The 144,179-nt window shown below is 38.1% G+C and overlaps 3 protein-coding genes and 1 non-coding gene across 5 annotated transcripts; 1 reads left to right on the forward strand and 3 right to left on the reverse strand.

The window, feature by feature from the left end:
- Positions 1-4,426: 4,426 nt before the first annotated feature.
- LOC138306326 (uncharacterized) lies at positions 4,427-7,480 on the forward strand. The gene is made up of 4 exons (XM_069246761.1): positions 4,427-4,679; positions 5,327-5,393; positions 5,752-5,818; positions 5,957-7,480. Exons 3-4 carry the CDS (start codon positions 5,755-5,757, stop codon positions 6,202-6,204), a joined length of 312 nt encoding a protein of 103 aa, XP_069102862.1. The 5' UTR covers positions 4,427-4,679; positions 5,327-5,393; positions 5,752-5,754; the 3' UTR covers positions 6,205-7,480.
- Positions 7,481-11,453: 3,973 nt separating this feature from the next.
- On the reverse strand, positions 11,454-96,109 carry LOC138305449 (uncharacterized). The gene is given in 14 exon segments (XM_069245679.1): positions 11,454-24,952; positions 25,307-25,408; positions 25,991-26,236; positions 27,382-27,436; positions 27,439-27,501; positions 32,630-32,925; positions 34,016-34,178; positions 35,260-35,307; positions 36,084-36,266; positions 36,530-36,638; positions 42,407-42,602; positions 92,278-92,383; positions 92,774-92,927; positions 95,991-96,109. Coding segments are annotated over 13 exon segments (12,324 nt in total). The 5' UTR covers positions 92,918-92,927; positions 95,991-96,109; the 3' UTR covers positions 11,454-14,339.
- An 11,112-nt stretch (positions 96,110-107,221) lies between these two features.
- On the reverse strand, positions 107,222-107,294 carry Trnat-agu (transfer RNA threonine (anticodon AGU)). Its single transcript has one exon. It is a non-coding gene; the product is annotated as a tRNA-Thr (tRNA).
- Positions 107,295-117,627: 10,333 nt separating this feature from the next.
- LOC138306289 (E3 ubiquitin-protein ligase Midline-1-like) lies at positions 117,628-138,034 on the reverse strand. 2 transcript variants are annotated; one of them, XM_069246706.1, is made up of 2 exons: positions 137,946-138,034; positions 117,628-118,850 (listed from the first exon to the last, which is right to left on the reverse strand). In XM_069246706.1, exon 2 carries the CDS (start codon positions 118,810-118,812, stop codon positions 117,841-117,843), a length of 972 nt encoding a protein of 323 aa, XP_069102807.1. In that variant the 5' UTR covers positions 118,813-118,850; positions 137,946-138,034; the 3' UTR covers positions 117,628-117,840. The 2 variants fall into 2 exon arrangements, with proteins under 2 accessions (XP_069102807.1, XP_069102808.1); XM_069246707.1 differs by lacking the exon at positions 137,946-138,034 and adding an exon at positions 137,744-137,871.
- Positions 138,035-144,179: the final 6,145 nt, after the last annotated feature.

A 144,179-nucleotide genomic window follows, 5' to 3' on the forward strand; every position in this document is an offset into this window, starting at 1 on the left:
ACCTTTGGCAATGAAAGGTCTCTGCAAAATTAGATTAGGTCACTGGAGACTTCATCTCAGGTGACCTCAAAACTGAGTCCTGCATAGACTTCCTTTCAAGATTACAGAGAAAGTGGCACCCAACTTCAAACCAACACATATGTACAGTGAACCACATTATACAAATCATTTGATGTACGTTAAATGATCTAATTACCTGTGTCTTCTGTTGCCTACAGTTTCATTGACCGATTTGTCAGGTGTAATATAGCCACGCCTCTACCCGCAAACACTTGTGTTTCTATTCAATGTCGAAACAAACAATGCGGTTTGATTGACAGCTGGCGATCAGTTAATATATCAAATAGTGCAGGGATATATATTATGTCAGTGATAGTAACCCCTGGCGTATGGAGAAGGATAAGGCTATTACTCTGAGCAGACTCTTTTCTTAAGTAAAGGTATTTCTTAAATAAAAAAATGTGGCATTTTATAATTGTCCCTATGACATACAATTAAGCAAGGAGTTCATCATAATTGCTATTGCTGCCTGGAATATGCATTTTCATGAATAATCATGTAAAAGTCTCTGCTAGCTACTCCCATTTTATCGAAAAATAAGTAAAAAATTGGTAATAATAGACAATATCGCCTAGCTGGACACTCATTCTCTTACAAATACATACATTTTAGAGAACAAGAAATGTTAAACAGTTTTTACAGAGAAAAAAAAAAACAAAATAAAACTACTGCTATAATCAAGCTAAAATAACCAGTTTTCATTTAATATGGACTATTTCGTTTCATAATGACATGGCATCAAAGATTTGAAAAATATCATGTACTTACATGTATTCATGTATATACACGAATAATCATGTAAAAGTCTCTGCTATCCCCATTTTATCAATAAGAAACTGTTTTTCCTCAAGAAGATAAAAAAAATTGTCATAATATAGACAATATTGGCCTGACCGAATACTCAATCCATAACAAAAAATACATTTCTCTGTTTTCGCAAATTCTTTTAGTGATATTGAGCATTTTGCTAGAAAAAATACCTTAAAAAATAAACAAATAAGCCAATTACCTCCCTTTATCCAATCCCAATGAAAACTGTTCATGTGAATATTTAAAGAATATAGAGTTTTTAATTAAAAACCCACGTACCCTTTTAAGTCAGTTGTCATTTTCAACCCTTGATGGTATACAAATGTACATGCATCTGATCATACTATTTAACAATATAATATGTTTTAATCAACAAATGCCTTGGAAATGTATAATGCTAATTGGAATTTCATGTTTGGCAATTAGGGTAATGGGTTATATAAGTGCCAATCTTTCTTATTATCATAACATTTATGAGACCTTTTATATGAACTCTATTCGTGGGGCCACAGTGGCCGAGTGGTAAAGATGTCCCGACATATTGCCACAAGCCGTCCACCTCTGGGTCACAAGTTCGAATCCGATGTGGAGAATTTCCCAGGTACTGACAGCTGGTCGTTGATTTTTCTCCGGGTTCTCCGGCTTTCTTCCACCATCAAACCTGGCACATCCTTAAATGACCCTGGCTGTTAATAGGATGTTAAACTAATAAAAAAAGAGAACTCTGTTCTACATCCGAATTGGAACACATATGGTACCAGGTAATTAAATTATTTTAAATCCTTGATACTGTTGAAGGATATGAAAATCAGTTAAATAAATCATCACATTATAAGGATCTATTTGTAGCTTTTATACATACGCAGAAATGAATTACCTGGTATACCTTTCATGCTTCTCTTTTGTTTTATTAATCATTTACATGAATAGATAACACAGCATATTTATTTTTTTTAATATTGAGGAAGATTACCTATATATATACACATTTTTTTGTATATACATGTAGGTACTAGTATTTAAAATAGTTACTGTTTCCAAGTGTTATTCATTACAGATGAAAAAAATGTCAAGAGCAAGCAAATCATATACATATATTTAAAAGTCTATACCTTAACCGAAATAGCTTTCAATTTATTAATTTTTTTTTAATTTTTTTTTTTTTGATTTAGAAAAAATTTAAAAACATTTCTCAAATTCAAAATTTATCTGTTTCTAAAATGCTTAAAACTGATGAGGCTGTTACAAGTTTGACATTCGCTACTGTATAGTGAGTGTTATAACTAGGTCGCCTTTTACCTAGATACTGTATGATATTAAAAAAACCCAGAAAAACTGTTGTTATCTTGGAAATAAAATGTCAAAATATCCTTAAAGGCTCGTGGTATATCAAATTTTATCAATTTAAGTTTAATAAATTTCAAATGATGTAGCCATGAGTGTAAGATTCTTTTTATCACATAACTAGTATTAATCAAAACATAGTCAAAACTACAGTAATTCTTACAGGATAAAAGGGAATCCATGGTGCTTAGTTTAAAGCGCACCTTGACCTCAATAAATGTATTAAATGACCACCAGATCAGAGTACAGGGGCACCAAGAAGACATCAACAACTTCCTTTACAAGGAAAAATCTTACAAATTTTCTTGAACATTGTTGATTTAATTCTAGACCTATTGAATCCTTGAGAGAATAGCAAGGGCTTAAGCTCTGGGTCAAAATTTGGATTACTTTCAATTCTGTTTTATGTAAGAGTGGCGAAATCAGGCTTGAATTCAACTGAGATAATCATACAACATCACAGACGTCATTAATAACTACGACGCCACAATAGTGTTCGTCTTACAAAATTTATGACATGACCGTATATAACATTGCTAAATGGGTCAGTGTGATATTATACATGTACCGGGGTATGCTAATTTTCACAACGCGGGTCAATCTGAAGATTCCTGTCGGCATCCTAATTATTATGCAGTAGTTGACTATCACTATACACAACACAGCAAAATTGTGAAATGAATTTTCATTGTTAACATTATTGACCTCACCCACCCAGTCTGTACAGTAACTTAAGCCTAAGCAATTATTATGTGTCATGTAAAACTGCAGTGCATACAAATGTACATGTATCTACATGTAATAATGTTGATCATATCCATTGTCAAACTTCATTGTTACTATTTTTTCTGGTTTGTTTTCTTTAGTTGTCTAATATTCAGATTACTTAAAAGCGTTTCGGTACCTTCTTAAAGTCATTTCGCCATGTTTACTTTATGATACCGAAAAGACTTCCGCATGTACCGAAATGACATGTAACGAAGCTACTGTGTGTGTGTGTGTGTGTACATTGTACGTTACATGTGAGCTGACGCACTACCGAAACGACATGTGAATTACTTATGATGTAACACCAATTTAATCATATGATCAAACAATATATTAGGAGATACATCTATTTAAACGGCATCTGCCTCAAAGTCAGTACAATGGTCAGTTTACGTGCTGTTTAGCCACGATTTAAAACGCATGTATGGCTCTAAATCTGTTGTCAGTCACTCGTGATGATGATCATTAACAGACTAACAGTATATTTGCAGGCCTACAAAAACAATCAAATATATCTGATAATACTAATATCCACCGATAATGATATTGATGTATATAACAAGTAAAATGAACAATTACTTACCTGATAATGCCGGATTTAACTTGAACATCAAGGCGGCTTCAACGTTTTTACTCAACCGGATACAAACAATACACATTCCTCATAGAGGGCGCGATAGTCTGCGCCATAATTTTGTGTGTTCGATACAGTACAAACAGATCCATTTCACTGCGGCACTTTTTGGGCGCATTTTGTAACATAAATGTGATGATTAGTGCATAAATTATTTACTCATTTTATGATGTTTAGTCACTTCTACAGAAAATTTCAAAAATATCACTCATTTTTAAATCGTGCATTTGCTGGTTCAATCGGTCAGAATAGCTCCGAAGGAAGGCGTCAGGGACCCCGAAATAGCTCGTCTGTTGTGGAAATTTACCGAGAACCTGTGAAATACCACCATTATTCAAGGCTGTATTGTGGTCGTTGTATGTAACATTTCCAAAAGTCAGAAATACCGTTTTGTTCAGAATTATTTAGACATTTTATATGTAGAGTCGAATTAAACAGAAACCAGTGATCAAAATGACGATTTTTGCCTGTTTGACCCAAAAAATATCTCTGTTAAAGAATTTTCGAAACTGATGCGATTATTTCAATCGATATAGATCACGCTGAGATTAATTTACGTTCAAAATTTTAGCAAAATGTATAGCACAGTTTCCTTATTACTCAAATCGCGAAAATAAGCGGGTTGATAGGTTTATTTAGCCGTGTTAACATTTCGTTCCAGAACGAAAACTCTGTTAAAACAGAGTTGTCGTTCTTCCTCTTCATTTCATACTTTGTGTTAATAACAATATTTAAAAGTTTGTATAACAATTTTGTTCAAAATGGAGAAAAACTGAAAATAAATAGGAACGATCTAGTCACTATTCAGAGGGACGATGGTCCCAAACCACGGATGACCATATTTGTAAAAGTATTTAAATGAGTATTTGAGAGACTGTATCTCATTGGTGGACCAATCAAAAACCTACAGTACCCGCTTCCGGTTTTGAATAACATCGATCGCCGCCATATTGCCTACGCTTCGTAGTATGCCTAGACTGAGGATAGCATCAGAACGTCTTACGTTATGTCAGAAGCCATGCCTGTATCAACAGCTAGCCAAGCGTTAAGTCGTTGAACAGAGGTAAGCGAATGAAAGAGTATTCCGAAATCCCTGCGATGTACTGTACATTTAAGGGACAAGTACAAATGTTTTTATATGAAACATTTGGTACTTTAACTTTTTTTTAGAGCAAACCAATTGGACGTATGAGGGAGTCCTCCTCCTTATTCAAACATATAGGGATAGGGAGGAGGACTTCAAGTCACCCCTCATTAAAAAGAATGAGGTGTGGAGGAAAATTTCAGCCACATTATCAGAAAATGGACACAGTTACACAGCAGACGCATGTGATAAAAAAATGCGTTCATTGAAATACAGGTACAATAAATACTATAATGGAACAAGCTTATAGCATTAATATATATTTTTTTCTTATATAAAATATATTTATATACATGTAGATGCCAAGTCTAGTACATTTCTGACATCTATATTGAACAATATTTACATTCACTTGCAACTTCTGCTATATAAACTAACCAAGGCAAAGTTAAATCTATAAGGGTATAACTGACATCCAAAATGTGACCAATATGACGTCACTAATGTAACAGCCATTTTGCTTTCGAACACTTTTTCTCAATGAAATAAAAAATTGATAATGACACAAATATGACATATATGTCAAAATGGAAACAATGATATATCTAGAAAAAAAACATTTGCAGATACAAAGTCATTGCCGATGGGAACTCCGAGACAGGACGCGGGAGGAAAAAATGGGAGTTCTTTAAGGTATAGCAAATTGGAATTTCACTTTCATTAGTCATATATTGTATGGTCGAATCAGATGAATTACATGCACCCGGAACAAACAAATGTGGATTGTATTCTCATGCCATGTGATGTCCACTTGAACATTTATTAAAAAAAATCCTGATTTATCAAAATGTAACCCATGTATCAAATTTAAGTTTGAAAAAAAAATTGTTTTCAAATATTACTTCACACATTTCTTTACTTGCTACACTGATAGATATATTCTTAGATTTCACTAAGAGTTTTATTAGTATCAATATTTTGATTTAAATAAATATACCTGTATAGTTAAAAGGGAAAAGCATAGTATGTGAACATTATTGCTTATTTTCAGGTGATGGATGAATTCATGGCTGGGGACCCAGCTGTACGGCCAAAAAGCCTTGTGTCCTCAATAGAAGGTAATGACCATTGATTACAAGAACAAGGGGAGTAACTCGTATGACAATTTAATTGACTAAGAACACTTTCTCTTTAATTTATTAATATTTTGTGTCAAAATTGTTGGCACAGTTTACATGTATTTTGTTCTATTTTAGAAACTAGCAGTGAACAACAAACTCCAGCAAAAGAAAAAACAACCCCACCTAAAAAAAAGAGGAAGAAGAGAGAGGCTGAAATGCCAGATTGGTTTAGAGAATATTCTGAGGAACAAAATAAAATCCTCAATGAAATAAAAGACAACCAAGAGAGGGGAGCGAGAGTTGCTGAGGAGAGAAACAGCATTCTCAAATCTTTGACATGTGCTCTTCTGAAGACGCAGTTGCCAAACATTTCTGAAAGCTGATTCTTTCCTCGGCAAAACTTTTCCACAAACAGGCTATCGAGTGTCCCTAAAATTCATGAAAAAATTAGTATTTTTTAGTTTATCATCCATATCGCCTTTTGTCCGTAGTCAAAGTTTGTTACCGATTTTTCTCAGAAAACACTAAAAGGAAATTTCATAGGTAGGTTAAGACATTTTGCAAGTTTTCAGGTATTTTTTGTAGTTACCATTGTTATCCATGGATATCTAAATATCATATTGCTATTGCAAATGTTGTGCATATTAATTAGATACAGTATATATACAGTCTATGTATTTTTACTTTTTTCTTTGAAAGTGTATGCATATTCTAGATAATTCTCTAGAAGTATGCCAAATTTGGTGAATTCTATCAATAAATAAAGGTATTTTGCACAGTTAAATGACTATTTAGATTTTTAAGGCATCTATCTTATTTTCATAAATTGCATAAATCTACTGTACACAAAATCAGAATATCGAATTTAATAGATAAGGAACTGGTTTTAAAAATCCATTTCTTTAGCACACTGAGCGATTAAATGGAGAAAACTTCTAAAGCTATTTGACAAAACTATGAACTCCCTATCAGAACACCTCACCCCATAAACTAAAATACGAGGTAATCCGATTGTAAGAGCCTCTTGTAGCAGTGCGCGTATCAGTCATGCATCGGAACACACTTTTTGAGCTAGCTGTAATTGTTTGATGAAGGTAAAACGTAAGTTTCCATTCCCCTAAAGATGATGTCTAGTATTGATGTTTATATAATTTGTTATGCGAATACTGATTGAATATTTTTTTCTATTTATTATGATGTCAGAGATTTAGATCATCTCTGATCATACAAATTTTATTTCAAAACTGTCATATCGTTTTGTAACACACATCCGACGTGAACAGCTGTGTTTGATTTTATATTAAGTACCAGTAGACTGTCTATTTTGTTTTAGTCTATCAGAGTAATGTGCATGTAGATCAAGGACGTAAATGGGAAAATAAATATTGGATGTAGATATATTTCGTTACTGACGGTTATTAATTATTATAATTTATATAGTAAACCAGTCTAAAAATAGTAACGCTTAATATGGCAGTCTTCATGTGTTAACTTAACATCAATATTATTCATAATATTGTATACGAAATTGCAAACAAGATGAAGATCCTGTCCTAGACTACATCCATATGTTAAGTCTTATTATGACAGTGATTTAATTGTTATTTTGTTGAATGATATACAGCACATAAAATACAAATAAAGTTGCAAACTATCTGACATATTGTCTTATCTCATTATCTGTAATTTATACAGGTGCTATTGACATTAGAGGACTATGCTAACATATTGGCTATTTCCATTCGTTTGGTTATGGCAGCATGCCCAACCACTGCTGCATCTGACATTTGGGTGGACACATCATCTGTGGTAATAGCAACATCATCTTCCTCAAATGATTCCTTTTGTAAGATGTAATTGTGCAGAACACAACAAGCAACAATTACTGTGGGGATTTCGGAAATGAGGTGCATGTCCAGAAAACGAAGTCTCCTAAATTTACACTTTAACAGCCCGAAGGCACGCTCGATATCGACTCTGGTGGAAGAGTGGCACTTGTTGAACTTTTTTTCAATGCTGCTCAAATGCCCATTATCGCGAAAGGGGACCAGCACATTAGTTGAAAGTGGATAAGCTGAATCCCCCAAGATATGTTAGTCATGTGACAGGGAAGGTATTTCTTTGTACAATGGGCTATTACGCCACACCCTAGCATCATGAACAGAGCCTGGCCAACCAGCATGCACATCCCGAAACACACAAGACTGCTGTCGCATACCGCCTGCAGATAAATGCTTGGGAAACCTTTTCTGTTGATGTAAGAGTCCCTATGTTCAGAAGGGCCTGGAATCGGTATGTGGGTGCCATCAACAGCACCCACAACACCCGGAAACCCACATCGCTTTGCAAAGCCATCTGCAACTGACCTCAACTCATCAGGTGTTGCAGGCCAAACAATAAACTCTCTCTGAATGGTTACCAAAGCTTTCACAATCATCATAAATATGTCATGTAGGGTACTTTTACTGAATCCAAAGCGATCAGCAACACTCCAACATTCCTGAGTGCCCAACAGCCACAGTGATGCCAAAAGCTTCTTCTCTAGCTGGACACTCCTCTCTGGAACATATGGTGCCAGCAGACACAATAGTGTCTGAAAAAAAGGAAAGTTCATTTGAAGCAGCTTAAAATTAAAAATCCAAATAACAATGACAAACGAAGCAATAGTTTTGTGTGCTATGAAATAAGTGATGGCAAGTGCAGTACAGGTTGGGTTTTTTTGCTTTTGTTTTGTTGTTGCTTTTTTTTCTTCAAATAAACTTAATTTTGATTTGAAGTTTGAACATTTTTTAAATTAAGTAAATCCCTCCATTTACCATTTTCATGATGTAATTTTCATCAATATAAAGTGAGCTAATTCATGCAATTTGAATAAATACATGTACCGTACTTGACCAAATAAACACCAAGGATGGTTAAAAATTCAAAAAATGGAGTTGCCTTTCATTACACTTGCACGAAGTATGCTATATGTGAAATTGAAGCAATAAAAACGTGTGAGGGCCGCTTAACGGGATAGGGGCCAGTGCTTATTGGGTCGAATACGGTCGGTATATTCTGTAAAGCATACCATTTAGTAATTGTAATGCTTTGCTGCTGGCATAGTCATTGACATAAAAATGCAACGAGTTTTGTTAATTATGATAACAGTGGGAAAGATAAAGATTGCCCGCGCGATAGAAATAAAAATTTGAATGTGTTAAACCAAGTTTATTTTAACTAGAACTGTCACCAGAGTAAACAGATAATTAGGATTAACTTGTTATGGAGATATAACACAAAAAAAAAATCTGAGTGTATACTCTAAATAAAAAAAATTACAGAAATTGGGGAGATTGTAGAACCCTGTATAGTGTACTCCACTACCCTTTATGTAAGAGTTTTGTGTACCAAATATATATAATCAAAGTAGTTTAGGAGGAGTTCGTTGGACGAAGTTCTTTTACAGACAGACAAACTGATTCCACACGTTAACAGTTTACATGAATTTAAATCCACCAGAGTGCTAATCGTTAAAATCAAATATTCTAATCTTCATAATATTATATGTACGTGTACTGTATAGATAGTACTAGGTAGAATGTAATTTGCACTCTGGTTGGTCCAAATTGATATAAAATGCAACTTATTCTCAGGTACCTGTGCATTGACCCACAATTACTGTCTAAAAAATGACCTATTCAATGATTTTGTGAATTTATGAAGTACCGAGTGGGTTATAGATCTACATTTAAAAGAACGAGTAAACTATATATTGTGTAATGGGTATATTTCTTTCATCGAAAATAATGTTCATTTTCAAAGGATTTTGAACATTAGTCATGCGTGGGAACCGATGTACACACTACAGCTGTCAATCACGGAAAGAGATGTGATGACACTCTTTTTTTCCCTCAATTTGTCGCACATATTCCTAACATATTCATAACAACATGTCAATCACACAGCTACCAGACGACTATGATTTTACAGAAAAAAGGTGACTTTTATCGTGAATGCTATGCAGCAGACTTAGAGCTACTGGATTAATGTGGTCGCAGAAGTTTTAAAGACCGGGAAGATACAAACGATATGGACCCATCATGCCAGGTAGGGAACCATCAAGCTTTCTGTTAATTTTTGACATGTAAGAAGATATTTCTTGGTTGACTTGTGTTACGTGTTTATTAATTCGAATGACATCAATCGGACAATCGATAAACACCGCAACTGTTAAAATTAATCACGGATAGCAGAGAGTGCATACACTTGTAGTAGACACAGTGGATAGGCGCGGTCCCAGGTCACAAAAGATTGTCTTAATATGAAAACAATAGCCCTTTCCGAATATGATCCATCCAAAACCTAAATATCATTTACCAAGGAAATCTTTGCATTGACATATGATCCCATGTGAATCAACATGTAGGGTTCGCGATTACTAGATGCTGGGGTTAAGTCGGGGAATTATTCCAATGAAGAGATGACATATAGATCTATGACACATATAAATACAATGTACAATGTTTATTTCTCGCATTTGGTATTTTTGCTACATTGTACAAATTGATTCGGAAATACATGTACGTGTTACAAGCTAGGCTACCGCGATAATCTTGTACTGCACATTGTACTCTTTATACGTGTACAGTACTCTACAGTTTTGGGTCAACTATTTAAAGAAATTTTCTACACATGAAGGCAGAGCGAAACGAAAATACAGTTCTCGCCATCGCACCTGTACGATTTCCACGCAAATTTAGTCAAAAAGCCTTTTTCTGATAGAAGACACTTCAAAGCTGATTTCCACAAAAATAAATAATCTCAAAACTCGTCTGTGATCGCTTCAAAGTAGCTCTATGCGTGAACATGGGGAGCCACTGCGCTTGGGTGCTGTCAATCAAACTTTGATATCGATGTTGGACACGCCTTCTTTGTTCTGATTGGCTGTTTTGTTTTCGATTTGTCGTGTAGAAGGCCGAGTAGCTTTGTTACAGTGAGAAGGCCGAGTAGTTTTGTTACAGTGTATGTTAGTCATATTGTGAGTGTGTGTGTGTGCGCGGGGTAGTCTACCGTTCCCACTGATGCAGTCATAATTAAAAAAGCCGAACATCATAACACCAATAGAGGCCATGTAGGAAAGCATCATGTTCATATTAAAGTTTACGTAGACTATATCTTATCATTATGCATACCTCAAATGATGACTTTGTCATACGGAAATGGCTTCTAAATTCTATTTCGGAATAATGAGGCACGACCTCGTCGAAGTATCCCGTGATCCTGGTTGGCGATTCTGTCTTATAATTGAACATAAAATTTGAAATTGCATGATTTGATTTTGTAATTTGTGTGAACAGTGGACCAATGAGATTGCCAAGAGGTATATCTGTATCATCTGCTATCTCTCCCAATAAAACAGCTTGTATGATGGCGGCCATGTTTAAAATGCTCTGCGCGAACGCAGCGTTCGGAACGTGCAAAACGTTCGCCCACAAAACGTTCGCGAACGTTTTCGGTACTGAACGCATTGCGGGTCCAGCACATTGATGACGTAACAATCAATACCTACGTCACAGACGTATACCGGTAAGGGGAGATACAAAGATACAAAATGTAACAATATATACACAGAATAAAATAAGACGGACACTTTGTTTCAGGAATAAATATACCTTTAATTACTGATAAATTCATCTGACACATTTATGCTAAGTAGTTGCTCAGTTTTCAAAACAAAACAAAAAAAATCTCGACAAAATGATTTTTACAACAGAGAATATGGCAGATAGCTATTGAACATGCCTAGCAGTAGTATAGCAACACGTGAACACCCGGTATCGCTGAGGACAGTTGGACAAATGTCCGAATATTTACTATAGATATTGCCGTACAATTGTTTACATCATGGTATAGCTCATATTTACACTGGCACGATACCTCTCACACACGTCTAGACCCCAGTATCTTTTTCCTGTAGTGCTCTCGTCTCTCTAACTCACTCGTCCATCTCTATCCATCCGTCTGTCGCGTCCCTTTCACTCACGCCAATCTGATACATCAGAGTTAGTTCCCCTTGTTTATCTACGTGCATACAAATTCCGTCCAAACATTATCTTTGACTTCTCGTAACAACAAGTCATGTTAATCTGCCACATCGGTAAAACTTGTAAAAATGTTGCACCAATTTATTGCAGACCGGAACTGCGTCGGGTATCTCACCTCATCGGTCACAGTGCTACAATCCTATAAATGTGGACTTGGAGAGACGCTAATGGAAAAGTTTAATGGTACCATTGACATTCAGCAAATGACTTTACAGTAATCTTCAAAACGATGTACACACAATTTTACATGTTTATCTATGACTGTCGCCACTACACACAAATCTATACGTACTACACATGACTCTCACCAGTACACACAACTTGATGCGTAATACGCATGATTCTGTCGCTAGTACACACAACTTCATACGTAATACGCATGAATCTGTCGCCAGTGCACACAAATCTATACGTACTACGCATGATTATGTCGCTAGCACACACAAATCTATACGTACTACACATGATTCTGTCGCCAATACACACAAATCTATCATCAATCGTCAGAGGTACATATTCCGATACACAATCTAAAACAATGCCTCGATAATCCCGACTTATTACATTTATATTGTATAACTGTATAATGTATAGCACGTCCAAACACAACCAACGACACGTATTTTGTACACAACCAAATATCTGCAAATCTCGCGTGCTCAACAATTATCGCCCAGACCGAAAAACGGTTCGCCATGAAATTGTATTCCCAATCAAATACGAAGCATCGTCACTAAAAATAACAGTTATAAACATGGTGTCAGGTTATATAGGGCAGCTATGTAAACTTTAAGGTTTGAGTGATATAAATAGCTATGGCAACTACTTCTTTGGTGGGTATTGGACTAAAATATTAATACACAGACATTAATTCTGAAAGCAGTCCATGTACAATACAATAACTAAAGTAAATTGATTGTTAAGTACACGATTGCTTCTCAGCACAGAACTACAACATCACACTTAAAGCTAGGACAATGTTAAAACCAAGTAACGCACAACCAGCAGAATCCACCAAAACGAGACTGCCAATCATAACGAGGCTTTACCAATCACAACGAGGCTGTAACCATCATAACGAGACTTGACCTATCACAGCGAGGCTGTGCCCATCAAAACGAGGCTGTAATCATTATGACGAGAGGAACATCACAATATAGAGGAAATGATTATCCTGATAAACAGGCAGACATCCAGGTAAGTTCTGGTATCCTAAACCACAGGGCAGTGTTTAGCAAATAAATTTACATACCGACAGTTTACATAGTTTTGACTTCATCAATGATCAACACTCTAAATGCCAGAAATAAACAGAACGAACCATATTAATGAGGACAACACATTCCGATGATTTCTATTTTACGAGTATAAAGTTGACAGGAAATGAACTCGATTACCTCCCTTGTTAACTCTACAACTACAACATTATCGATAGACTACAGCAACACACACCATGCATGGTGGATTGTAACACATAAGTATATGAAGACATCGCCTGCGATAATATAAAACGGATGACCTTGCTTGTTTTGATTTGATGTTTGTACTTAACTTTGGCAAACGACTTGTATAATAGTAATGTAATGTATTTGGTCTATACAGATATATAATGGTTGATGATAATACTAGTAAAACTATCCAAAACTGGACATCGTAAAAAAAGACCTGCACAATTAGTAGATAAGTGTATACTACATGACTACAGACACAATTGGTTACAGAGGTGCACCAACAATCAGGGAACTTTGAAATGAAAAATATGCCCTGTTGAAACACGCACTGACAAAAACGAACATTTTTATGTGGCGAAGTAACTGGCCATATACACTAACTACTGGCACTATATACCTCCTCATGGTTTTGTATATAACATTGAAAATGTAATGAACATATTGATAAATTAGCAGGCAATGCAGATCTATAGTTTGTTACAGTTTATCGTCTCCTTCATACGCTAACATGGTTCATAACACCATGAACATGAGCGTTGACACAATAACGGCTGTAGTTACAGGGGTGTATACAAGACAATAAACAGCTGCTACATTCTGGAATCTAATATTTCAAATAGACAGCTTTGTGTTGCACCATGAGCCACATTTATAGAATAAGTTCGTGAATTATCACATCACGTTCTAAAGCACGATACCACGCCTCAGACGACTAGAAGTTTTAGTTGATTTTGTCATGATAAAGTTTGTCTCTAACTTGTCACAACATTTCTGTTAATGCCGTCACTTATTAGAAATATTAGAGTTAATCCTCCACGTTTTAACTGTTTTGTCAAGGTAACCATCACGACAATGATGCAGTCAAATACATGGAATACTTGATAAGGATCGACAGACCGGCCTATACAGTCGTAACGATACATTAGGATCTACAGACCGGCCTATACAATCGTAACGATACATTAGGATCTACAGACCGGCCTATACAGTCGTAACAATACAGCCTTGCGGTTGTTTCTCCACTGTCGCGTTCTCCTCAGACTTCAGACTTAGATTTTGTAGGTACGACTGCTTCCGTCTCGCCTGTAACATTTCCGTTTTAGTTGCGTGTCCTCCGGGTGTAGGAATACTTTTCCTGGGGGTAGTCGGTTTCACAACCGAATCCTCCAATTCACGTTTGTTTTCGTCATTGACACTACCAGACATTACTGGGGGAGGTATCGTTTTCGTTGGAGTATTGTTACCTTTAGCCGAGTAAGAGTTATCTACCTTCGCCGGTGTCGTACTACCTATAGCCGAGTTAGATAGACAGTTATCTACCTTGGTTTGAGTCGGTTTGTAGTTGAAGGGTTGAACAGTTGCCTGTGGACTAGTTTTCAGTTCCTGAGACTTTGATGTACTAAGTGCCGCTTTAGCAGCTTTCTTTTCTTCTTTCCGTTTTTCATCCTTACGTTTCTGTTCCTCTTTCTTTTCTATTTTTTCTTGTTTTTTCTTAAGACTTTCTTCCTTTTTCTTTAAGCTCTCTTCTTTCTTTCGAAGACTTTCTTCCTTCTTCTTTGACTGTAACTCTTCTTTCTTTTTCTTTGATTGATCTTCCTTTTTCTTTGATTGTTGTTCCTCCTTTTTCTTGGCGTTTTCCTCGTCACAAAAATCAGATCTGTTCAAAATTTCACTTTTGTTTAAGGCATCTATCCCACTTCTGTTCAGTTTAAACAAACTTTCCTTTGACGTGGAGAGCGACATACTAGAAGCTGCTTTCTTTGTTTCCGAAACTTTCTTGACACTTTTTCCGGAACTAAATATTTGTTTCATTGCTTTGATTGGTAGAAAGCTCTTACTTCCGCTCGTGTTGCCCTTTGACTTCCGCTTGCTTGAGCGGAAGAGACCGTGTTTGCTAAGTTCTGGTTCAGAGCGTGACGTATCGCCGTCGCGTCTCACCCAAATCGACTCCTCATCATCACTCTGGGCAAAACTAGAAATGGACTCGTCACGATATCGGCGCCACGTACTGTCAATAGTCTGGTTTCCCTGACTGAGGAAACTAGAACCCTGGCTAAGATAACTGTCTTCGGTAGCTGATGAATTCATCATGCTTTCTGGCATGCTTGCAGACGAGTCGAGCAGTGCACGGACAGCCTCGAGTGATTTACTTGTGTCGTCAGCATTCGGCAAATCTGCCGTCAAAGACTCAGACTTTTTCTTTTTCCACGTGCTAGAGTCGACACGATGATTCAGAACTTTCAGACCATACGGATCTAACTGTGAAGGGTGTTTAAACATGGAATCATCGGCAGCCTCTTTTTCACTTTCACTTCCACCTTCACGGTCTGGTGAACACATACTATCACTCGACATCCCCGGGGAGTGTGCGGTTTGCTGTTCGTGGTCATATTTCTCTTCCCCACTAGTTTCCTGCTCGGGTGAGTGTGCAATGTTATTAATGGGCAAATTGTTAACACTTCCATCAGAGCTATCGAGACACGGTAACTGACTCGAGTCGTTAATGGCACTTATCTTATCGTACGTGGAACTTCTGCTGATCCCGTCACTTTCGTCCCGCGAATTAGACCTTACGTTACTAGTGCCTGGAGAAACCCTCTGATACGTTACTTCACGAGAATTGGGCGATCCAGTGCGGCCTTTCGGTTGCTGTAAGCGGCTGTTGGCCAAGTTAGAATTGGCGCGCGGTGACCGTTGAGGAGGTGTGGTGGAAACAGGGAGTCTGGACCCACGATCTTCTGTATCCTCTTTCCTCCACAGACTCGCTACTTTACTGTTCACTTGCTTTTTACACGGAGTCGTCTTTTGTTCAGTTTTACGAGACGCGGCTGGTACAGGAGCCGAATTTTTCCGTCCAACTGGCGTGGAAGGACGAGAAGTATTCTTTAAACTGGCATTACTGTCTGACTTTCTCAGTTCTCCTTTACTTCCAAATTTTCTCAGATTCGGGTTCGACCCTCCTTTATTCAGGGAAGCACCACTGCTCGACTTATTTAATGAGGCACCACTCCCATATTTATTCAAAGACGCACCACTCCCCGTCTTTGATAGTGACGAACCACTTCCGGTTTTGGAAAGGGATGACCCACTGCCAGCTTTGGTCAGTGACGACCCACTGCCAGCTTTAGTTAATGATGACCCGCTGCTTGTTTTCTTTAGGTTACTCGGTTTGTTGAGGTTTGGTAATCGTGACGTTGGTGACTTGCCATTAGGAGTTCCGTTACGGTTTACACCCGTGGTTCCACCACTATTGGAGCGATTTTTTGTCATGTGACTTCCGGATGTCGGAGTCTTTTTCTGTCCCGGCTGCGCATTTTCCTTCGTGGATTCCGGAGACATCGAATCAACGACGGAGAAGTTATAATTACCTAAAGCCTTTGACCACGTATCTGGTTCTGTGTCCGAGATCCTAGGAGCGTTGACTCCTGTCGGCTCCTTTGTAAATGTGCCCTGTTTGATCGGAGGTTTGGGCCGGTCTGTGTTACTACCCTTACGATTCTGTGACGCCATTGGTAAGCGACTTGGGCTGTTTTTGTTGGATGTCTGTTGCCTTTGAGAGGTCAGAACTGTAGTAGACTTCCTCTCGGGTGGTGATGGTTTGCCTATTTTGGATCTTTGTGAGTTCACGACTGGTGTTGTTTTGGTAGGTGTGCTGCTGGCTTGCGGGTGCGTTTTGGCTGCCGGTGCCTTTCGTCGGGAGTTTGTAGCACTGTTCGCCTTAGGAGTGGTTGCTGCTTTGTTATTTACAGCTGAGCGGTTATTGCCTCCCCCACGTGCGGTTGAGCTATCCTGACGATTAGTGGTTGGTTTCTGTGTTGGCACCGTTGTGTTTGTTCGAGGACTGTACAGAGGCTTTCGGCGACCGCGAACTGCTTTAGGATCGTCTGGTACTGTATTCTTACTACCGGGTTTGTTGCTAGGTTTAACAATCCTTGGTCCCGCGCTTGAATTCTCGGATTTGTCTGTATGTGTCTCAGAGTGAGCTGACCACGACCCTGATACCTCTGACGCTGTGTCAGAAGTATAGTCACATGACACGAGAGACAGAGTCTCGTTCTCAATAAACATGTCCTCGTCCACGGCACTCCCGATCATCTGCCTACTCTGGATTTCGTTAACGATGAGACTGGCGTTTATTTCCAAGGCTCGTTCGTCGTCTGGTGTTATTTCGTCCTCGAAGGATTGCTCGTGTGTAAGAGACGCGTCCTCATAATACACATAGCCGTTCTGCATCATGTATTCTAGTGCCTCGTCAGTCATGGTCATGTTTCCGCTGCCAAAGTTCTCCGTCATTGTCACCTCAGCACTGTCCACATTTTCTGTGATGTCTTCATTAGAGCTGGCAGGATCAAAGCCGAAGTTATCGATACCAAGTCCGATATATTTGAATGGACTTCGTTGTGTGGCCCCGTCTGAGGTGTCTGGGGGATGGTACCCTGATCTGTTTAACGCTAACTGGGCCTCCTCCTCATCGTGTCTAGTGCTCATACCAGTCGTAATGTCGTTACCATAGCTACCGTGTCTAGCTTCCGGAGAGTCCTGATCAGGACAGTATCGCGGGTCGGTGCTATAGCTACCAACACTGTGTCTGCTGCCACTTAATCTCCGTTCGTTGCCATAGCTACCACTACGTCGACCATGAGAGCCGTAACTATCACGATCCGACTTCTCACTGTCCTGTTTCTCTATACTGCTGTTAGAATCGCGTTTCGAGAGTTTCTCTGTTGACGATCTTCGATTCCATAAACTCTTGCGTTGTCGAGTTTCTCTTTCTTCTATAACCCTGTTGTCCTGGTAACCGTCTGCTACTGCACTAGTCGAAACTGTTTCCATGGAATAGCGAAAGCGATGAGGCATGGTGGAAACAGACTGGGCTATCTCCATGTTGGAGAAATCTTTTTGTCGTTTCAAAAATCCGTCGCTGTCTTGCGAGCGAGACCGACGCCAGCTTCCACGTTTGACAATATCGGTCTCCTGACGATCATGTTGTTGTTGTTGTTGTTGCTGTTGGTGTTGTTGCTGCTGCTGTTGTTGTTGTAGTTGCTGGTGATGTTGAAGTTGTTGCTGCTGTCCTGCGCTGAAGTTACGGGCCATTTGCTGAAGTCGTAAATGTTGTTGTTGCTGTTGTTGAATCAGTTGCTGCTGCTGTTGTTGCCACAACGCGATACGAGATTCGTGGTATTGGTCGCCATTGTATCTCATATCTTCAGCAGACGAACAACTCCGCGTCATACGAGATGACTGTTTCACATGTTGACGATTCCAGCTGCGTTGATAATACATTTGAGCATCCTTCTCAACACTACGTTCGTGTGAGCGGTTTTCAGACCGTCTAGATGTGTCTACCGACTTCCTGTCTTGTCGTTTGCCACTCCTGCTTGGTATCATCATGGACTGTGATGAAGGCACTTTGAAGAAGTCGGCCTGCTTCTCTTTGGATCGTGCTGACGATAGCATACTGGCATCAAATGATTTCTCTAAACGTCGCGAGTCATCTGTATGTCTGTGTGTATGGACCTCGGCATCTAAAGAACGCCTATCATGTCTAGACGACCTAACAGACGCTTCTCTACATGACCCGTCCTTTGGCACTCCGCTTCGAGGTGGAACTTCTTTCGTCGCTGCATCTCGCTTTGGTATACTTGTTCCGCATGGACTGCTGCGAGGGATTTTACTCTTTACCTTCTCATCTAACTTGGCACTTGCAGACCGACTCTTTGGCAGAGCTAGACTGATGCACTCGTCTAACAGCGCCTGTTCAGAAGCCTCGAATATGTCCGAGTCCATACTCAGAGAGCTAAGAGATGAATTGCGTGAGAATGTAGCTGGTGTGTCCTCAACTGTAAACTTCTCGTTCTGGTCCTTAGCAGGGTCAATCTTGCGTGCTGTTTCTTCTGTATTCTTTGCTGCATCATCTTGACTCTGAATTGAACTAAGTGACGAACGCCGGGAAAAACTTTGTGGCGTGTCTTCTACAGCAAATGTCTTTGGTTGCTCCTCTAAACATTTTCCGGAGTTCAGTGGCTTTGTCTCGTCACTGGACTGACCTTCCACCTCACGCTGTAGTTCAATGTTGCTTCTTCCTGCTGATGATGCGACACATTGCTGTGGTTTTGTTACGCTGGCTTTACTGTCGTTTCTGGACTTTAACATAGAAGATATATCCCCTTTGATATCCTCGTCCATGATGCTGAGGGAACTGAGCGAATCGTTCCGAGAGAATGTCTGAGGTGTGCCTTCTATGTTATAAACCTTGACCGAGTCACACGATTCCAGGGTCTGTGTAAACACGGAATCATCAGCAGTAGAACTCAGTATGACGCCACTAGACTGATCCAATCTTGAAGATGTCGCGTTGACAAGTGGGTCCTCAAATGAAGTCGTCTTATCTGGGCAGTTGCTCTGAGACTTTTGTATTTTAAGGTGATCCTCTGCAACGATTTGACCTTTCTTTGTGTTAGATGTCATTTCCGGTGAGGTAGGAGTTGACAGGTTGTCAGGTGTCCCCTCCATAGCGTACGTTTTCGTGGAGTCGGGGGCGCTGAAGGGTACTGGATTGTCAACTGTTGGCAGATTAGAGGGATGCTGGTTGTCTGCTGACGTCGGGATATGACTAGATGTTCTCTTTGGTTGAAATATAATCTTTGGTTCCGTAGGTTGACGGAAGAGGTTTGATGACTTAACGGGAGACTTCACTTCTGACCCTTCTACAGCCCGATCCATGTCTAATTTACGTGACACCTTTCCCTTTGGCATTCCAGAAAGTATAATTTCAGACAAAAGTTCATCACTTTCGTCTAACAGTGAGCTGCTGTCTGATCGTGTATCATCAAGCTGGGGGTTCTCCTCAAGTGGAGCTTCCGGTGTTTCTTCCTCTTGTTTCTGAGGTGCCACCGTGGCTACAGCGACTTTTGTAACAGTTGTCTGCTGTGGCCCTGACACAACCTCTGTAGTGGTTGGATGGGGTGAGACCTGTGTTGACACGGGATTTGACAGACCTGGTGCCGACATCTCGCCTGTCATATTGGTGATAATACTGAGATCACTCAATGATCCGTTGGTGGAGAAGTTGATTGGAGTGTCCTCTGTAGCGAACATTGTAACACCATCCTCGGGTATGTAGGGTTCTATAGCGGACAGGTTCGCAAGCTTGACCCTGGTTTGAATAGCGTTAGCCACAGGATCCTCGACCTTGTGTGAGGGCGAGCCAGGGTTAGAGACATTGTATGGCGTGCCTTCTATAGCATACTGCTGTACGGCATCATCATCGACCGGGACGTCAAGCTTAGTCACGGCCTCCAGGTTGAACATGTCAACAGGAGGTTTTTTGGTTGTTGGGGAGACGGCCTGTGACATCAGTGGAGTGTCCTCGGTTGCATATGACATTGGAACGTCGTCACCGTCATCTATTACGTCTTCCTCTCTCCTCAAGATATCCTGTAACTTTAAAAGAGGTTTGGGTTTCTGTGAGGTCTGTGGATGACAGACATTCGGCATTACTCGTCCGACGTTCATTGGTGGTCGATGTCCCGCACCTTTTGGAACCTCTCGAGATTTGTTATTCATCGGTAAGTTATTTTGTCCCGGGGTGCCTTGTCCTATATTGGGTGTTTGAAAGGTTTCATTACATAGCTCTGCCACTCGCATGATGGATGAGGTTAAGAAGTCCTGGGACCTCGTCATCAGCACCTCTTGTGGCATCGACATCTCTTGTGACTTTGACATGGCACTATCCTGTGATCGTGACATTGGATGATCCTGATTTCCTTGTGGTCTAGACATCAGATGGCCTTGTGACCTTGACAATGGTATATCCTCAGAAGCGTATGATTTAACAGTATCCTCCTGTAAGTTCTCCTCAGTAATCTGTCTGTGATGCTTATTGGCGCCGCGGGACGATTTGCTCTTAGACGTCGGCGAGACCACTGCCTTATTACTACTAGATTTTCCTTGTCTCAGAGGCATCTTACTTCTGTGGGAATCAGACTTGGACTGAGCAGACTTTTTCTTGATAGTATTATCGGATGAGCTCCTCCTCATCTTCGGAGGCATGGCGGATATAATACACTGTTTGAGAATGTCCTCCTCACCCTCGGACACCTCTGACATTGACGAGTTTTCCTTATCTTCACTCCGGTTAAACATATCGTCTTCTTTCTCTTGAACGATTGTTATATCATTCGAATCAGAATCTTTCGCCTGTTTGGACGCTTCACTATCAGTGTCTTTGGATTGTTTGGTATGATCACTGTCGTCTATAGTCAAGGCACTCAGAAGACTGTTGGTATCCGTGCAGTGAGGTGGTGTCCCTTCGTCAGCGTAGACAGTTGGCCGGTCATCTTTGCCCATTATAGACGCTGTCTCCACAAACACAGTTGCTTTCGTGACATTTGAAGGCATTGGCTTCACTACGTTTTGTGGAAGTGAGTTACTAAAACTTTTCACCCCGGAAGGTTCACTGTAATTCTTGGAGGACAGGCTCTTTGAGCTTTCGTCTGGCTGCGGTGACTTTCCCCGTGGACTTGGTGGCATGGTCTCGCTTGGAGAGTCGGGAAGTTCACTGGGCGACACCACTTCACTGGCTCGGCGACTGTACTCGCTGATCACCGAGCTGTGCACTGAATGAGCATCAAAACTGCTGAGGGACCCGAGGGAACTACACCGTGAAAACATTAGCGGTGTCTCCTCCACATGGTGGTGGTCGTCAAACGTTACGGTCTTATGTTCCTTCTCGTACTCGGAGCTCTGGGCATCTGAATCACTCAGCAGCTTCTGTCGGCCCATTAGTGGTGTGTACTTGCCACCACTGACTCTACGATCACCAGGACTCATCTCACGATTAGAAGATTTGTTATTTTCATTTTCGTTAATACTCGTGAGTCCAAGTTGGCGGTTAAGTCCTTCAGTCCCGATCTTATCGGTGGCCTCGGTACTGTGTAGACTACTGAGCGAGCTCACCCTGGAGAAACATATTGGCGTGCCTTCCTCACAGTAGGTTTTGATCTGATCCTGACTAGAGTCCTCATCAGATCGTGCGTGGAATGACCTCTCCATCGTGTTGGTTTGCTCCGTGTCCTCCGAGAGTGGTGGTGGACTACCTGAGGGAGTCCGGTGGTAGTTAGTTATCACTGTAGTACCGGTCTGTTGATCTGTACCCAGGCTTCCACTCCCGCTTCTCTTGTCAGATTCACAATGTCGTGACCCACTTCTTTTCTCCACATCACCAGTGTAATGAGCAGATGAGGAATTCTGTTTTTCTGGTTCTTTGTAATGAGACCCGTAATTCTGCGTCTCATCGGCAACTTCTTCCTCCTCTTCTTCCTCACCATCCTCTGATTCCTCCTTGTCTGCGTTCTTCCCTGTTAGGTCTGTCATTGACGCTGCCAGGGACAGATAATTCAGAGGTGTGCCCTCCGTGTAGAAAGTTTTCACCTGGTCGTCATGGAAACTGTGGGTACATTGTTCTAGTCGATCATTAGTACGACGCGCCTCCTCCAATTTACAATCTGCACAGTTAGGGTCGGTGTCCCGGTAACGCATGTGCATAGTGTTATTTTCCTGGTAACGTGGTCCATCTCCTTCCTGGAAGCGTGTACTATAGGTTATAGGCTGGTCTCTGTAGTCTTCTTCGTGTTGTTCTGAATACCGCCGACTGAAATCTGTCGGCTGGTCGTCACTGTCGAGGTCTGTTTCAGCATACGCACTGAACTGTGCTGGGATCATAGGCGGCCTCATCATAGGACGAAGCGGGGGACGCATGAACGGACCTGGATTGATCTGTCGAGGGTGTTCGCCCAGCAGTCTGTGATGTACAAACCTGGGCATCCCTTGTTTGGGGTCGTACCCAGGGTTCATGTAGTTGTTGAACCGTGGCGGAGGCTGTGTCGGTGGACCCATGTTAGTGACAGGACCACCCATCTTCCTGTTGTTTGGTCCCTGGTGTGATGAAGCGTTGTCATGGTAACTAGTCTGACTGTCGTGGTATTTTAGGCTGTAGTCGATCGGCTGGTCGTTGTCGTTACCTTGAGGGTAATGCTGAGCCCCAGGGTAACTAGAAGTACTTGGGGCACTCGCCACAAATTGATTGTTTTGGTGCATGTGTTGTGGACCTTGCGACGATACAGAGCTGGGTAAGCTCCTGTACAGCTGATGAGCTGGTCCCGCTGGGCCAGGAGGCACATGCTGACTAGAGTTATCTCCCCTTATGGGGTATTTATCTCTTTCCGCCTCCATCATGACCTGTGCAATATGAGCGCCAGTAGAGTGGGCTTGCCCCTGATGACTGCCTTGTTCAGATCCCGTTTCCTCCGAAGATGAATTCCCATATTGCTGCCCTGATGATGTTTTCCGGTCAAGACTTCCGCCCTGTCTACTGTCCTGACAATTCCTCGCGTTTCGCATCGCTGCCCGGAACCGACTACGATCATGAGAGATGTCAGAGTGTGTACTGCCCACGCTGTCCTGACTGCCTGACCGAGCCACTCGTTTAGGAGACATGAGTCGGCTGTCTGACATGGGAGTGTTGTCCCCGCTACGTGTCCCACTCTGGTAGTAGGAGCCTCGTGACATCCGCCGAGAGTCGTGCTCCTGTGGATGTCCCCCAGGGAAGTGAAAACGTGAGTTATTGTCTTTGTCAATGCTACGTCCACTTTCTGTTGGACTGTCACGAGGACTTTCTAAATTCTCACAAGTTTCTGAGAGATTCTGATCGATTTCCGCCTCTAATGCTCTTTGTTTCCTCACATGTAAAGAAGGAAGGTTTGCATTCGCCTTTCTATCCATTTTCATATTTTTTATATTAGGGCAGGCGTTAAGTAAGTTCTTTAAAGCTGCCGAGCTCCCCATAGAAATCATCTGATGTTTAGAGTGTACCAGATTCCGGAGCATGCCTACTGCTCCCATATCCCATAATGCTTGTTGGTCCTCAAGACAGCGAGCCGAGAGATTCCATAACGTACCACATGCGTTACTAACTATTGTCAAGCTTGTTGATCGTAACTGTTTGAGAAGTATTTGTAGACATGACTGTTTACGGAGAACAGTTCTATAATCCTCACGCACTGTTATATGACTGGAAATATTCCGCAGCACACCACCACCGTTTTCTATCACTGCTGTCGTCTTTGAAGGACTTTTATAGGTCAAAGTTCCAACAAGAAATTCTAACGATCCCTCCACTGCACAAATGTCAGCTTTATTTTCACTGCCGTGTGCAGATAAGTTCCACAGAGCACTGAGAATGCTCTTTAGTGTAGCTTCCTTTTTCACCTCCATAGACGCCTTCATCAGCGTCGTCGCGGCACCAACTTCGCGTAATGTTTTTTTACTGGCGAGGTCAGCCTTCCAGGAGAGATTCCTGAGAACACTAGCGGCCACCTGACACAGATCCTCACACGACGACAGAAGCTGACTGACCAGAGCCTGCATGAACCCTCTCATGGAACACAACAGAGCTTTGTTAGTACCATCGCCGAACGTCAGGTTCGTCAGGGCCATGCAGCCGTAGCGACGCATCGTGATGTTATACTGCTCCTGTGTGTCGGTGTGGATGTCGTTGTCTACCTGTATCAGCTCAGCAATGGCCTGTACGCCACCTGTAACACAACACAAACGTCGTTAGTACACAAACTTATCGTTATTTATTTATTGATACATACAGGTAATTACTATACCAACCAAAACCTGATTATCTATCATTTAGTATATTCATTACCAATACATGATCATTATATTCCTCAAATATTTCATTAGTCAATTATTTTTATGATTTTTTTTTTTCATCATTGAGACAGAATTATCTTGAATAATTCAAATCAATCTCTCAGCAATTTTTTTTAATTAAATTTCAATTTTCATTCGTAGCCAAAAGTTTCAGAAGTATCTTTTCAGTAAAAGTAAAGCACCTAAATCTTGATTAAATCAAGGAAGGAGTTGATAATGATATGTACCTAAACTACAGATGGCATGGCGATGTTCCTCGTCAAACGATAATTTCATCAGGGCAGCTACGGCCGGTCCAGGGTGGTGGTCCATGTCGTGAGATTGGTTTCCTACAACAGTAACAGTTTCATTAAATCAAAAATCTCAGATTAGTATTTCAAATTGTGAGTAGGAAGTAAAAGAACTGTTTTTTTTTTTTCTATTTCAGCAGAGAATTATTTTTTTGTTTTTTATCTTTTTTTCATTTCAGTAGAGAATAATTTAGTTAGATAATGATTTTGTCACTTATTTAACTGTGAAACCTGGAAAGTGTTGTCCATGTGTATATTAAAGCATTTACACGGTTCATAAAGCTTATTTTGACCTTAATAACCAATTGACACTTTTGTGTAAACACAAAGAGTTATCTCCCTTCTAACAGAAAATCAACTTATGTTCTACACTGCCAACCTTTCTTCGTGTAATTTTCAAATATTTTTTACCCCATAGAATTCTCGATACATGAGAAAGTGAAAGAAATTTTATGTGAATTTCACTTGTCGCCCCAGTTCACATTACAGTATTATAGGTTCTGTAGTGGTTCTTTTGTGTGACATTCACAAGCTTCTACTATATGACAGATGTGCACCAACAACTATATTGTGATTTTGCTAGCTCCTACAGTATCACATCCACAGACAGATCGTTCCTACCTGATCTTCCCTGTTCCTCGTCCTCCGGTCCATCCCTCAACTGATCGCTGTGAGCACGAATCTGTTCGAGTAACCTGAGAACTCGAGCCTCCCGACGACCCCGTTTGTCATCAGGGTGACTGTGCACTATGTTATGAAGAGCAGCCGCGGCTCTGGCACGTGCAGCCTTACTTCCTCTGGTGTTGCCTAGCAACCCTGAGTCCTTGTCACTTCCATGTAGTAACTGGATCAGCAGGGGCATACATCCTAACAAAGAAAAAAACATCAGATATTTGTCACTTTTACAGTCTTTTGGACTTTTAGTGGAATGTTAATCAGGACAAGTAAAGATTAATAAACTTCTATTAAATTACTCTTTTCCAAATGTTTGAACTTGCACATAGTCTTCATTATTCCACAATAAAGCCATTCCATTTTGAATGTATAAATTTCATACAAAAATCTAGAATAATGCTAGCATAACATGAAAGTCCCTTTCACTTTGCAAGAAGACTTTCTTGAAATATTTTCAAATTCCCCAGTTACCAAAGAAATTTATTACTGAATGATAGAACATTTTGTTCATGCTGTAGCTTTGCTTTGTCAGTAAATCAGAACAAAGCTTTGTGAATATACCAGAGCAGAACTTTGTGAATATATTAGAGCAGAACTTAGTCAGTATACAAGAGCAGAGCTTTGTCAGTACACCAGAGCAGAGCTTTGTCAGTATACCAGAACAGAGCTTTGTCAGTACACCAGAGCAGAGCTTTGTCAGTACACCAGAGCAGAGCTTTGTCAGTATACCAGAGCAGAGCTTTGTCAGTATACCAGAGCAGAGCTTTGTCAGTATACCAGAGCAGAGCTTTGTCAGTATACCAGAGCAGAGCTTTGTCAGTATACCAGAGCAGAGCTTTGTCAGTACACCAGAGCAGAACTTTGTCAGTATACCAGAGCAGAACTTTGTCAGTACACCAGAGCAGAGCTTTGTCAGTATACCAGAGCAGAGCTTTGTCAGTACACAAGAGCAGAGCTTTGTCAGTATACCAGAGCAGAGCTTTGTCAGTATACCAGAGCAGAGCTTTGTCAGTACACCAGAGCAGAGCTTTGTCAGTATACCAGAACAGAGCTTTGTCAGTACACCAGAGCAGAGCTTTGTCAGTACACCAGAGCAGAGCTTTGTCAGTATACCAGAGCAGAGCTTTGTCAGTATACCAGAACAGAGCTTTGTCAGTATACCAGAAACAGAGCTTTGTTAGTATACCAGAGCAGAGCTTTGTCAGTACACCAGAGCAGAGCTTTGTCAGTATACCAGAACAGAACTTTGTCAGTATACCAGAACAGAGCTTTGTCAGTATACCAGTATTCCTGAGAACTAGACATGGTCGACATTGTCCGACTCATATCATCCTTACCTGACTGTCTCATGGCGATACAGCTATCCTGAGAACTAGACATGGCCAGCAGTGTGTTCGACTCATATCATCCTTGTCATGTGTTCCCAGCATAGACAGCAGTGAGTAAACCATCTCCACCTACAGTAAGAAACAGACATAAACATATCCATGTCAACAGACATATAACATATCCATGTCAACAGACATATAACATATCCATGGCAACAGACATATAACATATCCATGTCAACAGACATATATAACATATCCATGGCAACAACATATAACATATCCATGTCAACAACATATAACATATCCATGTCAACAACATATAACATATCCATGTCAACAGACATATAACATATACATATCCCATGTCAACAGACATATGACATATCCATGGCAACAGACATATAACATATCCATGTCAACAGACATATAACATATCCATGTCAACAGACATATACTATCATGTCACAACATATCCATGTCAACAGACATATAACATATCCATCAACAGACATATAACATATCCATGTCAACAGACATATAACATATCCATGTCAACAGACATATATATCCATGTAACAGACATATAACATATCCATGTCAACAGACATATAACATATCCATGTCAACAGACATATAACATATCCATGTCAACAGACATATAACATATCCATGTCAACAGACATATAACATATCCATGTCAACAGACATATAACATATCCATGTCAACAGACATATAACATATCCATGTCAACAGACATATAACATATCCATGTCAACAGACATATAACATTCCATGTCAACAGACATATAACATATCCACAACAGACATATAACATATCCATGTCAACAGACATATAACATATCCATGTCAACAGACATATAACATCTCCATGTCAACAGACATATAACATATCCATGCAACAGACATATAACATATCCATGGCAACAGACATATAACATATCCATGTCAACAGACATATAACATATCCATGCAACAGACATATAACATATCCATGCAAACAACAACTATACATATCCATGTCACAACATATAACATTCCATCAACATATCCATGGCAACAGACATATAACATATCCATGTCAACAGACATATAACATATCCATGGCAACAGACATATAACATATCCATGCAACAGACATATAACATTCCATGTCAACAGACATATAACATATCCATGTCAACAGACATATAACATATCCATGTCAACAGACATATAATATCATCCATGTCAACAGAACATATAACATATCCATGGCAACAGACATATAACATATCCATGTCAACAGACATATAACATATCCATGCACAGACAATAGATCCATGCAACAGACATATAACATATCCATGTCAACAGACATATAACATACCATGCACAGACATATACATATCCATGTCAACAGACATATAACATATCCATGCAACAGACATATAACATATCCATGTCAACAGACATATAACATATCCATGTCAACAGACATATAACATATCCATGTCAACAGACATATAACATATCCATGTCAACAGACATATAACATATCCATGTCAACAGACATATAACATATCCATGTCAACAGACATATAACATATCCATGTCAACAGACAAAGACATAAACAACATATAACATATCCATGTCAACAGACATATAACATATCCATGTCAACAGACATATAACATATCCATGTCAACAGACATATAACATATCCATGTCAACAGACATATAACATATCATGTCAACAGACATATAACATTCCATGTCAACAGACATATAACATATCCATGTCAACAGACATATAACATATCCATGTCAACAGACATATAACATACATGCAACAGACATATAACATATCCATGGTCAACAGACATATAACATATCCATGTCAACAGACATATCAACGCATATAACATATCCATGTCAACAGACATATAACATATCCATGTCAACAGACATATAACATATCCATGGCAACAGACATATAACATATCCATGGCAACAGACATATAACATATCCATGTCAACAGACATATAACATATCCATGTCAACAGACATATAACATATCCATGTCAACAGACATATAACATCTCCATGGCAACAGACATATAACATATCCATGTCAACAGACATATAACATATCCATGGCAACAGACATATAACATATCCATGTCAACAGACATAATATAACATATCCATGTCAACAGACATATAACATATCCATGTCAACAGACATATATATCATGTCAACAGACATATAACATATCCATGTCAACAGACATATAACATATCCATGTCAACAGACTATAACATATCCATGTCAACAGACATATAACATATCCATGTCAACAGACATATAACATATCCATGTCAACAGACATATAACATATCCATGCAACAGACATATAACATATCCATGCAACAGACATATAACATATCCATGTCAACAGACATATAAACATCCATGCAACAGACATATAACATATCCATGTCAACAGACATATAACATATCCATGTCAACAGACATATAACATATCCATGTCAACAGACATATAACATATCCATGTCAACAGACATATAACATATCCATGTCAACAGACATATAACATATCCATGTCAACAGACATATAACATATCCATGTCAACAGACATATAACATATCCATGTCAACAGACATATAACATATCCATGTCAACAGACATATAACATCCATGCAACAGACATATAACATATCCATGTCAACAGACATATAACATATCCATGTCAACAGACATATAACATATCCATGTCAACAGACATATAACATATCCATGTCAACAGACATATAACATATCCATGGCAACAGACATATAACATATCCATGGCAACAGACATATAACATATCCATGCAACAGACTATAACATATATGCAACAGACATATAACATATCCATGTCAACAGACATATAACATATCCATGGCAACAGACATATAACATATCCATGTCAACAGACATATAACATATCCATGTCAACAGACATATAACATATCCATGTCAACAGACATATAACATATCCATGGCAACAGACATATAACATATCCATGTCAACAGACATATAACATATCCATGTCAACAGACATATAACATATCCATGTCAACAGACATATAACATATCCATGCAACAGACATATAACATATCCATGTCAACAGACATATAACATATCCATGTCAACAGACATATAACATATCCATGTCAACAGACATATAAAACATAACCATATAACATCCATGACATATAACATATCCATGTCAACAGACATATAACATATCCATGTCAACAGACATATAACATATCCATGTCAACAGACATATAACATATCATTAGCATATCATATCCATGCAACAGACATATAACATATCCATGTCAACAGACATATAACATATCCATGGCAACAGACATATAACATATCCATGTCAACAGACATATAACATATCCATGTCAACAGACATATAACATATCCATGTCAACAGACATATAACATATCCATGTCAACAGACATATAACATATCCATGTCAACAGACATATAACATATCCATGTCAACAGACATATAACATATCCATGTCAACAGACATATAACATATCCATGTCAACAGACATATAACATATCCATGTCAACAGACATATAACATATCCATGGCAACAGACATATAACATATCCATGTCAACAGACATATAACATATCCATGGCAACAGACATATAACATATCCATGTCAACAGACATATAACATATCCATGGCAACAGACATATAACATATCCATGTCAACAGACATATAACATATCCATGGCAACAGACATATAACATATCCATGTCAACAGACATATAACATATCCATGTCAACAGACATATAACATATCCATGGCAACAGACATATAACATATCCATGTCAACAGACATATAACATATCCATGTCAACAGACATATAACATATCCATGTCAACAGACATATAACATATCCATGTCAACAGACATATAACATATCCATGGCAACAGACATATAACATATCCATGTCAACAGACATATAACATATCCATGTCAACAGACATATAACATATCCATGTCAACAGACATATAACATATCCATGTCAACAGACATATAACATATCCATGGCAACAGACATATAACATATCCATGTCAACAGACATATAACATATCCATGTCAACAGACATATAACATATCCATGTCAACAGACATATAACATATCCATGTCAACAGACATATAACATATCCATGTCAACAGACATATAACATATCCATGTCAACAGACATATAACATATCCATGTCAACAGACATATAACATCTCCATGTCAACAGACATATAACATATCCATGTCAACAGACATATAACATATCCATGTCAACAGACATATAACATATCCATGTCAACAGACATATAACATATCCATTAATAACATATCCATGTCAACAGACATATAACATATCCATGTCAACAGACATATAACATATCCATGGCAACAGACATATAACATCCATGCAACAGACATATAACATATCCATGTCAACAGACATATAACATATCCATGTCAACAGACATATAACATCCATCAACAGACATATCAATCCATGTCAACAGACATATAACATATCCATGTCAACAGACATATAACATTCCATGCAACAGACATATAACATATCCATGTCAACAGACATATAACATATCCATGTCAACAGACATATAACATATCCATGTCAACAGACATATAACATATCCATGGCAACAGACATATAACATATCCATGTCAACAGACATATAACATATCCATGTCAACAGACATATAACATATCCATGTCAACAGACATATAACATATCCATGTCAACAGACATATAACATATCCATGTCAACAGACATATAACATATCCATGTCAACAGACATATAACATATCCATGGCAACAGACATATAACATATCCATGGCAACAGACATATAACATATCCATGTCAACAGACATATAACATATCCATGTCAACAGACATATAACATATCCATGGCAACAGACATATAACATATCCATGTCAACAGACATATAACATATCCATGTCAAAAGACATATAACATATCCATGGCAACAGACATGATATATCCATGGCAACAGACATGTAACATATCCATGTCAACAGACATATAACATATCCAAAACATGTGACCAAATCAGTGTTAACATCGTCTCTGTTACCTTGGTGCCTAGTTGTTGTGGCTGGTTGGCGACGTCCTGGGAGGGTTGTGGAGGCTGGGCCTGTGATACTGGTGGCGCCACCTGTGTCTGTGGGGTCTGGGTCGGAAGTGCTGGAAGGCCTGGGGGAGCAGTGCCCTGGGGTAGGGGTGTTGACCCTGGGGGCAGTGGTGTGGAGCCCTGGGGTAAGGGCGGAGCAGATGACTGCTGGTTACTGTTCGTAGAGTTAAAACTCATGACACTAGCTAGCTCTGTAGACTGGTCTGTCTCAGCCAGGCGACTCTCCCGGGCCGACAAATCTGGAATATAACAGTAGAGATAAAACTCATGACACTAGCTAGCTCTGTAGACTGGTCTGTCTCAGTCAGGCGACTCTCCCGGGCCGACAAATCTGGAATATAACAGTAGAGATAAAACTTGTGACACTAGCTAGCTCTGTAGACTGGTCTGTCTCAGCCAGGCGACTCTCCCGGGCCGACAAGTCTGGAATATAACAGTAGAGATAAAACTCATGACACTAGCTAGCTCTGTAGACTGGTCTGTCTCAGTCAGGCGACTCTCCCGGGCCGACAAGTCTGGAATATAACAGTAGAGATAAAACTCATGACACTAGCTAGCTCTGTAGACTGGTCTGTCTCAGCCAGGCGACTCTCCCGGGCCGACAAGTCTGGAATATAACAGTAGAGATAAAACTCGTGACACTATAGCTAGCTCTGTAGACTGGTCTGTCTCAGTCAGGCGACTCTCCCGGGCCGACAAGTCTGGAATATAACAGTAGAGATAAAACTTGTGACACTAGCTAGCTCTGTAGACTGGTCTGTCTCTGCCAGGCGACTCTCCCGGGCCGACAAGTCTGGAATATAACAGTAGAGATAAAACTTGTGACACTAGCTAGCTCTGTAGACTGGTCTGTCTCAGTCAGGCGACTCTCCCGGGCCGACAAGTCTGGAATATAACAATAGAGATAAAACTTGTGACACTAGCTAGCTCTGTAGACTGGTCTGTCTCCGCCAGGCGACTCTCTGGAAATATCTTGAAATGTCACCAGAGGTACATTGGGCACCATTACCATATGGCTTCCATACATAGAACAACTTTATTAACAAGAGCTGTTGGTGAACAGCAAAGCTCGCCTATTCAAAAACCTCCTAAAGGGCCCCAAATTGGTTGTATTATCATGTTCAGCATCCATACACATTAGGAAAATAAAATCATATACATTTATGATGACTTAAGCTTAAACAATAGACAAAATAGAAACTTGCTCAAAAACTTTAATGTGAAATGGGACGCCAACGCCGAAGCCAGGGTGATAACATTAGCTCCCCCTTTTCTTCGAATAGGCGAGCTAAAAAGTAAAGACACGTACAGACACCTTGTAGAACTCACCTTTCTTTAGTGGGCTCATTGGCCAGGCTCCATGGTACAATGATCCAATGTTAAAGCTAGCGTCAGGGTCCATGGCCACCGAAGAGTTCGGATCATCACCTGGCGCCGTCTGAGTTGGCATGGATGAATTATTAGCTTCATCATTGGTTTGGGTAAAGTTCCTCTGAAACCAAAAATGTTTATATGACAAATTACATTAACCTTCATCATCATTGGTTTGGTTAAACGTGATGGACCCAAAATTACCAACTACTGGAGGAGCAGGAGGATGACTGTTGCATCTTTTACTGACAGACAAGCTGATGGATGGACAATCTACTTAATATCCTCCTCGTAACTAACTTAAATATATGTGCCAAAGAAGTCATCATATCCGTGTAGACAAGCTGTAGTGTTTTCGAAGCAGTCTGTATCCAGACAGTCAGAATATTACATTTATTTATGAAATTACAGTTTGTGATTTTCAAATCTAGTGTGACTATATTATGAAAAACCAATCCAACAGACTGTACACTATACTTGTATGAGATCATCAATTTTCTGTCCATCAAGTGTACAGATAAAGAAATATATGCTTGACTGTTATTATGACCATCCAGTGTCATTTTAAGTTATATGTGCCTTAACTGGGCGAAAATTTTGAAATTCTGTTTTTTCTTCAGTATTCAGGATTCTCGATAAAAACCGGCTGCTGGCAAAAACAGCTGTCTATTTCCTTGTTTACAGCAGACTTCTTTTGTCAAAAATAAAAATTGGCCACCATAAGGGGCAGCGGCTCCCAACCACCTACTATCAATTTTCAACCATCTGTTAAAAACTTGGTGAGAACCCTGGTATTCTATTGATATCCACATGGTTTTATGAATTAAGCTGTGAAAATCATTCAGACGGACAGACGGACAGACAAACATGTATGATGCCTTATAAATATCATTTACAACACAGAATTTACGCAATGTAAAATTACTGTTTGATGTGATGTAAGTTCAGATGACGCCATACCTGCAGAAAACACTTTAGAATTACTAACACTGTCAAAATGTGAAATGAAATTGTAGACCACAACTTGGCTTCATGGTCTGACCATTTCACTGCACAGTAAATGCAGATAATTATTTTTGGCGGTACTGCTATTATTTGTACTGGTAAAATTAAAACCTATTCATTGTAAGTAATTATAGGTGGTGAATACAATATTAAATCTTGATTAGTGAGATAACTGTAATGGTGGAGCTTTAATTTACCTCAGCTTGACTGTATCCATTTACTTGCTCCTTGGCTGCTGACTCCATCTGGAACATTAAACAAATGTATATTATTGATTTGAAATTTGAGTCATGTTTAGGTAGTGTAAAAAATATCTGCTTTGTAAAGGGAATTTCCATGCATACCATAAGAGAAGCAATATTTTCCATAAATATAACAAACATGATCAATATCTAAAATACCTGACGATCTAGAAGGTCTATCAGTTCACAGAATCATAGAATTACCTCCCCTTTGGCCTCACATGTATATCATTACAAGCTTTAAAACTATTTGATTTGTTAATATCAAGCATGTAACTGATGTTGCTGTATATTAAGTCTTAACTGGTGTTGTCTCTGTAATTTACCTGTATCTGGTATGTAATTTACCTGTATCTGGTACGTAATTTACCTGTATATGGTGTTGTCTCTGTAATTTACCTGTATCTGGTATGTAATTTACCTGTATCTGGTGTTATCACTGTAATTTACCTGTATCTGGTATGTAATTTACCTGTATCTGGTGTTGTCTCTGTAATTTACCTGTATCTGGTATGTAATTTACCTGTATTTGGTATGTAATTTACCTGTATCTGGTATGTAATTTACCTGTATCTGGTATGTAATTTACCTGTATCTGGTGTTATCACTGTAATTTACCTGTATCTGGTATGTAATTTACCTGTATCTGGTATGTAATTTACCTGTATCTGGTATGTAATTTACCTGTATCTGGTATGTAATTTACCTGTATCTGGTGTTGTCTCTGTAATTTACCTGTATCTGGTATGTAATTTACCTGTATTTGGTATGTAATTTACCTGTATGTGATGCTGTTGTTGTATTTTCAGTATGTCTGTCTCTATCGTCTGTACTCGTGTCAGTCGGGCCTCCTGTCTCTGCACAATCTGGTCGTTTGTGCCCATTTTCTGCTGAAATGCGTCCTGCACTCGTTTGACCTCGAACTCCAGCTGCCGTCGTGCCAGGTCAGTCTGTCTGTGGTACTGGAACAACAGAAAAATAAAAGTATAAATTTTGTTTATTTTATAAAGTCATAATCGTTGGCCAAGTTTATAAAAGAAACAGTCACAGTCATCTATGACTGATAGCAAGCCGAGTTACAATATCAGGTGATGTCAGTACTCCACAGCACTGTACAATCCATGTGGCATTGATGGCTGGACATACTACAAAGCAAAGAACCAATACCAAATAAACAGAAATACACGGTTTTATTACTTGATCAGTTGATCCTCGTGATACCTACCTTGTCAGAAAGCGGTAATGCTTCCAGTTTATGTTTAATGGCCTCTATCTGCTCAAAGTACCATTTACGCTGCTTTCCCTCCTCATCTATGTCATTCAGAAGCTTAGACCTACAACACGACACATAATGTTACTCATCTAGGTCACACACAAGCTTATTTTTCTGCAAATATTGATTATTTTACACAGAAGATTACAATATTAATAGTGACTTTAAAGACCTTAGACATCTTTGACAAATTAAGTATTTCAAGTACCTAAAAGTACGACCTGCAAGTTAAATCTGTCTTAGTGACCACCTCAGTCAGCCATAGTGACCACCTCAGTCAAACCTATCTTGGTGACCACCTCAGTCAAACCTGTCTTAGTGACCACCTCAGTCAAACCTGTCTTAGTGACCACCTCAGTCAAACCTGTCTTAGTGACCACCTCAGACACACCTGTCTTAGTGACCACTTCAGTCAAACCTGTCTTAGTGACCACTTCAGTCAAACCTGTCTTAGTGACCACCTCAGTCAAACCTGTCTTAGTGACCACTTCAGTCAAACCTGTCTTAGTGACCACTTCAGTCAAACCTGTCTTAGTGACCACTTCAGTCAAACCTGTCTTACTGACCACCTCAGTCAAACCTGTCTTAGTGACCACCTCAGACACACCTGTCTTAGTGACCACTTCAGTCAAACCTGTCTTAGTGACCACTTCAGTCAAACCTGTCTTAGTGACCACCTCAGACACACCTGTCTTAGTGACCACTTCAGTCAAACCTGTCTTAGTGACCACTTCAGTCAAACCTGTCTTAGTGACCACTTCAGTCAAACCTGTCTTAGTGACCACCTCAGTCAAACCTTTCTGAGTGACCACCTCAGACACACCTGTCTTAGTGACCACCTCAGTCAAACCTGTCTTAGTGACCACTTCAGTCAAACCTGTCTTAGTGACCACTTCAGTCAAACCTGTCTTACTGACCACCTCAGTCAAACCTTTCTGAGTGACCACCTCAGACACACCTGTCTTAGTGACCACTTTAGTAAAACCTGTCTTAGTGACCACTTCAGTCAAACCTGTCTTAGTGACCACTTCAGTCAAACCTGTCTTAGTGACCACTTCAGTCAAACCTGTCTTAGTGACCACTTCAGTCAAACCTGTCTTAGTGACCACCTCAGTCAAACCTTTCTGAGTGACCACCTCAGACAAACACCTGTCTTAGTGACCACTTCAGTCAAACCTGTCTTAGTGACCACTTCAGTCAAACCTGTCTTAGTGACCACCTCAGTCAAACCTGTCTTAGTGACCACTTCAGTCAAACCTGTCTTAGTGACCACCTCAGTCAAACCTGTCTTAGTGACCACTTCAGTCAAACCTGTCTTAGTGACCACCTCAGTCAAACCTTTCTGAGTGACCACCTCAGACACACCTGTCTTAGTGACCACTTTAGTAAAACCTGTCTTACTGACCACCTCAGTCAAACCTGTCTTAGTGACCACCTCAGTCAAACCTTTCTGAGTGACCACCTCAGACACACCTGTCTTAGTGACCACCTCAGTAAAACCTGTCTTAGTGACCACCGTGCTACAAATTTAAAGACCAACTTTTCAGGGGCTCAGATAGTAATATAAAAGACGTCTTGATCCCTTGGGTGGTCTTTTAAGATAGGATTCACTGTATATTAATAAAACAGTACATTCACATTCACTGTATATTAATAAAACAGTACATTCACATTTACTGTATATTAATAAAACAGTACATTCACATTTACTGTATATTAATAAAACAGTACATTCACATTTACTGTATATTAATAAAACAGTACATTCACATTTACTGTATATTAATAAAACAGTACATTCACATTTACTGTATATTAATAAAACAGTACATTCACATTCACTGTATATTAATAAAACAGTACATTCACATTTACTGTATATTAATAAAACAGTACATTCACATTTACTGTATATTAATAAAACAGTACATTCACATTTACTGTATATAATAATAAAACAGTACATTCACATTTACTGTATATTAATAAAACAGTACATTCACATTTACTGTATATTAATAAAACAGTACATTCACATTTACTGTATATTAATAAAACAGTACATTCACATTTACTGTATATTAATAAAACAGTACATTCACATTTACTGTATATTAATAAAACAGTACATTCACATTTACTGTATATTAATAAAACAGTACATTCACATTTACTGTATATTAATAAAACAGTACATTCACATTTACTGTATATTAATAAAACAGTACATTCACATTTACTGTATATTAATAAAACAGTACATTCACATTTACTGTATATTAATAAAACAGTACATTCACATTCACTGTATATTCACTGAACTACACACGAATGACTTACAGATATAAATTATTGTCATAATTTCAATAGACCTTCTGTAAAAATGTTGAACTGTTTGAAAGTTCATGTAATTGTTTTATAAATGATGTTTATAGCTGTAGAAATGTGTGCTGTATTACTATATATATATATACACCATGCTGATCTCTATTGATTCCATAAAACAAAACAGGATCAAATAAAAATACAAGTTATCATGAAAGGAAAACTTAATCCAAAATAGAATTCAATGACTTTGATACAGATTTGAACAATATGTGTGTGTTACAGATGAAGTGTGGCTTGTTAAACAGGAGTTTGTTATCAGCTGCCTATATTCTGTGAGCCAACTCTTAGTTTTACACCTAATTATAGAACTCGGCCAGCTTCCATCATTCTGTCCACACCTTCACACAAATCTACAGCATCTGAATGTTTTCCTCATCTGGATCTTACAGTTTTGTTTTGCTACAGTTGTGGAGCCCCACAACGTTACACGATGTATGGTGTTACAGTTGTGGGACTGTACAATGTTACACAATGTATGGTGTTACAGTTGTGGGACTGTACAATGTTACACAATGTATGGTGTTACAGTTGTGGGACTGTACAATGTTACACAATGTATGGTGTTACAGTTGTGGGACTGTACAATGTTACACAATGTATGGTGTTACAGTTGTGGGGCTGTAAAACGTTACACAATGTATGGTGTTACAGTTGTGGGACTGTACAACATTGCACAATGTATGGTGTTACAGTTGTGGGACTGTACAATGTTACACAATGTATGGTGTTACAGTTGTGGGACTGTACAACGTTACACAATGTATGGTGTTACAGTTGTGGGACTGTACAACATTACACAATGTATGGTGTTACAGTTGTGGGGCTGTACAATGTTACACAATGTATGGTGTTACAGTTGTGGGGCTGTACAACGTTACACAATGTATGGTGTTACAGTTGTGGGACTGTACAATGTTACACAATGTATGGTGTTACAGTTGTGGGACTGTATAACATTACACAATGTATGGTGTTACAGTTGTGGGGCTGTACAACGTTACACAATGTATGGTGTTACAGTTGTGGGACTGTACAACGTTACACAATGTATGGTGTTACAGTTGTGGGACTGTACAACGTTACACAATGTATGGTGTTACAGTTGTGGGACTGTACAACGTTACACGATGTATGGTGTTACAGTTGTGGGACTGTACAATGTTACACAATGTGTGATGTTACAGTTGTGGGACTGTATAACATTACACAATGTATGGTGTTACAGTTGTGGGGCTGTATAACATTACACAATGTATGGTGTTACAGTTGTGGGACTGTACAATGTTACACAATGTATGGTGTTACAGTTGTGGGACTGTACAATGTTACACAATGTATGGTGTTAAGAGTTGTAGGACTGTACAATGTTACACAATGTATGGTGTTAGAGTTGTGGAGCTGTACAATGTTACACGATGTATGGTGTTACAGTTGTGGGACTGTACAACGTTACACAATGTATGGTGTTATAGTTGTGTCACTGTACAATGTTACACAATGTATGGTGTTACAGTTGTGGGGCTGTATAACATTACACAATGTATGGTGTTACAGTTGTGGGGCTGTACAACGTTACACAATGTATGGTGTTACAGTTGTGGGGCTGTACAACGTTACACAATGTATGGTGTTACAGTTGTGGGGCTGTACAACGTTACACGATGTATGGTGTTACAGTTGTGGGACTGTACAATGTTACACAATGTATGGTGTTACAGTTGTGGGACTGTACAACATTACACAATGTATGGTGTTACAGTTGTGGGGCTGTATAACATTACACAATGTATGGTGTTACAGTTGTGGGACTGTACAATGTTACACAATGTATGGTGTTACAGTTGTGGGACTGTACAATGTTACACAATGTATGGTGTTACAGTTGTGGAGCTGTACAATGTTACACAATGTATGGTGTTACAGTTGTGGGACTGTACAACGTTACACAATGTATGGTGTTATAGTTGTGTCACTGTACAATGTTACACAATGTATGGTGTTACAGTTGTGGGGCTGTATAACATTACACAATGTATGGTGTTACAGTTGTGGGACTGTACAAGGTTACACAATGTATGGTGTTACAGTTGTGGGGCTGTACAACGTTACACAATGTATGGTGTTACAGTTGTGGGACTGTACAACGTTACACAATGTATGGTGTTACAGTTGTGGGACTGTACAACGTTACACAATGTATGGTGTTACAGTTGTGGGACTGTACAACGTTACACAATGTATGGTGTTACAGTTGTGTCACTGTACAATGTTACACAATGTATGGTGTTAGAGTTGTAGGACTGTACAATGTTACACAATGTATGGTGTTAGAGTTGTGGAGCTGTACAATGTTACACGATGTATGGTGTTACAGTTGTGGGACTGTACAACGTTACACAATGTATGGTGTTATAGTTGTGTCACTGTACAATGTTACACAATGTATGGTGTTACAGTTGTGGGGCTGTACAATGTTACACAATGTATGGTGTTACAGTTGTGGGACTGTACAATGTTACACAATGTATGGTGTTACAGTTGTGGGACTGTACAATGTTACACAATGTATGGTGTTACAGTTGTGGGGCTGTACAATGTTACACAATGTATGGTGTTACAGTTGTGGGACTGTACAATGTTACACAATGTATGGTGTTACAGTTGTGGGACTGTACAATGTTACACAATGTATGGTGTTACAGTTGTGGGACTGTACAATGTTACACAATGTATGGTGTTAGAGTTGTAGGACTGTACAATGTTACACAATGTATGGTGTTAGAGTTGTGTGACTGTACAACGTTACACAATGTATGGTGTTATAGTTGTGTCACTGTACAACGTTACACAATGTATGGTGTTATAGTTGTGTCACTGTACAATGTTACACAATGTATGGTGTTATAGTTGTGCGGCTGTACAACGTTACACAATGTATGGTGTTACAGTTGTGTCACTGTACAACGTTACACAATGTATGGTGTTACAGTTGTGTCACTGTACAATGTTACACGATGTATGGTGTTACAGTTGTGGGGCTGTACAACGTAACACAATGTACGGTGTGCGCGAGGTGTCTGTGATGGGAGTGTTATGTATCGTCCTTGCAGTATGTGCAATACAAACGGTATCTTTGTAATAGTGATCGTGTATAATTAAGAAATCAATGCATTATAGACTGATACAAAACATACTCACGTTAGATATCTATACGGTAATCACATACTACTTGTAGAGTTCTGTGTACGCATTTTTTTTTAATGTAAGCACATTTATACAATATGGTAAGTAACTACACATGTATTAACGCAAATGTGTGTACATTGTTCGTATCTATATGATTGTATGTTTGTACACTGTTCGTATATATGTGTACATATAGAACTTAAAACCTCTCTTAAACTGTGCAGTTATCTCCCCTGTCATTATAATGATCCTCACCGTTCGTTGTGTAGTTCCCGTAACACGGCCATAGTTCCTCCTTCCATCACTAGGTGGTGTTTCACTAGTCCCTCGCCGGCCGGGCGCGTGTTACCAGGCAGTGAGAGGATGACATCACTTACTGCGGGTAGGTTGGACTGTGATGGCTGGTTGAGAGGTTTCATAGGACCTCCATCATTGGGGGAGATATCCTCATCTGTTAGAACAACAAAACACATCATAATGATCATCATTTTTAACACAACATGCATTATCAAATGGCCATGGTCATAAATAAGACAAACAACATTATAGGAAGTTAAATGACCACTTTATACAGTCATATCTAAAAGACACCTATGAAGGACATATGTCAATAAATGATATCTGTAAAAAAAAACTGTCTATAAAGGACACTTGTCTATAAAGGACACTTGTCTATAAAGGACACCTATAAAAACGTCTATAAATGACACTTGTCTATATAGGACACCTGTCTATAAAGGACACATACCTGTCTATACATGTCTGTCTATATAGGACATCTGTCTATAAAGGACATCTGTCTGTAAAGAACACCTGACTATAAAGGACACATACCTGTCTATAAAAGACACCTGTCTATAAAGGACACCGGTCTATAAAGGACACCTGTCTATAAAGGACACCGGTCTATAAAGGACACTTGTCTATAAAGGACACCTATAAAAACATCTGTCTATAAATGACACTTGTCTATATAGGACACCTGTCTATAAAGGACACATACCTGTCTATACATGTCTGTCTATATAGGACATCTGTCTATAAAGGACATCTGTCTGTAAAGAACACCTGTCTATAAAAGACACCTGTCTATAAAGGACACCTGTCTATAAAGGACACCTGTCTATAAAGGACATCTGTCTATAAAGGACATCTGTCTGTAAAGAACACCTGTCTATAAAGGACACCTGTCTATAAAGGACACATACCTGTCTATACATGTCTGTCTATATAGGACACCTGTCTATAAATGACACCTGTCTATAAAGGACACATACCTATCTATAAAAGACACCTGTCTATAAATGACACATACCTGTCTATACATGTCTGTCTATAGGACACCTGTCTATAAAGGACACATACCTGTCTATACATGTCTGTCTATAAATGACACCTATAAAAACAACTGTCTATAAATGGCACTTGTCTATATAGGACACCTGTCTATAAAGGACATCTGTCTGTAAAGAACACATACCTGTCTGTCTATAAATGACACCTATAAAAACAACTGTCTATAAATGGCACTTGTCTATATAGGACACCTGTCTATAAAGGACATCTGTCTGTAAAGAACACCTGTCTATAAAGGACACCTGACTATAAAGGACACCTGTCTATAAAGGACACCTGTCTATAAAGGACACATACCTGTCTATACATGTCTGTCTATAAAGGACACCTGTCTATAAAGGACACATACCTATCTATAAAAGACACCTGTCTATAAATGACACCTATAAAACGTCTGTCTATAAATAACACTTGTCTATATAGGACACCTGTCTATAAAGGATACCTATCTATAAATGACACTTGTCTATATAGGATACCTGACTATAAAGGACACCTGTCTATAAAGGACACCTGTCTATAAAGGACACATACCTGTCTATACATGTCTATCTATAAAGGACACCTGTCAATAAATGACACTTTTCTATATAGGACACCTGTCTATAAATGACATATGTCGTTAAAGAACACCTGTCTATAAAGGACACTTGTCTATAAATGACATCTGTCTGTAAAGAACACCTGTCTATAAAGGACACCTGTCTATAAAGTTCACCTGTCTATAAAGTTCACTTGTCTATATAGGACACCTGTCTATAAATGACACTTGTCTATATAGGACACCTGTCTATAAAGGACATCTGTCTGTAAAGAACATCTGTCTATAAAGTTCACCTGTCTATAACGGACACTTGTCTATATAGGACACCTGTCTATAAATGACATTTGTCGTTAAAGAACAACTGTCTATATAGGACACCTGTCTATAAAGGACATCTGTCTGTAAAGAACACCTGTCTATAAAGGACACCTGTCTATAAAGGACACCTGTCTATAAAGGACACATACCTGTCTATACATGTCTGTCTATAAAGGACACCTGTCAATAAATGACACTTGTCTATATAGGACACCTGTCTATAAATGACATATGTCGTTAAAGAACACCTGTCTATAAAGGACACTTGTCTATAAATGACATCTGTCTGTAAAGAACACCTGTCTATAAAGGACACCTGTCTATAAAGTTCACCTGTCTATAAAGTTCACTTGTCTATATAGGACACCTGTCTATAAATGACACTTGTCTATATAGGACACCTGTCTATAAAGGACATCTGTCTGTAAAGAACATCTGTCTATAAAGTTCACCTGTCTATAACGGACACTTGTCTATATAGGACACCTGTCTATAAATGACATTTGTCGTTAAAGAACACCTGTCTATAAAGGACACTTGTCTATAAAGGACACTTGTCTGTAAATGACACCTGTCTATAAAGGACACCTGTCTATAAAGAACATATGTCTATAAGGAAACCTGTCTATAAACAAGAGGTCCAGAGGGCCTGTATTGCTCACTTGGTTTGTGATGGCAAGAAATGTTCTGAATACAGATTCTTTTTTTTTTTGAAGGAATTTAAAGATTTACTCCACTGTTTCTGCTCTAGGGGGTCAGACCCAAAATATATAACTCTGTTTTCTATCCCCAGACAATATTTCTGGCCAAAATTTGTTAAAATCCATGCAGAACTCTATAACTAGTAGTAATTTAAAGTACCTTGGTCTATTTCACCTATTGGGCCCAGCCTCTCCTGCCCCCAGGGGGTCATAGCAAAAATTTAAATTTAAAATTAAATTCATCTAAATTTAAACATCTGTTCCCCTTCCCCAAGGATGCTGTTGGCCAAATCTGGTTAGAATCCATGCAGGACTCTATGACTAGTAGCGTTTCAAAGGAAATGTTAACGGACGAACAACCATTTCTAGATCTGTTGATCAGAGTGACCATTCCTAGATCTGTTGACCACAGTGACCATTCCTAGATCTGTTGACCACAGTGACCATTCCTAGATCTGTTAATCACAGTGACCATTCCTAGATCTGTTGACCACAGTGACCATTCCTAGATCTGTTGATCACAGTGACCATTCCTAGATCAGTTGACCACAGTGACCATTCCTAGATCTGTTGATCACAGTGACCATTCCTAGATCAGTTGACCACAGTGACCATTCCTAGATCTGTTGACCACAGTGACCATTCCTAGATCAGTTGACCACAGTGACCATTCCTAGATCAGTTGACCACAGTGACCATTCCTAGATCAGTTGATCACAGTGAGCATTCCTAGATCAGTTGACCACAGTGACCATTCCTAGATCTGTTGATCACAGTGACCATTCCTAGATCTGTTGACCACAGTGACCATTCCTAGATCTGTTGATCACAGTGACCATTCCTAGATCAGTTGACCACAGTGACCATTCCTAGATCTGTTGATCACAGTGACCATTCCTAGATCTGTTGACCACAGTGACCATTCCTAGATCTGTTGATCACAGTGACCATTCCTAGATCTGTTGACCACAGTGACCATTCCTAGATCTGTTGATCACAGTGACCATTCCTAGATCTGTTGACCACAGTGACCATTCCTAGATCTGTTGACCACAGTGACCATTCCTAGATCTGTTGACCACAGTGACCATTCCTAGATCTGTGACCATTCCAGTGACATTCCTAGATCTGTTGACCACAGTGACCATTCCTAGATCTGTTGACCACAGTGACCATTCCTAGATCTTCACAGTTGACCAGTGACCATTCCTAGATCGTTGACCACAGTGACCATTCCTAGATCTGTTGACCACAGTGACCATTCCTAGATCTGTTGACCACAGTGACCATTCCTAGATCTGTTGACACAGTGACCATTCCTAGATTCCTAGATCGTTGATCACAGTGACCATTCCTAGATCTGTTGATCACAGTGACCATTCCTAGATCTGTTGACCACAGTGACCATTCCTAGATCTGTTGACCACAGTGACCATTCCTAGATCTGTTGACCACAGTGACCATTCCTAGATCTGTTGACCACAGTGACCATTCCTAGATCTGTTGACCACAGTGACCATTCCTAGATCTGTTATGACCACAGTGACACAGTGACCATTCCTAGATCTGTTGACCACAGTGACCATTCCTAGATCAGTTGACCACAGTGACCATTCCTAGATCTGTTGACCACAGTGACCATTCCTAGATCTGTTGACCACAGTGACCATTCCTAGATCAGTTGACCACAGTGACCATTCCTAGATCTGTTGATCACAGTGACCATTCCTAGATCTGTTGACCACAGTGACCATTCCTAGATCTGTTGACCACAGTGACCATTCCTAGATCAGTGACCACAGTGACCATTCCTAGATCTGTTGACCACAGTGACCATTCCTAGATCTGTTGACCACAGTGACCATTCCTAGATCTGTTGACCACAGTGACCATTCCTAGATCTGTTGATCACAGTGACCATTCCTAGATCTGTTGACCACAGTGACCATTCCTAGATCTGTTGATCACAGTGACCATTCCTAGATCAGTTGACCACAGTGACCATTCCTAGATCTGTTGATCACAGTGACCATTCCTAGATCTGTTGACCACAGTGACCATTCCTAGATCTGTTGATCACAGTGACCATTCCTAGATCAGTTGACCACAGTGACCATTCCTAGATCTGTTGATCACAGTGACCATTCCTAGATCTGTTGACCACAGTGACCATTCCTAGATCTGTTGACCACAGTGACCATTCCTAGATCTGTTGATCACAGTGACCATTCCTAGATCTGTTGACCACAGTGACCATTCCTAGATCTGTTGACCACAGTGACCATTCCTAGATCTGTTGACCACAGTGACCATTCCTAGATCTGTTGACCACAGTGACCATTCCTAGATCTGTTGATCACAGTGACCATTCCTAGATCTGTTGACCACAGTGACCATTCCTAGATCTGTTGACCACAGTGACCATTCCTAGATCTGTTGACCACAGTGACCATTCCTAGATCTGTTGACCACAGTGACCATTCCTAGATCAGTTGACCACAGTGACCATTCCTAGATCTGTTGATTCCACAGTGACCATTCCTAGATCTGTTGACCACAGTGACCATTCCTAGATCTGTTGACCACAGTGACCATTCCTAGATCTGTTGATCACAGTGACCATTCCTAGATCTGTTGACCACAGTGACCATTCCTAGATCTGTTGATCACAGTGACCATTCCTAGATCTGTTGACCACAGTGACCATTCCTAGATCTGTTGATCACAGTGACCATTCCTAGATCTGTTGACCACAGTGACCATTCCTAGATCTGTTGACCACAGTGACCATTCCTAGATCTGTTGATCACAGTGACCATTCCTAGATCTGTTGACCACAGTGACCATTCCTAGATCTGTTGATCACAGTGACCATTCCTAGATCAGTTGACCACAGTGACCATTCCTAGATCTGTTGATCACAGTGACCATTCCTAGATCTGTTGACCACAGTGACCATTCCTAGATCTGTTGATCACAGTGACCATTCCTAGATCTGTTGACCACAGTGACCAGTTGACCACAGTGACCATTCCTAGATCTGTTGATCACAGTGACCATTCCTAGATCTGTTGACCACAGTGACCATTCCTAGATCTGTTGATCACAGTGACCATTCCTAGATCTGTTGACCACAGTGACCATTCCTAGATCTGTTGATCACAGTGACCATTCCTAGATCTGTTAATCACAGTGACCATTCCTAGATCTGTTGACCACAGTGACCATTCCTAGATCTGTTGACCACAGTGACCATTCCTAGATCTGTTGACCACAGTGACCATTCCTAGATCTGTTGACCACAGTGACCATTCCTAGATCTGTTGTTGACCACAGTGACCATTCCTAGATCTGTTGACCACAGTGACCATTCCTAGATCTGTTGACCACAGTGACCATTCCTAGATCTGTTGACCACAGTGACCATTCCTAGATCTGTTGACTCACAGTGACCATTCCTAGATCTGTTGACCACAGTGACCATTCCTAGATCAGTTGACCACAGTGACCATTCCTAGATCTGTTGATCACAGTGACCATTCCTAGATCTGTTGACCACAGTGACCATTCCTAGATCTGTTGACCACAGTGACCATTCCTAGATCTGTTGACCACAGTGACCATTCCTAGATCAGTTGACCACAGTGACCATTCCTAAATCTGTTGACCACAGTTACCAATTTCCTAGATCAGTGACCACAGTGACCATTCCTAGATATGTGACCACAGTGACCATTCCTAGATCAGTTGACCACAGTGACCATTCCTAGATCAGTTGACCACAGTGACCATTCCTAGATCAGTTGACCACAGTGACCATTCCTAGAGATCAGTTGACCACAGTGACCATTCCTAGATCTGTTGACCACAGTGACCATTCCTAGATCAGTTGACCACAGTGACCATTCCTAGATCTGTTGACCACAGTGACCATTCCTAGATCTGTGACCACAGTGACCATTCCTAGATCAGTGACCACAGTGACCATTCCTAGATCTGTTGACCACAGTGACCATTCCTAGATCAGTGACCACAGTGACCATTCCTAGATCAGTGACCATTCCTAGATCCGTGACCACAGTGACCATTCCTAGATCTGTTGACCACAGTGACCATTCCTAGATCTGTTGACCACAGTGACCATTCCTAGATCCGTAACCACAGTGACCATTCCTAGATCAGTGACCACATGAGTGACCATTCCTAGATCTGTTGACCACAGTGACCATTCCTAGATCTGTTGACCACAGTGACCATTCCTAGATCAGTGACCACAGTGACCATTCCTAGATCAGTGACCATTCCTAGATGACCCTAGATCTGTTGACCACAGTGACCATTCCTAGATCAGTGTTGACCCTAGATCAGTGACCATTCCTAGATCCATGACCACAGTGACCATTCCTAGATCTGTTGACCAGACCATTCCTAGATCAGTGACCACAGTGACCATTCCTAGATATGTTGATGCGGAATGCTGACTCAGACTGCCAGGCTAGTCAATATTGTTGTATTACAGCACATTGATCTAATACACTGAGCTATCGCACGACACCACACACTATTACTCATACAATACTACATACATATTTAATGGTTTCCATTACGGTATTTATATATAACAGGAATTCTGTATCATTGTCTACACTTCTAATCCCACATTAACATTACGTTATTTATATATAACAGGAATTCTGTATCATTGTCTACACTTCTTATCCACATAACATTACGTTATTTATATATAACAGGAATTCTGTATCATTGTCTACACTTCTAATCCACATAACATTACGTTATTTATATATAACAGGAATTCTGTATCATTGTCTACACTTCTAATCCACATAACATTACGTTATTTATATATAACAGGAATTCTGTATCATTGTCTACACTTCTAATCCACATAACATTACGTTATTTATATATAACAGGAATTCCGTATCATTGTCTACACTTCTAATCCACATAACATTTACGGTATTTAAATATAACAGGAATTCTGTATCATTGTCTACACTTCTAATCCATATAACATTACGGTATTTATATATAACAGGAATTCTGTATACACTTCTAATCCACATAACAATACGTTATTTAATATAAAAACATGGAATTCTGTTATCATTGTCTACACTTCTAATCCACATAACATTACGGTTATTTATATATAACAGGAATTCCTGTGAATCATTGTCTACACTTCTAATCCACATAACATTACGTTATTTATATATAACAGGAATTCTGTATCATTGTCTACACTTCTAATCCACATAACATTACGTTATTTATATATAACAGGAATTTCTGTATCATTGTCTACACTTCTAATCCACATAACATTACATTTATTTATATATAACAGAATTCTGTATCATTGTCCTACACTTCTAATAACATTACGTTATTTATATATAACAGGAATTCTGTATCATTGTCGACATAAACATCTCATAAGAACATTTCAATGAAAATATTCAAGCTTCAAATTAAAATAAATTATTTTCTTTCAAGTTAAAAATGTTGTTATTGCCGTGATATTGTTGAAAATTTGTGATCTTGTGTTGCAGAATTATATATCTCATAACAAATAAAACTTTTCTGGATTCAAGAATATTTTAAATAGAGGCCTGACACAGACTTAGACTTACATTTTTGCTTAGGCCAATCAGAAATATCGTAACTTTTTGTAATGTCATCAATGAATGGGGCCTAGTCAGATAACTGTAAGATTGTTTTAGACCTAAGACAGTATCATGATCTTGGGATCCTGTATTTTGAGACCGTATCCTAACTATGGTTCTAAAAGAATTGTACTTCATTCACCGAGCATATAAAACTATATCACTGGACCATATAAAAACAAACCAAGAAAGTCTTCACACCAAGCATATAAAACTATATCAACTGGTACCAGATAACAACAAACCCTAAAAGCCTATCTGTCACACAAAAGCATATAAAACTATAATCAACTTGGTAACCATATAACAACACGACCTAGGAAAGTCTGTCACACAAAGCATGATAAAACTATATCACAGGTACCATGATAACCAACAGACCAAGAAAGTCTGTCACACAAAGCATATAAAAACTATATCACAGGTACCATGATATACAACAGGAACCTAGAAATCTGTCACACAAAGCATAAAATATAATAAAACCATATCACTGTGTACCGTGATAACAACAAGACCTAGAAAGTCTGTCACACAAAGCATATAAAACTATATCCTTGTACCATGAATAACAACAAAGGACCTAGAAAAGTCTGTCACACAAAGCATATAAAACTATATCACTGGGGTTTTAAAAAAATACCCTTCGTGATAACAACAAGACCTAGAAAGTCTGGTCACACAAAGCATATAAAACTATATCACCTTGTACTATGGATAACAACAAGACCTAGAAAGTCCTGTCACACAAAGCATATAAACATATATCACTGGACCCATGATAACAACAAGACCTAGAAAGTCTGTCACACAAATCATATTAAAACTATATCACTGGTACCATGATAACTAACAAGACCTAGAAAGTCTGTCACACAAAGCAAAATAAAACTATATCACTGGTATCGATGATAACAACAAGACCTAGAAAAGTCTGGTCACACAAAGCATATATACCTATATCACTGGTACCATGAAAACAACAGATCCTAGAAAGTCTGTCACACAAAGCATTATAAAAACTATATCACTGGTACCATGATAACAACACTACCTAGAAAGTCTAGTATCAGCACGAAATCATAGAAAAACTATACCACTGGTACCATGATTACAACAAGACCTAGAACAGTCTAGTTCACACTAATCATATAAAACTATACCACTTGTACCATGATTACAACAAGACCTAATAAAGTTCTGTCACCACAGAAGCATATACAACTATATCACTGGTACCACTGGATGATAACAAAAGGACCTAGAAAGTCTGTCACACTAAAAAGCAATAGAAACTAATATCACTGGATACCTATGATAACAACCAGACCTAGAAAGTCTGTGACACAAAGCATATAAAAACTAATATCACAGGTAACCGGAAAACTACAAGACCTAGAAAAGTCTGTCACAACAAAGCCAATTAAAAAAATAAAACTATATTCACTATGTACCGATTGATAACAAACAAGACCTAGAAAGTCTGTCACACAAAGCATATAAAACTATATCACATGGGAACCATGAATAACAACAAGAACCTAGAAAGTCTGTCACAAACACAAAGCATAATATAACTATATCACTTGTAACCAAGATAACAACAAGATCTAGAAAGTCTGTCCACACAAAGCATTTATAAACTATATCACTGGTACCGATGATAACAACTAAGACCTAGGAAAGTCTGTCACACAAAGCATTATAAAACTATGATCACTTGTACCGTGAATTACAACAAGACCTATGAAAGTCTTTCACACAAAAGCATATTAAAACTATACAACTGTATCCATGATTACAACAAGAACCTAGAAAAGTCAGTGTCACACAATGCATATAAAAACTATATCCCTGGTACCATGATAGACAACAGGAGCCTAGAAAGTTCGTGTCACACAAACATGATAAAACATATCCACTGGTACCATGATATACAACAAGACCTAGAAAGTCTGTCATATAAAAAACTATATCACTGGTATCCCCCATGATAATACAACAGAAATCAGACCAAAGCATATAAAACTAAAGTCAGTGACACAAAGCCTATAAAACTATATCACTGGTACCTGTGATCACAACAAGAACCTATAAAGTCCTGTCACACAAAGCATATAAAACTATATCACTGGTATCCATGAAAACAACAAGACCTAGAAAGTCTGTCACCACAAAGCATATAAAACTATATCACAGGTACCACTGTCCCTAACAACCATAGATTGTCTACTTAATCGGAAATTACAGAATTCACTGACCATTTGGAAAGTCTACATCTATCAAAGAAATCACTGGTATATAACAACTAAGGTTGGTCTGTACATATACTGATATTTTTAACTACACATTAGGTGACTACCAGACAAGATTAAAATGTGTCATGTCACAACAGCATATAAAAGCATTTAAAGAAGGACAATGCTGATTTGGAGATCATTGTCAACATAAAAAGTAGGCAAAGTTTTGGTGAAAGTGTTGTAATACTGTCATATGTCACCATTACAACAATTTCTGCAAAATTTTGGTTTATAATTGTGGTATCATATGGACAATACTTATAAAGGGGGAACATGTGGATTTTGATATGATCACAAAGGACAATGGACCAAACTGTAATCTTAAATTACATAATGACATTGCTATATTTTATACAAAAGCATTTCCATTGATGAATGTAGTCTAATACCAAGGTTGTACTTTCCACATGACCTAGAATGTCTGTCACACAAAGCATAAAAGCATATAAAACTATATCACTGGTACCATGATAACAACAAGACCTAGAAAGTCTGTCACACAAAGCATATAAAACTATATCACTGGTACCATGATAACAACAAGACCTAAGAAAGTCTGTCACACAAAGCATATAAAAACTATATCACTGGTACCTGATGACAACAACAAGACCTAGAAAGATTCTGTCACACAAAGCATATAAAAACTATACCACTGGTACCATGATAACAACAAGACCTAGAAAGTCTGTCACACAAAGCATATAAAACTATATCACTGGTACCATGATAACAACAAGACCTAGAAAGTCTGTCACACAAAGCATATAAAACTATATCACTGGTACCATGATAACAACAGGACCTAGAAAGTCTGTCACACAAAGCATATAAAACTATATCACTGGTACCATGATAACAACAGGACCTAGAAAGTCTGTCACACAAAGCATATAAAACTATATCACTGGTACCATGATAACAACAAGACCTAGAAAGTCTGTCACACAAAGCATATAAAACTATATCACTGGTACGTATGATAACAACAAGACCTAGAAAGTCTGTCACACAAAGCATATAAAACTAATCACCTGATGGCTACCAAGAAAACCCCCCAAGACCTAGAAAGTCTGGTCACACAAAGCATATAAAACTATATCACTTGGTACCACATGATAACAACAAGGACCTAGAAATGTCTGTCACACAAAGCATATAAAACTATATCATCACGGTACCATGATAACAACAAGACCTAGAAAGTCTGTCACACAAAGCATATAAAACTATATCACTGGTACCATGATAACAACAAGACCTAGAAAGGTCTGTCACACAAAGCATATAAAACTATATCACTGGTACCAGATAATAAACAACAAGACCTAGAAAGTCTGTCACACAAAGCATATAAAACTATATCACTGGTACCATGATAACAACAAGACCTAGAAAGTCTGTCACACAAAGCATATAAAACTATATCACTGGTACCATGATAACAACAAGACCTAGAAAGTCTGTCACACAAAAGCATATAAAACTATATCACTGGTACCATGATAACAACAGGACCTAGAAAGTATCTGTCACACAAAGCATATAAAAACTATATCACTGGTACCATGATAACAACAAGACACCTAGAAAAGTCTGTAACACACAAGGAGCATATAAAACTATACCACTGGTACTTTTTATAGTGCGTATATCACTGGATATGCCGCCGAAGACAACAACTACCCCACCCGGTCAACATTTATACTAGAAAAGTCTGTCCACACAAATCGATAGAAAAACTATATAGACACAGCCTTCCTCACAGGTGGGGACCGCTCAACTCAAGGCAACAAGAGGCGGTGCAAGGAGGGCATTAGGAAGGATTAAAGTCTGTTAGGAAGAACACAAAGCTAAGATATAAAACTTTTACGATCATGCATAGGGGCAGCTGGTACCAGTGATAACAAAGAGGACCAAGAAATTCTGTCACACAAAGCATATAAAACTATAGCAACTGGTACCATGATAACAACAAGACCTAGAAAGTCTGTCACACAATAGCATATAAAACTATATCACTGGTACCATGATAACAACAAGACCTAGAAAGTCTGTCACACAAAGCATATAAAACTATACCACTGGTACCATGATAACAACAAGACCTAGAAAGTCTGTCACACAAAGCATATAAAACTATATCACTGGTACCATGATAACAACAAGACCTAGAAAGTCTGTCACACAAAGCATATAAAACTATATCACTGGTACCATGATAACAACAAGACCTAGAAAGTCTGTCACACAAAGCATATAAAACTATAATCACTGGTACCATGATAACAACAGGACCTAGAAAGTCTGTCACACAAAGCATATAAAACTATATCACTGGTACCATGATAACAACAAGACCTAGAAAGTCTGTCACACAAAGCATATAAAACTATATCACTGGTACCATGATAACAACAAGACCTAGAAAGTCTGTCACACAAAGCATATAAAACTATATCACTGGTACCATGATAACAACAAGACCTAGAAAGTCTGTCACACAAAGCATATAAAACTAATCACTGGTACCATGATAACAACAAGACTAGAAAAGTCTGTCACACAAAGCATATAAAACTATATCACTGGTACCATGATAACAACAAGACCTAGAAAGTCTGTCACACAAAGCATATAAAACTATATCACTGGTACCATGATAACAACAAGACCTAGAAAGTCTGTCACACAAAGCATATAAAAACTATATCACTGGTACCATGATAACAACAAGACCTAGAAAGTCTGTCACACAAAGCATATAAAACTATATCACTGGTACCATGATAACAACAAGACCTAGAAAGTCTGTCACACAAAGCATATAAAACTATATCACTGGTACCATGATAACAACAAGACCTAGAAAGTCTGTCACACAAAGCATATAAAACTATATCACTGGTACCATGATAACAACAAGACCTAGAAAGTCTGTCACACAAAGCATATAAAACTATATCACTGGTACCATGATAACAACAAGACCTAGAAAGTCTGTCACACAAAGCATATAAAACTATATCACTGGTACCATGATAACAACAAGACCTAGAAAGTCTGTCAAAGCATATAAAACTATATCAATCACACAAAGCATATAAAAACTATATCACTGGTACCATGATAACAACAAGACCTAGAAAGTCTGTCACACAAAGCATATAAAACTATATCACTGGTACCATAATAACAACAAGACCTAGAAAGTCTGTCACACAAAGCATATAAAACTATATCACTGGTACCATGATAACAACAATACCTAGAAAGTCTGTCACACAAAGCATATAAAACTATATCACTGGTACCATGATAACAACAAGACCTAGAAAGTCTGTCACACAAAGCATATAAAACTATATCACTGGTACCATGATAACAACAAGACCTAGAAAGTCTGTCACACAAAGCATATAAAACTATATCACTGTACCATGATAACAACAAGACCTAGAAAGTCTGTCACACAAAGCATATAAAACTATATCACTGGTACCATGATAACAACAAGACCTAGAAAGTCTGTCACACAAAGCATATAAAACTATATCACTGGTACCATGATAACAACAAGACCTAGAAAGTCTGTCACACAAAGCATATAAAACTATATCACTGGTACCATGATAACAACAAGACCTAGAAAGTCTGTCACACAAAGCATATAAAAACTATATCACTGGTACCATGATAACAACAAGACCTAGAAAGTCTGTCACACAAAGCATATAAAACTATATCACTGGTACCATGATAACAACAAGACCTAGAAAGTCTGTCACACAAAGCATATAAAACTATATCACTGGTACCATGATAACAACAAGACCTAGAAAGTCTGTCACACAAAGCATATAAAACTATATCACTGGTACCATGATAACAACAAGACCTAGAAAGTCTGTCACACAAAGCATATAAAACTATATCACTGGTACCATGATAACAACAAGACCTAGAAAGTCTGTCACACAAAGCATATAAAACTATATCACTGGTACCATGATAACAACAAGACCTAGAAAGTCTGTCACACAAAGCATATAAAACTATATCACTGGTACCATGATAACAACAAGACCTAGAAGGTCTGTCACACAAAGCATATAAAACTATATCACTGGTACCATGATAACAACAAGACCTAGAAAGTCTGTCACACAAAGCATATAAAACTATATCACTGGTACCATGATAACAACAAGACCTAGAAAGTCTGTCACACAAAGCATATAAAACTATATCACTGGTACCATGATAACAACAAGACCTAGAAAGTCTGTCACACAAAGCATATAAAACTATATCACTGGTACCATGATAACAACAAGACCTAGAAAGTCTGTCACACAAAGCATATAAAACTATATCACTGGTACCATGATAACAACAAGACCTAGAAAGTCTGTCACACAAAGCATATAAAACTATATCACTGGTACCATGATAACAACAAGACCTAGAAAGTCTGTCACACAAAGCATATAAAACTATACACTGGTACCATGATAACAACAAGACCTAGAAAGTCTGTCACACAAAGCATATAAAACTATATCACTGGTACCATGATAACAACAAGACCTAGAAAGTCTGTCACACAAAGCATATAAAACTATATCACTGGTACCATGATAACAACAAGACCTAGAAAGTCTGTCACACAAAGCATATAAAACTATACCACTGGTACCATGATAACAACAAGACCTAGAAAGTCTGTCACACAAAGCATATAAAACTATACCACTGGTACCATGATAACAACAAGACCTAGAAAGTCTGTCACACAAAGCATATAAAACTATATCACTGGTACCATGATAACAACAAGACCTAGAAAGTCTGTCACACAAAGCATATAAAACTATATCACTGGTACCATGATAACAACAAGACCTAGAAAGTCTGTCACACAAAGCATATAAAACTATATCACTGGTACCATGATAACAACAGACCTAGAAAGTCTGTCACACAAAGCATATAAAACTATATCACTGGTACCATGATAACAACAAGACCTAGAAAGTCTGTCACACAAAGCATATAAAACTATATCACTGGTACCATGATAACAACAAGACCTAGAAAGTCTGTCACACAAAGCATATAAAACTATATCACTGGTACCATGATAACAACAAGACCTAGAAAGTCTGTCACACAAAGCATATAAAACTATATCACTGGTACCATGATAACAACAAGACCTAGAAAGTCTGTCACACAAAGCATATAAAACTATATCACTGGTACCATGATAACAACAAGACCTAGAAAGTCTGTCACACAAAGCATATAAAACTATATCACTGGTACCATGATAACAACAAGACCTAGAAAGTCTGTCACACAAAGCATATAAAACTATATCACTGGTACCATGATAACAACAGGACCTAGAAAGTCTGTCACACAAAGCATATAAAACTATATCACTTGTACCATGATAACAACAAGACCTAGAAAGTCTGTCACACAAAGCATATAAAACTATATCACTGGTACCATGATAACAACAAGACCTAGAAAGTCTGTCACACAAAGCATATAAAACTATATCACTGGTACCATGATAACAACAAGACCTAGAAAGTCTGTCACACAAAGCATATAAAACTGTATCACTGGTACCATGATAACAACAAGACCTAGAAAGTCTGTCACACAAAGCATATAAAACTATATCACTGGTACCATGATAACAACAAGACCTAGAAAGTCTGTCACACAAAGCATATAAAACTATATCACTGGTACCATGATAACAACAAGACCTAGAAAGTCTGTCACACAAAGCATATAAAACTATATCACTGGTACCATGATAACAACAAGACCTAGAAAGTCTGTCACACAAAGCATATAAAACTATATCACTGGTACCATGATAACAACAAGACCTAGAAAGTCTGTCACACAAAGCATATAAAACTATATCACTGGTACCATGATAACAACAAGACCTAGAAAGTCTGTCACACAAAGCATATAAAACTATATCACTGGTACCATGATAACAACAAGACCTAGAAAGTCTGTCACACAAAGCATATAAAACTATATCACTGGTACCATGATAACAACAAGACCTAGAAAGTCTGTCACACAAAGCATATAAAACTATATCACTGGTACCATGATAACAACAAGACCTAGAAAGTCTGTCACACAAAGCATATAAAACTATATCACTGGTACCATGATAACAACAAGACCTAGAAAGTCTGTCACACAAAGCATATAAAACTATATCACTGGTACCATGATAACAACAAGACCTAGAAAGTCTGTCACACAAAGCATATAAAACTATATCACTGGTACCATGATAACAACAAGACCTAGAAAGTCTGTCACACAAAGCATATAAAACTATATATCACTGGTACCATGATAACAACAAGACCTAGAAAGTCTGTCACACAAAGCATATAAAACTATATCACTGGTACCATGATAACAACAAGACCTAGAAAGTCTGTCACACAAAGCATATAAAACTATATCACTGGTACCATGATAACAACAAGACCTAGAAAGTCTGTCACACAAAGCATATAAAACTATATCACTGGTACCATGATAACAACAAGACCTAGAAAGTCTGTCACACAAAGCATATAAAACTATATCACTGGTACCATGATAACAACAAGACCTAGAAAGTCTGTCACACAAAGCATATAAAACTATATCACTGGTACCATGATAACAACAAGACCTAGAAAGTCTGTCACACAAAGCATATAAAACTATATCACTGGTACCATGATAACAACAAGACCTAGAAAGTCTGTCACACAAAGCATATAAAACTATATCACTGGTACCATGATAACAACAAGACCTAGAAAGTCTGTCACACAAAGCATATAAAACTATATCACTGGTACCATGATAACAACAAGACCTAGAAAGTCTGTCACACAAAGCATATAAAACTATATCACTGGTACCATGATAACAACAAGACCTAGAAAGTCTGTCACACAAAGCATATAAAACTATATCACTGGTACCATGATAACAACAAGACCTAGAAAGTCTGTCACACAAAGCATATAAAACTATATCACTGGTACCATGATAACAACAAGACCTAGAAAGTCTGTCACACAAAGCATATAAAACTATATCACTGGTACCATGATAACAACAAGACCTAGAAAGTCTGTCACACAAAGCATATAAAACTATATCACTGGTACCATGATAACAACAAGACCTAGAAAGTCATGTCACACAAAGCATATAAAACTATATCACTGGTACCATGATAACAACAAGACCTAGAAAGTCTGTCACACAAAGCATATAAAACTATATCACTGGTACCATGATAACAACAAGACCTAGAAAGTCTGTCACACAAAGCATATAAAACTATATCACTGGTACCATGATAACAACAAGACCTAGAAAGTCTGTCACACAAAGCATATAAAACTATATCACTGGTACCATGATAACAACAAGACCTAGAAAGTCTGTCACACAAAGCATATAAAACTATATCACTGGTACCATGATAACAACAAGACCTAGAAAGTCTGTCACACAAAGCATATAAAACTATATCACTGGTACCATGATAACAACAAGACCTAGAAAGTCTGTCACACAAAGCATATAAAACTATATCACTGGTACCATGATAACAACAAGACCTAGAAAGTCTGTCACACAAAGCATATAAAACTATATCACTGGTACCATGATAACAACAAGACCTAGAAAGTCTGTCACACAAAGCATATAAAACTATATCACTGGTACCATGATAACAACAAGACCTAGAAAGTCTGTCACACAAAGCATATAAAACTATATCACTGGTACCATGATAACAACAAGACCTAGAAAGTCTGTCACACAAAGCATATAAAACTATATCACTGGTACCATGATAACAACAAGACCTAGAAAGTCTGTCACACAAAGCATATAAAACTATATCACTGGTACCATGATAACAACAAGACCTAGAAAGTCTGTCACACAAAGCATATAAAACTATATCACTGGTACCATGATAACAACAAGACCTAGAAAGTCTGTCACACAAAGCATATAAAAAAACTATATCACTGGTACCATGATAACAACAAGACCTAGAAAGTCTGTCACACAAAGCATATAAAACTATATCACTGGTACCATGATAACAACAAGACCTAGAAAGTCTGTCACACAAAGCATATAAAACAATATCACTGGTACCATGATAACAACAAGACCTAGAAAGTCTGTCACACAAAGCATATAAAACTATATCACTGGTACCATGATAACAACAAGACCTAGAAAGTCTGTCACACAAAGCATATAAAACTATATCACTGGTACCATGATAACAACAAGACCTAGAAAGTCTGTCACACAAAGCATATAAAACTATATCACTGGTACCATGATAACAACAAGACCTAGAAAGTCTGTCACACAAAGCATATAAAACTATATCACTGGTACCATGATAACAACAAGACCTAGAAAGTCTGTCACACAAAGCATATAAAACTATATCACTGGTACCATGATAACAACAAGACCTAGAAAGTCTGTCACACAAAGCATATAAAACTATATCACTGGTACCATGATAACAACAAGACCTAGAAAGTCTGTCACACAAAGCATATAAAACTATATCACTGGTACCATGATAACAACAAGACCTAGAAAGTCTGTCACACAAAGCATATAAAACTATATCACTGGTACCATGATAACAACAAGACCTAGAAAGTCTGTCACACAAAGCATATAAAACTATATCACTGGTACCATGATAACAACAAGACCTAGAAAGTCTGTCACACAAAGCATATAAAACTATATCACTGGTACCATGATAACAACAAGACCTAGAAAGTCTGTCACACAAAGCATATAAAACTATATCACTGGTACCATGATAACAACAGGACCTAGAAAGTCTGTCACACAAAGCATATAAAACTATATCACTGGTACCATGATAACAACAAGACCTAGAAAGTCTGTCACACAAAGCATATAAAACTATATCACTGGTACCATGATAACAACAAGACCTAGAAAGTCTGTCACACAAAGCATATAAAACTATATCACTGGTACCATGATAACAACAAGACCTAGAAAGTCTGTCACACAAAGCATATAAAACTATATCACTGGTACCATGATAACAACAGGACCTAGAAAGTCTGTCACACAAAGCATATAAAACTATATCACTGGTACCATGATAACAACAAGACCTAGAAAGTCTGTCACACAAAGCATATAAAACTATATCACTGGTACCATGATAACAACAAGACCTAGAAAGTCTGTCACACAAAGCATATAAAACTATATCACTGGTACCGTGATAACAACAAGACCTAGAAAGTCTGTCACACAAAGCATATAAAACTATATCACTGGTACCATTATAACAACAAGACCTAGAAAGTCTGTCACACAAAGTATATAAAACTATATCACTGGTACCATGATAACAACAACACCTAGAAAGTCTGTCACACAAAGCATATAAAACTATATCACTGGTACCATGATAACAACAGGACCTAGAAAGTCTGTCACACAAAGCATATAAAAACTATATCACTGGTACCATGATAACAACAAGACCTAGAAAGTCTGTCACACAAAGCATATAAAACTATATCACTGGTACCATGATAACAACAAGACCTAGAAAGTCTGTCACACAAAGCATATAAAACTATACCACTGGTACCATGATAACAACAAGACCTAGAAAGTCTGTCACACAAAGCATATAAAACTATATCACTGGTACCATGATAACAACAAGACCTAGAAAGTCTGTCACACAAACACCACTTACTGTTCATCAGATATTAGCAAAAAATTGGCACAAAGCCACCATAGCAATTTTAATCTGAAATCTGCATATTTTTAAAGATTTTGAGCTGCGTCCTGTCTGGCTCTCTGGTATTATTGATTCAGTGAGGGACTGGGATACAGCAGACATGGAGAGTCTTAGTCAACAAATGGTCAGTCATAACAATGCATGTGAATGGGGTATTCAAAACATAAACAACCCTTTTGTGGAACAATGGAATGACTATTGATTCATCTGGACCGTTCCATTATGTAAGAAGGGGTAATAAGGTACAAATCAATATCGCCACTAATTGACTGATTGTTATCAGTGGTAATTCAATAGTTTTTATCTTTCCAATGCCAATCATTGATTCTACATTGCGCTATTTGTGCAGCTGCCACTGAAGTTTTAACCCTCAATGTTATCAGTGAAATTTGAGTCTGCCAAGCTCCTTAACACAGGCATTGTTTACTAATATGCTATTCTCCATCTGTTTCAAACGTGTAATCGACCTGCAGACTACCTCAATTTCTCCTGATTACCTCTACAGTATTTTTATACCTGGATTTTATAGTGACTGCCTTAACATTAAAATTAACATTTCTGCAATACTGAATTTGCATATTACAAGTTATCTGCCCTTGCGGGTGATATTGATTGTGACGTCATGCATTTCGGACCATAACATCATACTTTTCGACAAAAACAATGTTAATTGTTTTTGACATCATAATCTATAGCGTCGTATGATTATCATCACAACCAAGCCGGATTTCTACTTATGGAGACGAAATTTAAAGTTTTACTTATATTTCTATTAATAAAAGCTATGTGATAAATAGAATCTTACACTAGTGACAGTGTGATAAATAGAATCTTACACTGGTGACTGTGTGATAAATAGAATCTTACACTAGTGACTGTGTGATATGAAAGCTATCAAACTTGTTAAATGATTTGATATGTTATGAGTCTATAAGCTAAATTATTGAACTGGTTTGTTACATTTCATATCACACATATAGCCATGAGAGTATTGGAATCCTCCATTTGTACAGTAATACATGTTTATATTAAATATGTGCACAACAAATACATAGTTACTTCCCTGTCAATTCCCTGTCAATGTCACAACAAATACATAGTTACTGCCCTGTCAATGTCACAACAAATACATAGTGACTTCCCTGTCAATGTCACAACAAATACATAGTTACTTCCCTGTCAATGTCACAACAAATACATAGTTACTTCCCTGTCAATGTCACAACAAATACATAGTTACTTCCCTGTCAATGTCACAACAAATACATAGTTACTTCCCTGTCAATGTCACAACAAATACATAGTTACTTCCCTGTCAATGTCACAACAAATACATAGTTACTTCCCTGTCCATGTCACAACAAATACATAGTTACTTCCCTGTCAATGTCACAACAAATACATAGTTACTTCCCTGTCAATGTCACAACAAATACATAGTTACTTCCCTGTCAATGTCACAACAAATACATAGTTACTTCCCTGTCAATGTCACAACAAATACATAGTTACTTCCCTGTCCATGTCACAACAAATACATAGTTACTGCCCTGTCAATGTCACAACAAATACATAGTTACTGCCCTGTCAATGTCACAACAAATACATATACTGCCCTGTCAATGTCACAACAAATACATAGTTACTTTCCCTGTCAATGTCACAACAAATACAATAGTTACTTCCCTGTCAATGTCACAACAAATACATAGTTACTTCCCTGTCAATGTCATGTCACAACAAATACATAGTTACTTCCCTGTCAATGTCACAACAAATACATAGTTACTTCCCTGTCAATGTCACAACAAATACATAGTTACTTCCCTGTCAATGTCACAACAAATACATAGTTACTTCCCTGTCAATGTCACAACAAATACATAGTTACTTCCCTGTCAATGTCACAACAAATACATAGTTACTTCCCTGTCAATTCCCTGTCAATGTCACAACAAATACATAGTTACTTCCCTGTCAATGGTCCTAACTATATTTATAACGAAATGATTTTGTTGGTCCCCAGAGGTTCGTTACAACTATGTTTTACTGTATATCATAATTAAAAAGTCAGAATCATTTAAGGACATGCCAGCTTTACATGGTGAAAAGCCAGAGTACCCAGAAAAAAACCATGGACCAGCAGTCAGTACCTGGCAACTGTCCCACATGGGATTCAAACTCTGCCCTGAGGTGGAGGGCTATAATGTCAAGTCATTTTAACCACTCTGCCACAGTGACACTCATCCTACGCAGCTGTTTACAATCCTTTTAGCATAAACTAGAACATAAAGACTAATTTTACTAATCCAACCTTGTCCCCTTAACATGAACCTGTCATTGTCATGATCATACTACAGATCCTGTGGGCCTCTTCTCCCTCACATGGCCCCCACTATCCTTATTAGACGATCAGTTTGATCTTGAATGAAAAGCAATTTCATCGGTACAGCACGAAGAATCCACAAGAAGTAGTGAGTGCATTGAGATTTGAACTGATAATAGCCTCATTATGAACAAATTGACTTAGTTAGAGCCTCACTCTGAACGATTACTTGGATGGTTCCTTACTTTGAACAGATGAGAGCCTTGCTATGAACTGAGAGCCTCGATCGGTATGAAATGGTAAGATCGCTATGAACTGAGAGACTCGCTATGAACTGATCATGAGAGCCTCGTTATGAAATGATGGGAGCCTCACTATGAGCTGAGAGCCTCAATCGTTATGAAATGGTGAGAGCCTCGCTATGAACTGAGAGCCTCGTTATGAAATGATGAGAGCCTCACTATGAGCTGAGAGCCTAAATCGTTATGAAATGGTGAGAGCCTCGCTATGAACTAAGAGTCTCATTATGAAATGATGAGAGCGTCGCTATGAGCTGAGAGCCTCGTTATGAAATGATGACAGCCTCTCTATGAGCTGAGAGCCTCGTTATGAACTATTTACCTTCGGGGTCCTCCTCCTGGTCCTCGCCTATGACGATATCGTCCTCCTGGATGTCCTCGAGTGATAGATAGAAATCATCCGACATTCCGTAACAATTCCGCCCCAAACCTCGGGACCTTGATCCCACACAACTACGACACTACTTATAACACAGATGAATTGAGTTTCCTTCAGTTGTCAGAGATCACGACAGTTTCCTTCAGTTGTCAGAGATCTACAGTCTCCTTCAGTTGTCAGAGATCTCGACAGTCTCCTTCAGTTGTCAGAGATCTACAGTCTCCTTCAGTTGTCAGAGATCTCGACAGTCTCCTTCAGTTGTCAGAGATCTACAGTCTCCTTCAGTTGTCAGAGATCTCGACAGTCTCCTTCAGTTGTCAGAGATCTCGAAAGTCTCCTTCAGTTGTCAGAGATCTCGACAGTCTCCTTCAGTTGTCAGAGATCTACAGTCTCCTTCAGTTGTCAGAGATCTTGACAGTCTTGTTCAGTTGTCAGAGATCTACAGTCTCCTTCAGTTGTCAGAGATCTATTCCAGATTGGCAGTATTGAATCAGTGTCAGCTTTGAAAGTATATAACCACTGGTACTATTACAAATAATTGCCAAGTGTCTTCATCATCCAGGAGAAAACGTGGTTATACTTCCCATCGTTCTGTTTAGACGAATTTTTGACACATTTATTTTATCTACAATGACTTATGCTTAACAAAGTTTGGTAGATGTAAGGAATGCTGTATGTCTCAGAACATTAATCATGCATGTATGAGTCAAAATATTCTTAGTTATATGACAAAATCAAATTCCTTTAAGAAATGGTTTAGGGGAATAAATGCTGTACTAACACCACAGAGCATTACATAAGGCTAGCAGAAGTCCACGGTAACACACCACTATATACCACATCCAACACAATTATCTTACTTAGGTATGTTTCCAAGAAAATTAAGGTCTCCGGACCGTAATACACGGGTGTTTATATATAATCCAGGTCCAATTATACGGGGGATTACAATATTTATACATCCGTAGTATTCACAATAGAATTCTGTACGCTCCAAATTATACACACAACTATCTAAGTACACATCCACAAAGATCCACAAAGATCCACAAAGATCACAAAGATAGACAAAGATCCACAAAGATCCACGAAGATCACAAAGATAGACAAAGATCACAAAGATCCACAAAGATCCACGATGGAGTATAATCCACTGTCATGGTTGATTAATGATCCACGATGGAGTATAATCCACTGTCATGGTTGATTAATGATCACAGAAATGAAAGAATCATCTTCCTCTCTCTGTCTCAGACGTTACAGCACATAACACCTTTATATCTACATACACTACAACAGTGGCACCATCACAGATCTGAGACATGAGCCGGTCACAGGAATAGTGGAGAAATGAGCCGGTGTACTACACAGGAATAGTGCTATTTCCTCTCCATACCAGTCCATCCTATACTACACATTAGCACTCTATATTATACATATACAGTTGATTCCCACACCACTAACAGCAGTTCATTGTTAAAACCACACCAAAAACATGGAAGAGCCTGGATTTTTTGATCGCGTAAAAAAGCCTTATGTTTGCTAAGTATGTATAAATATAGAAATTTACAAAAAAAAATAAAAATGCAAAAACAGTATTGCAATAAAAAGCACCAATACCTGATAAAATATCAGCTGTAAGCAGAACAGTATCAATTACTCACATCAAGCACCTTGTAGCCAGAATAAAGTAAAACAAACTTCAGTGTAAATATTGTAGTTATCCTAACGCTCCCTCCACAAACTTCAGTGTAAATATTGTAGTTATCCTAATGCTCCGTCCACAAACTTCAGTGTAAATATTGTAGTTATCCTAACGCTCCCTCCACAAACTTCAGTGTAAATATTGTAGTTATCCTAATGTTCCCTCCACAAACTTCAGTGTAAATATTGTAGTTATCCTAATGTTCCCTCCACAAACTTCAGTGTAAATATTGTAGTTATCCTAACGCTCCCTCCACAAACTTCAGTGTAAATATTGTAGTTATCCTAACGCTCCCTCCACAAACTTCAGTGTAAATATTGTAGTTATCCTAACGCTCCGTCCACAAACTTCAGTGTAAATATTGTAGTTATCCTAACGCTCCGTCCACAAACTTCAGTGTAAATATTGTAGTTATCCTAACGCTCCGTCCACAAACTTCAGTGTAAATATTGTAGTTATCCTAATGTTCCCTCCACAAACTTCAGTGTAAATATTGTAGTTATCCTAATGCACCGTCCACAAATTTCAGTGTAAATATTGTAGTTATCCTAACGCTCCCTCCACAAACTTCAGTGTAAATATTGTAGTTATCCTAACGCTCCCTCCACAAATTTCAGTGTAAATATTGTAGTTATCCTAACGCTCCCTCCACAAACTTCAGTGTAAATATTGTAGTTATCCTAACGCTCCGTCCACAAACTTCAGTGTAAATATTGTAGTTATCCTAACGCTCCCTCCACAAACTTCAGTGTAAATATTGTAGTTATCCTAACGCTCCGTCCACAAACTTCAGTGTAAATATTGTAGTTATCCTAACGCTCCGTCCACAAACTTCAGTGTAAATATTGTAGTTATCCTAACGCTCCCTCCACAAACTTCAGTGTAAATATTGTAGTTATCCTAACGCTCCCTCCACAAACTTCAGTGTAAATATTGTAGTTATCCTAATGTTCCCTCCACAAACTTCAGTGTAAATATTGTAGTTATCCTAACGCTCCTTTCCCACACTTGTAATATACAGTAGTTATCCTAATTGTAACTCTGATATTGGAATGATTCACGCTGATCATAGTCTCCACGGCAGTACATCCAGGGGAGGTAACTCTTGGTATACTGTCAGTCATCTCCTGACATTAGAGGCTATTTCAGGCCCTTATTCTTTTTTTCCCCAAAGCATTACTGACAAACATATCCAGGTTGTTTTCAAGACACCTTTTCTATAGTAGAATGAATCTAATCGCATATAATAAAGTAAGCCTGCGTTTATCACAGAACATCAAATGACCGATACCACAAACGTTCCCTCTGAAGGCTCTCACTTACAGATTATTAGATAAAGTCAAAGTTGTTGTAGCCTAAATATTTACAATATCAGAAACATAGCGTACAGATTATTTCTGACTAAGTCCGACTGTATGTTAATAGCTATGTAGACTAATGCTGTCTCCACTGCTCTACTATGATCGTGGATTTTCTATAGCTCTGCAGTATAACCCTGTGCCTGTTATCATCTTTCTAAGCATGTCTATAATGGTATCCTCAATGTTGGTTTTCCTCCCCCTACTGTCACAAAGTCCATATCACAGCTGTCCTTATGTGTTACTCCTGATCTTCACTTCCAATATCTCCTTTCCTTCCATACACACTATAGTTCTACGACATGTTCAATTCTCCCTAGCAGTCTGTATACACACTATAGTTCTACGACATGTTCAATTCTCCCTAGCAGTCTGTATACATGTCCCCTATGTAATCCTTCTGTTTACACATTTGTTGGCTAAATAGTACTACCACGACATGTTCCATTCTCCCTAGCACTGTACATATAATCCTAGAGTTGTGCAGTCTCCACTCCTTACCCTGTAGCTGTGTCCTCTATGTTATAATCCTAGAGTTGTGTAGTTTCCATCAGAGTATTCTACATCCTCCTTGTAGTCGAGTAGTAAGCACAAATATCCTCTCTCTACAGTAATAATACTCTTATATGTTAACATCATCTCTCCAGTTCTAACACAGACTCCTCAGTATCCCTCCATCTCTCCAGTTCTAACACAGACTCCTCAGTATCCCTCCATCTCTCCAGTTCTAACACAGACTCCTCAGTATCCCTCCATCTCTCCAGTTCTAACACAGACTCCTCAGTATCCCTCCATCTCTCCAGTTCTAACACAGACTCCTCAGTATCCCTTCGTCTCTCCAGTTCTAACACAGACTCCTCAGTATCCCTCCATCTCTCCAGTTCTAACACAGACTCCTTAGTATCCCTCCATCTATCTAACACAGACTAGGTAGTAATACTGTAATAATTGTAACTATCATCTCTCCCATTCTATCAGACACTATCCCTCCATGTGTAATAGCTCCTCTGTAATTCTATGCAGACTTCACTGCTGTAACTTGTTTCCTCCACCAGCCATACCTTCTACTGATCTCAGCATCAATCACCAATAATAACACCCTCACACTCCCCACACTCTATAATGGCACGACCCAATCAATACATGGTCTAGTCCATTACTGATAACAGGGGTGGTGTAACTGCCACACAAACAATTGCTTCATCAACATGCTCTAGCCGACTTTCCCTGATATTTCCCAATATCCTTCAGATTTGGTGAATCACCGACTGCTCCATGTTTTTTCTGATCTATCCTTAAATATCCTAGAGATATTCTAATTCTATAAGATGACTGAATGATTTTCTAATTCTATAAGATGACTGAATGATTTTCTAAAACATTTATTGGATAAGATTTAGGTAGCACATACTGTTAGTTGACTCCTGTTGTTCAAAAGGTGATTAGGCTTAAACCACAGTTTAACGCCAATATTCAAATCAAGATAAAATAATATCTGGCAATCCAAATTTAAGAAAATTTTATAAGAATTTTTAGAACTCTATTCTTTACTTACTTGCTGAATTTAGTGAATATTTAATAATAAATTTTGCAGCAAATGAGAAATGAAAATTTCTTTAGTGATAAAGAAAAATCATCATTGCATATTGTTGATGTCGGCAGTGGTAAAGGAATCGTCATCAGGAAATCAAACAACCATTGTGAGTGTGAAAGCCTTACAACAGATATAGCCCCCCCCCCCCCAATATTACATCTAACAATATCCCTTCTGATACACAATCTTCGCTTTCTATTACAACTTTCCCAAAGTGATTTTCCTTTGGTTAGAGATTAAAACAGCTTTATCTGATAGAGTTATAGCTGTATTGTCCTAAAATACACATATATTGAAGATGATTTCGTTTGATTTTTGAGAATCATGTCTATCTAAATCTATACGATGATGCTGAAAGCGTAACATTCCTGTAGCTGTTTTGTTACACATACACAACACATTCCTGTATTTTCTATCAATCTGAATGTACCATAAAACATTCCTCAGGTCCCATATAAATCAAAGATGTTTCAGGAATGTGCAGCATAGTTATATATCTTTAAATATTTTCTCTTTCTAAGCCAATATATAAAAGTTAATAGAAAATGGGTGAAAGTTCCACAGTTTGTACATTATTTGGGCTGAGATTATGGACATTAACACTTCAGAACTGCTTCAGAGCACAACATTCTTTAAATACTTAAAGTTATACATGTTAACTTAAGTGATATTTGCACCATAATTGACCTCAAATGACCTGACCCTGTCACTTCTGACCTCTGACCTCCTATAATTAGAATTAGTCTTCATAAGCAATCATTTTATTTAGATACTGATCAGGTAAAGTGATATTATGTGACCTTTTGAACCTTATGACCTTTATAACCCCTGATAGTCTGGCATGATCATGTTCTAGACTTGACTTTTACTGTTGACCTTTCAGTTATGATGGCCATGCATGGTTGGACTCTCCAGGAGACAAATCCTGATTTTACACAAGGTTATCTCCCCTTGGCTCAGATTTGTTTTTTTACACAATCATAATGCCCATTTATACCTATGATTCTACAGGGTTAACATTGAAGTTGTCCTCATATCCTAATTAAGTAGATATTATGAAAAGGCCCCCACTTTTTTCAGAAAGCCCATTCCAATTACAGAAGGTGACCTCATTTTATCTGAGAAGGACCACATTTATGGAACACCCTATGCAAATTCATAATTTCGTTTTTCTAAAGAGCAAGTTCAAGTGTACAGGCCTATAGGTTATTGTGTAAATATATAAGGCTATATATGTTTATAGTTTATAGTTCATAAATTGATGTTCATTTTCTGCTATATTTGTCAACTATCATATTTACATTATCTTAATACTTTGTTCATAATGTTAGAAGAAATATATGTAAATATACTGTCAATATAAATGTAAAATTAATTTCAACATCTGTTATAATTGAATTTTGTAAACTTAATTTTTTTCTATCACAACTTGCCATATTCATACAAATATTGATACTACACCCAATTTTCAATTTTCATTAGAATTAAAATTCTATAAATAACACAACAAGTGATCAAGGACCTACAGTACCTGAACCGTTTAACGTTCCCAGCCTAACGCAAACGCAACGCAAAAAAATCGTCTGTTAGCTAACGCTAACGATTGCTAACGCTAACGATTAACGATTAACGATAAACGATTAACGCAATACCGGCTAACGATTAACGATTAACGCAAAACGCAAAACGATCGGCTATGATAAACCGGAAATACCATTGTTATAATCACGGACACGGCTTGACGGTAAATAAATTACGGATCTTGACGTTCTGAAATACAAACGAAAGTACAAGAAAAACTGGAGTATGTTCGGGATTAAAGTTTCTGTATATCATATAAACATTTGCCTATGAAAACTATATGGACACGATGAAGTCAAAGACGACAGTACTCAATGCAAAGTTTCCACTTTACATGTACAAAATGTACGTTTACAAAATGAATTACATGTGCAACTGTGTGTATGGAGAAAGAATGGTATTATTCTAAAGTGTCATTTTACCCGATATTTTAAGAAATAACAAATTATTACAACATCTCTTTACTGATAATAACACAATGAAGTCAAACACGACTGTACTCGATACGAAGTTTCCACTTCACACGTACACGTACGTTTACAAATTACGTGTACAGCCGTATGTATTAAGAGAGAATTGTATTATTCTAAGTGTCATATTTATCCGACATTTTAAGAAATAATGAACAAATTGTTACAACAACACTTTATTGATAATATTACCGTCACATACTGGTACTTTAAATAGTATCATGGTATTGAAATGACGAATAAAACATTTTCACACAAACACATTTAAAATGCAGTAAATCAAATTTCCATCTATATGTTTGATTTCTATTATCGATGTTTCATAACTCAACAATTGTAATAATTAACATCTTATTGTGTTTCCCGCATCAATCACAAGTTTCAGGGTTTATGTAGATTGTCGAAAGGCTCTTCCGCTTACCATGGAAAATTGTATTCTCGGAATATTTGTTTCATAACGGATTACACGCTGTATATTACTAGGGTGTGCATTCATAAAAGCCCATTGCTTACAATTGACTAGGCATCGATTTTAGGGTCGTACATGTACATTTACAAATGCACGTACATACGCCACAGCTACTGTAATAAAGATTGAACATTTGAATTCGTGTTTCACCATTTGCAGTTCTCTCATTTTATAGTTCATGCATATAATAAAGATATAAAGAATGAAAATATTTCACTTCCAGTTATTTATATTCAAATTAAGTCAATTATGCATAATCATTAATAACAACGACGATGAAGATAGTGATGCACATGCATACATGTATGTACACTGAATATTATATACTGTAAAATTGCATTGCGACCATTTTCTACGTATATTTGTAACTGGTGTAAGAAATATAGTTATTTGATCACATTTCACATCAAGCAACTCTTCAATTTACAGTTTAAACAGATTAATTATTCATACAATGTATAAGTGTAAGTTAATTCTTTCCAACGTAATCTATACTATAGGAAAGCATATTGCACACATCAAAACTTTGAAATACGACAGTACATATATGGACGTGAAATGTACTGTCACAGTGTACGGGGCACAGGTAAGTTGGGTATAAAGTTAATCTCCCTCCCAAGAAGGTGTTAATTACAGGTGAACTCCGCCCGTGGCAAGCTACAGGGGGTCGACACAAGGTAACACCAGTCGTGACCTATATACCTGTACAGGTAAAATACCCGTGCGCGTCACGCTGGGAATTGAAGAGATTCCAGTTACAAATAACAACGGGTGCCCGTGACTGTCCAGTTTTTATTGATATGAGCTGATTTGACACGCGTACAGTATGTGTGAAGGCTTACAATGTAACGTACCCCTGCACAGTTCGAATTATCTACACGTGTTCTACATGTACATGTAGTTGTAGGATTGCAAACATTTACATCATTTTATTCCATTTTCATATAAATAAAAGTACTAATAAATTGCGTTTAAAAGTATGTACATGTAAATGACAAATCTCACCTATTCCTCGTGTTCAAACTCGTCATATTAATGATTTTTAAATTTCACGAATTTATGCGTTCTTCGTACATTGATAATATTTAACATAACAAGAACAATATTATGCAGCGTGTCTGTAATAACATTTTTATTATCTGTTTTAGCTATTTTCTTGTGTAATCTATCAGTCGTCGTGAATACACGAAGCGGTAAACGTAATATCTTAGTAGATAAAAATGAACATTATATCCGGATCGTCAAAGCATATCACCGGCATTTGGTTCTATTTTTAGTGGTTAACGTTAGCGGAAGTCGGTCCTGCTAACGATTAACGCAAACGATTTCTAACGCAAACGATTGTAAACGCAACTAACGATTAACGATTGCTAACGCAAACGATAACGATTAACGATAAACGATTGCTAACGCTAACGATTGCTAACGGAAATAACGCAAACGCAAACGAAACGCAAATTTGGGAACGTTAAACGGTTCAGGTGACACCACCTCCCCACAGACCACAGAGTCGCAGTATTACTAAAAGCTAGGAGTGTAGAGTGGATGTTTAAATATTAATACAGATGATGTACATACAAGTCCTGGCTTGCTCACCTAACTTTGGAATCAATCCAAGAATTCTCAGTGAAAAGGCCTAGACTAGACTCTGAATACATTAACTTAATTTCCAAATCCTATCCAGTGTAGCTGTTCTACATCTTTACTTAATACCACGAACCTGTCTAAAAAGACCACCCAAGTGGCAGAGGGAAAATGGTCCTTACAGCCAGGTAGTCGGTAAGGCAGGTTTTACTGTTAATATGTAACTCAAAATCTCACTCATAGACCTTCTCAATGTTACATTTGAACAATTTCTAAATCAAAATTTTTTAACATGCTATTGTGATATCTGTAAGGATCGTTGATTGTAGCAACAAGCAAATTATGTCTTTGATATCACTAAAACCACACTTACAAGCCAGTGCATTAGTTTCTATAAAACAACTCAACAGTACCGCAATCAATAAATGTGCAGACAGCTACTGTAAGCCCTGTAAAGATGTCACTACCGTAAACGCTGTAAAGATCTTGCTACTGTAAACGCTGTAAAGATCTCGCTACCATAAACCCTTTAATGATCTCGCTACCATAAATCCTTTAAAGATCTCACTACCGTAAACACTTTAAAGATCTTGCCACCGTAAGATAAACCCTTCCAAGATCTCGTTACTGTAAATGCTGTAAAGCTATTGCTACCGTAAACATTGTGAAGATGTCCCTACCGTAAACAATGTGAAGATGTTGCTACCGTAAACAATGTGAAGATGTTGCTACCGTAAACAATGTGAAGATGTTGCTACCGTAAACAATGTGAAGATGTTGCTACTGTAAACAATTTGAAGATGTTGCTACCGTAAACAATGTGAAGATGTTGCTACCGTAAACAATGTGAAGATCTCGCTACAATAAATGCTGTAGAAATTTCTCTATACCCTTGATATTGTAAAGATATTTCTCCCTACCATAAACGCTGGAGGAGAAGGGGGGGGGATATTGTTTTCTGTCTCCACTGTTAGCCTTACAGACTCCTCTACTGGTGCCGGGTAACCAGATGGTACTATCAGTCTGTAATATGTATGGTATATTCTACAGTAGGACGTGTGTGTACAGAACATCACTCACTTCTGTAATTGTCTGTGAAACAAAAGCAGGAGGAGCCCAGCATTCATAACATGTCTGTGGCCAGATGGTAACACTTACATACAGGTGTACTGAGCAAATGATCACAGTATAGTAACAGAAAAGACAAACTTAACAAATGATCAGAATACAGTAATAAAAAGGACAAAGTTAACAAATTATCAGAATACAGTAACAAGAAGGACAAAGTTAACAAATGATCAGAATACAGTAACAGGAAGGACAAACTTAACAAATGATCAGAGTTCAGTAACAGGAAGGACAAAGTTAACAAATGATCAGAGTACAGTAACAGGAAGGACAAACATAACAAATGATCAGAGTTCAGTAACAGGAAGGACGAACTTAACAAATGATCAGAGTACAGTAACAGGAAGGACGAAGTTAACAAATGATCAGAGTTCAGTAACAGGAAGGACGAACTTAACAAATGATCAGAGTTCAGTAACAGGAAGGACAAACTTAACAAATTATCAGAGTACAGTAACAGGAAGGACAAGCATAACAAATGATCAGAGTACAGTAACAGGAAGGACAAAGTTAACAAATGATCAGAGTACAGTAACAGGAAGGACAAAGTTAACAAATGATCAGAGTACAGTAACAGGAAGGACGAACTTAACAAATGATCAGAGTACAGTAACAGGAAGGACGAACTTAACAAATGATCAGAGTTCAGTAACAGGAAGGACAAACATAACAAATGATCAGAGTTCAGTAACAGGAAGGACAAACATAACAAATGATCAGAGTTCAGTAACAGGAAGGACGAAGTTAACAAATGATCAGAGTACAGTAACAGGAAGGACAAACATAACAAATTATCAGAGTACAGTAACAGGAAGGACAAACTTAACAAATTATCAGAGTATAATAACAGGAAGGACAAACTTAACAAATTATCAGAGTACAGTAACAGGAAGGACAAAGTTAACAAATGATCAGAGTACAGTAACAGGAAGGACAAACTTAACAAATTATCAGAGTACAGTAACAGGAAGGACAAAGTTAACAAATGATCAGAGTACAGTAACAGGAAGGACGAAGTTAACAAATTATCAGAGTACAGTAACAGGAAGGACGAAGTAAACAAAAGATCAGAGTACAGTAACAGGAAGGACAAAGTTAACAAATTATCATAATACAGTAACAGGAAGGACGAAGTAAACAAAAGATCAGAGTACAGTAACAGGAAGGACAAAGTTAACAAATGATCAAAGTACAGTAATAAGAAAGACATAGTTAACAAATTATCAGAGTACAGTAACAAGAAGGACTAAGTTAACAAATGATCAGAGTACAGTAACAGGAAGGACAAAGTTAACAAATGATCAGAGTACAGTAACAAGGAAGGACAAAGTTAACAAATGATCAGAATACAGTAACAGGAAGGACAAAGTTAACAAAATGATCAGAGTACAGTAACAGGAAGGACAAACTTAACAAATTATCAAATACAGTAACAGGAAGGACGAAGTAAACAAAAGATCAGAGTACAGTAACAGGAAGGACAAACTTAACAAATTATCAGAGTACAGTAACAGGAAGGAGGAAGTAAACAAAAGATCAGAGTACAGTAACAGGAAGGACAAAGTTAACAAATGATCAGAGTACAGTAACAGGAAGGACAAAGTTAACAAATGATCAGAGTACAGTAACAGGAAGGACAAAGTTAACAAATGATCAGAGTACAGTAACAGGAAGGACAAAGTTAACAAATGATCAGAGTACAGTAACAGGAAGGACAAAGTTAACAAATGATCAGAGTACAGTAACAGGAAGGACAAACTTAACAAATTATCATAATACAGTAACAGGAAGGACGAAGTAAACAAAAGATCAGAGTACAGTAACAGGAAGGACAAAGTTAACAAATGATCAGAGTACAGTAACAGGAAGGACAAACTTAACAAATGATCAAAGTACAGTAACAGGAAGGACAAACTTAACAAATTATCATAATACAGTAACAGGAAGGACGAAGTAAACAAAAGATCAGAGTACAGTAACAGGAAGGACGAAGTTAACAAATTATCAGAGTATAGTAACAGGAAGGACAAAGTTAACAAATGATCAGAGTACAGTAACAAGAAGGACAAAGTTAACAAATGATCAGAGTATAGTAACAGGAAGGACAAAGTTAACAAATGATCAGAGTACAGTAACAGGAAGGACAAAGTTAACAAATTATCAGAATACAGTAACAGGAAGGACAAAGTTAACAAATTATCAGAATACAGTAACAGGAAGGACAAAGTTAACAAATGATCAGAGTACAGTAACAGGAAGGACAAAGTTAACAAATCATCAGAGTACAGTAACAGGAAGGACAAACATAACAAATGATCAGAGTACAGTAACAAGAAGGACAAAGTTAACAAATGATCAGAGTACAGTAACAGGAAGGACAAAGTTAACAAATGATCATACAGTAACAGGAAGGACAAAGTTAACAAATGATCAGAGTACAGTAACAAGAAGGACAAAGTTAACAAATGATCAGAGTATAGTAACAGGAAGGACAAAGTTAACAAATGATCAGAATACAGTAACAGGAAGGACAAAGTTAACAAATGATCAGAGTACAGTAACAGGAAGGACAAAGTTAACAAATGATCAGAGTACAGTAACAAGAAGGACAAAGTTAACAAATGATCAGAGTACAGTAACAGGAAGGACAAAGTTAACAAATGATCAGAATACAGTAACAGGAAGGACAAAGTTAACAAATGATCAAAGTACAGTAATAAGAAAGACATAGTTAACAAATTATCAGAGTACAGTAACAGGAAGGACAAAGTTAACAAATGATCAGAATACAGTAGCAGGAAGGATGAAGTACTGTCTAACACAGGACAGTACTAGTACTTTTGTGTCAGGAAGACCTGAACAACCAGCTAAATAACTCAACAAATGATGGGAAACAAGTTTACATGTTAAAGGACAATTTGCAACCAGCCACAAAAAGCTATAAAATTGCTGTCTGATTAAACCTGACTGTACAAGATAATAAAGACTTAGCACAAAAGACAATTCCATTTGACCAGACTCACTCAGTCCAAATTTAGCTACCATCACAAAAACACAAGAAAACAGGAGAATCATCAGGTGTAATTCTGTAAATGATGCGGTAGAATGTCTATATAATACTGTTGGTATGAAGGTTCAGAAGTCAGCTCATTAACCATATACTACAATAATAAACAGACATTGGTACGGTAGACAACGCAGACATCTCTTTACCACAAACATACGAAAGGGAACAAAAATTCCAAAGGATTAGGTGGAGCAGTATAACTATCTAAGAAACATTGATTTTCTATATAGAGAAGCACAGCTAGCGGGACTTCACACATTTCACCTGAAGCACAGGGGCTTCACACATTTTACCCAATATAAAATAGCATAGATTTCACACATTTGACCTGATATAAAGAAGCACAGGGCTTTCACACATTTGACCTGATGTAAAGAAGCACAGGGATTTCACACATTTGACCTGATGTAAAGAAGCACAGGGTCAAATTTTAAATTTTTTTAAAAGATGTTTTTAAAAATGTTGTAGGTTTATGAAGAATTGAATTTTCATTACTGACAGAATACTTAAATACATACATAGCTACAAAAGTTTGGAAAAAACAGTCACTTTTTCCGCTTTTTCGTTTCATTTTTTTTCCTCCAGAACCTTAAATTCATCCAAACTTTAAAATATTACTGAATCAGACTGCTATTTTTCACAGTTGTTTATTTTCAGAAGTAAAACCATTTAAATGTTAAATGTCACGAAATGAAAAAGATTTAGAAGGAACAATGTCACACAAATCACAGGAACACTCAATTATTATCGGAAAAAAATCCTACAATACAACGCCTCCATTTGACTCTCAAAACTTATCTTTATCAGAACTTGTCAAAAGATGATTCATATTAAAGTGGCAAAACAAATTAGGCTTATTTAATCATCAAGCCCACAGTCAATATCGTCCCCTAGATATGGTTTCCATGGCTACCAGCATCTCCTACAGTGAAACAGGTGGCAATAATATTCCTGTCACCCCTTATATCAAAATAGCACAGATCCAATTTACAGGGATGGAACAATCTATTCGGAAACAGAAGGTGTGTGATGGTGGTAATTTCATTAGTTTTCATATTTGCCCGGGAGTTAACCATCAAAATGTGACACTGTAATTAGAAACATGTTAACTGTTGAAGTGTTAAAACTAATTACATGACTCATTAACAAAATTAAATTCAGAAGTTCCAGACTTTAGAAATGAAACTTTAAAGGAAGCTTAAATCCTCTACTATAATTCTAAAGGTCACAACCAAAGACTCTTAATACATTCACCCTGAAGACATGTTTAGACTCTTCTAATTCAAAGACTAGACTAGTCCATTAAGAAATGTCAGGGGTGAATGATCAAGTTATCACAGCTTTGGATTGTTACAGACATATTCAGCTTATCAACTTAATAATGACAGTCGTCTCCCTAATACACTATTATACTCCAAGTGTTCATGTAGGTCTTGCCACACAAAGTTATATATGTTGTATTTTTCATACTCACAAATCAAGAAGAACTTTTGACATCTTGTTCACTACCAAAAGTTATCGATATTTCGAGAATTAATATCACTTTCAATGCATTTGTATTAGTTTTACACGTAAATAAAATCCTTATATTTACATCTACAGTCAAATGAGTAAAATCACGAAGCCAATTTGTAGTCTACAATTTCATGTCATATTTTTACAGTGTTGTTAGTAATTGTAAAGTAATATCTGCAGGTATGTAATAATTCTTCCATCTAAAACAAGAGGCCCAAAGGGCCACAACGGTCATCTGACTACCTTGGCAATAGTAAAATTAATTACATATGGGGTCACTTTGTCAGGACCATGTCAGGATCATTTCATGCAAGTTTCAGCCAAATCGCACTGGTAGAACTTGAGAAGAAGTTCAAAATGTGTTTTCAAGATGGCGGCTTTGGCGGCCATCTTGGATTTCAGATCAACCCGAAAAATAACAACACTTTGTCAGGACCATGTCAGGATCATTTCATGCAAGTTTCAGCCAAATCGCACAGGTAGAACTTGAGAAGAAGTTCAAAATGTGTTTTCAAGATGGAAGCTGTGGCGGCCATCTTGGATTTTGGATAGACCCGAAAAATAACAACACTTTGTCGGGACCATGTCAGGATCATTTCATGCAAGTTTCAGCCAAATCGCTCTAATAGAACTTGAGAAGAAGTTCAAAATGTGTTTTCAAGATGGCAGCTGTGGTGGCCATCTTGGATTTCAGATCGACCCGAAAAATAACAACACTTTGTCGGGACCATGTCAGGATCATTTCATGCAAGTTTCAGCCAAATCGCACTGGTAGAACTTGAGAAGAAGTTCAAAATGTGTTTTCAAGATGGCGGCTGTGGCGGCCATCTTGGATTTCAGATCGACCCGAAAAATAACAACACTTTGTCGGGACCATGTCAGGATCATTTCATGCAAGTTTCAGCCAAATCGCACTGGTAGAACTTGAGAAGAAGTTCAAAATGTGTTTTCAAGATGGCGGCTGTGGCGGCCATGTTGGATTTTGGATTGACCCGAAAAATAACAACACTTTGTCGGGACCATGTCAGGATCATTTCATGCAAGTTTCAGCCAAATCGCACTAATAGAACTTGAGAAGAAGTTCAAAATGTGTTTTCAAGATGGCGGCTGTGGCGGCCATCTTGGATTTTGGATCGACCCGAAAAATAACAACACTTTGTCGGGACCATGTCAGGATCATTTCATGCAAGTTTCAGCCAAATCGCACTGGTAGAACTTGAGAAGAAGTTCAAAATGTGTTTTCAAGATGGCGGCTGTGGCGGCCATCTTGGATTTCAGATCGACCCGAAAAATAACAACACTTTGTCGGGACCATGTCAGGATCATTTCATGCAAGTTTCAGCCAAATCGCACTGGTAGAACTTGAGAAGAAGTTCAAAATGTGTTTTCAAGATGGCGGCTGTGGCGGCCATCTTGGATTTTGGATCGACCTGAAAAATAACAACACTTTGTCGGGACCATGTCAGGATCATTTCATGCAAGTTTCAGCCAAATCGCACCGGTAGAACTTGAGAAGAAGTTCAAAATGTGTTTTCAAGATGGCGGCTGTGGCGGCCATCTTGGATTTCAGATCGACCCGAAAAATAACAACACTTTGTCGGGACCATGTCAGGATCATTTCATGCAAGTTTCAGCCAAATTGCACTGGTAGAACTTGAGAAGAAGTTCAAAATGTGTTTTCAAGATGGCGGCTGTGGCGGCCATCTTGGATTTCGGATCGACCCGAAAAATAACAACACTTTGTCGGGACCATGTCAGGATCATTTCATGCAAGTTTCAGCCAAATCGCACCGGTAGAACTTGAGAAGAAGTTCAAAATGTGTTTTCAAGATGGCGGCTGTGGCGGCCATCTTGGATTTCAGATCGACCTGAAAAATAACAACACTTTGTCGGGACCATGTCACGATCATTTCATGCAAGTTTCAGCTAAATCGCACCGGTAGAACTTGAGAAGAAGTTCAAAATGTGAAAAGTTAACGCACGGCGGACGGCGCACGGCGCACGGCGCACGGCGGACGGCGGACGGCGGACGACGACGGACGAAACATGACGACTATAGGTCATCCTGACCCTTCGGGTCAGATGACCTAAAAATCATAAACACAAGAATTTTACAGGGCATAAGTTCTGTGTTGTAGCTAATGTTTATAAGGCTTCATACATGTTTGTCTGTCGACCATTTGAATGAATTTGACAGCTGAATTCATCAAACATGGTACGTGGTTTTCGATAGATTACGCACCAAGTTACAGCACATTATATAACTTTGAGGAGATTTTGAAATCTTGTGACTGATCTGTATATTCCATTTGTGCTACGAATTGTGTAACTTCAATGGTACCAATGTCTGATAAATAGCCAGACCTAGACCAGCATGTCGATAGTTACCTCCCCCTAGGTATTATAATTAGTTATATAGTTAAATACTCCACTAGATAGTTACCTCCCCCTAGGTATTATAATTAGTTACATAGTTAAATACTCCACAAGATAGTTACCTCCCCCTAGGTATTATAATTAGTTACATAGTTAAATACTCCACAAGATAGTTACCTCCCCCTAGGTATTATAATCAGTTACATAGTTAAATACTCCACAAGATAGTTACCTCCCCCTAGGTATTATAATCAGTTACATAGTTAAATACTCCACTAGATAGTTACCTCCCCCTAGGTATTATAATTAGTTACATAGTTAAATACTCCACAAGATAGTTACCTCCCCCTAGGTATTATAATTAGTTACATAGTTAAATACTCCACAAGATAGTTACCTCCCCCTAGGTATTATAATCAGTTACATAGTTAAATAATCCACTAGATAGTTACCTCCCCCTAGGTATTATAATTAGTTACATAGTTAAATACTCCACAAGATAGTTACCTCCCCCTAGGTATTATAATTAGTTACATAATTAAATACTCCACAAGATAGTTACCTCCCCCTAGGTATTATAATCAGTTACATAGTTAAATACTCCACAAGATAGTTACCTCCCCCTAGGTATTATAATCAGTTACATAGTTAAATACTCCACAAGATAGTTACCTCCCCCTAGGTATTATAATCAGTTACATAGTTAAATACTCCACAAGATAGTTACCTCCCCCTAGGTATTATAATTAGTTACATAGTTAAATACTCCACAAGATAGTTACCTCCCCCTAGGTATTATAATTAGTTACATAGTTAAATACTCCACTAGATAGTTACTTCCCCCTAGGTATTATAATTACTTATATAGTTAAATACTCCACTAGATAGTTACCTCCCCCTAGGTATTATAATCAGTTACATAGTTAAATACTCCACTAGATAGTTACCTCCCCCTAGGTATTATAATTACTTATATAGTTAAATACTCCACAAGATAGTTACCTCCCCCTAGGTATTATAATCAGTTACATAGTTAAATACTCCACTAGATAGTTACCTCCCCCTAGGTATTATAATTAGTTACATAGTTAAATACTCCACTAGATAGTTACCTCCCCCTAGGTATTATAATCAGTTACATAGTTAAATACTCCACTAGTTACCTCCCCCTAGGTATTATAATCAGTTACATAGTTAAATACTCCACTAGATAGTTACCTCCCCCTAGGTATTATAATTAGTTACATAGTTAAATACTCCACAAGATAGTTACCTCCCCCTAGGTATTATAATTACTTATATAGTTAAATACTCCACAAGATAGTTACCTCCCCCTAGGTATTATAATCAGTTACATAGTTAAATACTCCACAAGATAGTTACCTCCCCCTAGGTATTATAATTAGTTACATAGTTAAATACTCCACAAGATAGTTACCTCCCCCTAGGTATTATAATTAGTTACATAGTTAAATACTCCACTAGATAGTTACCTCCCCCTAGGTATTATAATCAGTTACATAGTTAAATACTCCACTAGATAGTTACCTCCCCCTAGGTATTATAATTACTTATATAGTTAAATACTCCACAAGATAGTTACCTCCCCCTAGGTATTATAATCAGTTACATAGTTAAATACTCCACTAGATAGTTACCTCCCCCTAGGTATTATAATTAGTTACATAGTTAAATACTCCACTAGATAGTTACCTCCCCCTAGGTATTATAATCAGTTACATAGTTAAATACTCCACTAGATAGTTACCTCTCCCTAGGTATTATAATCAGTTACATAGTTAAATACTCCACTAGATAGTTACCTCCCCCTAGGTATTATAATCAGTTACATAGTTAAATACTCCACAAGATAGTTACCTTCCCCTAGGTATTATAATCAGTTACATAGTTAAATACTCCACTAGATAGTTACCTCCCCCTAGGTATTATAATTAGTTACATAGTTAAATACTCCACAAGATAGTTACCTCCCCCTAGGTATTATAATCAGTTACATAGTTAAATACTCCACTAGATAGTTAACTCCCCCTAGGTATTATAATCAGTTACATAGTTAAATACTCCACTAGATAGTTACCTCCCCCTAGGTATTATAATCAGTTACATAGTTAAATACTCCACTAGATAGTTACCTCCCCCTAGGTATTATAATCAGTTACATAGTTAAATACTCCACTAGATAGTTACCTCCCCCTAGGTATTATAATTAGTTACATAGTTAAATACTCCACAAGATAGTTACCTCCCCCTAGGTATTATAATCAGTTACATAGTTAAATACTCCACTAGATAGTTACCTCCCCCTAGGTATTATAATTAGTTACATAGTTAAATACTCCACTAGATAGTTACCTCCCCCTAGGTATTATAATCAGTTACATAGTTAAATACTCCACTAGATAGTTACCTCCCCCTAGGTATTATAATCAGTTACATAGTTAAATACTCCACAAGATAGTTACCTCCCCCTAGGTATTATAATTAGTTACATAGTTAAATACTCCACAAGATAGTTACCTCCCCCTAGGTATTATAATTAGTTACATAGTTAAATACTCCACAAGATAGTTACCTCCCCCTAGGTATTATAATTAGTTACATAGTTAAATACTCCACAAGATAGTTACCTCCCCCTAGGTATTATAATCAGTTACATAGTTAAATACTCCACTAGATAGTTACCTCCCCCTAGGTATTATAATTAGTTACATAGTTAAATACTCCACTAGATAGTTACCTCCCCCTAGGTATTATAATCAGTTACATAGTTAAATACTCCACTAGATAGTTACCTCCCCCTAGGTATTATAATCAGTTACATAGTTAAATACTCCACAAGATAGTTACCTCCCCCTAGGTATTATAATTAGTTACATAGTTAAATACTCCACAAGATAGTTACCTCCCCCTAGGTATTATAATTAGTTACATAGTTAAATACTCCACAAGATAGTTACCTCCCCCTAGGTATTATAATTAGTTACATAGTTAGATACTCCACAAGATAGTTACCTCCCCCTAGGTATTATAATTAGTTACATAGTTAAATACTCCACAAGATAGTTACCTCCCCCTAGGTATTATAATTAGTTACATAGTTAAATACTCCACAAGATAGTTACCTCCCCCTAGGTATTATAATCAGTTACATAGTTAAATACTCCACTAGATAGTTACCTCCCCCTAGGTATTATAATTAGTTACATAGTTAAATACTCCACAAGATAGTTACCTCCCCCTAGGTATTATAATTAGTTACATAGTTAAATACTCCACTAGATAGTTACCTCCCCCTAGGTATTATAATTAGTTATATAGTTAAATACTCCACAAGATAGTTACCTCCCCCTAGGTATTATAATCAGTTATATAGTTAAATACTCCACTAGATAGTTACCCCCCTAGGTATTATAATTAGTTATATAGTTAAATACTCCACTAGATAGTTACCCCCCCCTAGGTATTATAATCAGTTACATAGTTAAATACTCCACTAGATAGTTACCCCCCCTAGGTATTATAATTAGTTACATAGTTAAATACTCCACTAGATAGTTACCTCCCCCTAGGTATTATAATTAGTTACATAGTTAAATACTCCACTAGATAGTTACCTCCCACTAGGTATTATAATTAGTTATATAGTTAAATACTCCACAAGATAGTTACCTCCCCCTAGGTATTATAATCAGTTACATAGTTAAATACTCCACTAGATAGTTACCTCCCCCTAGGTATTATAATTAGTTACATAGTTAAATACTCCACTAGATAGTTACCTCCCCCTAGGTATTATAATTAGTTACATAGTTAAATACTTCACTAGATAGTTACCTCCCCCTAGGTATTATAATCAGTTACATGTATAATTTAATGATACATCCCGACATAATAATTTGGACATTTAAGATTCTTACATATTTATAAACAAGTCTGAGGTCTGATTACCAAAGCTGATTTATTTTTAATTGACAATAACTGACTACTGATACATGATGAAGAAAGTATAATTTGAAAAAAAAACCAACAATTTAATAGTTTAAAACAATATCATAATTTACTAACAGATACGCTGTACAAGTTCTATTATAGACGTTGTCATTATCTGTGCTCTGTTTTGGGTTAACAAACCCTGCCCTTAACCTCGCCTGTATTAACCTGTCACTTTAGATGAGGGTCTGTACCAGGACACAGTACACACATCTGGTCCCCATCACCAGTCTCACACACATGTTTACACTATAGTCCAGTCTGCTTAATATAGATCCCAAAAATATCATCTTCACTCAGGTTACAAGTTTGTTGGTCAAAAACTGAAAATTATCCTAAACAACTGTAGTCCCCGTCAGACAGATTTTAGTTAGATTCTAAACACATCATATGTACTGATTAAATAAGACTTTGATAAAAAACAATCCTAAATAATTAAGTCTCTGATCAGTAAGTTAATTAATACAACTAGTCATGATCACTGACTATTAATTTGATACCAATTTTAAAAGCACTGCATAATGTCAGTATTTTTAAACTTCATCAGGTTATATAATTATGAAAGAAATTTTGTTTGCATACTTTGTGAATATGCAGAGCGGACTCTAGATCTCACAAACGTTTGAAAAAAAACCCCTCAAATAACCTGATGAAGTTCAAATATAGTGACATACAATTGCTTATAAATCGTTTTTCATTTTTTTTTCAATTTGTATGAAGGATACCTAATTCCATTATACATCTGTTACATTTCTATGAAGATTTAGCAAATAATACTCATAAATGTGTTTTCCCTATATGAACTATAGTAAATTTGGCCCCCTCTCCAGGGGAAAATCTAAGACCCCAGACCATGAAATTCACAGTTTTGATAGAAGGCCTTGAGACCTTTCTATCTATGAAGAGTATTTCATTCTACAACATCTGCTAGTGGAGAAGATTTTTGAAATTTAGCCATTTTGATACCTTTTGGCACCTCCCACATGTACAGCCCCCTGGCTAATTCACAATTTTGATTGGCCTTATGCCTAGGAAAGTTAGCGCAAAATATCATTGAATTTGTTTCAGCAGTTTTTGAGAAGAAGTCAAAAAATGTAAATTGTTTATCAAAAACGACAACGGACAAAAGGTGATTAGAAAAGGTCACTTGAGACTTTGTCTCAGACGACCTAATCAATTATATGAATATAAACAGTGATTTGTAATTCTTATCCTTACCACAGGCCTGAGAGGTTTCATATTAAATAATTAAATTCCTGTGTAGCTGAAAGTTACTACATAACACAGGATACCATCTCAAAGCTAGACAAAACACAGGATACCATCTCAAAGTTAGACAAAACACAGGATACCATCTCAAAGTTAGACAAAACACAGGATACCATCTCAAAGTTAGACAAAACACAGGATACCATCTCAAAGTTACTACATAACACAGGATACCATCTCAAAGTTACTACATAACACAGGATACCATCTCAAAGTTAGACAAACGTTTTATCTTTACTGATCATAGTCTTTACACAAATCCTTGTATAAACAACTCTCCCTAACCTAACCTCCCCTAAAACTTACAGTGGAATGGTCCTTGGAATGCATGTGCAACACAAACATAAAATGTTTTTTATACAATAGTGGACTGATCATCTAACATCAGACATGCAGTAACCTATTACCCCTGTTATATTTGAATCGACTAGTCTACTACCAATAGTCCCTTATTGTATGAATGGGCACCACCAATTCATAACATGCAGCAACCTGACTCCCCCTGTAAACCAAAAATGGGCTATATCCAAGATGTAGTGCATTACTCCATCTCCTTCAGAAACAGATGTGACGTTTTTTGCATATATACTGGGTTATATTACAGCAACATAATATAAGTTAATGGGAGATAACTCTTGTTATATTATATATACATGTGTATATAAACTCCAGTAAATATCAATAAGTTATTACAATCTTCACCTTATATAAATGATTTTAACAGTGTTCATACAGATTATTGAGGTCGGTGGACTTGAGGTCCAGACCATACAGATTATTGAGGTCAGTGGACTTGAGGTCCAGACCATACAGATTATTGAGGTCGGTGGACTTGAGGTCCAGACCATACAGATTATTGAGGTCGGTGGACTTGAGGTCCAGACCATACAGATTATTGAGGTCAGTGGACTTGAGGTCAGACCATACAGATTATTGAGGTCGGTGGACTTGAGGTCCAGACCATACAGATTATTGAGGTCAGTGGACTTGAGGTCAGACCATACAGATTATTGAGGTCGGTGGACTTTAGGTCCACACCATACAGATTATTGAGGTCAGTGGACTTGAGGTCAGACCATACAGATTATTGAGGTCAGTGGACTTGAGGTCAGACCATACAGATTATTGAGGTCAGTGGACTTGAGGTCCAGACCATACAGATTATTGAGGTCGGTGGACTTGAGGTCCAGACAATACAGATTATTGAGGTCGGTGGACTTGAGGTCCACACCATACAGATTATTGAGGTCGGTGGACTTGAGGTCCACACCATACAGATTATTGAGGTCGGTGGACTTGAGGTCCACACCATACAGATTATTGAGGTCGGTGGACTTGAGGTCCAGACCATACAGATTATTGAGGTCGGTGGACTTGTGGTCCAGACCATACAGATTATTGAGGTCGGTGGACTGGAGGTCCAGACCATACAGATTATTGAGGTCGGTGGACTTGAGGTCCAGACCATACAGATTATTGAGGTCGGTGGACTTGAGGTCCAGACCATACAGATTATTGAGGTCGGTGGACTTGAGGTCCAGACAATACAGATTATTGAGGTCGGTGGACTTGAGGTCCACACCATACAGATTATTGAGGTCGGTGGACTGGAGGTCCAGACCATACAGATTATTGAGGTCGGTGGACTTGAGGTCCAGACCATACAGATTATTGAGGTCGGTGGACTGGAGGTCCAGACCATACAGATTATTGAGGTCAGTGGACTTGAGGTCAGACCATACAGATTATTGAGGTCGGTGGACTTGAGGTCCACACCATACAGATTATTGAGGTCAGTGGACTTGAGGTCAGACCATACAGATTATTGAGGTCAGTGGACTTGAGGTCAGACCATACAGATTATTGAGGTCAGTGGACTTGAGGTCCAGACCATACAGATTATTGAGGTCGGTGGACTTGAGGTCCAGACAATACAGATTATTGAGGTCGGTGGACTTGAGGTCCACACCATACAGATTATTGAGGTCGGTGGACTTGAGGTCCACACCATACAGATTATTGAGGTCGGTGGACTTGAGGTCCAGACCATACAGATTATTGAGGTCGGTGGACTTGAGGTCCAGACCATACAGATTATTGAGGTCGGTGGACTTGTGGTCCAGACCATACAGATTATTGAGGTCGGTGGACTGGAGGTCCAGACCATACAGATTATTGAGGTCGGTGGACTTGAGGTCCAGACCATACAGATTATTGAGGTCGGTGGACTTGAGGTCCAGACCATACAGATTATTGAGGTCGGTGGACTTGAAGTCCAGACAATACAGATTATTGAGGTCGGTGGACTTGAGGTCCACACCATACAGATTATTGAGGTCGGTGGACTGGAGGTCCAGACCATACAGATTATTGAGGTCGGTGGACTTGTGGTCCAGACCATACAGATTATTGAGGTCGGTGGACTTGAGGTCCAGACCATACAGATTATTGAGGTCGGTGGACTTGAGGTCCACACCATACAGATTATTGAGGTCGTTGGCTTGAGGTCCAGACCATACAGATCATTGAGGTCGGTGGACTTGAGGTCCACACCATACAGATTATTGAGGTCGTTGGCTTGAGGTCCAGACCATACAGATTATTGAGGTCGGTGGACTTGAGGTCCACACCATACAGATTATTGAGGTCGGTGGACTTGTGGTCCAGACCATACAGATTATTGAGGTCGGTGGACTTGAGGTCCAGACAATACAGAAGGTAGCTTATATAATCAACAGTAGAATGTCCTCTCCGCTTCATTCGAAGCCATGCAAATTTTGTGCAATGTTTTATTTGGAATCTTTTGCAGTGTGAACAAAATTCTAAATTAGAATCACTACCAATATTAATGAAATAAAACAATATGGCACTCAGAATTTCCCAGCAGCCATATGACAACTGGAGTTAACATTGCTGACCTAGATTTGATGTGACAAGTGTAATGGACTAGTATATAGAATTCATGTCGACAGTGTATTGATTTTCAGATTTTTATAAAACAAATGAAATTGACAGAATTCCCATCTCCATTACAGGTCAATAATACAAGAAATATTTAGGAATTTTATTGTACTTCAGCAGTGGCTGAGTGGTTAAGGTGTCGCGACATATTACCACTAGCCCGCGACCTCTGGATCACAGAGGCAGAGTAGTTAAGGTGTCTGACATTCTACTATTAGTCCTCAACCTCTGGATCACAATGGCCAAGTAGTATAAGGTGTCTGAAATATTACCACTATTCTCCAACACTGGATCACAGTGGCTGAGTTGTTAAGGTGTCTGACATTCTACTACTAGTCCTCAACCTCTGGATCACAGAGGCGGAGTGGTTAAGGTGTCTGACATTCTACAACTAGCCCTCCACCTCTGGGTCATGGTGGCTGAGTGGTTAAGGTGTCTGACATTCTACCACTAGCCCTCCACCTCTGGGTCATGGTGGCTGAGTGGTTAAGGTGTCTGACATTATACCACTAGCCCTCCACCTCTGGATCACAGTGGCTGAGTGGTTAAGGTTTCTGACATTCTACCACCAGCCCTCCACCTCTTGATCACAGTGGCTGAGTGGTTAAGGTTTCTGACATTCTACCACCAGCCCTCCACATCTTATCACAGTGGCTGAGTGGTTAAGGTTTCTGACATTCTACCACTAGCCCTCCACATCTTATCACAGTGGCTGAGTGGTTAAGGTTTCTGACATTCTACCACTAGCCCTCAACATCTTATCACAGTGGCTGAGTGGTTAAGGTTTCTGACATTCTACCACCAGCCCTCCACCTCTTGATCACAGTGGCTGAGTGGTTAAGGTTTCTGACATTCTACCACCAGCCCTCCACCTCTTGATCACAGTGGCTGAGTGGTTAAGGTTTCTGACATTCTACCACTAGCCCTCCACATCTTATCACAGTGGCTGAGTGGTTAAGGTTTCTGACATTCTACCACTAGCCCTCCACATCTTATCACAGTGGCTGAGTGGTTAAGGTTTCTGACATTCTACCACCAGCCCTCCACCTCTTGATCACAGTGGCTGAGTGGTTAAGGTTTCTGACATTCTACCACCAGCCCTCCACCTCTTGATCACAGTGGCTGAGTGGTTAAGATACTCGACATATTACTCGTCATTTGATTAAATTAATCATGTTTTTTACAACGGGTCCTTGTGTTGATAATGAATCCATTACTTACCGTTAGTGTCCATGTCTCGACCTTCTCCTCCACCACCCTGGGCAAAGATGTGAATCCCCTCCTGATCAAACCCGTCAATCTCTTCTTCATCCATCGGCTTTTTTACCTGACACAGATATAATGTAATAGCTACGTTACAAGGTGAAATCCTACTGATTCAATAATGTAATGTCAGGCCTCTATATAACAGTGTAATGAGGTCTTACTCTCCTTAGACACAGTAAAACAGTGAGAAGTGATCATCTAATAACACAACCATAGAACTTTGAAAGGACACAGAATTTCTGGGTGAGTTTATAATTAACACTTAAGGGACCCATTGGCAAAAAATATCTGAATCCTCTTAATATCACCTTATATTTACCTGTATAAGTATATTGTAACCTTTAATATTTACCTGTATAAGAACATCATTACCTGTAATATTTACCTGTATAAGAACATCATTACCTGTAATATTTACCTGTATAAGAACATTGTTACCTGTAATATTTACCTGTATAAGAACATCCTTTATGTTACCCGCCTCGTCCTCCAGATGACTAAGGTGAGAAGAGTTTTCATTGAGCTCCTGGCGTAGAGTCGAGTTTTCTACTTTTAAGCTTTCGACTTGTTTCAGCAGGTCATCATAGGAAGCCATGCTTACAGCCCTGTAAGTAAAATTTCTGTATTGTTTAACTGTTTTCCCCTGGGCAGCCCTGTAAGTAAAATATCTTTATTGTTTTACTGTTTTCCCCTGGACAGCCCTATAAGTAAAATATCTTTATTGTTTAACTGTTTTCCCCTGGACAGCCCTATAAGTAAAATATCTTTATTGTTTTACTGTTTTCCCCTGGACAGCCCAGTAAGTAAAATATCTTTATTGTTTGACTGTTTTCCCCTGGACAGCCCTGTAAGTAAAATATCTTTATTGTTTAACTGTTTTCCCCTGGACAGCCCAGTAAGTAAAATATCTTTATTGTTTTACTGTTTTCCCCTGGACAGCCCAGTAAGTAAAATATCTTTATTGTTTTACTGTTTTCCCCTGGACAGCCCTGTAAGTAAAATATCTTTATTGTTTAACTCTTTTCCCCTGGACAGCCCAGTAAGTAAAATATCTTTATTGTTTTACTGTTTTCCCCTGGACAGCCCAGTAAGTAAAATATCTTTATTGTTTAAATCTTTTCCCCTGGACAGCCCAGTAAGTAAAATATCTTTATTGTGTGACTGATTTCCCCTGGACAGCCCTGTAAGTAAAATATCTTTATTGTTTTACTGTTTTCCCCTGGACAGCCCAGTAAGTAAAATATCTTTATTGTACGACTGTTTCCCCCTGGACAGCCCTGTAAGTAAAATATCTTTATTGTATGACTGTTTTCCTATGGACATCCCAGTAAGTAAAATATCTTTATTGTTTTACTGTTTTCCCATGGACAGCCCAGTAAGTAAAATATCTTTATTGTTTAAATCTTTTCCCCTGGACAGTCCAGTAAGTAAAATATCTTTATCGTATGACTGTTTTCCAACGGACATCCCAGTAAGTAAAATATCTTTATCGTATGACTGTTTTCCCCTGGACAAATTACCTTAAGGGCCCTTTTTGGCCCCTAAATCCATCAATATTTTAAAGTTATATGTGCCATAACTGGGCAATAATTTTGACATACTATTTTTCTATCATTGATTTATTAAAAACCATAAGGTTTGATGAATAAAGCTGTAAAAACCATTCAAATGGCTTCAGATGACTTATAAACGTTAGTTATAACACAGAAATTTTGTACTGAAAAATTATTGTTTTTATGCCTTAAATATGTTTAAATGAAAACATACCTGCAGAAGTCACTTTATAATTACTAAAAACATTGTAAAAATGTGTAATGAAATTGTAGACCACAATTTGGCTTCATGGTCTCACCGTATGTACTCATTTCACTTCACTATTGATGTAAATAAATGATTTTTGGCAGTACTGCCAAAAATCATTTTCAGCTCTTATTTGTACATGTAAAATTAAAACCTATGCATTGAAAGCACTGTAATTTTCAAAAAGTTGGTAATTTTTGGTGATGAATAACATATTAAAAGCTCATCTTGATTCGTAAGTATGAAAAATACGGCACATATAACTTTAAACATGTACAAGGAACTCCGGGATCCAATCTACATGATTGTACAAGGAGCTCCGATATATTAATATTAAAATATAACTACTGAATGCATATGTTGCATTGGCCAATTTCATGAAATTGACCAAAGCAAGATTCAATCCTTCAGTCCAATCACCTATATCAAACTGATGCCATAGAAAAAAATTGATTTGGATATTATTTTTATTCCTCTTATACGTAATGCAAAGACAATTCTGTCTTATTGAGCACAGTCTAATCATTTAAAATCAATTGTCACTCGACCAGCGTAAGTACAATAACATGTATCGGAATCTGGTAGTTACCAGCACACAACAACACGAATCTCTCTCTGGTATTGATTTTATAATTACTAAAAACATTGTAAAAATGTGTAATGAAATTGTAGACCACAATTTGGCTTCATGGTCTCACCGTATGTACTCATTTCACTTCACTATTGATGTAAATAAATGATTTTTGGCAGTACTGCCAAAAATCGTTTGCAGCTCTTATTTGTACATGTAAAATTAAAACCTATGCATTGAAAGCACTGTAATTTTCAAAAAGTTGGTAATTTTTGGTGATGAATAACATATTAAAAGCTCATCTTGATTCGTAAGTATGAAAAATACGGCACATATAACTTTAAACATGTACAAGGAACTCCGGGATCCAATCTACATGATTGTACAAGGAGCTCCGATATATTAATATTAAAATATAACTACTGAATGCATATGTTGCATTGGCCAATTTCATGAAATTGACCAAAGCAAGATTCAATCCTTCAGTCCAATCACCTATATCAAACTGATGCCATAGAAAAAAATTGATTTGGATATTATTTTTATTCCTCTTATACGTAATGCAAAGACAATTCTGTCTTATTGAGCACAGTCTAATCATTTAAAATCAATTGTCACTCGACCAGCGTAAGTACAATAACATGTATCGGAATCTGGTAGTTACCAGCACACAACAACACGAAAACATACCTGCAGAAGTCACTTTATTACCAGCACACAACAACACGAAAACATACCTGCAGAAGTCACTTTATAATTTCTCTCTCTGGTATTGATTCCTGCGACCTGCACTAAGATATAGGTGATGTTGAGGTCAAGGTCAGGGTATCAGATTCATTGATGAGTTATGACTCACTAGTCGTACTCGGTTTAGCACCTACATGCTGACTTAATGAGTTATGTGTCCTCGGCCAATCAATAAACAGCACGTTGTTGTGATTGAGACAGCACCAGAATACAGTTGTGATATTTTGTGTAATTACTATTCATTCACTTGTGAGATGTCCACAGTGTTAAAGCAAACCTAACAATCATCTGCTTATCATATGTATTATTTATAAATGGTGTATAGCTAAAGGCTCATTACATTTCAGAAACATATCGAGGTACTCAAATCAAAAGTTAAGAAACAAATCAAGGTACTCAAATCAAAAGTACTGCAAGAACAACACACAGCAGAAACAGAAAAATAACAATGAAATCAAATGAATTTCCGAAATCTTGATGTATAAATATAATAATACTAACTCCATACTGATGTCACCCTTTAGGTCCTGTGTTGTATTTCCCCACTCACCACTATGACAGGTAACTCCATACTGACGTCAGCCTTTAGGTCCTGTGTTGTATTTCCCCACTCACCACTATGACAGGTAACTCCATACTGACGTCAGCCTTTAGGTCCTGTGTTGTATTTCCCCACTCACCACTATGACAGGTAACTCCATACTGACGTCAGCCTTTAGACCCTGTGTTGTATTTCCCCACTCACCACTATGACAGGTAACTCCATACTGACGTCAGCCTTTAGACCCTGTGTTGTATTTCCCCACTCACCACTATGACAGGTAACTCCATACTGACGTCAGCCTTTAGGTCCTGTGTTGTATTTCCCCACTCACCACTATGACAGGTAACTCCAACTCCATCCCCACCACCACTATGACAGGTAACTCATACTGACGTCAGCCTTTAGACCCTGTGTTGTATTTCCCCACTCACCACTATGACAGGTAACTCCATACTGACGTCAGCCTTTAGGTCCTGTGTTGTATTTCCCCACTCACCACTATGACAGGTAACTCCATACTGATGTCAGCCTTTAGACCCTGTGTTGTATTTCCCCACTCACCACTATGACAGGTAACTCCATACTGATGTCAGCCTTTAGGTCCTGTGTTGTATTTCCCCACTCACCACTATGACAGGTAACTCCATACTGACGTCAGCCTTTAGGTCCCTGTGTTGTATTTCCCCACTCACCACTATGACAGGTAACTCCATACTGACGTCAGCCTTTAGGTCCTGTGTTGTATTTCCCCACTCACCACTATGACAGGTAACTCCATACTGACGTCAGCCTTTAGACCCTGTGTTGTATTTCCCCACTCACCACTATGACAGGTAACTCCATACTGACGTCAGCCTTTAGACCCTGTGTTGTATTTCCCCACTCACCACTATGACAGGTAACTCCATACTGACGTCAGCCTTTAGACCCTGTGTTGTATTTCCCCACTCACCACTATGACAGGTAACTCCATACTGACGTCAGCCTTTAGGTCCTGTGTTGTATTTCCCCACTCACCACTATGACAGGTAACTCCATACTGACGTCAGCCTTTAGGACCCTGTGTTGTATTTCCCCACTCACCACTATGACAGGTAACTCCATACTGACGTCAGCCTTTAGGTCCTGTGTTGTATTTCCCCACTCACCACTATGACAGGTAACTCCATACTGACGTCAGCCTTTAGACCCTGTGTTGTATTTCCCCACTCACCACTATGACAGGTAACTCCATACTGATGCAGCCTTTAGGTCCTGTGTTGTATTTCCCCACTCACCACTATGACAGGTAACTCCATACTGACGTCAGCCTTTAGGACCCTGTGTTGTATTTCCCCACTCACCACTATGACAGGTAACTCCATACTGACGTCAGCCTTTAGGTCCTGTGTTGTATTTCCCCACTCACCACTATGACAGGTAACTCCATACTGACGTCAGCCTTTAGACCCTGTGTTGTATTTCCCCACTCACCACTATGACAGGTAACTCCATACTGATGTCAGCCTTTAGACCCTGTGTTGTATTTCCCCACTCACCACTATGACAGGTAACTCCATACTGACGTCAGCCTTTAGACCCTGTGTTGTATTTCCCCACTCACCACTATGACAGGTAACTCCATACTGACGTCAGCCTTTAGGTCCTGTGTTGTATTTCCCCACTCACCACTATGACAGGTAACTCCATACTGACGTCAGCCTTTAGACCCTGTGTTGTATTTCCCCACTCACCACTATGACAGGTAACTCCATACTGACGTCAGCCTTTAGACCCTGTGTTGTATTTCCCCACTCACCACTATGACAGGTAACTCCATACTGACGTCAGCCTTTAGACCCTGTGTTGTATTTCCCCACTCACCACTATGACAGGTAACTCCATACTGACGTCAGCCTTTAGACCCTGTGTTGTATTTCCCCACTCACCACTATGACAGGTAACTCCATACTGACGTCAGCCTTTAGGTCCTGTGTTGTATTTCCCCACTCACCACTATGACAGGTAACTCCATACTGACGTCAGCCTTTAGGTCCTGTGTTGTATTTCCCCACTCACCACTATGACAGGTAACTCCATACTGACGTCAGCCTTTAGGTCCTGTGTTGTATTTCCCCACTCACCACTATGACAGGTAACTCCATACTGACGTCAGCCTTTAGGTCCTGTGTTGTATTTCCCCACTCACCACTATGACAGGTAACTCCATACTGATGTCAGCCTTTAGGTCCTGTGTTGTATTTCCCCACTCACCACTATGACAGGTAACTCCATACTGACGTCAGCCTTTAGGTCCTGTGTTGTATTTCCCCACTCACCACTATGACAGGTAACTCCATACTGACGTCAGCCTTTAGACCCTGTGTTGTATTTCCCCACTCACCACTATGACAGGTAACTCCATACTGACGTCAGCCTTTAGGTCCTGTGTTGTATTTCCCCACTCACCACTATGACAGGTAACTCCATACTGACGTCAGCCTTTAGACCCTGTGTTGTATTTCCCCACTCACCACTATGACAGGTAACTCCATACTGACGTCAGCCTTTAGACCCTGTGTTGTATTTCCCCACTCACCACTATGACAGGTAACTCCATACTGACGTCAGCCTTTAGTCCTGTGTTGTATTTCCCCACTCACCACTATGACAGGTAACTCCATACTGACGTCAGCCTTTAGACCCTGTGTTGTATTTCCCCACTCACCACTATGACAGGTAACTCCATACTGACGTCAGCCTTTAGGTCCTGTGTTGTATTTCCCCACTCACCACTATGACAGGTAACTCCATACTGACGTCAGCCTTTAGACCCTGTGTTGTATTTCCCCACTCACCACTATGACAGGTAACTCCATACTGACGTCAGCCTTTAGGTCCTGTGTTGTATTTCCCCACTCACCACTATGACAGGTAACTCCATACTGACGTCAGCCTTTAGACCCTGTGTTGTATTTCCCCACTCACCACTATGACAGGTAACTCCATACTGACGTCAGCCTTTAGGTCCTGTGTTGTATTTCCCCACTCACCACTATGACAGGTAACTCCATACTGATGTCAGCCTTTAGACCCTGTGTTGTATTTCCCCACTCACCACTATGACAGGTAACTCCATACTGACGTCAGCCTTTAGGTCCTGTGTTGTATTTCCCCACTCACCACTATGACAGGTAACTCCATACTGACGTCAGCCTTTAGACCCTGTGTTGTATTTCCCCACTCACCACTATGACAGGTAACTCCATACTGACGTCAGCCTTTAGGACCCTGTGTTGTATTTCCCCACTCACCACTATGACAGGTAACTCCATACTGATGTCAGCCTTTAGGCCCTGTGTTGTATTTCCCCACTCACCACTATGACAGGTAACTCCATACTGACGTCAGCCTTTAGGTCCTGTGTTGTATTTCCCCACTCACCACTATGACAGGTAACTCCATACTGACGTCAGCCTTTAGACCCTGTGTTGTATTTCCCCACTCACCACTATGACAGGTAACTCCATACTGACGTCAGCCTTTAGACCCTGTGTTGTATTTCCCCACTCACCACTATGACAGGTAACTCCATACTGACGTCAGCCTTTAGACCCTGTGTTGTATTTCCCCACTCACCACTATGACAGGTAACTCCATACTGACGTCAGCCTTTAGGTCCTGTGTTGTATTTCCCCACTCACCACTATGACAGGTAACTCCATACTGATGTCAGCCTTTAGACCCTGTGTTGTATTTCCCCACTCACCACTATGACAGGTAACTCCATACTGATGTCAGCCTTTAGACCCTGTGTTGTATTTCCCCACTCACCACTATGACAGGTAACTCCATACTGACGTCAGCCTTTAGGTCCTGTGTTGTATTTCCCCACTCACCACTATGACAGGTAACTCCATACTGACGTCAGCCTTTAGGTCCTGTGTTGTATTTCCCCACTCACCACTATGACAGGTAACTCCATACTGACGTCAGCCTTTAGACCCTGTGTTGTATTTCCCCACTCACCACTATGACAGGTAACTCCATACTGACGTCAGCCTTTAGGTCCTGTGTTGTATTTCCCCACTCACCACTATGACAGGTAACTCCATACTGACGTCAGCCTTTAGACCCTGTGTTGTATTTCCCCACTCACCACTATGACAGGTAACTCCATACTGATGTCAGCCTTTAGACCCTGTGTTGTATTTCCCCACTCACCACTATGACAGGTAACTCCATACTGACGTCAGCCTTTAGGTCCTGTGTTGTATTTCCCCACTCACCACTATGACAGGTAACTCCATACTGACGTCAGCCTTTAGACCCTGTGTTGTATTTCCCCACTCACCACTATGACAGGTAACTCCATACTGACGTCAGCCTTTAGGTCCTGTGTTGTATTTCCCCACTCACCACTATGACAGGTAACTCCATACTGACGTCAGCCTTTAGACCCTGTGTTGTATTTCCCCACTCACCACTATGACAGGTAACTCCATACTGACGTCAGCCTTTAGACCTGTGTTGTATTTCCCCACTCACCACTTGACAGGTAACTCCATACTGACGTCAGCCTTTAGTCCTGTGTTGTATTTCCCCACTCACCACTATGACAGGTAACTCCATACTGACGTCAGCCTTTAGACCCTGTGTTGTATTTCCCCACTCACCACTATGACAGGTAACTCCATACTGACGTCAGCCTTTAGACCCTGTGTTGTATTTCCCCACTCACCACTATGACAGGTAACTCCATACTGATGTCAGCCTTTAGACCCTGTGTTGTATTTCCCCACTCACCACTATGACAGGTAACTCCATACTGACGTCAGCCTTTAGGTCCTGTGTTGTATTTCCCCACTCACCACTATGACAGGTAACTCCATACTGACGTCAGCCTTTAGACCCTGTGTTGTATTTCCCCACTCACCACTATGACAGGTAACTCCATACTGACGTCAGCCTTTAGGTCCTGTGTTGTATTTCCCCACTCACCACTATGACAGGTAACTCCATACTGACGTCAGCCTTTAGACCCTGTGTTGTATTTCCCCACTCACCACTATGACAGGTAACTCCATACTGACGTCAGCCTTTAGGTCCTGTGTTGTATTTCCCCACTCACCACTATGACAGGTAACTCCATACTGACGTCAGCCTTTAGACCCTGTGTTGTATTTCCCCACTCACCACTATGACAGGTAACTCCATACTGACGTCAGCCTTTAGACCCTGTGTTGTATTTCCCCACTCACCACTATGACAGGTAACTCCATACTGACGTCAGCCTTTAGACCCTGTGTTGTATTTCCCCACTCACCACTATGACAGGTAACTCCATACTGACGTCAGCCTTTAGGACCCTGTGTTGTATTTCCCCACTCACCACTATGACAGGTAACTCCATACTGACGTCAGCCTTTAGGTCCTGTGTTGTATTTCCCCACTCACCACTATGACAGGTAACTCCATACTGACGTCAGCCTTTAGGTCCTGTGTTGTATTTCCCCACTCACCACTATGACAGGTAACTCCATACTGATGTCAGCCTTTAGACCCTGTGTTGTATTTCCCCACTCACCACTATGACAGGTAACTCCATACTGACGTCAGCCTTTAGACCCTGTGTTGTATTTCCCCACTCACCACTATGACAGGTAACTCCATACTGACGTCAGCCTTTAGACCCTGTGTTGTATTTCCCCACTCACCACTATGACAGGTAACTCCATACTGACGTCAGCCTTTAGACCCTGTGTTGTATTTCCCCACTCACCACTATGACAGGTAACTCCATACTGACGTCAGCCTTTAGACCCTGTGTTGTATTTCCCCACTCACCACTATGACAGGTAACTCCATACTGACGTCAGCCTTTAGGTCCTGTGTTGTATTTCCCCACTCACCACTATGACAGGTAACTCCATACTGACGTCAGCCTTTAGACCCTGTGTTGTATTTCCCCACTCACCACTATGACAGGTAACTCCATACTGATGTCAGCCTTTAGGTCCTGTGTTGTATTTCCCCACTCACCACTATGACAGGTAACTCCATACTGACGTCAGCCTTTAGACCCTGTGTTGTATTTCCCCACTCACCACTATGACAGGTAACTCCATACTGACGTCAGCCTTTAGACCCTGTGTTGTATTTCCCCACTCACCACTATGACAGGTAACTCCATACTGACGTCAGCCTTTAGACCCTGTGTTGTATTTCCCCACTCACCACTATGACAGGTAACTCCATACTGACGTCAGCCTTTAGGTCCTGTGTTGTATTTCCCCACTCACCACTATGACAGGTAACTCCATACTGATGTCAGCCTTTAGACCCTGTGTTGTATTTCCCCACTCACCACTATGACAGGTAACTCCATACTGACGTCAGCCTTTAGACCCTGTGTTGTATTTCCCCACTCACCACTATGACAGGTAACTCCATACTGACGTCAGCCTTTAGACCCTGTGTTGTATTTCCCCACTCACCACTATGACAGGTAACTCCATACTGATGTCAGCCTTTAGACCCTGTGTTGTATTTCCCCACTCACCACTATGACAGGTAACTCCATACTGATGTCAGCCTTTAGACCCTGTGTTGTATTTCCCCACTCACCACTATGACAGGTAACTCCATACTGATGTCAGCCTTTAGACCCTGTGTTGTATTTCCCCACTCACCACTATGACAGGTAACTCCATACTGACGTCAGCCTTTAGACCCTGTGTTGTATTTCCCCACTCACCACTATGACAGGTAACTCCATACTGACGTCAGCCTTTAGACCCTGTGTTGTATTTCCCCACTCACCACTATGACAGGTAACTCCATACTGACGTCAGCCTTTAGACCCTGTGTTGTATTTCCCCACTCACCACTATGACAGGTAACTCCATACTGACGTCAGCCTTTAGACCCTGTGTTGTATTTCCCCACTCACCACTATGACAGGTAACTCCATACTGATGTCAGCCTTTAGACCCTGTGTTGTATTTCCCCACTCACCACTATGACAGGTAACTCCATACTGACGTCAGCCTTTAGACCCTGTGTTGTATTTCCCCACTCACCACTATGACAGGTAACTCCATACTGATGTCAGCCTTTAGACCCTGTGTTGTATTTCCCCACTCACCACTATGACAGGTAACTCCATACTGATGTCAGCCTTTAGGTCCTGTGTTGTATTTCCCCACTCACCACTATGACAGGTAACTCCATACTGACGTCAGCCTTTAGACCCTGTGTTGTATTTCCCCACTCACCACTATGACAGGTAACTCCATACTGATGTCAGCCTTTAGACCCTGTGTTGTATTTCCCCACTCACCACTATGACAGGTAACTCCATACTGACGTCAGCCTTTAGACCCTGTGTTGTATTTCCCCACTCACCACTATGACAGGTAACTCCATACTGACGTCAGCCTTTAGACCCTGTGTTGTATTTCCCCACTCACCACTATGACAGGTAACTCCATACTGACGTCAGCCTTTAGGTCCTGTGTTGTATTTCCCCACTCACCACTATGACAGGTAACTCCATACTGATGTCAGCCTTTAGGACCCTGTGTTGTATTTCCCCACTCACCACTATGACAGGTAACTCCATACTGACGTCAGCCTTTAGACCCTGTGTTGTATTTCCCCACTCACCACTATGACAGGTAACTCCATACTGACGTCAGCCTTTAGACCCTGTGTTGTATTTCCCCACTCACCACTATGACAGGTAACTCCATACTGACGTCAGCCTTTAGGACCCTGTGTTGTATTTCCCCACTCACCACTATGACAGGTAACTCCATACTGACGTCAGCCTTTAGACCCTGTGTTGTATTTCCCCACTCACCACTATGACAGGTAACTCCATACTGACGTCAGCCTTTAGACCCTGTGTTGTATTTCCCCACTCACCACTATGACAGGTAACTCCATACTGACGTCAGCCTTTAGACCCTGTGTTGTATTTCCCCACTCACCACTATGACAGGTAACTCCATACTGATGTCAGCCTTTAGACCCTGTGTTGTATTTCCCCACTCACCACTATGACAGGTAACTCCATACTGATGTCAGCCTTTAGGACCCTGTGTTGTATTTCCCCACTCACCACTATGACAGGTAACTCCATACTGATGTCAGCCTTTAGACCCTGTGTTGTATTTCCCCACTCACCACTATGACAGGTAACTCCATACTGATGTCAGCCTTTAGACCCTGTGTTGTATTTCCCCACTCACCACTATGACAGGTAACTCCATACTGATGTCAGCCTTTAGACCCTGTGTTGTATTTCCCCACTCACCACTATGACAGGTAACTCCATACTGATGTCAGCCTTTAGACCCTGTGTTGTATTTCCCCACTCACCACTATGACAGGTAACTCCATACTGATGTCAGCCTTTAGACCCTGTGTTGTATTTCCCCACTCACCACTATGACAGGTAACTCCATACTGATGTCAGCCTTTAGACCCTGTGTTGTATTTCCCCACTCACCACTATGACAGGTAACTCCATACTGACGTCAGCCTTTAGACCCTGTGTTGTATTTCCCCACTCACCACTATGACAGGTAACTCCATACTGATGTCAGCCTTTAGGACCCTGTGTTGTATTTCCCCACTCACCACTATGACAGGTAACTCCATACTGATGTCAGCCTTTAGACCCTGTGTTGTATTTCCCCACTCACCACTATGACAGGTAACTCCATACTGATGTCAGCCTTTAGACCCTGTGTTGTATTTCCCCACTCACCACTATGACAGGTAACTCCATACTGATGTCAGCCTTTAGACCCTGTGTTGTATTTCCCCACTCACCACTATGACAGGTAACTCCATACTGACGTCAGCCTTTAGGACCCTGTGTTGTATTTCCCCACTCCACTATGACACTCCTATGACAGGTAACTCCATACTGACGTCAGCCTTTAGACCCTGTGTTGTATTTCCCCACTCACCACTATGACAGGTAACTCCATACTGACGTCAGCCTTTAGACCCTGTGTTGTATTTCCCCACTCACCACTATGACAGGTAACTCCATACTGACGTCAGCCTTTAGACCCTGTGTTGTATTTCCCCACTCACCACTATGACAGGTAACTCCATACTGATGTCAGCCTTTAGACCCTGTGTTGTATTTCCCCACTCACCACTATGACAGGTAACTCCATACTGACGTCAGCCTTTAGACCCTGTGTTGTATTTCCCCACTCACCACTATGACAGGTAACTCCATACTGATGTCAGCCTTTAGACCCTGTGTTGTATTTCCCCACTCACCACTATGACAGGTAACTCCATACTGACGTCAGCCTTTGACCCTGTGTTGTATTTCCCCACTCACCACTATGACAGGTAACTCCATACTGACGTCAGCCTTTAGACCCTGTGTTGTATTTCCCCACTCACCACTATGACAGGTAACTCCATACTGATGTCAGCCTTTAGACCCTGTGTTGTATTTCCCCACTCACCACTATGACAGGTAACTCCATACTGACGTCAGCCTTTAGACCCTGTGTTGTATTTCCCCACTCACCACTATGACAGGTAACTCCATACTGACGTCAGCCTTTAGACCCTGTGTTGTATTTCCCCACTCACCACTATGACAGGTAACTCCATACTGACGTCAGCCTTTAGGTCCTGTGTTGTATTTCCCCACTCACCACTATGACAGGTAACTCCATACTGACGTCAGCCTTTAGACCCTGTGTTGTATTTCCCCACTCACCACTATGACAGGTAACTCCATACTGACGTCAGCCTTTAGACCCTGTGTTGTATTTCCCCACTCACCACTATGACAGGTAACTCCATACTGATGTCAGCCTTTAGACCCTGTGTTGTATTTCCCCACTCACCACTATGACTGGTAACTCCATACTGACGTCAGCCTTTAGGTCCTGTGTTGTATTTCCCCACTCACCACTATGACAGGTAACTCCATACTGACGTCAGCCTTTAGACCTGTGTTGTATTTCCCATCACCACTATGACAGGTAACTCCATACTGATGTTCTTAGGTCCTGGTTGTATTTTCACCATAACTCATTCTGACGTCAGTCCTTGCATCGGGTTTTAATTCACCAGTTGCATAATTTAACCGTTCCACGTTCTGAAAACAAAACATTTTCATTAATAAAAATTAAAAAGCATATGGATAAGCTTACAGTTAATCCTACACTTATCATTGATATCACCTTCTAAACAACTGACTTGAAATGAATTAAATGTTAATTATCATAACACGGGTCAGGGCTTTTTTTCAACATGATTTGGGGCCGAAATTCGGCCCCATTCCCCAAGGCAAAACCTCTAAATTTTTCCCAATTCAAGCCTTAAATTTCCCAAAATCAAAATTTCTTGAAAGCTATCCAAAAATATTACATGAACTTAGTTGGTTAAGACTTTAAATATTTATGAATTGGATTCAAAAAAGTACATAAACTACACTTGAAATAAAAAATCTTATTTGTTATGCTTTATTTCATATTTCATAATTTTCCCGAAATCCTTGTTTTGTCGCACATTTTCCCAAAATCAAAGCCACAGGCCCCATTCCCAAAGCAGTGAGAAAAAGCCCTGCGGGTCAATCGTCTTATGTCTCCTGCATGACATATTGTCGTCCTAATTCCAGCTTGTTAGTCGAGACTACTAATTACTCCGCCAGACCGCAAAACAGCGAAATGTATCCTAACTGTTGATATAGATATAAGATAAAACTTGCATTTGTTTGGTGTTGTTACCTAATGTGAGGCCATCAATATATACCAGTATTTATTCTGTTAGTATTGTTTGTATCAAAAACATTCAATTTTTATTTTAAAAAGGTTGTGGACATTTAATGTGGAAAATGATAACCCATGCACCGTCAAAATGTATTTATGGCTGTTCCAGCTTGTGGATTAAATCATTGTTGAAAAAGATTTTCTTGGCTTAACCGCAATAACTTCAAAGCAGGGACACCCGAAACGAGTAAATATTAATTATGTAGATCTATACAGTCCCTTAGTTATTACGAATTCCTGGGGAGCCTTCCTACATGTAATGCTACTGTAACAGGTGAGGAAAACATGTAGCGGCCAGACCAGGATTCAAGCCCAGGACCTCCAAACACTAGCCGAAAGCTCAACCTCTGTGCTACCTGATCATTCACAGATGATCGATCCAGGGGGTTTTGACTTAGATCCCAAAACGGCGTGTGTATAACAGGAGAGGAGAAAATGTAGCGGCCAGACCGGGATTCGAACCCGGGACTCTCAGAATACTAGCCGAGTGCTCTACCGACTGAGCTACCTGGTCACCGATGATCGACCCAGTCCAATCCCGCTACACTCCTCCCTCCTTTCTCGAAGTCTTCGCCCTCGAAGACACACGAGACCCTTCCAAACACCACCACCGTGGGTTATTTAGTTGGGCGCCAATTTTGTAACAGGAGAGGAGAAAATGTAGCGGCCAGACCGGGATTCGGACCCGGGACCCTCAGAATACTAGCCGAGTGCTCTACCCACTGAGCTACCTGGTCACCGATGATCGACCCAGTCCAATCCCGCTACATGTATAAAATACAATTTATCGTCGATTAGTCCAATTTTCTGATGTTTAAATGATGTCGTCATAATCATCAGATGGTGGGACTAATCAACAGCACATTTTACTTTAAACATGTTGTTCTGGGGTCTCGAAACCCCCCTATTCTGCCAAAGCTTTACAGATAATGAATGTTTTATCTTTAAATAATATAAAGTAAACAACTGTAACGATTTACCGAGCACTGGTTATGACATACAAATGTTTAAGTGGAATATTTATCAAAGATCTGACTAAACACTAACACATACAGTCGACCCTAGCTCTGGAACTCTTCTTGATTTTAGGACTTATATATGATTAACGCTTTTGGTTAGACATTTGTAAGTCTCTATATAATTTAAATCTCGCACTCTCGCATCAACCCAGTTAAACCCTTTTCTTTGTAGAACAGAATTCATAACAGTACCATGTTGGTCAAATCGGTAATGTTTACATTCTGGCCTAACTTGTTCCATTTAAACCAACAGTATAGGCCTTTATGCTACATAATATAACCCATACGAAATGTGACTGGTCTAAACACTCCAGTGTGTGTCCCATTTCTTTACTTAGTCCATTTTCACTCACCGAGAAAACCCGAAACCACCTGCTTCACAAAACATAAACAATGCAGGGCCCGGTAAACTTAGACGGTTTATGTTGTAAATCAGCCACTTGTAGACCTACAATGTGGTATGTCTTAAAGGTTTTGTAAATAAGAAGTTGTTACTTACTTGTAAAACTAAACAACTGACTTGTTGTCGGTGTATCTGTTGCTCTCACGTTACATCGGAGTCTCGTACATCTAAAATCCGCCATTAACCATGACCTGTGACGTCACAGGCTACCGGTTGATGTGATTGGATGCGAAAACTCCGAGCACCTGCCATTCGAGTTAACTCCCTTTTAACTCGATGATCAATAATCGTGCTGGCGCCAATTTTATCGGTCGGCAAGGCTAGCGCTTCTTGAATGTGTTTCTGACAAAATACATCTAAACTTGCTGGTATTGTTTTTATTAGTGTTGTTATATATAACACAGAAAAATAGACAAACGAATGTGAAAATGACCACAACTAGCTACAGGCTCATAGGCCCATATGCCTTATATTATTATATAATTTTAGTACTGTACGAATGACAATATCAGAGATTTCGACCTACATCAAAGTAATAATGTACATATGTTTGTACCAAGGATTTATAAGTGAGAAGGGTTTGTCACGGTCTCTTTACACTACTAAACACAACGCGAGACGCCTTCAAACCGGGAATAAAAACCATTTTTTCTCAACAAATAGAAACACCAATGTAAAGCATTAAATTTCAGGGTGACTATTCCCTTTTTTAACAGAAACATATAGCCTATATATATATTTGTTTCTGGTTTTAAGAACGGAAGATTTAAAAGAAATGTCTTAAAATTTCATTAAAAAACTATGACAGCAAATGAAATGGCAGTCCGCTTCAGAAAGTATTTAAGACGGTATTAAGCCTGGCACTGTAAGCTACATCACAGCATACAATGTAGGTATTAAAGCACGCTGGTAAGTCAAACGGACCCGCTATTAGAGACTGATATATACGGATAATTGTCTTTGACTTTGACAAAGGAAAATCAGTCGTCGCCCATCGTCACGGCCAGTGCACAAACACAAAATCGCTCGCGACGTATTCGTCGAAAATGTAACTTATAAATCCTTGTATATACATGTATACTAATAACAATATACATTGTCAGAGCTATTGTAAGTCGAAAACGGGTTTTATTTTCGACCAAGGATTTATGAGTGATATACGTCCTTGTTTCGATGTGTGGAACATTTATCGTAAATACTATAATACTAACATGTCTTTTTGCCCCCTTCCCCCCATTTTCGCCGACTGAAATGTTCTAAAAACGCACATTTGAAAGAAAAAGGGTCCTCCTGCACATTTTTCGTACTTAATTTTAGAAAATTTTCCACTGCGCAGCGCATTTCCTAAAACGTTCAAGCACAAAATGTTCAAACCTTTAATAGTAAAGATTCAATACACATGAACTAGACTAAACATGTCCACCAAGGGATTCTATTATTTCAAGAAGTCTCTCTTAAAATATTATTTTGTTTATATGTCTTAGCAAGACAATTAATTCATTATTATTTTGAGTTACGCAACAATATGCCTATGGTGTGAAGCCGGTATGCAGATCGAGCAGGGTTGCATAATGATATGACGACATTCACAATTATCATTTCTAAATGCAGCTAGGTAACTTTAAATTAAAAAATAACCATGTTAAGAATGCTTTAAAATCATTAAAATACATCGTAAAACTAATTTCAGCCATTCTAAATCGTAATATTTTTTCTCGGGGGACACCCCCGGACCCCCGAAACACCAAAATCTCGCGCCTAAGGGCGCTCGCAAATTCATCAAAATGCATCGTAAAACTCATCTCAGCCATTTTCTCAATCGTAATATTTTTTCCCGGAGGAGACCCCCGGACCCCCCAACCACCAAAATCTCGCGTCTTCGGCGTTGGCAAAATCATTCTAATACATCGGAACACTCATCTCAGCCATTCTAAATCGTAATATTTTTCCCGGGGGAGGCCCTCAAACACCTAAATATCGCGCATTCGGCGCTCGCACGCCAATTTGGCCAATTTGCATATTCATTAATTTCCTTTTAGCGACATCACTGTCTATAGATGTGTACAGAGATTATATTTAATGACATGTGAAAAAGGTATTTAAAGAATATATGCTTGTGTGTTGAATTATTCTCCTCCTATGGGTGTCTGGCGCGATCGGGGTGGGGGTTTACAAAATATTGTAAATGCTGAAAGTAACCTATTATTGACTACACAATTGATTTTTTTTTTCAAATTGAAAAAATGTGGTCTTTCATAATAGTATCTAGATATATATTGTTTCTACGAAGTGGTATAGCTCTTAAGAATTGTCGTTATGTTTCTTTTGGACAAAAATAAATAAAATTATTCCCGGCTGAAAGGTGTAGTAGACCGGGTACCTATATTCGTACATACTTCTCAACAAGGGACAAAGGGAAATAACTCGTTCAGAATTGCATACCACAGACAGTATACTACGGCGGCGTACTACATGTTTTTTATTATTATTTTTAATTTTGAACGTACAAGATACTAAGATACTAAGTTGTACGTACAAGATACTAAGATACTAAGTTGAACGTACAAGATACTAAGATACTAAGTTGTACGTACAAGATACTAAGATACTAAGTTGTACGTACAAGATACTAAGATACTAAGTTGTACGTACAAGAAACTAAGTTGTAGGCTGCAACACAGAATTTTTCCCCTAAATATGTACTTAAAAACATTGGAGTAAATAATTGCAACAAATGTAATTTTTGTAAAATAGAAACTGAAAGCATCGTACATTTATTTTGGGAATGTGATGAAACTAAAATTCTTTGGCAACACCTAATTAGATGGATTAAAAATACAATCGATAAAAATGTAGAGCTAGATCTTATGTCAATCCTATTCGGGGAAAAACAACAGTTATCAAACTTACTTTCCTCTGAAATTTTTAATACTTCATACAAATTACCTTACCTATGTTTCTTCCAGGAAAGGTAATAAGCTTACTTTCAATGATATTAAAAATATTTGATATATCAATTTAATATTGAGAAAACAATTGCACAGAAAAATATTAGTATGGATCACTTCAACAAATTATGGGAAGGCTGGCAAACCATCTTCAGTTCATGATTTCTCTATCTATCTCTTGCTTTGAAAATCAATATGCTGTCTACATATACATGTACTTATACCTATAGGCTCCTATTCATTATTGTGTAGTATGTATGACTTTTTTGTTGTTTTTGTTCTTTTTTCCCCCTGTCTTTATAGCTGCTGAGTAAAATGAATATTGGTTACCTCCCCTTACCAATATTATTATTCATCATATATATAATTGTTCATAAATCAATCAAAATACACATACAAATATTTTTTTCCCTATAAGATTAATAGTCGACAAAACTAATTTATCCAATATAGTAATTTTCAAATTCATCTTACTCAGCATGCTATTTTATGTTTCCTATGGGTTTTTTTTTTCCTTTTGATAGAAATGTAATGTATATGTCATGTCAAGTTTATGTAGATGTCCCATGTATTTGTAAGTGTGTTATATGCAAAATTTGGAAAAAAATACAAAATAAGTTGTACGTACAAGATACTAAGCTGTACGTACAAGATACTATCTTGTACGTACAAGATACTATCTCGTACGTACAAGATACTAAGTTGTACGTACAAGATACTAAGTTGCACGTACAATATAGTACCTTGTACGTATAAGATACTAACTTGTACGTACAAGATACTAAGTTGCACGTACAATATAGTACCTTGTACGTATAAGATACTAACTTGTACGTACAAGATACTAAGTTGCACGTACAATATAGTACCTTGTACGTATATATGTATAAGATAAAAAAATATCTACAGTGTAGTGGCCCTAATACTCCGCCGTAGTATACTATAATATTATCGCCTGTCAGCATTTTATATGGACCCATCATCCCAGTATACTACAAAATAACCACCTGAACATTTTATATGGAATTTGAAGAAAGTCTCATTAAATTTTTTCAAATACTTCACTAAGTAAGCACTCCATTAAAGTTGTATTGTCTGTGACTTGTTGTATTTTTGGCATAGAAAAAGTATTTAAAGTGTTCTACATATTTTTCTCCGCCTCTCTAAGTTTTAAACTTTCGGTATTTACAGACTTTCGTGAAGTTTGTATTCGCAAAGTTATTTAACAATTAACTTAAAATACAAAAAAAAATGTTTGATTTTTAGCGTGTACACGTTTAAAATAGCTCGGAAGTATCCGAACTGGTCCGATCTATTCCGGTCTGTACGGGTATTGCCGATATTGACCACGTCAATTCCTTCAGTTTTGTTGAAGTACTTTGCGATACAGTTAAAATGAAGTTATCCTTCAGTTTTGTTTAAGTACTTTGCGATACAGGTAAAATGAAGTCAATTCCTTCAGTTTTGTTAAAGTACTTTGCGATACAGGTAAAATGAAGTTATCCTTCAGTTTTGTTTAAGTACTTTGCGATACAGGTAAAATGAAGTTATCCTTCAGTTTTGTTTAAGTACTTTGCGATACAGGTAAAATGAAGTTATCCTTCAGTTTTGTTTAAGTACTTTGCGATACAGGTAAAATGAAGTTATCCTTCAGTTTTGTTTAAGTACTTTGCGATACAGGTAAAATGAAGTTATCCTTCAGTTTTGTTTAAGTACTTTGCGATACAGGTAAAATGAAGTTATCCTTCAGTTTTGTTTAAGTACTTTGCGATACAGGTAAAATGATGTCAATTCCTTCAGTGTTGTCTTTCCACTCAATATATATATAGGACTCCAGATTGTATATTACTTTATAAGCTTAAAAGGAAGAGCATTAACGCCATCAACAGTTATTGATGGTAAACTACAGTTATATATAGGATTTTGAATACATATGAACAAATATCATCGATAAGTTTATTTATGCACTTATAAAAGTACATCAACTATAGATACTGTTACTATACTTCACACATATATCTAACAGACTGCCTAATAGTTGTATTGTAGTTATCTTACTTACTTATCTTTTACATAGAGATATCAGAGGAGGAGTATCAATTTGGGCCCTCTGGTGGCCATGACCGATAAGCATTATTTTTTGTTTACAGATACCCGGGGGTTAGGACATCATATTATGACATATGATTAAGGTCAGGTCGGAGTCACTCGTGAGTTATGGGGGGTTAAACAGGAGGGATAATTTTTTGTTTTCTCCAGTTTTGTTGGAACCAAATTATATTTTTGAATGATTTTTTTTATGAATTGTAATGCATTTATATGTTAGAAATAAAACACTTTGGAAAATATAAATTAGGGTCTTAAAATAGGTCAAAGTGACCTAATTTTGTAAAATGTCAATTATGTACGAAAAAGGTTTATCTGTTGCCATAATATAAAATATTTTTTTATATATGATATTAAATTGCATTGAGCAATACATTTTCATATTATAAACTTAGGCAAGAAATATTGTGGACGAGATGGGATTGGGGAGAGGGAGCAGGGGAGGGGGGGGGGGAGGAGGATTTTTCTATTTTTCAAACTTTAAAACCAGACATGTTAACCCTACCAATTCAGGCGGAAGTCTACCTCTTTTGAGACTGATATTCCGATAACAGAAACACCAATAAATGTATTGCTATGTTCAGAAGTAAGATAAACTGACTCAACTGAATAGTATTATTTTTCTGTTATGAATCGCATTTGAGAGAATGTAATTATATATAATACAATGCACATTTGAAACATTTACAAAAGCATTATTGCATTTCAAAATTTTATAGCAAAGTATTTGCGCAAGTATATGACCCTATGAACATAAGCAAAAGCATTTATTGGTGTTTTAAAGTCTAAAAAATCCCCCTCACCTCTCCCCCCTGCTCCCCCTCCCCAATCCTTTCTAACCCAAAATATTCTTTGCCAAAGTTTATAATATGCAAATATATTGCTCAATTCAATTTAATATAATGTATAATAGCATTTTGTCTGGTAAATTATGGCAACAGAAGAAGTTTATTCTTGAATAAATTGACGTTTAACAAAATTAGGTCACTGTGACCTATTTTTTGACACTAAGTTATATTTTCCAAAATATTTTATTTTTAACATATAAATGCATTACAATTCATAAAAATCATTCAAAAACATAATTTAGTTCCAACAAAACTGGAGAGAACAGAAAATTGCCCCTCCTGTTTAACCCCTCATAACTCACCAGGGACTCCGACCTGACCTTAATCACATGTCATAATATGATGTGCTAACCCCCGGGTATCTGTAAACAAAAATAAAGCTTATCGGTCATGGCCTTCAGAGGGCCCAAATTGAAACTTCTCCTTTCTTATATATGAAACAGTAAAAATAATTTAGTGTTTTCAGATGGGTATTTGTTCAGATATTGCAGAGCTCAGAATACTACGACTTGGTGCGGAGATAGACAAAAAGAAACTATTTATACCAGTATCTTGATAACTTAACTGTACAGACTGGATTTATACCAGACATTATTAAGATTTTAGAAGATGATAATTTTCAAATACAGTTGATCAGATATGTCAAGACAGCACAATTTACCTTCAAAATTGCATGGAAAAGACTGGTAAATTCGTCGATATATTAGTATGAAAATATGTTACTAGGGGGACGAATGCTCGCGGATGTAGATTTTCTTCGCTTCCAAATATACATTGTACGTACAATTCACATCGGATTCTGTTGAAAATACCATGCACGCATACAACACGACATGTAACCCAAAAGTTAACATATACTCCAACATAGAATGTTTTTTGGAAAGTATGTAAAAACTGTGAAGAACTTTTCTAAGTGCCATTTTACAAAAGGGGACAGAATCAATTTTACTACAAAGGTTATCGCAACATATGGACCCGAATATTATGTAAGCATATAGCTAATCTTTCTTATGAACATTTTTTGAGAATACTACTTGGAATGGATTGTGTGAAACATTCGAGATTGAGCTATAATCAAAGGAAAAGTACGAACGTTTCTTAAAGGACAGCGCAGATTATTTGGAATCATATCTAAAAGTTTTACAACCACAAAAAGTGATTCTCTAGAATGAAACTAGTCCGCTAAACCTGCCTATATCATTAGGCTTTTTTTAATTTTTTTTTTGCCTAATATATATATTAGGCAAAAAAAAAATTAAAAAAAGCGCCTAATAATATAGGCAGGTTTAGCGGACTAGAATGAAACTACCCGGTGAGATAATTAACGTGTAATATAAGATACAAGCATTGTAAAATATTTAGAAATTTCTTTGTTTTGTAAATCTCATCTTTGAGGAATAAAATAATTGATTGATTGATTGTGTGTAACTGGTTTATACGTTTAATTTGACCTGAAAGAAATAATTAGGCCTACTAATTACAGAAAAAATATAGATTAATAGACACAGACTACATATGTCATATGATTACAAATGTGCCCGGTGATACCATACGGGTATATTACAAATGTGACTGGTGATACCATCCGGGTATATTACAAATGTGACTGGTGATACCATCCGGGTATATTACAAATGTGACTGGTGATACCATCCGGGTATATTACAAATGTGACTGGTGATACCATCCGGGTATATTACAAATGTGACTAGTGATACCATCCGGGTATATTACAAATGTGACTGGTGATACCATCCGGGTATATTACAAATGTGACCGGTGATATCATCCGGGTATATTACAAATGTGACTAGTGATACCATCCGGGTATATTACAAATGTGACTAGTGATACCATCCGGGTATATTACAAATGTGACCGGTGATACCATCCGGGTATATTACAAATGTGACTGGTGATACCATCCGGGTATATTACAAATGTGACAGGTGATTACCATCCGGGTATATTACAAATGTGACCGGTGATACCATCCGGGTATATTACAAATGTGACCGGTGATATCATCCGGGTATATTACAAATGTGACTAGTGATACCATCCGGGTATATTACAAATATGACTAGTGATACCATCCGGGTATATTACAAATGTGACAGGTGATACCATCCGGGTATATTACAAATGTGACCGGTGATACCATCCGGGTATATTACAAATGTGACCGGTGATATCATCCGGGTATATTACAAATGTGACCGGTGATACCATCCGGGTATATTACAAATGTGACTAGTGATACCATCCGGGTATATTACAAATGTGACCGGTGATACCATCCGGGTATATTACAAATGTGACCGGTGATATCATCCGGATATATTACAAAAGTGACTGGTGATACCATCCGGGTATATTACAAATGTGACTGGTGATACCATCCGGGTATATTACAAAAGTGACTTGTGATACCATCCGGGTATATTACAAATGTGACCGGTGATACCATCCGGGTATATTACAAATGTGACTGGTGATACCATCCGGGTATATTATAAATGTGACCGGTGATACCATCCGGGTATATTATAAATGTGACCGGTGATACCATCCGGGTATATTACAAATGTGACTGGTGATAACATCCGGGTATATTACAAATGTGACTGGTGATACCATCCGGGTATATTACAAATGTGACTGGTGATACCATCCGGGTATATTACAAATGTGACTAGTGATACCATCCGGGTATATTACAAATGTGACTGGTGATACCATCCGGGTATATTACAAATGTGACTGGTGATACCATCCGGGTATATTACAAATGTGACTGGTGATACCATCCGGGTATATTACAAATGTGACTGGTGATACCATCCGGGTATATTACAAATGTGACTGGTGATACCATCCGGGTATATTACAAATGTGACTGGTGATACCATCCGGGTATATTACAAATGTGACTTGTGATACCATCCGGGTATATTACAAATGTGACCGGTGATACCATCCGGGTATATTACAAATGTGACTGGTGATACCATCCGGGTATATTATAAATGTGACCGGTGATACCATCCGGGTATATTACAAATGTGACTAGTGATACCATCCGGGTATATTACAAATGTGACTGGTGATAACATCCGGGTATATTACAAATGTGACTGGTGATACCATCCGGGTATATTACAAATGTGACTGGTGATACCATCCGGGTATATTACAAATGTGACTAGTGATACCATCCGGGTATATTACAAATGTGACTGGTGATACCATCCGGGTATATTACAAATGTGACTGGTGATACCATCCGGGTATATTACAAATGTGACTGGTGATACCATCCGGGTATATTACAAATGTGACTGGTGATACCATCCGGGTATATTACAAATGTGACTGGTGATACCATCCGGGTATATTACAAATGTGACCAGTGATACCATCCGGGTATGTTACAAATGTGACCAGTGATGCTGTATAAAGTCTCCATTTTTCAAGAAAGGTAGAGAAAAAACAATAAATACAATAAATATCTAATTATGCACACATCTCATTTACTGAAAACCAAAACTAACAATAAAATAGTAAAAAACAATTTTTTTTTTATTTAATTAATATCACGCAATACAAACTTTTGTCATACATTTACTTGAAAATGAGGAACCAATGTTCATCATTTTCAAGTAAATTTATAATTTGTACTGCACTGTACTCTGCCGAGCTCATTCAGGAACGAAAACTCACTATTATGTTTTATCTACGAGTATAAATCGTCGTTGTCACTTTCATTGCCTTTCCCTGGTAGAAGCAAGCTAAAGCTTACAAATTTCTCTCTTATATCTTTATTTGTAAGTGTTTGGAGAGATTTCAGCGTTGGTCTGGAATCTTTTCTGAAAGATTTATAGTCTAATGCCTTTTCGACTCTGGTTTTTCGTTCATGAAACATCTCCAGAGTTACTTGTTCACTTCCATATTTCAACATATCATGCATTTGTTTCTTGAGAATTGAACACTCGTCTCGATAAAATCGACAAAATTGACGATCTTTTGGCTTTGATGGATCTTCATTTCTCTCTATTGTAAGCCTTAACATCCTGTCCAGTTCCTGTCTTTTTTCCTCCAATTTCCGCGGAAAGTCTTTCTCAGTTACCCTCGCCACGGCCTCCTGTAGTCTCAACATGTCGTGATAACGATGTACTTCGTTTTTACACTCATCACACATCCCATGTTTACAGTCATAACAGAAAAAACTCACATCTTCATCGGGGTGTGACTGACATGTCTGCTTGGATTTGCTTCGTTGCACAACCTCTCGAAGAAATGGATCAGAGTTCAAGTAGTCGGTGCTTACCAACTGATGTTCACAAAAAGAATTCTTTCTCTTAGAACAATATCTACACATATAGAGCTTGCATTTCAGACATACATTACCACCGTCATCAGCCTGACAAAACGCACACGTGCAGAGCCTTGGTGATCTCACTATTTCCAAAACGTCATTAACAACAAAAGCCTTTGGCAGGTGCTGTGGGTCTCGTTCTCGTACGAAATAATTCTCATCACATACGGGACAGTTTCCTTTATTGAGTTGGTGGCGTTCGTAATCTCGTTTGATACAGAGAAAACAGAACGTATGTCCACACTTGAGAACTCTGGCGTCCTCCAGCGTCTGGTGACACACAGGACATCTCAGAGCTCGCTTTAGTTCCTCCACAGGTCCCGCTGCCATTTATATTTGTTTACATTTCTCTTCCATTATAGTATCGCCTGTATAATAGATAAACAAGGATGATAACACTCACCGATACACAGTTTTCCTTTCTATTTCTATACATGACTACTATATAGAATAAACCAATCTTAACATGATATTAAATGAAATTAATTGACATATTCGATGTATTCTTATTAAATGAAAATAATTGACATATTCGATGCATTCGTATTAAATGAAATTAATTGACATATTCGATGTATTCGTATTAAATGAAATTAATTGACATTTTCAATGTATTCGTATTAAATGAAATTAATTGACACATTCGATGTATTCGTATTAAATGAAATTAATTGACACATTCGATGCAAAACTAACACAGTAGCAATAAGTCACTGACTATGGAGACATGATAGGGTTACTGTAATGGGACTGAATCATATACACCTTGGTATATAAGTCACTGACTATGGAGACATGATAGAGATAAGTCACTGACTATGGAGACATGATAGAGATAAGTCACTGACTATGGAGACATGATAGAGTTAATGTGATAGAGATAAGTCACTGACTATGGAGACATGATAGAGATAAGTCACTGACTATGGAGACATGATAGAGATAAGTCACTGACTATGGAGACATGATAGAGATAAGTCACTGACTATGGAGACATGATAGAGATAAGTCACTGACATATGAGACATGGAGTTAAGTCACTGACTATGGAGACATGATAGAGATAAGTCACTGACTATGGAGACATGATAGAGATAAGTCACTGACTATGGAGACATGATAGAGATAAGTCACTGACTATGGAGACATGATAGAGATAAGTCACTGACTATGGAGACATGATAGAGTTAATGTTATGGGACTGAATCATATACACCTTGGTAGAGATAAGTCACTGACTATGGAGACATGATAGAGATAAGTCACTGACTATGGAGACATGATAGAGTTATGGGACTGAATCATATACACCTTGGTATATAAGTCACTGACTATGGAGACATGATAGAGTTAAGTCACTGACTATGGAGACATGATAGAGTTAATGTTATAGGACTGAATCATATACACCTTGGTATATAAGTCACTGACTATGGAGACATGATAGAGATAAGTCACTGACTATGGAGACATGATAGAGATAAGTCACTGACTATGGAGACATGATAGAGATAAGTCACTGACTATGGAGACATGATAGAGATAAGTCACTGACTATGGAGACATGATAGAGATAAGTCACTGACTATGGGGACATGATAGAGATAAGTCACTGACTATGGAGACATGATAGAGTTAATGTCATGGGACTGATCATATGACAGTATATAAGTCACTGACTATGGAGACATGATAGAGATAAGTCACTGACTATATGGAGATAAGTCACTATGGAGACTGATAGAGTTAATGTTATGGACATGAATCATATAGACCTTGGATAAGTCACTGACTATGGAGACATGATAGAGATAAGTCACTGACTATGGAGACATGATAGAGATAAGTCACTGACTATGGAGACATGATAGAGATAAGTCACTGACTATGGAGACATGATAGAGATAAGTCACTGACTATGGAGACATGATAGAGATAAGTCACTGACTATGGAGACATGATAGAGATAAGTCACTGACTATGGAGACATGATAGAGATAAGTCACTGACTATGGAGACATGATAGAGATAAGTCACTGACTATGGAGACATGATAGAGATAAGTCACTGACTATGGAGACATGATAGATAAGTATATAAGTCACTGACTATGGAGACATGATAGAGATAAGTCACTGACTATGGAGACATGATAGAGATAAGTCACTGACTATGGAGACATGATAGAGATAAGTCACTGACTATAGAGAGACATGATAGAGTTAATGTTATGGGACTGAATCATATACACCTTGGTATATAAGTCACTGACTATGGAGACATGATAGAGATAAGTCACTGACTATGAGACATGATAGAGATAAGTCACTGACTATGGAGACATGATAGAGATAAGTCACTGACTATGGAGACATGATAGAGATAAGTCACTGACTATGGAGACATGATAGAGAAAGTCACTGACTAGGAGACATGAAGAGATAAGTCACTGACTATGACATGATAGAGATAAGTCACTGACTATGGAGACATGATAGAGATAAGTCACTGACTATGGAGACATGATAGAGTTAATGTTATGGGACTGAATCATATACACCTTGGTATATAAGTCACTGACTATGGAGACATGATAGAGATAAGTCACTGACTATGGAGACATGATAGAGATAAGTCACTGACTATGGAGACATGATAGAGATAAGTCACTGACTATGGAGGACATGATAGAGATAAGTCACTGACTATGGAGACATGATAGAGATAAGTCACTGACTATGGAGGACATGATAGAGATAAGTCACTGACTAATGGAGACATGATAGAGATAAGTCACTGACTATGGAGACATGATAGAGAGTTAAGTCACTATGGGACTGATATGGATATACACCTTGATAGAGATAAGTCACTGACTATGGAGACATGATAGAGTTAATGTTATGGGACTGAATCATATACACCTTGGTATATAAGTCACTGACTATGGAGACATGATAGAGATAAGTCACTGACTATGGAGACATGATAGAGATAAGTCACTGACTATGGAGACATGATAGAGATAAGTCACTGACTATGGGGACATGATAGAGATAAGTCACTGACTATGGAGACATGATAGAGTTAATGTTATGGGACTGAATCATATACACCTTGGTATATAAGTCACTGACTATGGAGACATGATAGAGATAAGTCACTGACTATGGAGACATGAATAGAGATAAGTCACTGACTATGGAGACATGATAGAGATAAGTCACTGACTATGGAGACATGATAGAGATAAGTCACTGACTATGGAGACATGATAGAGATAAGTCACTGACTATGGAGACATGATAGAGATAACTGATCATTCTGGTAATAGGTCACTGACTATGGAGACATGATAGAGATAAGTCACTGACTATGGAGACATGATAGAGATAAGTCACTGACTATGGAGACATGATAGAGTTAATGTTATGGGACTGAATCATATACACCTTGGTATATAAGTCACTGACTATGGAGACATGATAGAGATAAGTCACTGACTATGGAGACATGATAGAGATAAGTCACTGACTATGGAGACATGATAGAGATAAGTCACTGACTATGGAGACATGATAGAGATAAGTCACTGACTATGGAGACATGATAGAGATAAGTCACTGACTATGGAGACATGATAGAGATAAGTCACTGACTATGGGGACATGATAGAGTTAATGTTATAGGACTGAGGGACTGACTTGAATGATATAAGGACTGACATATAGACACCTTGATATATAAGTCACTGACTATGGAGACATGATAGAGATAAGTCACTGACTATGGAGACATGATAGAGATAAGTCACTGACTATGGAGACATGAGATAGAGATAAGTTCACTGCTATGGAGACATGATAGAGATAAGTCACTGACTATGGAGACATGATAGAGTTAATGTTATGGGACTGAATCATATACACCTTGGTATATAAGTCACTGACTATGGAGACATGATAGAGATAAGTCACTGACTATGGAGACATGATAGAGTTAATGTTATAGGACTGAATCATATACACCTGATGGTATATAAGTCACTTGACTATGGAGACATGATAGAGATAAGTCACTGACTATGGAGACATGATAGAGATAAGTCACTGACTATGGAGACATGATAGAGATAAGTCACTGACTATGGAGACATGATAGAGATAAGTCACTGACTATGGAGACATGATAGAGATAAGTCACTGACTATGGAGACATGATAGAGAATAAGTCACTGGACTAAAGGAGAACAATGATAGAGATATAAGTCGACTGACTATGGAGACATGATAGGGTTAATGTTATGGGACTGTCAATACACTTCATACACACTTGGTATATAAGTCACTGACATGATGGAGACATGAATAGAGATTAAGTCACTGACTATGGAGACATGATATAGACTGACTATGGAGTGATAGTGATAAGTCCACTGACTATGGAGGACATGATAGAGATTAAGTCACCTGCCTATGGAGACACATGATAGAGATAAGTACCCACTGACTATGGAGACATGATAGATCAATAAGTCACTGACCCTGGAGACATGATAGAGATAAGTCACTGACATATGGAGACATGATAGAGATAAGTCACTTGACTGATGGAGACATGATAGAGATAATGTTATAGGGACTGACTATACATGGAAACACCTATGACATGGAGATAAGTCACTGACTATGGAGACATGATAGAGATAAGTCATATACACCTTGGACTATGTCATGACAGGATAGAGATAAGTCACTGACTATGGAGACATGATAGAGATAAGTCACTGACTATGGAGACATGATAGAGTTAATGTTATGGGACTGAATCATATACACCTTGGTATATAAGTCACTGACTATGGAGACATGATAGAGATAAGTCACTGACTATGGAGACATGATAGAGATAAGTCACTGACTATGGAGACATGATAGAGATAAGTCACTGACTATGGAGACATGATAGAGTTAATGTTATGGGACTGAATCATATACACCTTGGTATATAAGTCACTGACTATGGAGACATGATAGAGATAAGTCACTGACTATGGAGACATGATAGAGATAAGTCACTGACTATGGAGACATGATAGAGATAAGTCACTGACTATGGAGATAATGTTATGGGACTGAATCATATACACCTTGGTATATAAGTCACTGACTATGGAGACATGATAGAGATAAGTCACTGACTATGGAGACATGATAGAGATAAGTCACTGACTATGGAGACATGATAGAGATAAGTCACTGACTATGGAGACATGATAGAGATAAGTCACTGACTATGGAGACATGATAGAGTTAATGTTATGGGACTGAATCATATACACCTTGGTATATAAGTCACTGACTATGGAGACATGATAGAGATAAGTCACTGACTATGGAGACATGATAGAGTTGACCTATGTCATGATAGAAGGACTGAATGGAGACATGATACGAGATAAGTATTATAGTCACTGACTATGGAGATGGGGACATGAATAGAGATAAGTTCACTGACTATGGAGACATGATAGAGATAAGTCACTGACTATGGAGACATGATAGAGATAAGTCACTGACTATGGAGACATGATAGAGATAAGTCACTGACTATGGAGACATGATAGAGATAAGTCACTGACTATGGAGACATGATAGAGATAAGTCACTGACTATGGAGACATGATAGAGATAAGTCACTGACTATGGGGACATGATAGAGATAAGTCACTGACTATGGAGACATGATAGAGATAAGTCACTGACTATGGAGACATGATAGAGATAAGTCACTGACTATGGAGACATGATAGAGATAAGTCACTGACTATGGAGACATGATAGAGTTAATGTTATAGGACTGAATCATATACACCTTGGTATATAAGTCACTGACTATGGAGACATGATAGAGATAAGTCACTGACTATGGAGACATGATAGAGTTAATGTTATGGGACTGAATCATATACATGATAGTATATAAGTCACTGACTATGGAGACATGTGATAGAGATAAGTCACTGACTATGACATGATAGAGATAACTTATGGAAGAATCATGATACATGGAGATAAGTCACTGACTATGGAGACATGATAGAGATAAGTCACTGACTATGGAGACCATGATAGAGTTCAGTATAGAGATAAGTCACTGACTATGGAGACATGATAAGAGATGTACAGAAGGGGGATATAAGTCATCACTGACTATGGAGAAACATGATAGAGATAAGTCACTGACTATGGAGACATGATAGAGATAAGTCACTGACTATGGAGACATGATAGAGATAAGTCACTGACTATGGAGACATGATAGAGATAAGTCACTGACTATGGAGACATGATAGAGTTAATGTTATGGGACTGAATCATATACACCTTGGTATATAAGTCACTGACTATGGAGACATGATAGAGATAAGTCACTGACTATGGAGACATGATAGAGATAAGTCACTGACTATGGAGACATGATAGAGATAAGTCACTGACTATGGAGACATGATAGAGAATAAGTCACTGACTGAATCAAGGAGACATCTTGATAGAGATAAGTCACTGACTATGGAGGACATGATAGAGATAAGTCATCTTCTGACAGATGGAGACATGATAGAGTTTAATGTTATGGGACTGAATCATATTACACCCTGGTAATATAAGTCATGATATGGAGTCATGATAGAGATAAGTCACTGACTATGGAGACATGATAGAGATAAGTCATGGGACTATGGAGACATGATAGATATAAGACCTATGGAGACTGACTATGTCAGACATGATAGATAGATAAAGTCACTGACTATGGACAGACGATGTTATAGGGACTGAGTAATGGTATTATAAGGGACTGACTATCATGATAGAGACACACCTTGGTGGATAGATAAGTCACTGACTATGGAGACATGATAGAGATAAGTCACTGACTATGGAGACATGATAGGAGATAAGTGTTGACTATGGGGACATGATAGAGAGAAGATTGGAATAATGGACACCTTGATATATAAGTCACTGACTATGGAGACATGATAGAGATAATGTCACTGACTATGGAGACATGATAGAGAGATAAGTCACTGACTATGGAGACATGATAGAGAGATAAGTCACTGACTATGGGAGACATGATAGAGATAAGTCATGACTGACATATGGAGTTACCTGTTATAGGAATGAATCATATTCACCTTGGGTATATAAGTCACTGACTATGGAGACATGATAGAGATATAAGTCACTGACTATGGAGACATGATAGAGATAAGTCTACTGTCTATGGGACATGATAGAGATAATCTGACTCCACCTTGGTATATAAAGTCACTGACTATGGAGACATGATAGAGATAAGTCACTGACTATGGAACAGACGATGATCTGAGATAAGTCACTGACTATGGAGACATGATAGAGATAAGTCACTGACTATGGAGACATGATAGAGATAAGTCACTGACTATGGAGACATGATAGAGATAAGTCACTGACTATGGAGACATGATAGAGTTAATGTTATGGGACTGAATCATATACACCTTGGTATATAAGTCACTGACTATGGAGACATGATAGAGATTAAGTTCACTAACTTTGGAGAAATGATAGAGATAAGTCTACTAACTATGGAGACATGTAGGGTTAATGGGACTGAATCATTGCATACTGATACCCTTTGTCTTAGCGATTGTCAATATTGTAGTGAAATCTTATGTCCTAAACAGCACGTTTGGATCCCTAATACTCGTACATCTTCACCAGAGATTATCACCCTTTGATTTCCTAGCTATATAGACAAATGCATTATTATATAATATCTTTTATTTTTTATACAATCTGATCGTTAATTATACTATTTGCTCGGGTTGAACGATACAAATGCATTCCATGAAGGTATAAAAGTTCCCGTATCCGGCAACTTGTATTGTCATTGAGGTTGACTTCATAGTTGTTAAGGAAGAGTTGGCTTCTATTGTACATTAATGAAATTGATTCGTTTGTTTACAGTGTGTAAAGTGACATTAGTTTGGCTATTATTTTCAGACTATACACGTTGTTCGAGTCCACAGAGTGTATCGGCTAGGCCTGATGCATTGGTACACACTTTTTTCATGTTATATGTGCAAGACCTTTAAAAATAATCGGCATACCAAATCTGCACCCGGTCCACCTGGGTTTAAGCGGGTCTCAAATACTTTTAAGTTGTTGACTATTAGGTATATGGTTTTTGTCTTGTGTGTTGTATTTTTAGCTCGCTAGTTGTTACTAATGATGTAACTGGATTAATGTCCTAGTATTCTTTATACTGATAGGACGATCATAACTAATGTGTCTGGTTTGACTTTATACTGTCTGATTTAGGTGATGTGACTTTTCTGAATATGGGATAGATAAGGGTCTGATGTAATATGATGTTACATAATGGTATGTACTCTGTCTGAAGTAAAGGTGATGTGACATACTGGTTGGACTATTAGAGACATGATAGAGAGAAGTCACTGACTATGGAGACATGTAGGGTTAAGGTTATGTGACATAATGGTATGATCTTATAACTGGCTCTGGTGTATAGGTGATGTGACTATGGAGACATGGTTGTGATTATCACTGGTGCTGATGTTAGAGGTGATGTGACTTAATGTGTATGAACTGAATCATATAACTGTCGATATGTAAAGTCATGTATGGAGACATAATGTTAAGTTATGGACTATAGAAACTGTCCTGATGTTAAGGTGATGTGTGTGAATCATACTGGTATGGTGACTATAAGTCTCTGATGTAAGGTCATGATGTGACATTACCTGGTACTGATTATAACTGTCTGATGTAAGGTGATGTGACTTTCTGGTATGAGTTATAACTGTCTAGAGACATGATACAGGTGAGTGTGACATAGACATGGTATGACTAATAACTGTCTGATGTAAGTGATGTGACATACTGGCGTATGGACTATATACTGTCCTGATGTAAGGTGATGTGACATCACTGGAATGATTATAACTGTCTGATGTAAGGTGATGTAACACTTACTGGTATGACTATAACGTGTCTAGAGATATGTACTAGGTTGATGTGACATACTGGTATGGACTTATAGAACTGTCTGATTGTAAGGTGATGTGACATACTGGTATGATTATCCCCCCTATAACATGTCCCCTGATGCCAAGATTCCCCGATGTGACATACCTGGTATGGCACTATAACATGTCTTTGAATGTAAGGTGATGTGACATTTCTGGTATGACTATCAACTGTCTGATGTAAGGTGATGTGGACGCATACTGGTATGACTATAACTGTCTGATGTAAGGTGATGTGACATACTGGTATGACTATAACTGTCTGATGTAAGGTGATGTGACATACTGGTATGACTATAACTGTCTGATGTAAGGTGATGTGACATACTGGTATGACTATAACTGTCTGATGTAAGGTGATGTGACATACTGGTATGATTATAATCTGTCCTGATTGTAAGGTGATGTGGAACATACTGGTATGAGTTTTATAACTGTCTGATGTAAGGTGATGTGACAGTTACTGGGTGAGTGGATTATAACTGTCATGATGTAAGGTGATGTGACATACTGGATATGATTATATAACTGTCTGATGTAGGTGATTGTGACATACTGGTATGGACTATAACTGTCTGATAGTAAGGTGATGCGACATACTGGTGTGATTACTCATTACTGTTGATGTTGTGTTTGTGGTGTATGAATTTTACTGTTGACATACTGGTGAAGTGACTATAACAGTGTCTGTATGTATAGGTGATGTGACATACTGTTATGATGTGACTATAACTGTCTGATGTAAGGTGATGTGACATACTGGTATGATTATGAACTGTCTGATGTAAGGTGATTGTGACATACTGGTATGGTGCTTATGTAACTGTCTGTTGTGTAAGGTTGATGTGACATATCTGGTATGATGTATTAAGCTATTTGATGTAAGGTGAATGTGACATACTGGTATGGACTATAACTGTTCTGAATTGTAAGGGTTGATGTGACATATACTTGGTATGGGACTATAACTGTCTGAGTGTAAGGGTGATGTGACATACTGGCTATGATGAATAGAAACTGTCTGATGTAAAGGTGATGTGGACATACTGGTAGTGATTATAAAACTGTTCTGATTGTAAGGTGATGTGACATACTGGTGTTGATTTATAACTTGTCTGATGTAGAGATGATGTTAGACATACTGGTATCGACTATAACTGTGTCTGATATAAGGTGATGTGACATATGTGTTGGTATTGACTATAACACGTGTCTGATAGTAAGGTGATGTGACATACTGGTATGATTATAACTGTCTGATGTGAAGGTGATGATGACTGTTTTACTGGTATGGACTATAACGAGTCTGATGTAAGGTGATGTGACACTGGTATGGAAATGGTATGAGGGTTTTTTTTGGATAACTGTCTGATGTAAGGTGATGTGACATACTGGTATGATTATAACTGTCTGATGTAAGGTGATGTGACATACTGGTATGACTATAACTGTCTGATGTAAGGTGATGTGACATACTGGTATGATTATAACTGTCTGATGTAAGGTGATGTGACATACTGGTATGACTATAACTGTCTGATGTAAGGTGATGTGACATACTGGTATGACTATAACTGTCTGATGTAAGGTGATGTGACATACCGGTATGATAGTGACTGTCTGATGTAAGGTATGTGATATACTGGTATGATTGTATAACTGTCTGATGTAAGGTGATGTGACATACTGGTATGACTATAAGTGTCAGATGTAAGGTGATGTGACATACTGGTGTGATTATAACTGTCTGATGTAAGGTGATGTGACATACTGGTATGACTATAACTGTCTGATGTAAGGTGATGTGACATACTGGTATGATGTATAACTGTCTGGGATGTAAGGTGATGTGACATACTGGGTATGATTATAACTGTTGATGTAAAGGTGAGTGTGACATACTGGTAATGACTATAACTAGTCTTGATGTAAGGTGATGTGGACATACTGGTATGATTATACGTAGAACTGTCTGATGATGTAAGGTGATGTGACATATCTGGCCTATGACTATAAACTGTCTGATTGTAAGGTGATGTGACATACTGGTATGATTATAACTGTCTGATGTAAGGTGATGTGACATACTGGTATGACTATAACTGTCTGATGTAAGGTGATGTGACATACTGGTGTGATTATAACTGTCTGATGTAAGGTGATGTGACATACTGGTATGATTATAACTGTCTGATGTAAGGTGATGTGACATACTGGTATGACTCTTATAACTGTTGATGTAAGGTGATGTGACATACTGGTATGATTATAACTGTCTGATTGTAGGTGATGTGACATATACTGGTATGATTATAATAACGGTCTGATGTAAGGTGATGTGGACATACTGGTATGAACTATAACTGTCTGATGTAAGGTGTGATGTGATACTTGTATGACTATACTTATGTGGTGATGTGATTACTGACTATAGACTGTCTGATGTAAGGTGATGTGACATACTGGTATGACTATAACTGTCTGATGTAAGGTGATGTGACATACTGGTATGACTATAACTGTCTGATGTAAGGTGATGTGACATACTGGTATGATTATAACTGTCTGATGTAAGGTGATGTGACATACTGGTATGACTATAACTGTCTGATGTAAGGTGATGTGACATACTGGTATGATTATAACTATTTGAGGTAAGGTGATGTGACATAACTGGTATGACTATACTCTGTTTGATGTAAGGTGATGTGACATGGACAACTGGTATGACTATAACTGTCTGATTGTAAGTGTGATGTGACATACTGGTATGATTATATAACTGTACTGATGTAATGGATTTTTAACTGTCTGATGTAGGGTGACTGGAATACTGGTATGATTATAACTGTCTGATGTAAGGTGATGTGACATAACTGGTACGACTATAACTGGTCTGATGTAAGGTGATGTGACATTATGGTACTGTTTATAACTGTCTGATGTAAGGTGATGTGACATACTGGTATGAACTATAACTGTCTGATGTAAGGTGTGATGTGACATATGGTTTATGACTATAAATGTCATTGATGTAAGGTGATGTGACATACTGGTATGATTATAACTGTCTGATGTAAGGTGATGTGACATACTGGACTATACACTGGTATGAGCGACATTACCGGATACTGTCTTATAACTAGTCTGATGTAAGGTGATGTGACATAACTGGTTTGATTATAACTGTCTGATGTAAGGTGATAGTGACATACTGGTATGACTATAACTGTCTGATGTAAGGTGATGTGACATACTGGTATGACTATAACTGTCTGATGTAAGGTGATGTGACATACTGGTATGACTATAACTGTCTGATTGTAAGGTGATGTGTGACATAATGGTATGACCTATAAAACTGTCTGATGTAAGGTGATGTGACATCTACTGGTATGACGTATAACTGTCCTGATGTAAGGTGATGTGACATACTGGTATGACTATATAACTGTCTGGTTTTAAGGTGATGTGGGTACATGACTGGTATGACTATTAAACTGTCTGATGTAAGGTCGATTTGTGAACATAATGGTATGTCTTATAACTGTCTGATGTAAGGTGTATTTGACATACTGGTATGATTCTAACTGTCTGATGGAAGGTGATGGTCGACATACTGGTATGACTATATAACTGTCTGATGTAAGGTGTGATGTGACATACTGGTATGACTATAACTGTCTGATGTAAGGTGATGTGACTTACTGGTATGATATAAAAGTGTCAGGTTGGAAGGTGAATGTGACATGTTTACTGGTGATTGACTATATACTGTCCATGATGTTAAGGTGATGTGACTTACTGGTATGAATATAACTGTCTGATGTAAGGTGATGTGACATTACTGGTATGACTATAACTGTCAGATGTAAGGTGATGTGACATACTGGTGTGATTATAACTGTTCATGATTAAACTACTGGTATGACTATAACTGTCTGATGTAAGGTGATGTGACATACTGGTATGATTATAACTGTCTGATGTAAGGTGATGTGACATACTGGTATGATTATAACTGTCTGATGTAAGGTGATGTGACATACTGGTATGATTATAACTGTCTGATGTAAGGTGATGTGACATACTGTATGACTATAACTGGTCTGATGTAAGGTGATGTGACATACTGTATGACTATAACTGTCTGATGTAAAGGTGATGTGACATACTGGTATGACTATAACTGTCTGATGTAAGGTGATGTGACATACTGGTATGATTATAACTGTCTGATGTAAGGTGATGTGACATACTGGTATGACTATAACTGTCTGATGTAAGGTGATGTGACATACTGGTATGACTATAACTGTCTCAATGTAAGGTGATGTGACATACTGGTGTGATTATAACTGTCTGATGTAAGGTGATGTGACATATGGTATGACTATAACTGTCTGATGTAAGGTGATGTGACATACTGGTATGACTATAACTGTCTGATGTAAGGTGATGTGATCATACTGGTATGATTATAACTGTCTGATGTTAAGGTGATGTGACATACTGGTATGACTATAACTGTCTGATGTAAGGTGATTGTGACATACTGGTATGACTAATAACTGTCTGATGTAAGGTGAATGTGATGATTTATAAATCTGTCTGATGTAAGGTGATGTGACATACTGGTTATGATTATAACTGTCTGATGTAAGGTGATGTGACATACTGGTATGATTATAACTGTCTGATGTAAGGTGGATGTGACATACTGGTATGAATTATAACTGTCTGTTATGTAAGGTTGGTGATGTGACATACTGGTATGACTTATATAACTGTCTGATGTAAGGTGATGTGACATACTGGTGTGATTATAACTGTCTGTTGTTGTAAGGTGATGTGACATACTGGTATGTGACTATAACTGTCTGATGTAAGGTGATGTGACATACTGGTATGTGACTATAACTGTCTGATGTAAGGTGATGTGACATACTGGGTATGATTATAACTGTCTGATGTAAGGTGATGTGACATACTGGTGTGACTATAACTGTCTGATGTAAGGTGATGTGACATAATGGTACGACTATAACTGTCTGATTTAAGGTGATGTGACATACTGGTATGACTATGTAACTGTGTGATGATGTAAGGTGATGTGACATACTGGTATGACTATAGTATGGGTTGAAAGGTGATATGTCTGGTTGGTATGTACTGTAAGGTGATGTTAGGGTGATGTGTCATACTGGATATGATTATATAACTGTCTGATGTAAGGTGATGTGACATACTGGTATGACTATAACTGTCTGATGTAAGGTGATGTGACATACTGGTATGACTATAACTGTCTGATGTAAGGTGATGTGACATACTGGTATGACTATAACTGTCTGATGTAAGGTGATGTGACATACTGGTATGACTATAACTGTCTGATGTAAGGTGATGTGACATACTGGTATGACTATAACTGTCTGATGTAAGGTGATGTGACATACTGGTATGACTATAACTGTCTGATGTAAGGTGATGTGACATACTGGTATGATTATAACTGTCTGATGTAAGGTGATGTGACATACTGGTATGACTATAACTGTCTGATGTAAGGTGATGTGACATACTGGTATGACTATAACTGTCTGATGTAATGTGATGTAACATACTGGTATGACTATAACTGTCTGATGTAAGGTGATGTGACATACTGGTATGACTATAACTGTCTGATGTAAGGTGATGTGACATACTGGTATGACTATAACTGTCTGATGTAAGGTGATGTGACATACTGGTATGACTATAACTGTCTGATGTAAGGTGATGTGACTTACTGGTAATGATTTATAACTGTTCTGATTGTGTAAGGTGATGTGACATACTGGTATGTCTATAACTGTCTGATGTAAGGTGATTTGATAATGGTGTGAATTTTTAAAACTGTCATGGATGTAAGGTGATGTGACATTACTGATTTATAACTGTCTGAATGTAAGGTGATGTGACCATTACTGGTATGACTATGTGTCTGATGCTAAGGTGATGTTGATATACTGGTTTTGACTATAAACTGTATGATTGTTGAAGTGTGATGTGACATACTGTATGATTTTAAACTGTATGTAAGGTGCATTGTTGTAACATAGTGTATGACTATATACTGTCTAGGTGTTGTGACTTACTGCGTGTGAGAAAATATAAATGTCTGATGTTAAGGTGATGTGACATTACTGGTATGAAATAAGTCTGTCTAAATGTAAGGTGATGGTGAGCATACTGGTGTGATTATAGAATGTCCTGATTGTAAGGTGATGTGACATTCTGGTATGACTTTAAGTGTCAGATGTAAGGTGATGTGGACATTCTGGTGTGATGATAAACTGTCTGATGTTAGGTGAGCGTGTGACTTTGGAATGGTATGAATCTTTAACTGTATGAATATGTAAGGTGATGTGTACAGTTCCTGGTTATTGACCTATAAGTGTATGATTGTAAGGTGGATGTGTCAATACTGGATGATTACTAAACTGTCTGATGTAGGTGATGTGACATACTGGTATGATTAATTACTGTTCTGTATGTATACTGTATGTGTCATTCTGGTATTGATTATAAACTGTCTGTATGTATGGTGTTGGTGACATACTTGTATGATCTATTACTGTCTGAGGGAACTGATGGGTCTACTAGTTTGGACTGTAAACTGTCTGATGTAGGTGATGTGACATTACTGTGGTGTTTATAAACTGTCTGATGTAAGTGATGTGACACTATGGTATGACCTATAACTGTTGAATGTAAGGTGATGTTGTCTTACTGGATGTGATTATAGAACTTGTCTGATAGTGATAAGGTGATGTGACTTACTGGTATGACTATATCTGTCTGATGTATAGGTGTTGTGACATTCTGGTAATGACTCTAAAAGTGTCAGATGTTAGGTTGATGTGACCATTTGGTCGTGTTTATAACTGTCTGATGTAAGGTGATGTTTGTGACTTATCTGGTCTGACTTTAACTGTCTGTATGTTAGGTGATTGTAGACCAATACTGGTATGGGGACTATAATCTGATCTGATGTAAGGTGATGTGAACATTACTGGCTATGACATTATAGACTGTCTGATGGTGTAAGTGTTGATATAGAAATACTGAGAAGACTGTGACAGTTGATGTAAGGATGATTTGTGTTCATTCTGGTGTGATTATTCCTTTGAGTTACAACAGTGATCGGTCTTATGTTGTACGATATAACTGTTCTGATGGGTAAGGTTGTGTCATGACATACTTGTTATGTGATTATAAATAACTTTGTCTGATGTTAAGGTGTATGTGACATTAAATGGTATTGAGACTATAGATCTGTGCAATGATGTAAGGTGGCAGCCCTGTGGTACTAAGACGTGGTGTGAATAATAACTGTCTGATGTATAGTTGAGCGGACTCATACATGGTGGACGACTATAAACTGTCTGATTTAGGTGATGTGACATACTGGTATGAGACTTATGAAGACTGTCTGTTGTGAGGTGATGTGACATATCGGGGTACGTCTATTACCTAATATGAGGTAAGGTGATTTGATATACTGGTTATGAGTTAGTGACTATGATGTAAGGGTTTGCGACTATACATTCGTTATGTTTATATCTGTCGATGTAAGGTGATGTGACACATACTGGTTTGGTACTTTAAACTGTCTGATGTAAAGAGTGAGGTTACATACTGTGGTCATGAATTATAACTATATGATGTAAGGGGTGAGTGTGGAATCATACTGGGACACTATGACTTTAACTGTCTGATGTAAGGTTGATTGTGGACATACTGGTAAACAACTGTCTATGAAAAATAATGATAACAATACTGACATAAGGTGATGTGACATACATGGTATGACGAACTGTCTGAAGGTCCTCACATACTGGTATGACTAAAACATATGTCACATGTACATAAAAAAACTTTTACATAATCGTACAACTATAACTGTCATGTAAGAAACATACTGGTACTGACTAAACTGTCTAATGTAAGGTGAATGACGACATACTGGTATGATAGTACATACTGATGTTCCTAAGGTGATGTGACATACATACATAACTGTCTGATGTAAGGTGACACATACTGGTACAATAACTGTCCTGATGTAAGGTGATGTGACATACTGGTAAACCAAACAATAACCCAATCTGATGTTGATGTGAATACAAAACAGACTAGAATAGGTACAATGTAAGGTATGTGACATACTGGAAAACCTGACATCCACACTGTCCAATGTAAGGTGATGTGACATACATATGACTACAACAGTCTGATGTACATGTGACAAACTGGTATGACATAACTGTCTGATAATGATGTGACATACTATATAATAAACCCTCATAAAGCAACTGGCCATACTCGGTACAACATCCATGGATAAAGTATGATGTGACAACTGGTAAGACATAACTGTCTGAATCCTTACAAAAAACCTGGTATGACTACAACTGTCTGACTCACCACAGGAACACTTCCCCACGACTGGAAAGGTGATGTGACGCAAACTGTCAATGACCATCTGATACAACATACTGGTATGAAAACTGGAACATAAGGTGATGTGACATACGACCAATACAATCCCGCATGACAATATAACTGTCACAACATGTTAAGACAATAACAACTATAAACTGTCTGATGTCACTCATGTGACATACTGGTATGACACATGCAAATTAATGGTAACATAATAATACCAGACTTATAACATGTCACATGATGTGACATACTGGTATGACATAACTGTCATGTAAAGTGATGACACAAAACACATGACTATAACTGGCTGATTAAGACCTTCCACATGATCACTGCAAACTAAAACTGTCTGATTCATACACGACATACCAAAACCACCCTAACAACTGATGTACACGGTGATGTGTACAAACACTCATGGCTAATCATGGACTTTGATGTAAAACAAATACTCAAACTACTGTCTGATGTAAGGTGATGGCACAAACTACCACATGTAAACAACGCCTTCAGTACAAAATTCAAACTGTACTGTCTGGTGATCACATAAACTGTAAACATAACTGTCAATAAATGAAATACATGGATACACAGGTTTCTTTCACATCACCCAAACAGTAATATAACTGTCTGATGAAACACTTATGGTGACAACTGGTAAATACATAACTGTCTGATGTATCCATGTGACTCATCATGGTATGATAACACTGTCTGATGTAAGGTGATGTGACAACAATGACAAGGTGAACATGCACATACTGGTATGACTTATAAACTATACTATCAACGACCTAACATACTGGTATGAAAACATGGTGACACATACTGGTATGACTATACTGTCTGCAGACGACAGTACATACACTACAATGACCATACAACAAACTGATTGTAAGGTGATGACATACTGGTAGAAAACTACAACACGAAGGTGAATCATACTGGTATGAATAACTGCAGGACAATGGGAACACGACAAAGCTAATGCAATTTGAACCCGACATACTGCAACGTATCCATGTCATGCACCACCAAACACATGTGGATCCTATAAACTATACCACCACAAAGGTACATCTCCATAACACACTCACTTGAACACTGTCAAAAACCCAGTACATACTGGTATGGCCTCACCAAATAGAAAAAAAACTCAACGCAGAGCAGCAAGATATGTACAAAACAGGTATCATAACACTTCTTCAGTCTCAGACATGTTATACACACTCCAATGGCCAACACTACAAACACGCCGTCTACAATCACGACTCATCCTCCTATATAAAATCACACACCATCTCGTTGCCATCAACCCAGAACAATACCTAACACCTGTAGACACCCGCACTAGACACACACATCCCTATGCATACAGACACATCGCCGCCACAAAGGATACATTTAAGTACTCCTTTTTCCCACACACCATCACATACTGGAATCTCCTCCCTGTGGCAACAGTACAAAACACTACACTGGAGGGCTTCAAGGCAAACATAAACAACGTAGCCCTTGAAGCCCCCACTCACAAAAAAACACCTCATTTTTTATCATGATTTTAACCTATCTACTTTTATCTATTCCAGCACCAGAAAAAAAAAAAAAAAAAAAAGCACTGTATATAACCCCTTCCCCCACGCCACTGAGCCAATCACTCACCTAAAATCGTCACTATTGACGGCTGGTGACTCACCAAAGAAGAAAGAAGAAGAAGAACACGATAGAACCAGACAAGTAACTACTGTAGATCGAAGTACAACGTACCTGTAACATTAATGTATTTATAGGTCATGTCATCCATCATCACACATAAACATAACATACAATACACAATCTAAATCGTTATAATTATGTTATTTACCTGTTTAACTGTGACATCAGACTCATTACTCCATAATGTCACCCGTCATAACATCCTACCCGATATAGACCGATTACGTCATACTGCGCCACCTATTATCAATTATGTCTGATAAAGGGAGATAAGTATTAAGTTTTATAGTTTTCATATACATTTGTATAAAATGGAGCGACTGCCTTATCTACATGGTAAAACTTATTTTATCTCATGCGATTATTGAATTTATGATTTTCATTATATTTATAAACAATATCGTCAGATTTTATTCTACCATATTCTTGAATTAATTATTTTTAATATATTCATAGCAATACCACCTAACTTGATAATATTCTGTTTTTGAATTAATGTTTTAATGATCGTAAATAAACATCTACGTAATGATATACTAGAAAGTAAACATGTAATCTTACATTTTTGTTGAAATATTGATTACAAAAATATTACCTAATAGTCAGTGTTACCTTTTTACAAAATAACCACGCGAACCCAGTCTATTTCCATGATCATAAAACGTATGCATTGTTTATGTAAATAAAAACCATAAGATGCGAATCCAGTCTGTTTTCATAATCATACAGATAATTTGTTTAATCTAAACTGTCAACCAATCTCCAAAGTAGAAGCTTTGTTACCCTGAGGAATCGCCTACTATAAAATTACTACCTACGGTAGATGCTTTCTAGGGCAGCGTAACGGCACCCCGACCACAATCCCGCGAGTTCTATCGAAAGTTAGACAAAGGGTTAAAACACAAATTCCTTAATCCTTTACATAAAGTTTCATTGCTTTTTCCGCTATCAATAGCATTTACATTTCACAAGGTAACAACCCACTTTCTATAACATAGAAATGTGTATATAGACAATAATCAAACTAGGAAATGAACTCCGTCTTTCAGACCAGCTAGCACATGAACTTGGTCATTCAAACCAGCTAACACCTGAATTCCCCGAGCTTCGGTCTCATGCCTCTTTAATACAAAAACATGTAGGAGCCGTTAGTACGGAGACGTAAGCCCCATTTTTGACGGAATCGTGTACTTTGTGATACAAGTATGATATCTGGTACACCAATTGACCTAATGACCTAATTGACCTATGACCTAATACAAAGTATTTAAGAACGGGACCCAAACCGGATCTTGCTGCTGACGGCCAGCGGTCAATGGCCGCCTAGAAAATATTTAAAGTCTAATATCTTGAAAGGTAATTGATGTAGAATCCTATTTTTTTGTTATATACCTATACCTTATGGGTTACGGAACACAAATATGAACATAAGTAATTGGTAAAAGTTGTCGGCCATCTTGTTTTTCAAAATGGCTTACATAGATATATTTAAATTCTAATATCGTGAATACTAACCGGTATGGAACTTTAATTTTTGTTCTGCACCTACAATTGCAGGTTTACTAAATAAAAATATGAACGACAGTAATTTGTAAAAGCTGCAGTATGCCATATTGGTTTTCAAAATGGCCGACATATGAATATATATTTTTATTTTTAGAGTAACTGATTGTAAATATGAACGTTGGTAATGAGTAGAATTAATATATACCTAAAATATAATACCTTGAAAGCTGAATAAGAAGGATTCCTTGTTTTGGTGCGCAAAGTTATCATTTAATGTATTGTCTTGTCTGGACATTATCTCTTGTTCTGTAAGGTATTGGAGCTTGGTGTTTGGGTAATCCTAGGTAAGACTATATTACATACCAACACCAAGCCAACGTGCTCTTTATTTTCACCGTCATTGAAAAGGAATCCATTTGTTACATATTAATGAAACGGATACAAGAATTTTCAAATATATTGAAAACTAATATCTAGGAGCATAATTTTTTATGTTTTGTGAGTGACATATTCATGTCAAAAAGATGTCCAAACTGTTCATTATTTTTATTTGTTTTTTTTTCTTTCAAAATAGTCCTGATGGTAATGTTAATGGATAGTTATCTCCTACGTTTTGAATAAATTTGATTATTGTCAAATATTTTTTTTCAAACCATTAGTTGATAGGTTGGTTGATTGGGCTTGACGTTCTATGATCAGTCAGGCCTCCCACTGTAAGCAGTTTGTTGCGTGTATGGATGTATGTTTAGGGAAGCCGCTGTATATTGGTATTGTGTCTCCATGAAATACTGAAATTCCTATAGTATTATCCCACTGAAGCAACACAACAACCCATCTTAACCGGCTGAAAATATTGTACCGACTATGGACAAACCAGTCGTCTCATTCCATTTATGGTCAGCGCTTAGCAGCACAGTAAACAAACACATTTATATGTAATAGCGTGTCCCCACCAGGAGACAGAACCAGACAGAGCCTTCCTTAACGAGCAGAACACTCAACACATGTACATATGATGGGATGGTATCAAGGGAGAGGCTGTGAAAAGAGATAAGATTCCAAAATTTTTTTTACGATCATGCAATTGGGACAGCAGGCACACTACTAAAGTGCATGCATTTATTAATAATATATCATATGTATTGATACGGGTTTAAACGGACTTGCAGTGAGATATTTATCATTATTTTGCTTTTGATTAAATTTTCTCTTAAACGCTGTTCTATTCGATATAATTAGACCACCATAATCTACACCTTATAGAATAATTTTGTATATATCTAGTGTTGCAACTGGTTCATTTTTTCTGTTATTATCATGTAATAATATTATAATTCAGATCGTAGCTAGTTTACACACTCTATATCATTACTTGAAAATGAAGTCATATATAACATTAATTTGATGAATCAGAGGGCCCTGCCGTTTATATGCTGTAGAAACATATTAAAGACTTTGATATAAATACTATCTGCATTAGAGGGTAACACTGTCTAATGTGGTTCCGAGGATATTAATGTCAGTGCAATGTAAATGGCAAACTCAAAGTAAACATTCAATATGTTTATTCTAGTCTCATGCATTTGTTAAAATATTAACCTTTTGTAAATCTCGATGAATTGTAGCTTCGTCCCGCCTTCTGTTTATACCATTAGCAACGTCATGAAGACGCTTGTAATCTCATGTCTTCCTTTCGCCTAACAATTTATGATTTCTCTGAATTGTTAGATCGTAAAATTCTTTTAATTGGATCAAAAGTGCAGTTAAATGAGAAGATATAGTAGACCATGAAGCCAAATTGTGATCTACAATTTTATTTTTACAGTGTTAGTAGTAAATGTAAAGTGATTTCTGCAGGTAACGTTCCCATCTTGACATAATAAGGCATCAAAAACAAGAATATTACAGTATATACATTTCGGGTTACAACTATATTTTGGCATTCATAAACAATTTGATATCAACTTAGTTTTGACTGCGACAGGGAACATTTTCGGATACTTGTTAACTTCATTTATCTACAAAACGTAATGATATATATATATGATCATATGAAATTTATGAAAAGAGTCTAAGAAGTTTTTATTTTTGCGAGCCTTGACGAGACGAGTTTCATAAAATCTCATATGAAATGAACATAAATTTAAGATACTTGTTATCACATAAAATACCTACATAACAAAGAATATTTCACGTCAAAATGTATCTCGAAAATCCAGCAGAGGCCGCCATTTTGTCCCGCCATCCTCGTAATCCTGACGTCACAAGATAGCGAGAAGAGAGAAACTGATTTAGAGTACTACTATTGCATGAAAGAAAACGATATTAAAAAGTATATATCTTACTCTATGTATTAAAGGCCAACTACCTTTCCGAAACAAATATTTTTAGTTTTTTAAAAACAACAATTACATCAGAAAATGTGTATCGATGGCCTTAGACGATGTTATTAAACCAAATGAATGCAGGATTCCCTGTGTGATCTATGTTAACAGTGGAGATTCATTTCGCTGTTTTGTCGTCTGGCGCAGTGGTAGTCAACTAACATGCGGTAATTAGGACGACGGCGGCAAACATAAGACGACCCGCGTTATAAAAATAAACAGATAATCTATTTTAATTTAATTGTTCAGAAGGTGATTTGGAGTATAGTATTAACGGTAAGCTAATAACTTTTGCGACTCTACAAAATTATCTGTCTCATTTTACATTTCCATTTTAACAATTAAAAGCCGCTTAGGAAAGGTAGTGGGCCCTAAAATCATTAGGGTCAAATAATAAGTAAAATCAACAACATTTTCCAGATGACACGTTGTCCCATATCAAATCATTACATTCATTCACTAACATTCTATTTTCACGCCATCTTGCGTATTAACAGCCAAACACCACACACATAATGAATGAAAATGGAGGAAAATAGATAAAGAACAAACTTACAGAATCCTTTTTATATATTTATACGTTCAACTTTTTCGTATTCTCACATTCCCATTCATCCATATCATAACATTTATTATCATATGTATTTAATATTTTACTTACATGGTGACAAATTTTTTTTTTTTTTTTTTTTTTTTTTTTTACATTTTCTATCAATATTCCAGGTGGCATTTCCGACTTGCTGAAATTTGTCTTTAGTTTATAATTTCTTTCTTGTTTTCGTTTACTAATTATTTTCATTACAATAAATCCATTCTTTTACATCAGATCAAATTGACTTCATGGCACTTCCAACATTTTTTAGATCAACTTTGATAATAGGTTGTGCAAAGATTTCTTTAAAGGCCCAATATCCGTATCTTTCTTATTTTTTTCGTGATTAAGAAGAATGTTGAAAAAAAATCCTGTTGTAAATCATACAGAGACAGGACTAAATCGAAGTCAAGATGAGTGATAATGATTCGTAATATTTTTTTAAAAATCAAATAAATATTAACTATCGCTAGGTGGGTCCCACCTAGTCAAACAAGCCGAAGTTAGCCGACAATGTAACGTCTTTGCCGAGAACGTCATGTGACTACCGTAACTACGTAACGTCTGTCCGAACTCTTCCTAAACGGGTCATGAACTTTCCGATTTCCGTTCGGCAATACTCGTAACTTCTATGGCGACCAGTTTAAAATAAAGGCATGTTTACATGTATCGACTTTCAACAACTGCTGTACCAAAGTTATTAAAAAAACATTATGAATATTCTTTAATATATCTTAATTTTAACTACATCTACAAATACTAACAATATCGGAGTCGAATTTATCTTGAATTTTTGTTGATAGTTACGTATAGTGTGGCTTTAACAAAAACATTTCAAATATTGACTTATAAGGATTGTTATTTTCCATATTATTTTCATTACAAGTTTCGATAAAAAAAACATTCCTTTCCATTGTGTTTTTAAATTGTCAACCATCCTTATCTTTATATACAGGTTAGGCAACTCGTATTAATTCTTTTACTGAGCATGAATGAAAAAGTTTTTGTTTTTTGTCACTCAGGTGAAAAGTTTTGTTAAGTGTGAACCCCATCGTACATAAAATCATATTGACTTCATAGTACATTATCTGTCCAACCTTATAACCTATTACTAAATACCGCAACTTTCCTAGATCAACGTGAAAAACCATTTGTGTAAAGATTCTTTTAACCTTATTCCAAAATATTTCAAAATATTGACATTCAATAAAATTATGATAGTAATCTTCTATTACACCATATACATTCAATTGAATAGAGTCTGGAAAAACGTGTAGTCTCCTTATAACGAATCGTTTTCGCCAATGATGGAAGCTACTGTATGTGTCGGTTTAACTTTTGTAATTGTTATATAACATTTGTTTTTTTTATATCTAGAGCCAAATATGGTTTAGGTCATATTAAATGAATGCTTCTGATGTTTTTACTCATGTTTTTTTTCGTTTCTTCCATCTTTAATGCTAGTTTCTATCTATGTGGTATAGGTTTTGTCAATTTTGTGATTTCACTTATCTAATTTAGTTTTTGTTGTTAATTTGTTGTCATTAATTTCCACATTATTGTATATTACATCTGTTATTTTAATAATATTTTGTTCAACTTTATGTGTATTAAATATAATCATAGTTTTGCCTTTAAAGTGAACAGTCGGGCAAGGATAGCTAAAGTCGGTAAAAATGGTGTGAATGTATCCAGTATAATTTCTTATGAAATGGAAAAATAAAATCTCTCGCCAAAATCTGTCTGCGTACGAAGCAATTAATTTAAAGTAAAGGAATCCTAATACGTCCTCCCGGTTGACTATGTCCGTGGTTACATTTACACGCAGCCTCGCTTTCAATACTTTCAACTTTCCTTTACTTTAATGGTCAGAACTGGGAAACGTAAGCAGAACTTGACC

The sequence above is a fragment of the Argopecten irradians genome, chromosome 13, assembly GCF_041381155.1.
Source record: "Argopecten irradians isolate NY chromosome 13, Ai_NY, whole genome shotgun sequence".
NCBI lineage: Eukaryota > Metazoa > Mollusca > Bivalvia > Pectinida > Pectinidae > Argopecten > Argopecten irradians.

What these genes read in the sequence shown, in the direction of transcription:
- LOC138306326 (XM_069246761.1), top strand. Translation starts at nt 5,755, where the DNA reads ATGGATGAATTCATGGCTGGGGACCCAGCTGTACGGCCAAAAAGCCTT. An exon ending in CCTTGTGTCCTCAATAGAAG is followed by an intron (nt 5,819 to 5,956) that starts GTAATGACCATT and finishes GTTCTATTTTAG; the next exon opens with AAACTAGCAGTGAACAACAA.
- LOC138306289 (XM_069246706.1), bottom strand. Translation starts at nt 118,812, where the DNA reads ATGGCAGCGGGACCTGTGGAGGAACTAAAGCGAGCTCTGAGATGTCCT.